Here is a 144,179-nt window from a genome sequence, read left to right on the forward strand (position 1 = left end):
AAGAACTGGATGTTTATAGGCATATAGAAATAATAGAATAATATAACAAAATTGTTAAATTAGATACAAACCTTTGAGGTTATTTTTCTACTGGGCAGAAATCATTTGCATCTCTACCAGATAAAAATCTGAACAAACAAAAGTACATTCCTCTAGATAATTAAATAATCCTTGGCTAGGACTGGTAAACAATTTCCCAGTTTCATATTATATCCTCTCTTCATCTTAAGTTTGGAGTAATTTTTTAAAATAATTTTTTAAAATTTAACTTTTAAATTCAGGGGTACATGTGCAGGTTTGTTACATAGGTAAAGTTGTGTCATGTGGGTTTGTCGTACAGATTATTTTGTCACCCAGCTATTAAGCCATTAGTTATTTTTCCTGATCCTCTATCTCCTCCCACTTTCCACCCTGGAAGATTTTGAAAATATCTCTGACTATACCGCTAGAGATTAGGATTTAATTGGTCTGAGGTAGGGCCCTAGCATAATTATTTTTTAAAGCTGTCCTAAATTCATGAATTTCATAAAAACTACCACTATCATTTTGAAACTGGCTATGAGGAAACAAACTGGAGTTGAAAAGGAAATTACCAATTAATATTTTCTGATGCATATGGTAAAATATCATCTCTAGTTTCTATCTGTGGTAGGGAGCTGGGCTAACTGGGAGCCTGAATATGGAAAACAGGGCTGGGGCTGGGTTTAGTTGGGGGAAGTATAAATATTAAGGACTGTTGAAGAGCTTATTGAAAAAAGAGAAGTGGTGAAGAAACAGCTAGGAGGACTACAGAAACATAAAAGAAGAGAGGCTGGAATATGAACTGAGGTAAAGAGACAAGATGAGAATCTGACATTCTATTGTTCATGTGTTCTTATACTTTCTTGTGAGTTTAGAAAAATTCACGGACACAGAATTGATGGGACAAAAGTAAAGAGCATTTACAATATTCACAGATATTGCCAAATTGCTCTCCAGAAAGGTTGCAACAGTTTACATTCTCACTGACTGCATACACAAATGCCTGTTTCTTACATCCTTGCCAGAACTATAACAGCAACCACTTTGGTCTTTGCCAATATGAAAAATAAATAAAAAGGTATCATACAGATACTCTAATTTGCATGTATTTAAGAGTTAGAGTGTTAGATTGAACACATCTCAAGTGTTCATTGTATTTCTTTTTCTGGTAGCTCCTTTTTTATATTTCTACAGCTTATTTTTTTCCTTCGTAGTGATTTTTAGAAGCTCTTGATTTTTTAAGGAGATTAGCTTTATGCTACGTAGCCAAGGGCTGCTTAGGGAAACTTTAAGAAGCTTCTAGGTGCTTCTTTGTGAAGACAATTAGTCACTTTTAAACAAGAGAAAAGTCGAATGGCCCTTAAATTCTGAATAGGAGCCAAATTTTCTTGAAAGGGGGATTTTTAAAAAAGGAGACAGTAGGAGCCAAATTTTCTTGAAAAGGGGATTTTTAAAAAAGGAGCTAATCAGGCAAGCATCACTCCAAAGGAAGGATGTGACAGTGTTTCTGAGGTTTAACATGAGTGCCCCAAGTCAGACATTTCTGCACCAAAGATTATTGAGTCAGGCAAAGTTGAAGAGGCACCAGGATGGCTCCTGGGAAAATAATATTGTCTCCTACTCAATTTTTTCCCTTCTGGGTTTTGCTACTTTTTATACTTCACTTGTGGATGAAGATAATCGTGGAAGGAGCAGGAAACAGTCCTAAGAGCTCTACAGGGGAACTCACCGTGAAGACACCAGGAGTAGAACCTGGAATCAGTATCAAGTTTCAACTCCCATGGGTTGGGGGAAAGTGAGAGGTTGGTTTTAACACAGTGTGCAGTTGTAAACAAAAGTCCCTCCTGAGCCAGACAGAAGGGAGGCCATGGATTGGGAGCGAGCTGGTGGCAAACGGAGGAGCCATTCCTTGCTTGGGCTCCGAAAGTGACAGCTACCATAGCACTGTGTGGATTGGGGTCAACCTTCCTCTGCTGCTTCAGCCCTCCTTGAGTTGTGGACCTGTGAGGACATGATTGCAGCAGCAGACATAGATGTAACATTGCACAGGGCCGGTGTTCAACAGGGACATCATGTGACAGTGACAGAAGTGACTGAGGTGGGAAAGAAGCCTGCCGTGAACTGATTACATTCACCAGTTCTCTCTCTGCCTGGAGTTTGGAAGCAGACACCTCTGGGTTCTTGCACCATTTGGAAGTGGGAAAGAAAGAGGTGTTAGGCATCCTGGAAATTTGGCCAGGGGAATACTTTGAATAATTTGAACCTCAAACTAAAGAGGCAGGTCCCATCCATTGCAACATGTGAGTGGCAAATGTTAGTTTTGCATCCCATTTGGATTGTCAGATTTTTTTACTTGTTAGCACTATTATATGTCATACAGAGTTTCAAAATATTTACTGATCAATTAATTCCTCTGTGGCTCCTATGTTTTGTAACAAGAAAGGTCTTCTGCACTCCAAGGTATTATCTATATAAGATATATATATATATACATATTGCAACAGAAAAAATGCGAAGGACTTTGAAATGGGCAAAACACATTATTAGGTGACCTTTCAGTGGAATACCACATGGTCCTTCAAGGTTATCGATAAGGATACCTAAGATATGATGGATAACTATTAGTTACTGAGGTAAATTAACTACAACCTTTTGGTCTTATTATCAAACAGGTTTCTACTTTCTGAAACTTTCCTTAGTCTCTGCTATTAACTATAGGTCAAAATTTGGTTCTTGAGTCTCATGGAAAAAGACTGCGCTTAAAACTTAAAATTATCGAAGTCTATTCAAAGAATAGACTCTTGTGTACAAACCCTGAGCTGATGGTATTTAGACAATTTTCAGTCTGTACCTGTGTAATGAGTATGAATTTACAGGAGTCTTTTCAATGCAGAAGCACATAGCTTTCTAAATGCAGAAATGCTAATCCAAAATTCAGCAAAACAAAATTACAAAGGACAGAATGAGCTGATGAGGAAAATTTTTGCTGTGGTTGTATTGATGTTGTTTTAAGGCTATATTTGCTGGATATATAAGGAAGCCATTTCTCTTTCTTCTTAGGCTATCTTCAGTCTACAACAATTCAGTAGACTCTGATTTTGTAAAATGAAACTAAACTTTTTTTTTTTTTTTTTGGCTTCTCACTGAACTCTCCCCCACCCTGAGTTTAAACACTGTGACTGAGTTACCTTTTTCACAGCAATGTAGTTATTTGCACAGGTTCAACAAGAGTCTTTTGCTTTCCCGGTACATAACTGGACAAAATTGAATGTCACCATGGCCTTACTTGGAAGATTGTTATGTGAGGATGATGGTCATTTAACAGGTATGTCAAACAACTCCAAGGAACAAAGGTTAATTTTACTTCCGTAGCCAATGCCTACAAAATCCTGGCTTAGTACCAACCTCCCAGGGTTGTAACCTATAGCTTAGTACCTAAACTGGTCTATAGGATCCTGTTATGAAGGGTGGTGACAAAGAGCACTTCCTGGCAGGTCATGAACCTTAGTAAATTTAAGGGAACTCAAGTCGAGAGGAATTCATCCAAATCTACAGATGGTATAGGTGAATATGGTGGAGTGTCTCAGGCTTGCTTTCCTAGCCCTGAGCTAGCAAATGATGGAGACTTTTCCCCCCTCAACCCACTGCCCCCTTACCCCACAGAGACTTTTAAAAGTGCAGTTCTATGGTTCCAGTAGCTGTTCAATAGTACATAGCTGTAGATTTGCAAAGCAAACTCAAGGAAGCTTATGTGGTTAATTAACACTCTTGCCACACCCATGCAAATAATCAGGCCAAGCCTAATGAGACCATTCTTTTTATGACCAAGAATAATCTTTGAGATTTTTATAGTCACAAAGGGGAAGTTATTAGGGAAACTGGAAAGACTTTAAAAGAAGCAAAAAAGATTACTGGGTAGGTGTACTTTCAACGAAATATTATATGCTGCTTCTGGGTTATCTGATTCTATAAGAATTTTGCCTCGCACCCCCTTTTTTTGGTTTTTGAGCTACTTTATAACCCTCTAAATTGTGGAAAACTGAGAGATGGAAATGATTATTGTCCAGACATACAGAATAATTCTGTCTGATTAAGATGCAATTAATTTCCTTCTGTGGACAGGCCAGTCTTGCATCTACTAGCAAATTCATTTTAGCATTCCTGATTGCTGATATATGTATTTGCTCTTTGAGTTCTCCTTTGGACCAATTTTTAAACAAATTACTTGTTTCTTAATTAATAAGCTAACTCAATCTTTTGACACATAGTTTATTTCACTCATTATTTCATGCTTATAAAAATAGATTTATCATGTGTTATTTAAAGTCTTTAACATATCTAAGTTCTCTTTAGACATAAGGGGTAATATAGAAATCTGGTTTTATTTTCTTCAAAAACTATGTATTTTTTCCTATCATTTATTAAGCAATCTTTATTTTTCCCCATTGATTTGAAAGACCACCTTTCTGGTATTATTTGGGTCATTTATGCATTCACTACTATGATCTATTTATTTATTTACACCCAGTTCAAGTCTGTTTTAAGTGCTATGGCTTTATAATACATTTGGATAATTTGGCAGGTTATTTTGATGTTGTACTGACTCTTCCAATGAGCAGATTTTTCTACCAACTTGGATTAGCCTAACATGTAAACTAATAAAAGATTTTTAAAAATTGATATTCAAAAATTGGCCTAGTTATTTGGGCCTCATCCACCCTTTCCAAACTAGGCAAAACACAATTACAAATCTAGAAAGTAAGAAAACAGGACATCTGATTTGCAAAGTTATCATTAAGCCCCGTGATGGTTAATATTAAGTGTCAACTTGATTGGACTGAAGGATGCTGGTAAAGTATTGTTTCTGGGCGTGTCTGCAAGGGTGTTGCCAGAGGAGACTGACATTTGAGTCAGTGGACTGGGAGAGGAAGACCCATCCTCAGTGTGGGTGGGCACCATCCAATAAGCTGCCAGCACAGCTAGAACAAAGCAGGTGGAAGAAGATGGGCTAAGCTGGCTTGCTTAGTCTTCTGGCTTTCATCTTTCTCCCATGCTGGGTGCCTCCTTCCATTCCTCCTGCCCTTGGACATCAGACTCCAGGTTCTTCAGCTTTTGGATTCTGGGACTTACACCAGTGGTTTGCCGGGAGCTCTCTGGCCTTTGGCCACAGACTGAGGGCTGCACTGTCAGCTTACCTGCTTTTGAGGCTTTTGGACTTGGACTTAGCTACTACCAGCTTCTTTCTTCCCCAGTTTACAGATGGCCTATTGTGAGACTTCGCCTTGTGATGGTGTGAGCCAACTCTCCCTAATAAACTCTCTTTCATATATACATATATCCTATTAGTTCTGTCCCTCTGGAGAGCCCTGACTAATACAAGCCCACAGTTTATTCCATGGGAAAGGGGGAGAATAGTTCTTCCCTGGCAATTCTGTGTAAAAAAGGACGGAATAGGACAGTATTAGCAAAGACTCGTGGAGGGAGAGTAGAAGGAAGAAGCCAGAACTATCAAAGGCACTGCAGGACTGGTCCTTTCGATTTGGAACAAAATCTGCTCAGATTCTCAATAGTCTTTTAACTTTTACCACTGCTTGAGTTTAAAAGTGATAATTACTCACACCCTTTGCCCTTGGGGTTTTGATCAATTAAGAAGTAGGCATAGGAGGCATGTAAGGATAAAAATATCAGCTTTATTCTGAATGAAGTTAGGTTGGAGAACATGACTTGGACTCCCGTGCCCCAGGTTTCTACTTTGAGTTTTGCATGTGTGCCACCAAGGCCCTGCAGAATGCGCTGCTGTCACCTGGGCAGGCCAGAGGAGTTCATCAAGGGGGTCTTCATCCCCAGCCACACCGTAAAAGACCCAGGCTATTCCTGTGCTAGCCCTGTCCACAAGAAGAACTTGGATAGCAGACTTTGGCCATCTTGCTGATCTGGTAAAGCCTTTCTAAGATGCTGGAGAGGAGCTGATGATGGATAAAGAAAAGACAAGAGGCTGCACTAGCTTTGACCCAATAGTTACTGAGAAAAGAAAGCGTTGATAGAATTTCCTATTTTATAGGTGGCAGCAACGTGGGTAGAGGAAGACTCAACTCCTTCCTACAACATAGGGCAGAAATTTATACTTATAAACATAAACTTGACTTAAAAAAGAAAATATTATGGTCAATATACTCTGATTATGAAGAATGGAGAAATGTAGTATATATTTCAGGCCAGATAGATTTCTATCAGAAGTATTTTAAAAAATATTTATGTTAGGGTTCTTAAATATATAACCTTCTATGATCTAGAACACTGACAAATGTGTACAACCCTTCTCCAGAAATCCTGAATAGTGTATATAGTACTCAACTGCCCCAGTTTAGTATTGCATTGCAAAAGAACAAGTACAAAATTTGTAAATATTTTTAGTTCACATTTTTTAATGTTTAAAAACTATGTTAACAGAGCAGTTATAGAAGAGAACTTCTTACATTTCTTTATTTACACCACACCCTGAAAAAAACCCAATTCTATTTGATTAACTATGAATAGCAAAGTTTTGTGACTTGTGACTCACTTAAATCACCCATCTGAAATTCATTTACAAGGTTTTTACATTAATAAAACAGTAGTGTGCTACACGTACCGGACTCAGATGAAGTCTAAAGTACACTGGACTCTAGAGAGTGGATTACATACCAATGACCAAGATTCAAGTGTTTGGGGAAGAAATTACCTAAGACAGTCTATGTTGGCGTCAACACTAAAAAAAAAGGCAAACATGCAGGACTTTCAAAGCGTGATTAGATAATGGTTCTTTGTTTTCTTTTCTTCAAATTTGTGCTCATAATTCATATTCAGGTTCCCTCTCCCCGCTTTCATAGATCCCAAAGTTTGAGAAATGCAGCAATTCAATTGTGAAAAAAACATTCTTCTCTCCAACTTCTGTTTTCACATATACTATGTAGTGGTATCAGTGTTAACAATGGAAGATCATTATGAAGAAACAATTTGTCATTTTGGGTATATCTGTTTCTATATGACAAGGATTTGTGTCTAAATATTCCTTATTTGTATCTCAGAGGACTATCTGTTAAATAATTGATCTTAATGCCAGCACAAGAAATCAATGGAACTATTTCTCAGACATTTCTTTCTCTAAACAATTAAGTAGGGTTTTAGGTTCCAAGTTTACATTGAGAGAATTATGTTACCTGGGAGAGAATGTAAATTTTTCTAATTCCCAAACAAAACCACTAATATCTAGGAAACATTTATTGTTTATATGCAGATCCTAGAGACTTCTATTTCAGTGTGGATCAACAACTGCAAAAATATACAGCCTCCTATTTATTTACAATAATATTTACATACAAATGAAGTATTTCCTGCAATAAGCCTCAGCTGCATAGATTCTTCCTTTAAAAATGTAAATTCGAGCCTGTATACAGATGGGCCCAGTTTCATAGCCCTTCCTTAGATAAAAACCTAAAGAAGGAAAATGTCTGCACCTTGTGAACTTTACATATTTTGCAAGAACTTTCTCTTTGAGATTTAGTGATAGTTGTTAGTTGTTAGACACCCTGCCTTCAGTTTGTACCTGAAAGCTTTATCTCGTTATAAATAATTCACTGTAATTTAGGGGAAGTATGTCCTGTTGCTAAAGAATTTTCAAACCTGCCATCCCCAAGGAAAATCATGTATTAGTATTGCTAAATGATGGTCTGTATCTTTGTTTTGAAGGTGGCTAGATGTTTGCTGTGAATTTGAATGGGAGAATCATATTCTTAAAGTTTACACCCCCTCTAAGCCTAAATTATATTCTTAAAGTTTACACCCCCTCTAAGCCTAAAGCCATTTAAATTGATAAACTGAGAGAGACAAACAGGTTTCACTCTAAGGTATAAAATCCAATATCTGATCATATTCCTGACCTCCCCCCGACTCCAACTAAATGTGCCCTAGTCCAACACCGTGCCCCACTGAATTGGAACTCACTATTTCATTCTTTTGAGAGCAGTTTGTAGCTCCTTAAGTAGAGCAGACCTTTCAGTAGAGAATTCGCTTTAAAAGGAGGACAGGATTATCATCACACGATTAACACAAACACTGGAGAACTTACTTCTGGCAAATTTAGTATTTCTTCTAAGTCTGCATTTACAAAGGGTCTTTTCTTTTAATTTCTTTCACAACTGCCCCGCCCCCACTAAAGCCTCACTTTCATTTCCTCTCAGCTTTAAAAAATAAAATGTTATCATGCCTCAGCCCGAGGTAACACCGAGTGCAAGCAGCTTGTGTTTAGGGATGTGCACCTGCACTGGTATTTTCAACGAGAAGGGGATGACCAGGTGGCATCCCTGGATTCACTCGCTTTCTTGCCATTGCAGAGACCCCTGCCGCCAGGCTCCTTTCCTCCCCTCCCTAAAGCCTTTCTCCTGTATCTTGCACCATGAGTCCTAGCAATCATCTTGTGAGGTAGGATGAATGGGAAGTAAAAGTGAGACTCATTGACGTAGGGTGATTCTCAAACTTGATGCACTTTAGAATCATCTGCTGAGTCCCTCCCTGAGAGCTTCTGACTTCACCGTGTCTGGGAGGGGGCTGAGAATCTGCATTCTAATGAGGTCCCTGATGATGCTGATGCTACTGGTCTAGGGGCCACACTTTGAGAACCACTGGCTTAGAGGCATGAATCAAGCTCCAAAAAGCAGTCAGTTTCAGGGTAACAGTCTTAGGTGCTCTCTGAAACACTGAGGAATCTTACCACAACCTGTGTCCACCATAAGCCCTATCACCATCACCCATCTGGGTGCTTCTTTTTCTCAACAGGGTCTGTACCTGTAAAAAAGGAAAGTGGGTGGAAAGCTTTTTTTTTTTCCTTTTTTCTTGTTTTCTAACCTCCCAGCTGATTCCTGGAGAGTTAAAACATGGTTACTAGCACTAAAAACATTAAAAGCGCTGTGCGCTGGCCTCAATGACTGGTACATGGGGGAAGCTGTGCAGCAGCATCCTTTTCTGTGGTGGGCAGGGCAGGATATGGGCCATAGGAGCCAAAAGTCAGACAAGCAGAAGAAGGCAGACTATGCCTGAACCATCCAGACAACAGCAGAGGTAGCAGCTGACGGATGTCCCTGGAGGTTTCTGACCCATGAGAGGCCCCTTCACCCTCCTTCACCCTCCTTCTACCATCAGGCTTTCTGGCAGTTATGGACTTATTCCTCCCCATTTTTGCTGGACACCATGTTTCAGGCCACTCTGGTCACCTGTAGTCTGGTGGCATCTCTACCCCCACTGTCCAGTAGGTGGGATGTGGCTGGGATGGACAGTCCAGATTCTACTAACAGGCAACTCTGAACAAACACCCTCCCTGGAAACAATATTATATTTGATGGTTAGATTCTTTAGCAAACCTATTACATTATTCGATTTCAGCTAAACTATGGGTTTGATCATCTTTTCCAGCTGCTCTAGGGGCCTAACCACCGTGGATAACGTGGTCTCTAAAGGAAAATACATTCCAGGTTGCAAACAATCAACTGATCAACTGACAACCTTTGGAATATGATCTCCTTATATATTGGGGCTCCCTGTGCCTAAACAGAGTAGGTTTCCCTCCTGTGCGTATTTCAACAGCCCCACTTCCAATAAGTAACATTAAGTAAATTAGGGATTGACAGTATTCTGTGTTACAATAACTAGAGAACAGTTCTAAATCCAAAGTGTGAAACTGGCACTGTTCACTAGTATAGAGATCCTACCTACCAAAGGAAAATGTGCTGCTTCCCATGGCTAAGGTATAGTATTCTTTAATCTACTAATTTAGCAGAAAAACTTCCAGAGCACTTGACTGTGCTGTTTAAATTCGACCTAACATCTGTGATACATGTATTTTTGGCTACCAATTCACTATTCTGAACAAGAATAAGAGCAGTACACTTTACAGCTAATCCCACACAAAGGATGTAACTAATCAGTGATATTTGACAAATCACAGTAGGTCTATTACATTCAGTCAACAACAAATTTAGATAAACATACAAAGGTTTTTAAAAATATGTGTGGTATCACACACAGCAACAACAGTGTGCCTCCTCTAAACAAATCTATTTTAAATAAATATTCCTTGTATTGACACGTGAAACCCAGAGGCCCAAAAATATCCTACACATCCCAGTTAATGATAATGTTCTAAATTGACTTTGTGAGTGTAAAATGAATTGCTATAAAGTAACAAGGAAAATACAAAGTAGCATAATAAAGCTTGTGAACGAAATTATGTATTTTTAAAGGTAAGGTCATCCCACTACCTGGCTATTTCATTACTGGTGCTCTAGACAAGCTCCCAAGAACCGACTGAATCTTGGCTTGTTCTGTTTCTGTCATTGCTTATATAATATGGAAAACATTGCTGAAAAGGACAGAGATGACCATAGATATGGCTAGGGTAGGTATTCATATCTAGATATCTGAACTCTGACCTAATGTGGATATGATTCTGTAGCATTATATTAAAAGCTATGATGATGCAATGCAGAAAATAACCTTTCATTCTCCCCTCAAGAGGATCACGACAGGTGCTTCAATGCCTGCCGTATCTATGGGACATTAGTGTGATTCTCAGTGAGAGTGAAGGCCTTTGGGGATTTGAGTCAGGAAGAGAACATGGCTAAGTGCCTGGAAACTCTGCAAACAGTCTGCAGTTAGATTCTACTTATCTCTGGATAAGAAATCTGTGCTCAGTGAAATTATGTGTTTGGAAAATTCAACCAGAATATAGAGGAAACATAAGTCCTGTTTCAAGAGGCCAGCTCACGGAGCATGCACATTTCTCACCATATGCAAGCTACAGACAATTCAATCACAGGGCATGGCCCCACTTAGGGGAATGCAGTTCTGGGTTTCCTTGCTATCCCTATTCCTTTTTCAGCTACAAACTCTCCTCTTTTTCAGCCTCTTCAGTTTCCTCGTGCTCCCTTTAGGAGAGGGACTAGGGTAAGAGTACCAGGCAACTCTGTCCTCCTGCATGGACAGTTGAGATGGGCAGTAATGGCACAGTCCTTGGTTGGGGAAGAGAAGAGGAGACAGCACAGTCACTGAGACCCCCTTGTCTTCCTCATCTGAGGGAAGGAAGGTACTCAGTGATTCTGTCAGACGCTCTTCACAAAGACTTTCTCTGAGGGTATTTTTTTTTTCCCACAAGACTAGATGGAGAATTAATGAAGAAGAAATGGAAATGAGGCTTATTTAAGGTACAAAAATCTTGTATTTGTAATAACCTAGATTTATAGATATAAAACAAGTCTTTTAAAGACTTCCCTAAAGTACTCAATATAAAACAGGGGTTACTTATCCTAGATCATCCTTACTTAGGTACACATGATTCTCTGTGCAACTAGCTGGTGGACATGAATAAAAGCTGCTGGGCCTGTAATGTACTAAAACATTTTTCTCCCTTCAGCGAGGCAGGGTTGAAGGCTAAACGCATCAGAGTAGTATTTTCTTAGGCATTTTGGACAATCATTTTGCAGTAGGTTCTATAGGTTTTCCCCAGTGAAAGTTGACTCAGACCAGAGTAACTCTGACACAAGTTGCCAAGAGGGAAACAATATTTCATTTGCTAGATTACCCAAATGTGTAGCTTCATTTAATTACCAAGGTAAGAATCATCCCCAATGACTTTTCAGCTGAGAACACTTGCCAGAGAATGTCTCTGGATGGGAATGGATGTGGTACCAGCTAGTCCACTGGACTACCCGAGCTCAGCTGCCAGGTGATCAGAGCCACCTCAAATATTGGGCATGCTCTGATTCAGCAGTGGCAGTGCCCTATAACTTTCAGATGATTATCTCTGTGTGCTATGTTAACCAAAATAGGCAAATTATTTACGAAACCATTTTTTTTCTGTAAAGCAAAATAAATATATACAATTCAAGATTCTTTTCTCTTCTAAAAAGGTACAGATAGTGTGAGCTGAACATCAGTAGGAAAATTATTTCAGAATCTGGATGTATAATAAATAAACATGATTGCATATCATGTTTCCAAAGTTCTAAGAGACTGGGAAGCCACAAAACATAGAGTTAGACGGGTAAAAAAATGACTGCGAAAAGTACTGGGAAATATGATTGTATGAAAACTGAAAAAAAAATTCACAATCCCTAAATTGATCCCAAATCTTGGAGGGACATGAAGCATTATAGAAACACGTCTCTGTTTTGCAACCAAAGTATTATTCCATTTTAAGTATTCTGTACATTTCTGTTTGCTTCTGTAAACTTGCAGAATAAGTGGTGAGAGATTGCTGATGTGTGGGGACTTGACTGAGTAGACAACAGGGCTGTTTCTTTTTCTTGGCGGGTCTCAGTGGCCTTCGTCGCCACTCGATGAGCAGGCCCAGTCATAGATGACCAAGGGAATGCTGACCAAGGAGAACAACACCCCCAGGCCTAAGAAAGCGGCAGCCTGGAGCAAGAGAAAGGCAAGGGTTATTTTCAGTGCAGCAAAAATTTTCCACATGTACCTGGGGAAAAAAAAATAGAATGGTTTTCCCTCTCCCTTTGTGTCCCCTGGTATTCAGAGTTTGTCACAACCATGGCTGAACTGTGAGAATCTTTCTAAAATTGTATGAATCCGATTCTGCAAGGATGGGAAAATAGAAAAAAAAAAAAAAAAACAAGCTAAGCAGAGTAGTCCTCTATGTCCCATTCTTTGACTTCATGGTCACTTCAAGTGTGTGTATCCATTCTACAAATGACTGGGTACCCTTATGGCTTCTCTCAAACTAATATTACAACCAAAGGGGAAAAAAAGGCCTTAGAAAATATCCAGGTCATTTTGTTATTCATTACCTACCAACCTAGCTGATCACTGGCAAGCAAACATTTCTGTATGAAAAAGTGGAAAAAAACATACAAAAGCAAAATAGATTTAAGTGAAATAGGAAACAGGTGTCAAAAACTAAGTTACCTGAAGGGCTGATGAAGGCCATAGGTGGACAGATGATGATATGGTTTGGTGTGTCCCTACCCAAATCTCATCTTGAATTTTAGCTCCCATAATTCCCACGTCATAGGAGTGACCCGGTGGGAGGTAATTGAGTCCTGGGGGCAGATCTTTCCCATGCTGTGCTCGTGATAGTGAATACATCTCATGAGATCTGTTGGTTTTATAAAGGAGAGTTCCCCTGAACATGCTCTCTGCCTGCCACCATGTAAAATGTGCCTTTGCTCCTTGTTTGCCCTCCACTATGATTGTGAGGCCTCCCCAGTCGTGTGGAATTGTGAGTCAATTAAACCTCTTTCCTTTATAAATTACCCTGTCTCAGGTATTTTTTTAAATTATGCTTCAACTTCTAGGGTACATGTGCACAACGTGCAGGTTTGTCACATAGGTATACATGTGCCATGTTGGTTTGCTGCACCCATCAACTTGTAATTTACATTAGGTATTTCTCCTAATGCCATCCCTCCCCAAGCCCCCCACCCTATGACAGGCCCCGGTGTGTGATGTTCCCTGTCCTGTGTCCATGTGTTCTTGTTGCTCAACTCCCACCTATGAGTGAAAACATGCAGTGTTTGGTTTTCTGTCCTTGTGATAGTTTGCTTAGAATGATGGTTTCCAGCTTCATCCATGTACCTTCAAAGGACATGAGCTCATCCTTTTTTTATGGCTGCGTAGTATTCCATGGTGTACATATGTCACATTTTCTTAATCCAGTCTATCATTGATGGACATCTGGGTTGGTTCCAAGTCTTTGCTATTGTGAATAGTGCCACAATAAACATACGTGTGCATGTGCCTTTATAGTAGCATGATTTATAATCCTTTGGGTATATACCCAGTAATGGGATGGCTGGGTCAAATGGTATTTCTAGTTCTGGATCCTTGAGGAATCACCATACTGTCTTCCATAATGGTTGAACTAATAATTTACACTCCCACCAACAGCATAAAAGCGTTCCTATTTCTCCACATCCTCTCCAGCCTCTGTTGTCTCCTGACTTTTTAATGATCGCCATTCTAACTGGTGTGAGATGGTATCTCATTGTGGTTTTGATTTGCATTTCTCTGACGACCAGTGATGATGAGCATTTTTTCATATCTCTGTTGGCTGCATAAATATCTTCTTTTGAGAAGTGTCTGTTCATATCCATTGCCCACTTTTTGATGGGGTTGTTTTTTTCTTGTAAATTTGTTTAAGTTCTTTGTAGATTCTGGATATTAGCCCTTTGTCAGGTGGGTAGACTGCAAAGATTTTCTCCCATTCTGTAGGTTGCCTGTTTACTCTGATGGTGGTTTCTTTTGCTGTGCAGAAGCTCTTTCGTTTAATTAGATCCCATTTGTCTATTTTGGCTTTTGTTGCCATTGCTTTTTGTGTTTTAGCAATGAAGTCTTTGCCCATGTCTGTGTCCTGAATGGTATTTCCTAGGTTTTCTTCTAGGGTTTTTATGGTTTTAGGTCTAACATTTAAGTCTTTAATCCATCTGGAATTAATCTTTTGTATAAGGTGTAAGGAAGGGATCCAGTTTCAGCTTTCTACAAATGGCTAGCCACTTTTCCCAGCACCATTTATTAAATAGGGAACACTTCCCCCATTGCTTGTTTTTGTTAGGTTTGTCAAAGTTCAGATGGTTGTAGATGTGTGGCGTTAATTCTGAGGCCTCTGTTCTGTTCCATTGGTCCATATATCTGTTTTGGTACCAGTACCATGCTGTTTTGGTTACTGTTGCCTTGCAGTATGGTTTGAAGTCAGGTAGCATGATGCCTCCAGCTTGTTCTTTTTGCATAGGATTGTCTTGACTATGTGAGCTCTTTTTTGGTTCCATATGAACTTTAAAGTAGTTTTTTCCAATTCTATGAAGAGTCAGTGGTAGCTTGATGAGGATAGCATTGAATCTATAAATTACCTTAGGAAGTATGGCCCTTTATATGATATCAATTCTTCCTATTCATGAGCATGGAATGTTCTTCCATTTGTTTGTGTCCTCTTTTATTTCATTGAGCAGTGGTTTGTAGTTCTCCCTGAAGAGGTCCTTCACATCCCTTGTAAGTTGGATTTCTAGGTATTTTATTCCCTTTAGAGTAAATGTGAATGGGATTTCACTCATGATTTGGCTGTTTGTCTATTATTGGTGTATAGGAATGCTTGTAATTTTTGCACTTTCATTTTGTATCCTGAGACTTTGCTGAAGTTCCTTATCAGTTTAAGGAGATTTTGGGCTGAGATGATGGGGTTTTCTAAATATACAATTAGGTCATCTGCAAACAGAGACAATTTGACTTCCTCTTTTCCTAACTGAATATCCTTTTTTTCTTTCTTGTGCCTGATTGCCCTAGCCAGAAGTTCCAACACTATGTTGAATAAGAGTGGTGAGAGAGGGCATCCTGTCTTGTGATGGTTTTCAAAGGGAATGCTTCTAGTTTGTGTCCATTCAGTATGATATTGGCTGTGGGTTTGTCATAAATAGCTCTTTATTATTTTGAGATATGTTCCATCAATACCTAGCTTATTGAGAGTTTTTAGCATGAAGGACTGCTGAATTTTGTCAAAGGTCTTTTCTACACCTATTGAGATAATCATGTGGTTTTTGTCATTGGTTCTCTTTATGTGATGGATTACATTTATTGATTTGCATATGTTGAACCAGTCTTGCATCCCAGGGATGAAGCTGACTTGATCGTGGTGGATAAGCATTTTGATGTGCTGCTGGATTTGGTTGGCCAGTATTTTATTGAAGATTTTTGCATCAATGTTCCTGAGGGATATTGGCCTAAAATTCTCTTTTTTTGTTGTGTCTCTACCAGGCTTTGATAACAGGATGATATTAGCCTCATAAAACGAGTTAGGGAGGATTCTTTCTTTTCTACTGATTGAAATAGTTTCAGGAGGAATGGTGCCAGCTCCTCTTTGTATGTCTGATAGAATTCGGCTGTGAATCCTTCTGGTCCTGGACTTTTTTTTGGTTGGTAGGCTATTATTTACTGCCTCCACTTCAGAACCCGTTATTGATCTATTCAGATATTCAACTTCTTCCTGGTTTAATCTTGGGAGGGTGTATGTGCCCAGGTATTTATACATTTCTTCTGGATTTTCTAGTTTATTTGCATAGAGGTGTTTATAGTATTCTCTGATGGTAGTTTGTGTTTCTGTGGGATCGGTGGTGATATCCCTTTATCATTTTTTAATTGTGTCTATTTGATTCTTCTCTCTTTTCTTCTTTATTAGTCTTGCTAGCAGTCTATCTATTTTGTTGATCTTTTCAAAAAACCAGCCCCTGGATAAACTGATGTTTTGAAGGGTTTTTTTGTGTATGTGTGTCTCTATCTCCTTCAATTCTGCTCCGATCTAAGTTATTTCTTACCTTCTGCTAGCTTTTGAATGTGTTTGCTCTTGCTTCTCTAGTTCTTTTAATTGTGATGTTAGGGTGTCGATTTTAGATCTTCCTTGCTTTCTCTTGTGGGCATTTAGTGCTATAAATTTGCCTGTACACACTGCTTTAAATATGTCCCAGAGATTCTGGTATGTTGTATCTTTGTTCTCTTTGGTTTCAAAGAACATCTTTATTAATGCCTTCATTTCGTTATTTACCCAGTAGTCATTCAGGAGCAGGTTGTTCAGTTTCCATGTAGTTGTGTGGTTTTCAGTGAGTTTCTTAATCCTGAGTTCTAATTTGATTGCACTGTGTCTGAGAGACAGTTTTTTTGTGATTTCTGTTCTTTTAAAATTTGCTGAGTATTTTACTACCAATTATGTGGCCAATTTTAGAATAAGTGCAATGTAGTGCTGAGAATAATATATATTCTGTTGATTTGGGGTGGAGTGTTCTGTGGATGTCTATTAGGTCTGCTTGGTGCAGAGCTGAGTTCAAGTCCTGGATATCCTCCATAACCTTCTGTCTCATTGATCTGTCTAATATTGACAGTGGGGTGTTAAAGTCTCCCATTATTATTGTGTGGGAATCTAAGTCTCTTTGTAGGTCTCTAAGGACTTGCTATATGAATCTGGGTGCTCCTGTGTTGAGTGCATATATATTTAGAATAGTTAGCTCTTCTTGGTGAATTGATCCCTTTACCACTATGTAGTGGCCCTCTTTATCTCTTTTGATCTTTATTGGTTTAAAGTCTGGTTTATCAGAGACTAGGATGGCAACTCCCGTTTTTTTCTTTTTCTTTTCTTTTTTTTTTTGCTTTCTATTTGCTTGGTCGATCTTCCTCCATCCATTTATTTTGAGCCTATGTGCGTCTTTGCATGTGTGATGGGTCTCCTCAATACAGCACACTGATGGTTCTTGACTCTTTATCAAATTTGCCAATCTGTGTCTTTTAATTGGGGTATTTAGCTCATTTACACTTAAGGTTAATATTGTTATGTTTGAATTTGATCCTGTCATTATGATGTTAGTTGTTTTTTTTGCTCGTTAGTTGATGTGGTTTTTTCATAGCATCACTAGTCTTTACCATTTGGCATGTTTTTGCAGTGGCTGGTACTGGTTGGTCCTTTCTATGTTTAGTGCTTCCTTCGGAGCTTTTGTAAGGCAGGCCTGGTGGTGACACAATCTCTCAGCATTTGCTTGTCTGTAAAGGATTTTATTTCTCCTTCACCTATGAAGCTTAGTTTGGCTGGATATGAGATTCTGGGTTGAAAATTCTTTTCTTTAAGAATGTTGAATATTGGCCCCCACTCTCTTCTGGCTTGTAGGGTTTCTGCCGAGAGATCTGCTGTTAGTCTGATGGGCTTCCCTTTGTGGGTAACCTGACCTTTCTCTCTGGCTGCCCTTAACATTTTTTCCTTCGTTTCAACCTTGGTGAATCTGACAATTATGTGTCTTGGGGTTGCTCTTCTCGAGGAGTATCATGGTGTTTTCTGTATTTCCTGAATTTGAATACTGGCCTGCCTTGCTAGGTTGGGGAAGTTCTCCTGGATAGTATCCTGAAGAGTGTTTTCTAACTTGGATCTATTCTCGCTGTCACTTTCAGGAACACCAATCGAACGTATATTTGGTCTTTTCATATAGTCCCATATTTCTTGGAGGGTTTGTTCATTTCTTTTCACTCTTTTTTCTCTAAACTTCTTTTCTAGCTTTATTTCATTAATTTGATCTTCAATCACTGATACCCTTTCTTCCATCTGATCAAATCGGCTATTGAAGCTTGTGCATGGGTCATGATGTTCTCGTGCTGTAGTTTTAAGCTTCATCAGGTCATCTGAGGTCTTCTCTACACTGTTTATTCTGGTTAGCCATTGATCTAATCTTTTTTCATGGTTTTTAGCTTCCTTGCAATGGGTTAGAACATCCTCCTTTAGCTTGGAGAAGTTTGTTATTACCGACTTTCTGAAGCCTACTTCTGTCAACTCGTCAAACTCATTCTTCATTCAGTATTGTTCCCTTATTGGTGAGGAACTGCGATCCTTTGGAGAAGAGGTGCTCTGCTTTTTGGAATTTTCAGCTTTTCTGCTCTGGTTTCTCTTCAACTTTGTGGTTTTATCTACCTTTGGTCTTTGATGTTGGTGACCTGTAGATGGGGCTTTGGTGTGGATGACCTTTTTGTTGATGTTGATGCTATTCCTTTCTCTTTGTTAGTTTTCCTTCTAATAGACCCCTCAGCTGCAGATTTGTTGGGGTTTGCTGGAGGTGCACTCCAGAACCTGTTTGCCTGGGTATCACCAGCAAAGGCTGCAAAACAGCAAATATTGCTGCCTGATCCTTCCTCTGGAAGCTTCGTCCCAGCAGGGCACCTGTGTGTGTGAAGTGTCAGTCAGCCCCTGCTGGGAGGTGTTTCCCAGTCAGGTACCTGCTTGCGGCAGCAGTCTGTCTGTTCTTGGAGCTCAAATGCCGTGCCGAGAGAACCACTGCTCTCTTCAGAGCTGTCAGACAGGGACATTTAAGTCTGCAGAAGCTGTCTGCTGCCTTTTTTTCTGCTCTGCTCTGTCCCCAGAGGTGGACTCTATAGAGGCAGTAGGCCTTGATGAGCAGCAGTGGGCTCCATCCAGCTCATGCTTCTCGGCCTCTTTGTTTACACTGTGAGCTACACAAGCCTCAGGAATGGTGGATTCCCCCCTGGATCAAGCTGCAGCCTCGCAGGTCGATCTCAGACTGTTGCGCTAGCAGTGAGTAAGGCTCCACTGGCATGGGACCCACTGAGCCAGACATGGGAGGGTATTTCCTGGTCTGCTGGTTGCTAAGACTGTGGGAAAAGTGCAATATTTGGTCAGGAGTGTACCGTTTCTCCAGGTATAGTCTGTCATGGCTTCCCTTGGCTAAGAAAGGGAAATCCGCTGACCCCTTGTGCTTCCTGGGTGAGGCGATGCCCCACCCTGCTTCAGTTTGCCCTCCGTGGGCTGTACCCACTGTCCAACCAGTCCCAATGAGATGAACCAGGTACCTCAGTTGGAAATGCAGAAATCACTCATCTTCTACAATCTTGCTGGGAGCTGCAGACTGGAGCTGTTCCTATTTGGCTATCTTGGAAGCAATCTCGGGTATTTCTTTATTAGCAGTGTGAGAACAGACTAATACAGATTACTAAATCCAGAATCCAGAGAACACAAGATTACATGTTCCTTGTGCTTGAGCATGTTCAGTGAGAGCGCTGCAGGGAGAAGGATGATGCATTCTGAGAGCCAACAGGGCTGGACTGGAAACTGGAGGAGGAGAAAGAGCTAGGGAAGGAGAGGAGCGAATTGGGGGTTGAGATGGCTGCACATGGCATATCATCCTGGGTTCAGTCTAACTCCCAGTGATCCCTACACAGATGGAGCCCTTGTCTAATGCCATTTGGCAGACCCTACTACTCGTTTTATTATGGGACCAGGGTTGGAGAAGCTCAGAATTCATGGACAGCAGGCCTCCACCATTTTCAGATTTAGTCTGAATATACTGCCATTGTGCCAGAGTGACTGCTTCATCCTCTCTGTCCTCATTAAGCCCCTACAGGTAAGTCTTGGAAAGATTTGGGAATTAAGGTTTCAGGGGTGATCATGTTGGAGAACTGGATGCTCTAATAGCATCAGTGCTGCTTTTCCTAAATGCACAGGGATGACCCTCCTGCCTACACTTCTCATCTGGATCTGTTGACTCAGGTAACAGGTACAATTGCAGTGCTTTCACCAGCTGGGAGGGCAAGTAGGAAGCCTTCTCTGAGGCCAAGCAAAATGGAGCTCCAGAAGAGACTCAGGTACCAGCCACTTCACCCCTGCTTCCCTCACTGTCTCCAAGTGCACCACCTTCAAGATGCCCTTGAACCTCATCAGACCTGGAAACAAGGATCCCAACATAGAAAGGCAGTTTTTGAATCCAGGTCTGTTGTTCCAAAGCATATCTGTCAAATAATAAAAAGACTATTTAAGCTAACTCAGACATTTTAATTAAGGCATTGCATGTTCCCTGGGCTGTAGGGAGGAGTTACATGAGTAGAAATCATATGGAAACAGTGGACTGCATAACCTCTGTGAGTCCCTCGTCAATTCCTCTCTTGCTAAAGACTAGACACTGTCCTATAGAGACACAGGAGGATGAATGTCCATTCTTCTGACTGGCCATACACTGGATCAGAACAAAAGCTGAGGCACAATAAGAGTAAAACCAGAGGGCCGGGCACGGTGGCTCATGCCTATAATCCCACCATGGGGGAGGCCAAGGCGGGCGGATCACGAGGTCAGGAGATGCAGACCATCCTGGCTAACATGGTGAAACCCCGTCTCTACAAAAAAATACAAAAAAAAAAAAAAATTAGCCAGGCATGGTGGTGGTTGCCAGCTACTCAGGATGCTGAGGCAGGAGAATGGCGTGAACCTGGGAGGTGGAACTTACAGTGAGCTGAGATCATGCCACTGCACTCCAGCCTCGGTGACAGAGCGAGACTCCGTCTCAAACAAAAAAAGAGTAAAATCAGAAAAGATATTTGGAGGGACGGGAGAAGATTCTGATATGATATTTTAAATCTCTCCCAAGTAGCAAAGCTACAGGGCTTCTGCCTCCTTTCAAGGCAACTGAAAGTAGTCTTGATAGAAAGGTGGACTATTTATTTTGTAAATTTAAATGGAAAACTAATCAGAAAAGTTAGAGTGGCTGGCAAGAGACATACCCAAATTCTTTGAGTTCCTTTATCTCCATCCTGGTCTGTGATTTTTAAATAAAGAGATGAAGGAAGAATGAAAATAAGCATGTTAGCAGATGTAACTCCTATAAAATAAGAAAAAAGAGAAAATTTAGCATTGCTATTGTGAAATTTTCCCTCCAAACAGCTACTGTAGAATGAGAAGCACAAAGTCATGAAGCCATACCTACGACTCCAAAAATATCCTTCATGGAGGGTATGAAGATCACCAACAAGTTGATAACAACCAAGAGTATGCAGGTAACCACGATATGACGACATAAATTAAACTTTGTTTTCTTAGCCAGTTCAAATAAAGATGAACGAACCTGCAAGAAGAGAAAACAAAGATTCTGTAAATGCCTACAGCATGCCAACACTGACATTTCTCCACAGAGTAACTGATTTATTGGTGCACATGAATTCATGAAATGTTTTGTAATGCCTAGTGAATTTATAGATAGTTTAACAGTTTTGGAAGTTCTGGGGCTTGACTTAAGAGGGAAAGTATTTTTATTTATAGAAGAGTAGTTTTCCTTTGTGGGGGGGTGTAATTTCTGTCTTTGATTTATCTAAGACTTGAGTGTTCATTTCTGATTTTTTACATTCCCTCTTCATGTCTGACTGAGATTTGAACATTCTATTGTCATTTCTTTGTAAGGAACAGGGTCAGATTAATTAGAATGAAGATTCACTGCATCAGAGGCTCCCTGATGCACTGAATGCCACTTGCTTTTCAAACAGCCTGAACTGAGTCTTGGGATCTTTCCCAGATGCAGATTCAATAACCGAGGACAGTTACCTGGGGCAGGCTTTCTCTGCAACGGGCTCCTGCAGGCAGAAGGAAAGCTGAGACCTCAGGTTTTCTCATATTGCACCGAGGCCCTTACTCACCGTGAAAAATAACACCGGCACTGTGAGGATCACAGCAACAATGACAGCCAGCCGCACTGTCAGGATAAGAATGTCATCTTTACTCTGATACTTGTGAAGGAGGTCTGACTGCACGTTGTCTGAAATGAGGGAAAAGCAAGAGGGTTTTAAAGGGAGATAAAGTATATCAGTTTTTCTGAACAACAAAGAATTTGTAAACTAAAGGGCAAGTAATGTTTTGAAATGTCTATTAAAACAATTAAGTTGGAAAGAAAAATCTCTATGTAAGACATGCTCCACTTTGCATATGCAACTTAGCAAAAGAATTTAAAATAATCACTAGAAGAAGCTACATGGGGTGGGAATGCTTAATTTAGACTAAATTAAACCTAGGAGTACACTGGGCTTGAAAATGAAACATACAGTTGAAGCACGAAGCTGCTCTTAATCTAGACTTTCCCTCTACTCTTCAAACCATGCCAAACGACCACAGGCTTGCTCAGGGAGGGTGGGGGTGGGGGTGGGGGGGTGCTACAAGCCACCTTGGCGCTTGTTTCAAACTCTTCTCTTGTTAAGTCAACTTCAAGTGGCCAAGCAGCAGAGGCACTAGCTGAAATTTCACCATCAGGAAATAATTCCACTCTTCCATGTATATTGTTCTTGTAAAAAAAAAAATTAGTTTATGTACTACTGTGTGTGTGTGTGTGTGTGTGTGTGTGTGTGTTGAGACAGGGTTTTGCTCTTTCACCCAGGCTGCAGTGTGGTTGCCGTAGTGCCATGTTGGCTCACTGCAACCTCTGCTTCATGGGCACAAGCAATTCTCCTGCCTCAGCCTCCTGAGTAGCTGGGACTACAGGCGTGTGCCACCATGTGTGGCTAATTTTTGTATATATATATATTTTTTTGGTAGAGATGGGGGTCTCATTAAGTTGCCCAGGCTGGTCTCGAACTCCTAGGCTCAAGCTATCCACCTACCTAGGCCTCCCAAGATGCTGGGATTACAGGTACAAGCCACCACACCTGGCCTTATGTACTACTTTGAACTTTTTCTCAACTCAGAACTTCAGAAAGTGTTATTTTAAAGACTAACAAAGCTAGAATGGCAGTCACATAGAGTATGAAACTGCTCAGTCTTTTGACAAGAGATAATTTCCCCTCCTGTCTCCTGCAAGGGCTTCTCACTGCACCAGTCTCAAGGTTCTCAGCATGGAATTCAAATGCTAATCTGTACCATAGAGCTTGGTCTCAGTTTCCAAAACAGAACCATAAGTTATAATACGAATCTCACTAGTTCTAATTTCCTTAATTCAAAATAACTAACCACTTAAAAATAGCTAAGCCTTTTTATTTAATCCAAGAGTAATAAAAGTGTTTGGTGTTCTATTCTATGTGAAAATAATGCATTTACAAAGAAAAATTATAGCTTGAACAAGACAACGGTAAGACTTCAAGTAACATTAAGTTCTCCGCCTCTCTCTCCCTATACCCACTGCAGCCCTGAAACTCTGTAGGCACCTTAGCAACACCATTTTTATGTAAAAATTAAATATGGTATTTATGAATTCATTAGACAATGCTATTCTCTATTGCTAGTGAAAATGATAATAATAACATCTGTATAATCAGAGCAGCCTTTTTCTCCAGGCTGAATTAATAATTTTTAAATGTGCTTAATTTTGAGACATTTGTGTTTATGATAAAAAGTTCCAAAGCATTATTATTTAGTAAAGAAGATTGTGAAATACATACAGATATACATATATATATAGGTACACACACACACATATATAAACACATATATATATATTTAAATTAGGTCCCCAATTATAAAGATAATGAAAGGTATTAACTAAAGTTTCAGGATAATTTGAATAGGAGAGGATGAAGAAGCAGTAAAAGCCGGTAAACTGTTCATTCAGGGTCAGTAAAGGTTACATATGAAACCTTGTTCCCTTTTTCAGATTTCATTTTTTAAAATTTTCTATATCATTCCTTCAGATCTTTGCAAGGCTCCGACTTCCAGTGAACAATTAGGAGTTTCATTTTTAATTAACTCAGAGTGTCATGAGTGTAGCACTCTGCTCTTTCTCACTTTCAGCATCTGTCTCTGTCTCTCCATTCTATTAATGGAATCTGACCCAATTTGCAGTGTCAATTAGGAAAGCCTTGTCTGATGTAGTTTTAAACCTTCCTCAGTAAAGTTAGCATGCTTCTAAAGTGCAATTTCTTTTAAGGACACTGTTAGGAGAAAAAAATTATAAATATTGTTTTAGTAAATATTTTATTCTGCAGTCTGCATGAACATGTAAAGATCACCATTGCTTTAAGTAGAAGAAAAAACTAGAAAAACCAATGGATAGCTTTGTTGCTTTCTTTGCCTTTCATGTTAAAAGTTATTTCGACATTGATTTTTACTAATTTGTTTACAAATACTTATATTTATGTACCAGTAGAAATTACTTACCATAGAATGTCAAGTAGCCAAAAATGGCAGTCAGGAAGTACATAACAAACATGGCGAAAAAGGAGATGTTTGAAACCATCTGCATTTTTTTCTGTGATCGGCTAAAAACAAATAAATGTTAAAAATTAAAAATCATATCACTGAATTTAAGCGCCAGTGTTAACATTGAAGAATACTAATTTAACTTTGCCTCTATCAGGTTAGGGAAGATCTGAACAGCTGAAATTACCCCTGGCAGTTATGCCAGTTGAAAATAACCTGTCTTACACCGAATTGGTATTGATCCACAGAGATTCATGGAACTACACTCCCATAAGGGTTCTTCCCCATTCTTTTAAAAGAATATCAAGTTCTCATCGGAAGGGCAGACAGCATTTTTTAAATATTTGGCCTTGATATTATCTCCACACTAGCTGGACAAAGGAAAACATGCAGAAAAAAATCAGTGCTGTTCTCCTAGCTCCAGAGATTAGCGGCAGAGCTGGAACTTGACCTAAGGTGTTCTGTCTCTAAAGCTGCTGTTTTAGGTTCTGATTTTCCCATTGGGTGGCCTCAGGGATGCACCTGGAAGTCTGCAGGTCTCCAGTGCACCAAGCGCCCAAGAGATCACAGCTGGAATGATGAAGGGCTCCATCTCTCAGGTCAAGTTCACTCTGGGGTTGGGATGACCCTCTAAGTTTCTTTAACTGCCCAAACAATTAATCTGCAAGACTGGTATTCAATAAACAACAGACCACAGATAGTCATAACATTTGATTATGTCATAACAAGGAATCTGGGATGCCATGGGAGTATGGAAAACAAGAAAAATTGAGAAGTAGGCTGGGCGCGGCGGCTCACGCCTGTAATCCCAGCACTTTGGGAGGACGAGGCGGGCGGATCATCTGAGCTCAGGAGCTCAAGACCAGCCTGGGCAACATGGTGAAACTCTGTGTCTACAGAAAATGCAAAAGTTAGCTGGGCGTGCGGGCATGTGCCTGTAGTTCCAGCTACCTGAGAGGCTGAGGTGGGAGGATTGCTTGACCCTGGGAAGTTAAGACTGCAGTGAGCTGAGATCATACTATAGCACTATAGTCTGGGTGACAGAGTGAGACTCTATCTCAAAAAAAAAAAAAAAAAAAAAGTAAAGAAAAATTGAGAAGTATACACTTGAGAAAATTAAAAACTATAACGAAAAGCTGAACTATTAAAAGATGCCAAAGACAAGGGCAACAAATCATGGATTTCTCTTTCCCGAGGAAAGGGTATCTACCTCACCATTGCTGAAGAGAGAGACAAAAGACTGGCAGCCAAACAGAGCAGTGGGTGAAATGGGTCCCTGGGTGACATGTCAGACCTTTGTACGTAATTAAAAATATTGTGGCAGGAAAAAAAAAAAAGATGCCAAAGATACATTTAAATTCTCCAAATAGAGGATCACAAACTAGGAGTGATGTATATACACATAGATGTAGATGGTTTAAAATTTAGCCATGTATCAATTAAATATGAAAAAAATGAGTGGATTCAATTCTAAATGACATCAACTTTGTTTCAAAATGGAAATAAATACCAATATTGTCTATCTTTTCTAAGTTTTTAAGATTATGCTATGGTGACTATTTTTGTTTATGTTTGATAACCGTAGGCTAAAAAGAGAACACATGAAGAAGTTTATAAGCAGGCCTTAATTTTCTCAAAACCAGCAATCAAAAATAAATCAATAAATCCATAGAATTTTCTTAATTGTTAAAAATGAACAGCAATATTCTCTTTTCCTAGTTTGTGGCCTTAACATTGATGTCTTATTGTCTGATTTACTAGCCTTTTCTCCCAAACCAACAGGCAATCAGAGACAATGTATTTAGCAGTTTACAGATGAATCTGAAGATTATCACCCACTTGCAAAATACGCATACATAATGGAAAGCAACACAAATACTTAAACTGTCCTCGGTGATGCAATATTCGAAAAACCAATTAATGAAAAAGCCCACATGGTTGGCTACTTTTTATGTTTATGACCCCCCCAAATACTGCAAGTTTCTGATTTTTCTTGCTTTCTTGATTCTTAAAATACAATGCTTGTTTAAGAATGGCAGGATGTGAGTAAATGTTGAAGCTAGGTGATGAATCCACCTACGTTCATTAGACAAGTCTGTTTATTTTAATTCCATACTTGCCTATTAATGAGGAGATGTAAAACGATTAAGATTAAAAAATTAAACAAATTTCTTACTCTTTAAGCTCACTGTAAATTGGCAGGACTGATGGGTGGCAGACAAATGCAAATGCAATGGTTGGTAAAGCATACACGGTCTATTTGAGAGAAAAGAACAGACATTAGGAAAAACACTTTTACCATAAAAATGACACAGCTCCAGTATTTCTGAGCTCTTTTCATCTGACAGCTCTTCAGAATCCCTGGATTATTCGGTTATTAGGAGGGTTTTGATCTCCAAAATAGAAGCAGCTTTTCTAAGAGAGCTTATCTAGCTAGAGCCATTAGCCACTTGTCACAGAGGGACTTTGGATTTGGCTCACCTACGGCGTATTTTATATACTCCAGGTATACAACACCCCTGTTTATACAGCATGAGCCAGTTACATGGCACTCTTCCTAGGATAGCTCACTGGGTCCCCACAGCAATCCCAAGCAGTAGGCAGACTATGGCTGTTCTCCTGGCTCCCTCCAACAGGTCAGGTGACTGGCCCAGCACTCCCACCTCTAGTTTACTGCTCTTTGCTCTACATCAGGTGCATGGAATCAGACTTAAAAGATATCCTCTGAAAAGAAAATCTGTTTCATATTGCACTGCTTTGGCTATATCCTTACAGTTAGAGAGAAAGAGAGAGAATCCAATCTATTTAGTTTTCTTAGATAAGGCTCTTTGAAACTCTCAAACTCAATCTAACTTCCTATGCAAAAAGAAGTGAAAACTAGCCCATCTTATGCCCTAACTCTGCTGATGCACTATGCCAGGCGTATTCTAACAAAACCTTGTAAGATACAGAATAGAATCCTTATTTTTACTCAAGAGGTTGGGTGACTTGCCTGAGGATTCAAATCCAAGCCTGACTGACTCTATAATCCTCTGTTTCCCATCGGTATCAACAATATTTTAATAGTATGAGTGTCTTTTAAGTGTCAGTTTGTGGTGGCATCTACATTTCAACTGTGCAAGCTGAGGAAGTCTGCAGTATTCCTTTCTGTCATCACCAGAACCAGGGGGCAAAGGATGTTCCTAATCTGTTTTTGAAGCATCACCTAGCACTCTACACAGGAAAAGCTGAGACAATTATCCAGAATGAGATTTTGACAGGGAATGCTTAATGGTAAGAGAGAGTGTAAAATACAATATTTGTATATTTCTCAAGGATCTCTACATAGATGTGTAATCTAGAAGCAATGGTACCATGTGTTCTTTTGAGAACTAATACATTCAAAACAGTGCAATTACAAGTATGAGAAATAGAATGCCCTTAATAAAAATGCTCGTTTCATCTGCAAAGGATCAGGAAACTTACCTTTGAATTGAAGGTAACATATTTTGGCGTACACATGTCAGCATTTGTTGAATTAGCACTTATTGTTGAATTTAGCTCTGGAACAATGCAGGGAATTTGAAATTTCTTGTAAATAACCTGGTATTAAGAAGTATAGTAGAAGCAGTATGGACTTTAGTAAAGCCAAATAATGAATAATTATTACATGCCATTGTACTGTCACAAAACCAAACCAGCCATTTCAATCAGCACTTACCACTATTAGGAAAAAAACCATACAGCTCAAGGAAAATCCACTAGTATAGCCAAGATACCCTTTAAAAAAAGTAAAAAATAAATTATTTCTTTTTTTCCATTTTTAAAAATTTTGGAGCTACCCATCATAAACTGTTATTATTTCAAAAGTCATCACCTCATTTATTTCAATGCATTATTTCAAGCATATTTTAGAGCTCTAATAATAAACATACATGCCCAAGCGAATACAAGATTTATTATTTGACAGTGCTACTTTATTTGGCAAAAAAATGGGGCTCTGAATAAAAACATTATATTATGTGTTTTGATTCCAACTCTCCCTGCACACTAGAGAACACAGACTCCCAGAATCCAGCGGAAAAGAGCCTTCCAATTTTTGTTGTAAGTCTGTATTGGTGGACTCTGATGGACTCCTATGGGCAAACCCATTTACTCCTTGATCCCCTCAATAGCTCTTTATTATGCACTTATTGTGTGCATACTGAATGTCAGTTATAATACTTTTCTCCCCAGATGAGAGAAAGTAGATGAAGCGAATTTCCAGTGGTAAATTGAGTATCTAGGGATCTTTAGCTAGCTCCCTGTAGAATGCCTAGGCGATCTCCAATTGCCACCATGACCTCTAGAAAGGTAGAGTTAAGTAGCCTCTCAGGACTGCATTATTTTCAACCCTGGGGAAGACCTTTTCTCTACTTAACTGAAAAGAGCTACCTCTATAGGTATGGAAAACACAGATGCAGAAACTGGAAAATTAAGTAGTTAAAAAAAATCTATTTATAAACCTCACAGAACAGCTACAGAGGTCTGATATTTTGATCCAAAACAAAACAAAAAACTGAGGCTCATAATTATTGTTCGAAGAACTTTTATCCAAACTTTTGTTTGAATTAGCCCAGAATTAAAGTAAATACATTTTACAGGTTTTTGACTGGATGGCAGTCTGGCCACATTATTCAATGTATGAAATTCCCCTAACATCAGGCATCCTTGTCTTCAGATACAAGCATAAAAACAAGTAGTAGATCAAAGCCAAATGGATATGACTTGGGGATTATCCACCATTTCTGACTTTTGATTTATCTCTCCCACTTCGAAGAGAAATAATTGAGGCTGGCTAGACTCTCTAAATTTATAATACTTGTGGGTATAAATCTAGGCAGCTTTCTGTCTCCATATTAGATTTGAAAATATATTTATCTAAATAATGATGATAGTTAAGACTTCGTATGAAGAGAATTCCATTTTTTGGACTTTTCTCAGAGTAGCATATAAGTTGTACTTTTGAAAATAGCCCTGTCTGTCCTGGCCCCAGAACCTCCCTTCTCCCCTCCACAGCTCAGTAGAGGGATTGTTTAGGAGGTCACATACTGACTATTGTTTTTATCCCATATTAAAGTTGGGACCGATTAATACTTGCAATTTATCATGCACTTAATCTTTGAGCGCATGCAGAGGGGAAGCAGAGGGCAATGCTGTCCATGTTTACTCAGTTTCTGATTCACTGGGGCACTGCAGAATATGATAAAAACAAAATCTGTCCTTACCTAAGTTCTTCAAGAGACACAGAGGGAGAATTATGCCAAAGGTAACTATCACCACCAGAACTCGGCCATCCACGTACCAGGCTCTGAAAGGCATTTCAGGGGTTAGGTTATATTTTTTTAGAAAGTGACTTTTTTCCCCCTCCAGTGTAAAATTTCATGATATATATTTTTATTAATTTTTACTATATCCATTAATTTTTAAAATCATTATTCAGATCTTATCCAAACACTTTAACCCCAACCACTACTTATTTACTACAGCTTCACTGCCATGTAATGGAAGAAGGAATATTGTTGTTGTTTTTTCTTTCCCATGGCTAAATGTGGCATTCTTTTGAATTATTTACATGGTTTCAAAACTGAATGCATACATTGTATTCTGTCAGATTACAACTTGTCCTACCAATTATTTAAAGAGAAAGCTCCTTTTTGTTTTGCTGGGCTAGTATCAGCGAGAAACAAGTCACCACAGGTAGGCATTTCTCTCTCCCTGATCCCTTGGATTTGACCTTGAATCCTGAGAACACTAGAAACTCTGGCTTCTATGATTCTCCCTTGAAAGAAAACAGAGAAACTAAGACTGACAAGAACTGTTAAACAAGAGGGAGTCAAAACACAATTGTGCCAAATGTAGCTGCAACATTTTCCAGGGTTATCTATATCTTTAGTGAGGTTGGCTCATGTAAATTTTGCTTCCAAAATACTATGTCCCTTCTTTAAGCAAGAGGCTAGGGTCTTAATTTTTTTTTTTCATGTTCCACTTTTGTGTTAAAAATATTCCATATCTGTTCTATTTCACCGAAACTAGATATAGATTTCAAGCTCTTGGGAAAATGCAGTATCTACCACTCACAGCATGACAGACAAATCTACTTTTCAAATGTTCATATTCAAAAGAATCTCCTACTTTTTTCATTTATGTAGCCCCAAAGAAATTTATTGTTGAAACAACAAACAAACAAAAACCAGCCTAGGAAAAACTTTCTGCAATATTCATAAAGCAAGAATTTTGATTTGTCCGTATTTAAATTAAAAACATTTTAGTTATATCATTTAAAAAATGGTCTATAACTTACGAAAATGTCTCTTCCTTTCCCATGAGAAACTTTATGGCAGAGGGTAGTTCATTTTTTACGATGAAGAGGTAGCTCAGCATTGCTGAAGGAAAATGAGAACATTTTTAGAAAGAAGATACGAAGGCTTACGTTGCAAGCTATATAAAAAGTTATCAACCCATTCTTAGACCAACCGTCAATAAGACACAAAGGCAACTTCAGCTACTCTAGCAGGATTTGTGGCTTTAAATAAGTGACTGCTGTCTGCTTTACTTTCCCTGTGCCATTTTAGCAATGAGGATGATAACTGCTTGAATTCTGTTAAAATTCATGCGGCCGCTTAGCCACCAGAATTAGTTTCAAGTTATGTATACAAAAGCATGTTCTTTTTACCTCCAGTGTTCTGTAGAGAGGTGGCTCCAAAGATTACGAACTTCCCAGTGGTGCCAAAGACTTGTTCCCCCAGCTTTTCATATACCATGCAGCCTATTTAAAAATCAAATTTGAGAACACAAGAAATGACAGGGTTCAGAAAGTTAAAATAGTCAAGATTTTGTCATTCTACTGACAGTTCCCCAAGTTACTGTGTGCCTTTCTCAAACTCACACAAATAGTCATTTTGGCTTTGCAGGGTTTAAGGTATCCTCATTACAAAACAAACTCTTGACATTTTAAAATGTGAGACGCAACCATCATTTCTCCTTTTTCAAGTTGGCTACCAGAGCATTACAATTAACCTATTAGGTCATAAGGCTTATTTTTAACTACCTCTACCTTACAAAGGGGAAATTCCTTCTGTGATCTTTGTCTTCAGGTCTGGTACATACCATTAAAACACATATTTGATTTAAAAAGATCCTAGTAGTTGAAACAAAAGATTCCTTTTGAATTAATGACTGATTAGGCTAATAAGGAATTATCTTAATAACATCCCATCAATGCCTCCGTGTTCTAAATGTAATAACAAGCTTAGACACATTTTAATAACCATTACATACAAAATCTAATCATTCATAAAATGCAGTTCAAATACGTGCAACTCATAAAAGAGAGTGGAAGACTAATCTGTCAAAAGCATAATTTGTCTGTAGCAAAATTTGAAAATGTTCAACTAGCTCATCTCAATAAATACTAAAATTCTAAAGTATTCGCTTTTTAAAAAGTGTTTTATTTCTTTATAACTGTTGAGTTCACATTTTCAAAAGGTTCATGGAGAGCAATATGGGGCAGGCTATAATTAAACCTTTGTTTAATTTCTCATAAGACTGGTGTTTAAACTAGACAATGGTTAGCTCCTCAATTTATTATAAAATGTTCCAGTTAAATGGAGTCATGTATATATAATAATAGCTGGCCAGTGTGGTTTTAGCTAATGTAAAAGTCAAAGAATTACAAACATAATTCAGTGTCCCAGAAATAGAAAATAAACACTTCAGGTATTACACTGCCCAGAGTACTTGAAGTCTCTTCATAGCTTGCTCACTCCCACATTGCCTCAGGAGTAAAATTTTCTGCTTGGAATATGCACAAGAGAATGAAAGGTCTGCTTACTTTTAAAACCTTGGAAGCTATAATATAAAAACATGGAATCTTTGTTCTGGATTTATAAAGACCTAAGGAAAAACTGAAGCTTTTAAAATGAAGTCATTTTAAACTAGAAAAACAGGTATATAATTGAGGGTTCACTTTTTAAGTGACAACATTATTTCCTCATTGTCCATGACAATTTAATTTATATTTTGCTGCAACTGTTTGTCTAGATAAATACTCCCATAGGTCTTCTAATCATTCTAGGTCAAAGTAGTCGTTCTTTTTAATAATCAAATTGCTGTACAGAGAGAGAAGATCATTTGCTCCATAATGTCACCATAAAAATAATTTACCCTGGTTTTAACAAAATCAAACATGTCCTCAGCTTACCTGTTTCTTTTGAACAGATCAGTAGGAGGTTTATTGAATATATAGACAGCAATGTCACTGAAGTCAAAAGAACCCTAAGGCAAAGAAAATAAATCTTGTTGTAATAACTAGAAAAGAATATATTCTGACATTACAGTTTAGAAGGGCAAATATTTATTTGTATGGTTAACACAATTTGTTAATAGTATCCAAATTTTGGAACCTATTAGTCATCCCTGTTTTAAAATCCTCAATAAAAATGTCCTACCAAATAAAGAAGTGCTCATTAGAATCTGAGTAACAGTTCAAATTATTCATGTAATTCAAAGCCCAAACAGCTCTCTGGGAGCATTTCAGTTGAGATGACTTTAAAACAACATTATGAAAGAAAGCTTGTGTAGTCTATGTTGCACTCTCTGTTACATCCGGGTGAGAAAGTGTGAGAATGGGGGGTGGGAGGAGCAAAGGGAAAGGCTGGCAGTGACCTTAGGAGAATGACCACCTGACTTTGGGCAACTTGCTTAACATTTCCCATCTCTGGATTCCTTGCCCATAATATAAAGATACAAGCCAAATGATGTCTAGGGTTCTGTTCATCTATTACTTCATGGCTATTTTAACATCTATATATTGGGCTAATAATGTAATTTACTTTTTTTGCACCTGGTTCCTCTTAGATGAATAAGCACCCCTTGCTAACTAGTGGGAAAATTTGACAATCAAGTATAATGAAAAGACTTTTTTGAATGATGAACTCATGTTTTTGTTTTAGTACATCTGGCTCATTATCAAACTCTTCTCAAGAAAAAGTGCTTGATGTGGGAGATTATATAGATGATTTCTGAAACATTTGGTTAAAACAGACATGATAATTGAAAATAAAGCCTATTTATTAAAAAAGAAGAAAAAAAATCCAGTCCCCAAATGAAACCACTCACTTCCTGATGCGGGAAAATATATCCCTAGAACAATACATTACTGCAATTGACTCTACGTTTGAGTCATTAAAAGCAATTATTTTTCCACCAAGTGCTGTTGAGAGGCACTTGGCACATCACGCCGTTCGCTCTGCGTGGGCTGCTTCCACCTGGCCCTTCCCCCTCCCAGCACACCTGTTGAAGGCTGCTCTAGGCCCCAGCTCATATGCCAACCCCTCAGTCGCCTTCCCTGGCCCCAGGCAGAATGACTGCTCCTCAGCTGTCTATGATCCTACTGTGTTTTGTTTCTCCCACATAGGAGGCAGCCATGAGGAGATAAACCGGGTGTACAGAATGGTCAGCAGCAGAACAGATGAACTGCCAGAAACTGGCCAGCAAGCAAATGAGGGGCAGAGCTCAGCAGAGGCAAAACAAACACTAGGAGAAAGAATAAAAGACCTAACACTTTGGGTAAAGGCCCAGCTGATCTGCCAATAAAGGGGAATTTAAGTTAATATATGATTGGTAAGGAAGTGCATTCAGATCTGGACTTACTTCCCTAAAATCCTTGAGTGAGGAGGCTGATTGATAGGTTTGGCTGTGTCCCCACCCAAATCTCATCTTGAATTGTAGCTCCCATATTTCCCGGTGGAAGATGATTGAATCATCGGGGCAGTTCCCCCATACTGTTCTTGTGGTAGTGAATAAGCTTCACAAGATCTGATGGTTTTTTTTAATAAGGGGAAACCCCTTTTGCTTGTCTCTCAATTCTCTCTCATCTGTGGGCAAGTAAGATGTGCCGTTAGCCTTCTGCCATAATTGTGAGGCCTGCCCAGCCACGTGGAACTGTGAGTCTGTTAAACTTCTTTTTCTTTATAAATTACCCAGTCTCAGGAAAGTCTTTATCAGGAGCATGAAAATTGACTAATACACTGATTAAGAGGGTAGGTCACTTATTATCTCTTCAGGTTGAGGGATGTGAGAAATGGAGAGCAAGCATTTATTAACCAACCCAGTAGTTCTGAGATACATAATGGAACAGGATTTGATATGCTCTGTCACAGAGTAAGATACAGGACCTAATTGTGGCATGATTTTTTTTTTCCATCAAGTAAGATAAGCAATATTTATGTCAAAGAAGCAAGCTTTGGGTTTCTTGCAGAGTTCATTTGTGTTTTCAGGGACACAACACTAAGTAGCCACTTCTACATGAACATGTGACAGGCCCTAGAGGATTTCCGTGTGGCACAGAAGAGCGCAGGCTTCCTAGCAGGGATAAAATGAGTGACATCTTAGGATGAGCCAGATGCTATTCGAGAGTGACCATGTGCCCTATTGGGTCTACTCTGCTGGGATCAAAGGTGACCAAAGGGATTTTCCCATGGGCCCAAGGCTAATGTATAAAGAGTATGACCTTGTAGGAACTATCTATGTGCCTAGCAGGAGGGGATAGTTATGAATATTTACCTAATGATTTACAAAAGGCCCTCACCCTGGAGAACTCCATATTTATTAGCAAAAGAAACATTCTAAGGAAACATTTGCTGTGTTCCCTCAGTCAGTAGCCCCGGCAACCACATGGTTCTTGCACATGGCTGTGTCTTAACACAATCTATGTGTTGAATCTCTTTGTAGATGATGCTTGTGGCATCTGGCCCTTTAAGCACCATAAACTGCTATACCCCCTTTTCAAGTGGGAGAAAAGTATTGATTAGGGAAGAGTTTAGTAGTGTTCACTTATCTTCCTCACCCCACTTAAACACAACAGAATGAGGTGCTCCCACAGTGATGCAAACAACCCCCTCCCATGTTTAAGAGACATAACATTGCACCTCAGAGTACTCAGAGTCTGACAGTTTTGCCTTTAACTGTCTGATCTGCAAAGACTCTCTTCTTAGTCCTTTCCCAAATGTAGATCTTCTCTTCAAAGACTGAAAACTACTATAAAGCAAAACCCCCTTTTCTATCAGATCACTAAGAGGCAAAGTGTTAAAGTAAAATTCTAAGAATACTTTAGCCTATACCAGAATCTGGCATTAATAGGATTAAAATTTAGAAAGTTTGCCTCCTTGTTCAGATTCTTAGAAAGAAGGACTATATTGTCTAGTTGACTCTAATAGATCCTAGAAAGGGTTAGAAAAATCAAATCATAGATGTCTTGAGACACAGAAACCATGACACCTAAGAGAAAGACGAAAGAGGAATAACTGGACAGAACGTATTGACTTGTTTGAACACTTCTGTTTAGAGCATGATTATGCCCCTAATTGTCCAGGTAGATATCTGTACATATAATTATGGTATCCTGGAAGAGAAACACATGCTGAGATTCCTGTGCTAACATAGAGGAACACAAGTGATTCCTTTTAAAAATTTCATCTGGATGTAATTTAAGCTTCAACATTGTTAACCACCGACCACAAGTATTAATATGGCTGGGACAAAAATCAGTTGCTGAAAAAGGTGTACTTACATGGGGACTACAGCTCAGTGATTGATAATAGGGCTGCCAAGGTGTTGATATTTCAGACTTATGTTCATCTTTGAGGGGAAGATCTAGAGCATGTAACTGTACATGGGTCATGGGGAAGGGGTGGCAAGACAGTTAGAATTGCGAAGAATGTGGTCAGGAACCTTCAAGAGTCTTTGTGTCAGCAACATTATGAAAGATGTGGTGCAGGACATTCTAGTAGATTTTTGAGTCTCCTGAGAAGAAACTTAGAATTTTAGACTCCTAAAGCAGGGAGAGACTTTCAGAGAGGACCTAGTCTGGCACAGCGTTTTCACCCAGGACAGGAAACCCTTATACTCCATGCCAACACACAGGCATCCAGGTCTACAAAGTGTCTTTTAAAAGGAGACGTATTATGCAACCCACTCTGTTTCTGAAAAGTTCTGTGCCTGGAACTGAGGCTCAGCTGAAATCACTGTTGCTGCTTCTATCCTTGGGTCCTCATTTTACCTTCTGGACCTATTTGAATCTACTTGAAATTTAACACCTCTCCTACCTAACAGTCCTGAGGGTGCTCATTTTAAGATTGTGCTCTTTAACTCAAACATCTTTAATTCTTTGAACTGTTCATCTTGTGATGATGTGTTTGGGCTGTTTACATCTCAGCGATGGTCCAGTTCCTCAACCATCCTTTTTAAAGGCTATGTGCTGAGATGGACACAATGCTATAACATCAGATTTGGTCCAAACAGTGCAAAGCATGATAGGATTTTTAAATTCTTCGAGTCGGACATCTTTCTTCTTTCAAGATGATCTATTTTGGAATTCATTTTTATGGCAACCACACACTTTTCATTCTTTTTGAGCTTCTGGTGTGAATGCTACTAGACTGTCTTCCTAATTCTATCTTGTGTACTTTTTTTGTTTGTTTTTGAAGCTAAGTGCAAGACCTATATTTGTTTCCGTTACATTTTATCTTTCAAGTCTCATGATCTCTTCTTAAATTGTTGATCCTTTTTACTTATATATTAATCACTGCATCTAACTTTATATCTTAAGTGTACCTTCATCCAAGTCACTGGCATCAACTTTGAATAGAACAAGACCATCTGGAAATGGCCCATTGTCCAGTCAACTGCTTGAAGCCTGGAAGTCGACCTTATCTCTCACCCATTCCCTCATCCTTTATATCTAGTCATTGGCAAGTGCCCTATCATTTCTACCTCCAAAATTTATCCCAAAGCCACAGGCATTTTGTTCGCACCTCCACTCTAGTGTGAGCCATCATCTTTAATTTCTGGATAACTGTGATCATCTTTACTTGTCTTCCTTTACTTGTCTCCTCACATCCATCTTCCACCCAGCAGCCAGAGTAATCTTTTTATTTTATTGTGTTATTATGTGTCTCCATCACTAGACTGTAAGACAGACCATGACAGTTTAATTCACCTATTTACCTATTTACATTCAACATCAAACACACACATAACAGAGTCTTCACTGAGAATCAGTGAATTTACAAACATTAGAACCTCATTGGCAAGTTATGTGAGACTATGCCAAATATCTTAACTAAAATCAAGTCTCCCTCTATTAAGATAGTTCTGTGATCTACTTAGCTCACCTTATCTCAAAAGATGATATTAGTTTAGTGACTATTTAGAAAAACTCTGTTGGTCTCTACAGAGCAATCTTTTCTTCAGTCGTTGCACATAAACAAGCCATTTAATAATTTTCTCTACACTATTTCTTGGCATCTACTTTTTGCCATTTTTGAAAGTTGGGATTAAATTAGCCTATTTCTAATCCTCTGGGGATACTCTTGCTTTCTATGATTTTTAAAAAGATTTCTGATAGTGTCTTAGACAAAGTGGCATGAGGAAAAAAAGAAAAAGATTTCTGACAGTGGTCCTAGATGTATTTACTCTTTTTGCTGCAAGAAAATTTTGACTCATCTTTTAAACAACGAACATCTAAACATCTATTGAAAAAATGTTATTTATCAATGTTTTGAATCATATTAACAGAATTGTAATTACTTGGTCTTCCATAATTTACCCAAAGATCGTATGAATAATGTTGTTAGTATTTTCATATTTAAAAGTACCACGTGCTAATAAAGTGGAAAGCTATGACAACAAATAAAACCAAAACATTTAATGTGATTGAAATGTTTTATACCGTGATTGTGGTGGTGATTTCACAACTGTATTTGGGTAAACTTAACAAATCTCACCCTTTAAATTGGGGAATTTTATTGTATATAAAGTATATCCCCAAACAAACAAACAAACAAAAAACCAACCAACAAACAAAAACCAACCTCAGGACACTTTAAGGGAGACAAGACTGTATTTTAAAAGCCTAGCTACACAGCAACAAATCATATGACATCCTCCCAACACAGCATCAGAGCCTTTGGTAGGGGTGGAGGTAAAGCAGCCGTCACTGCTTCAGATCCAGAAATAGCTCAGGATGGGGGTGTTTGGGGCTGCTGTGCAGCTGAGTGCTTTCAACTCCTCCAGGACCCATTCCTCCCTCAAAGAAGAGGGAACTGTTACCAGCAGCCCTTCCTAGCATGACTCTCCCTTGCAAAGTTGAAAGCAGCTATTCTCAAACTTTAACGTGTGTGCGAATTAGGATCTTGTTAAAATGGATCAAGTCATGGGTCAGGACCTGAGATTCAGCATTTCTAACAAGCTGCCAGAGGCTGCTGCTGCTACTGGTCCATGGACCTCCCTGGAAGCAGCAAGGCTGACAGCGCTGAGTTCTGGCCATGTGGCGTATACATCCCAGTTCTTTCTGTTTCTCAGTCCACTGTGCTGTGTGCATCATCTGCCACACTGTCTGTGGTGAGGTGCTGTGCCAACACTGCAGCTCAGTTACCTGTAAACACAGACCCCACGGCTACCCAGGTAAGGTGGCAGTGAAGAAATCACTTACAGCTGAATCATTCTCATTGCTGTGCAATGCTGACTAGCTTCCAGTATGAAAAGTAAGGTCTCGTCTACTTCGTTTGGCTGACTTCCTCAAGCATTACTTTTTTTTTTCCCCCCTTGAGACAGAGTCTCGCTCTGTCACCCAGGCTGGAGTGCAGTGGTGCAATATTGGCTCACTGCAACCTCTGCCTCCCAGGTTCAAGCAATTCTTCCTCAGTCTCCTGAGTAGCTGGGATTACAGGTACGTGCCACCACACCCGGCTAATTTTTGTATTTTTTTAGTAGAGATGGGTTTCACCATATTGGCCAGGATGATCTCGAACTCCTGACCTCAGGTGATCCGCCCACCTCAAGCATTATTTGCTTCAGCAGGAAATATATTTAAATATTATTTTCAACCTCCCCTCCCCCATGTTTCACTCCTTCCAAAAGGGATCTGAGGCTTACTAAAATATGTAATTCTTCCTCTTCTAAATTCAGCTAGAAGCATAAAACTTTTACTATCCTCAATTAAACAAGCAGGCTAGTACATATAAAAACTCCTTGAGCTGGGGTAAAAGTGGTCTTTATTACTAGTCCTCCTTTGATCTATCACTGTCTTCTATTAACCCACAGCCCTCAATCCAAAACTTTCAGACATGCTGCTGGTTGAGGCGGAGTATTTACAAGGAAAAATTTAGAATCCAGGACAAGGAACTTAGACAAACCATAGGAAATGCATCAGTTCTGGGCTAGTTTAACTATCTTTCTCCACTCCTCTCTGCTGTTGCTGGCCTCTCCCTCACCCTCTTCTACCTCTTACTTCCTGTCTACCTTTCTCAAGGGTCTCAACCCTCCTGCATCTTCACCCTGCACTTTCCTGTTCATCTTTCAACTCCACCAACTCTCCCTGCTTCTCCATCCCACCCCCAGTTATTCTAGGGGAAATACCTGTATAAAGATTTGAAAACACTGTTGAAGAGACTAGAACACTAGCTGAAAATGATGGAGGGGTTGGACAGTGGGGAGGACCCAACTGAGAATGGAGACCAAGAATTTGGTGTCGCCCTGTCTATGCGGTTGGAAAGCTCAGCTTCAGGGGTTTTCCAGGCCAGTGTGACAGCCAGCCAGTGGAAACAGGAAGTAGGGCATGAGTAGAAGGTTTAAGTGAGGGACCAGAGGCTCTCAGTGAGGCTCAAGGATAGGAATAGTGGTTTCTGGCCCAGGGAAGCAATGCCAATGGGAGACTTAAGGGGTGAGGAAAGAGACACAGAAGAAGAATCCTGGCTGGGCGTGGTGGCTCACACCTGTAATTCCAGAACTTTGGGAGGCCAAGGCAGGTGGATTGCCTGAGCTCAGGAGTTCGCAACCAGCTTGGATAACATGGTGAAACCCCGTATCTACGTATCTACTAAAATGCAAAAAATGAGCCGGGTTTGGCGGCCTGTGCCTGTAGTCCCAGCTACTTGGGAGGCTGAGGCAGGAGAATGGCGTGAACCTGGGAGGCGGAGGTTGCAGTGAGCTGAGATCATGTCACTGCACTGCAGCTTGGGTGACAGAGTGAGACACCATCTCAAAAAAAAAAAAAAAAATCTTTTGTTTAATGAGAGCTCAGAAGGAAAGAGGCAGGCCCAAAAGCGAAGAGAGAGGGACAAGGTGTTCTGAGTCCCTAAATTCATATGAAAATGTTAAATAGTTTGAAAAATTCAAAAGGATCTTTTATATGAAAATGGGTTTTGTCAAGCTCTTTAATTTACCTTAAGGTGTTCAATATAATTAATAAAACACTTTACTGATCATTAATAATATCAAATGTTGGGGTATTCACTATATGTCAGGCCCATTCTATGCACTTTTTAAAATGCTTCACTTATGAGTAGTACTATTACTATCCTTATTTTACAGATAAGGTAAATAAGGTAACCAGGGAGGTTACATATTTTGTCTAAGGTCACACAGCTAGTGTCAGAGCACTCAAACCCTGGTAGTATGACTCCAAAGTCCCCACCCATCATGTTGCATTGTCTGTTAAAGTCAAACATCCAGAGAGGAATAACACTGTAAAAAATAAGACCTAAGCACAAAACAAAAATCTTAGAATGAAATACGTTGAAATGTTAATAGAGCTTGTCTAAGGTGAGCCTGAACACCCTGAACAGAGAGACTTTGAGTGATTTCTTTATACTTTATTTCATTTATTTTATGCATTTTCAAAATGGTTTAATGATTATCTTAGTTTTACAATAAAAATATAAAGAACTTTTCAAGTGATCGTATTATTATTTTAACCCGTTTTTAGGGGAGAGTTGCATTTGGTTAAGTCCCAAGATCATTAATATAGTCCCTGTTTGATTAAGGAGATCACAAAACACTTGCAGAAAAGAGTAGAAACTATAATTATTCAGTCCCAAAGTGGACTTCTTAGTCACTAAATTCTGATCAAATTTCAAAATTCTGAGGGTCAGAAGACCAGCACACAGTGACCTTGTAGCATGTGATCGTGTATAATGCTTACAAATTAGATTAGGGAATTAAATGGGTGGTTTTAAAAGGCCAGGCAGGAAACAGGTGGAGACCAATTATTTGTACAGTTCATTCCATTTCTCTCCTTGTAGGTAAATCTAAGTTTTGTGGCGCAAAGCTTCTCTTAAACTAACCTCACTGTCAGTTAGGTATTTTGTTTTGTCTAGAAAAAGAAATATGCATTGCTGATGGCCAATTCAAATAGTATCTACTATAATCCTAAAAAGAAAGAGGAATCTAAAAGAAGTATGCTGGTAAAAATAGAATTTTAGTTTAGTTGGTTCTTTGTAAAAAAGTTAAAGAGAGCTCTGAGCTTAAATGAGGATGTTGTACCAGTAAGAAAGAGAGCCATGTACCACCACCACTTCCTGTTTTTAACCTACAGTGGGTAGAGAGTTGTGGGTTTTGTGGGTGCTCCATTTATAACTCTTGACACTTTTGATGTGTCCTCGTTCCTCTTTTCCCATTCCACAAGGACAAGTCGTTTCCCTTCTCCTCAAACCTAAATCCTTACTCTTTATCATACTCTAAAGACGTTAACTCTTGAGTGACAGAAAAACCCCATGTGACTTGAAATAAAGGAATATACTGTTCTCGATGGGACTTTTGTTCCAGTAGAAAGGTGGATTGGGGGCTTCGTTCATATTTTCCCTTTCTGCTTTTGTGGTAACAAAGCACATTTAAGGAGAAACAGGAGGCTTAAGAGGAGCACCCAATAGACTTGTTGCTCTTCTCCCCACAGATATCAGTCATCTTGGGCAAGTTACTCAGCCTCTCTGTTAATTTTAGTTTTGTAATCGCCCAATGGGTTCACCTTGGCCGCTGCCTAGACAGAACCAATTTATCGAGAGAGGGGAATTGCAATGGAGAAAGAGTAATTCACACAGAGCCGGCTGTGCGGGAGACTGGAGTTTTATTGTTACTCAAATCAGTCTCCCAGAGCATTCGCAGATCAGAGTTCTTAAAGATAATTTGGCGGCTAGGGGCTTGGGAAGTGGGGAGTGATGATTGGTTAGGTTGGATGTGAAATCATAGGGGGTTGAAGGGAAATTTTCTTGCTGTCTTCTGTTCCTAGGTGCGGTGGCAGAACTGGTTGGGCCGGATTACCAGTCTGGGTGGTGTCAGCTGATCCACTGAGCACAGCTCTGCAAAATCTCTCAAGCACTGAGCTTAGGTTTCACAATAGTGATGTTACCCCCAGAAGCAATTTGGGGCGGTTCAGACTCTTGGAGCCAGAGGCTGCATGACTCCTAAACTGTAATTTCTAACCATGTAGTTAATTTGTTAGTCCTGCAAAGGCAGACTGGACCCCAGGCAAGAGGGGGGTCTTTTTGGAAAAGGGCTGTTACCAATTTTGTTTCAGAGTCAAGCCATGAACTGAATTCCTTCCCAAAGTTAGTTCGGCCTATGCCCAGGAATGAACAGGGACAGCTTAAGGGTTAAAGCAAGATAGAGTCGGTTAGGTCTGATTTCTTTCACTGTCATAATTTCCTCAGTTATGATTTTGCAAAGGCGGTTTCAGTTTCTTTATCTATAAAATGGGGGTGATTAACAGGGTTGTTATAAAGATCTGATGGAACAATGTACACTTTATAACTATCTTTTCTTTTTTAAAGTCCTTTATAAAATTTAAAGTCATCAATCTTACCTAGCCAGCCACACAAAAGGAGGCTGCGGGTGACTTTGGTCTGCAGGCTGTCCCTTGCTGACCCCTGATATAGATGTAGATCTTTGATATCATGTGCCTGACATAAGGTAAAGTCTGTGGCCAGAGAACAAAGCAAAACTAACTGGCCCACAAAGGAGCAGTTTTCCAATTAAACCAACTACCACTCCGTGAGTAATAAAAGTTCAAGCTAACCTTGAAAATCCAACTCTGTGCACCATACTTAACCTGCTCTACTGTGCTAACACACACCTGGCCTACTGTAAACCAGACGAGTGAAGGCATTCTACAAATCATGAGGTGAATAATGCTGTCAAACCATAGCCAGTATAGTTAAGTTGTCTGTTGCAGGCTAAGAAAAATACACTGTACCAAAACAGAGGTCACACTGTTGTCCCTGGATAGGACCAAGGCACCTGATGCAACTCAGCATAAATAGGATTGAGTGAACTCAGGGTGTACGCTCTTGTGCGTGCACATGTGTGCGTGCACACACACACACACACCCCTACTTTTCTGGGGCCAAGAGAATTGAATTCTTGGAAGCCCTTTATCCGATGCATCACAGATGACTCATAAACTAGCAATAGCTGCTCAACTTCTAAAAACAATGGGTGGGACTCATCTCCTACGCATCTACGCATGCCAACTATTTCTGTTTACAAAATAGGCACTCATTGTTAGCGCAACACTAACCACTTTCCCATTTCCCTATTTCTGAAAAGCTTCTTAATCCAGTGGATTTCAATAGAGTTCAATGGCACTGCCACTGTCCCTTTTCCATTATTTCAAATGTTGGCAAGCCTGAATGTGCCATTTCTCCCTCTCCCGGGTTATTACTCCCAAACAACAGACTCTGAGGCCAATGATTTTTGTTGCCAGCCAAAGGACAATTTTCTCTTCAAATCATTTCTAAGGAACCGTGGCTATAACTCAAAGAATTCTAAAAACAAGAAACTGATTGGCAAGAGGAAAGATGAATGTGACTAGCCCCGTGGACCTCCTAGGATCATCCGGAAGAGCAGGGTTTCCTTATTGACTTCCTCTTAACTGCTCTGTCTTTAGATCACAAGGTCTGGTTTGGTATTTCCTAAGGAGGCAAAGAACTGCTCACTTAGGAATGCACAGAGGAGAGGACTTACCATTTGTAAGGAATAACTTGATAAATAGCACACAGACCATCTTCGTTGCCACTGAGAGCAAAATTATTATCTTGGTAGGTGTCGTTCAAACTGTTTGGCATATGTATAAAGTAATAAAGCAATGATAGCTTAAGAATAGGCCCAGTTTGTATAAAGGTATGCTGCAATCTCACTGCAACTTAGTAGAATTTGCTGAAAAATATTTAGAGACATCAGAAAGTGATGCTGGTGCAGTTGGTTAAGAATATGATTCTTCTGATAGAATGAGAAGACTGTTTTTTGCGATGGGATAATAAAGATCAAATTCCTATAATATATGAGCAAGGACTTAGGGCATTGTGCTGATGGATCTATAGTTCTAATTCTATTTCTATTTGCTCCTTATGTAGGCTCAATTGTAAAACACTAAATTTAAAGAGAGAAGGAACCTGGTAGTCTGATCTCAGTTTACACAGACCCTTATATTTTTAGACTTATCCTTACTGGAAGGGGTACTTACTAGTTTGTTTGTAAACATGGATCATTGACAATACAATGGTGCATTGTTTTGCTGGTAGGATAATTACAAACGGCCCACAAAGGCAAATATTGAGAGATAGACAGAGAGACAGGGAGGGAGAGAGGGCCAGAGAATTCACCTACAATTAAGTAAACAATCCACCAAAGTGAAGGTAATTGCTGTAACTGACAATGACAATTACTGTCCTTTTCCCAAATAGTAATTTAACAACAAATGCCCTTTTGCAATACCAACCTCAGTATTTCTTAGCAGTCTCAGAACTATTTTGAATTTTCAAATAAAGGAGGCATTCCTAGGAAAGTAGACAATGAGCAGCCAGTCCCATGCTGACTTTGTGATTATTATCAGCACATCTCCACAGCCTACTAAAATGTTGAGGGTGAACTAAATCTTTCAGTTGATGTTTTTCCTCTCTGATAAATTCGTAACAATAATGAGAGCCACTGTTTTGTCCTAAAGCCTTGTTTCTGGTTTTGCAAAATCTAATTCTTACATATCCATTCACTCATTTCAGTAAAACTTTGCTGAGAAGCAGCTACATGCAAACGCTGTTCTAGAACTTGTTAGGGGGAGGAGGATGATTTCAACAAGGAAGAATTTGGCATTAATCCTGCCCTTGTAGGGCTCAGCGTTCAATAGGGAAGGTAAAATGTATGCCTAAATAATGGAAGTGATACTTACTATTAGAAAAATACAAATTACACTGAAAAGGAAAGGAAGAGAGACCTCCCTTCCACCTGGGAGGATCAGACAACCAGTTTTGGAGGAGATAACATCCGATCTAGGTCTTCCAGGACCATGAGGATTCAGAAGACAGAAATGAGATAGGGTAGGGGTGGGATGGTGGAAAGACCGAAGTAAGGGTTTCAAGGCAGGCAGCCTGTACAGAAAAAGGAAGGTTAGTGTGGCAGAAGCCGAGGTCATCTGAAGGGAGAAGAGATTGAAAATACAGTCTGGAACAAGTGGCACAGCATTGACAGAGTCCTCATTGTAGCTTCATGGGCTAACTATCTACATCAAAAATATATTTTCTCTCTCAAGTTTTTAGTAGGTAAGAGGAAAAGGAAAAAATCTTATTGCACTGGTGTTAAGTTCTTCAAAAAACCAATTTTTTCAACTAGCTTTTTTTCCTCTAAAAGCATGTTAAAAATAAATTTAAAGACTCTAAACTTTCCATCTCCACTCCACCTCTAGACCCTTTCTCACTCTCCAGAAGTAACCACTGTCAACAGTTATCTTGTGTACCTTCCCCAAATATTCTGGGCAATATAATGTATACATATAAACACACCCTCCTTCTATGCTCACTTCCACCCAATATTCAGTTTGTAATCATGTAATAGTACTATGTTACACGCTATTAATAATACCATGCTACACAGTAACATAGTGTTACACACTATGTTCCCAGTTACAACCTAGGAGATTTTTCCTCACCTGCCCATGTAAGTCTATTTTACTCTTTTAAGTAGTAGTCTAATACTCTATTTTATGAAAGTACCATGATTATTTAACAAGTTTCCTAGGGTTAGACTTGGTATTATTTGATTTTGCTATTACTTGGTGTTTAATTCTGAATTAGAAAATGTTTAGTTACCTCTTTCAGGAGTTCAAGGACTCCTGAAAGCAATGGGAAATCTTAAATTGCACATGCAGGAACCCACATGACAAATATGAAGCAGCTGAGAGATTTATTGGTTTCGCAATATACCTTAGGCATACATTTCACTTGTGAACAGGAACCTGACATTCTCAGTCTACAGTTTGGTACACTTGATATTGCCAAGCTGTTTTCATGACAATAAAGGGGGTGGTTATTGGTGGAACACTAGCAAGATAATTCAGGAACACTGGCTGATTTTATAAGTTGACTTTAAAAGTACATTATATTGGAAAATAAAAGGTAAGTACTAACTTGTAAGCATCCATTGATAAGAATAACGTTTTTCTCAAGTTGTAGAGTAATAATGCAACTTTGGTGTCTGAAGAAGGCATCACCAAAGGCGATATGGTGTTTTAGATCGTGCTGGCTTTGGAGTCAAGCAAGTCTGGATGGGATGCTGACTTCCCTGCTTTCTAATGTGTGATCACAGGTAAGCTTTTAAGACTCAGTTACTTTATCTGTAAAATGGGGCTAATACCTACCTCATAATGTTGTTGGTGGGGATTAAGATAGTGTAGCATATATAGATACTGTTCAATAAATGTTAGCCATTATTTAGTGACTACCTAATACTAACTATAATATTTTAACAAATACCTACAGTGTGTACTATGCACCACACTCTACTATCACTCTCTCCATCTCTCTTTCTCTCTCACATTCACACACACACACACACACACACACACACCCCACACACACATTTATTCCTCCTAGCAGCTTTATGCCTTGGTACTAATAAAAGTCTTCTTGCATACCACTTTTCAAAGTCTGTTTTTAGACAAATTATCTTTTTCATTCCCACAACCACAGCACAAATGAGTTGGAAAATGGAAAACAAGAATCCAAAAGGTCTGGTATTATAATCAACCAAATAAAATTTAAACTATTGTTTTACACACATTGTACTTTTGTTTCACAATTAACATTTCAAAGAGATTGTTCACAAACTCAGTGTTAATAATAAACTGATATCTCAGAAGTGTCGTGAATTCTACTTTCGTTTTTCATGGTTTTCAACTTAAGGTCTACATTATTAAAATAAAAAAATAATAATACATGCTAAGAAGTTATAGAAAAATAAAAAGCATTTATTGCTTTATCAGATTCTGTGTAGTGTAATAAACGTCACACTTACCAAGTACTATGAGATGTGTTCTAGAGATTAATTTCCTATAAAATGTATGCCTTTAATAGAAATCTCTAGAAAATGTAACAAAATGTAACAAAACAAAACCTACCATTCTTCCATGTCAATATTGATTTTTAATCCCTACTTCTGCTATGATGGAGTTATGGGTAAGACTCAGATAAAGAGGAAGTTACGGTGGCAGGAAATTCTTTTAGCATCTATTGCCTTTTATTTGGGTCCTCACTCCTAGGAAAACAGCTCAATAGGTACTGTTTACCCTGAGGTACTTGTGCCTCAGTACATCCCTGACTGGCAGCCTCAGGGTCCAGCCCCACTTGGTTCCCCATAGAGGGTATATACCTGCAGAGCTATGATAAATTGAGAGTCCTCACCAGCATCCTCAGAATTCAGAAAAATGCAGAATCCAGCACCACTTTTACAACAGGACAGGACTCACTGAATCTAACTGAATTAGAGTGTGTTAAACAGGGATGACAGCCATTATGGATAGGTTTTAAAAAAAATGAGCCGCAGACTCATCCAAGAAAAAGAAATCGCACCAACAAGTTTCCAGATGACTGCAGAGAAGGCTCCACACCCAGCCTCAGGGAGACACCAAGGAGCCTTCCCAGCTGCTCGTCCAAAGAAGCCTGGACAGTCTTGGACTCCTTTCCTGTGTTGGCCAATGTGAGTCTGGAATGGATCCCTGTACCAGATGAAATATCTTGATCCTGCCAACTGCTTCTTGGCTTTGAGCAGCTGTAGGAGCAGCTGGTTTTACAACAGTCACAGAGTGAGTCCTTGTCCTGAGGTAGAAGAGTTCTAAGTTTAGTGAGAAACTTAAAGTTTGAGTCTCTGTACAACTACCTTCATGAGATTTAGCCTGAAGACTTGGTGTGTTGCGCTTGTTATCCATGCATCTTACAAATAACTAAATGATCTATAATAGTTTCATCCAGGAAACATCTTCCTTCAACTACAAAAGCAAATTTTTACAATTCCCCACTTTAATCAGACACTAAAGTGTCATGAGATAGGGGATCAATTATCCCTCAGCCAGTATAGTTAAAAATCAATTGAATTCTAGGAATAGTAGATTGAATACAAGAACTTACTCCCTCTCCCTTGATATCCAGTAAAAAGACTTTTTAAGGCATAAAGCTGCTAGGATAAAATATGACAGTAGACAATAATGAAATTTTGAAAGCTGGAAAGCAGAAAGACCTGAACCATAAATTGGCAGTGGAAAAAGCCAAGACCAACTCAGTTTACCTCTCAGAATCTCTAAAAGGCACTGCTGGCATGATTGAAAGTTGAGGATAATGAAAGGGGTGAGCTAAAATAGTGAGGATCTGTTGAACTTTTTTCAAGAAATAGCTAGATTCCCCAGACCAGGTTCTACTCCATAAAGCCGAGTGGTTGGTCCTCTCCCATCTTGACAACAATCTGAATATATGTTCTCTGGAAAGTATACAATATGTTTCTAGGTGAGAGACAAGGCACAATTTGTGGGGAAGAGGCATACTCTAATGAAAATTGGGAACTGAGTGAACACATGCCTGTTGGGATAATCATTCCAGCCCTTTCCCCCTACTTGGTTCCCAGAAAGATGGTGGTGAGGTCCAGGCCCCCAGAACAGGGGATTGGGAGCTGTTCTCTGGGTGATCTGAACAGCCAAAGAAGAGGGTCCTAGACAAACTGACCCTGGTGGTTCCCAACTAAAGGGCTCGAGAGCATCTTAAGTGAAGCTATTGCGAACAAGCCCCACTCATGTGTCCCAGGCTCAAATCAGCCTTGTTTTTCCCCCATTCTTGAAGATAGCAGATAAAGAGGAATTATCTGACATCTCAGCGAAGAGTCTAAGGTGAAAGACCCCAAAACAAACAAAAATCAGCTTGTACCTCAGGGACACAGCAAAATCCAGATTGTGGAAAACTTTACACAAATGGCCCAGTTTCTTAAATAAATGGCACAGAATAGAAGGAGAGAAATGGGAAAATATAAATTAAAAGTCTTAAAACACACATATCAACCAATTGCACTGTATGAACCTTATTTGAGTATTGATTTGAACAACTCAAATGTTTAAAAACATAACATAATCAAAGCAATTTAAATACTGATTGTGTATTCGATGATATTAGGGAACTGTTGTCGACTTGTTTCTAGGTATGACATATTGAGTTAAAAGAGTCCTTATATTTTAGCGATATATACTAAAATATTTAGTGATGAAATAATAAAATAGCTGAGATTTGCTTCAAGACAATCTTGGTGGGGGATTGACTAAAACAACCATCCATAGAAGGAAGCAAACATAAAAATCTTTTTCTACTATTCTCTCTACTTTACATTTTAAATTTTTCATAATGCAGAAAAAAACTATCATTAGAATCCTCAGAGAAGATATTGAAATCATGAAACAGAACCAAAATAATATTAAAAAGAAACATTCTTAGAGTTTTTAAGCTCCTATAAATAAAAAATAGTAACAGAAATAAAACATTCAATAAAGAGGGGAAAAATTGAGGACATATCCCAAAAATTACAGTGAAACATTATAGAAATGAAAATAAAGGAAAGATTAAAAAACTAGAGGGCTAGTCTAGAAGGTCCAAAATCCGGGGGGTAATAGGAATTCATCAACACAAAAATTCCCCAAACTGAAGGCCATGGATTCCTTCCTTCCTTCCTTCCTTCCTTCCTTCCTTCCTTCCTTCCTTCCTTCCTTCCTTCCTTCCTTCCTTCCTTCCTTCCCTCCTTCCCTCCCTCCCTCCCTCCCTCCTTCCTTTCTTTCTTTCCTTTCTTTCTTCGGAATCTTGCTCTGTCACCCAGGCTGGAGTGCAGTGGCACGATCTCGGCTCACTGCAACCTCTGCCTCCTGGGTTCAAGTGATTCTCCTGCCTCAGCCTCCTGAGTAGCTGGGATTACAGGTTCCCATCCCCACGCCCAGCTAATGTTTGTATTTTCAGTAGAGACGGGGTTTCACCATGTTGGCAAGGCTGGCTAGGCTGGTCTCAAACTCCCAGGTGATCCAACCGCCTCAGCCTCCCAAAGCCCTGGGATTACAGGCATGAGCCACTGAGCCCAGCCAAGGCCATGGATATCTAAAAGAAAAGACTGCGCCCAATGCCTGACACAATTGATGAAAACAGGCCCACCTCAAGGCACGTCATGTGAAACTGCAGGATACTGGGAACTAAGAGATTTGACAAGTTTCCCGAAAAAAAAAAAAAAAAAAAAAACTAACAGAACTTGGATATATATAAAAGATCAGGAATCAGAAGCATATAGGACTTCACAACAGAAAAAAGCTAGAAGGAAATAGAGCAATGCCTTCAAAATTCTGAAGGAAAATTATTGCTAGTATAAAGTTCAATATCCAACTAAACTACCAATCAAAGGTAAAAGTCGAATAAAAATATTTTTCAGAAATAAAGGTCTAAAAAACTTTATTTTCAGTCACCTTTTCTGAACAATAACAGCACGTAAATAAATCCAGAAAGAAGAATAAATGGAATATAGGAAACAATGGATCTAGCAAAGAAGAGAGGTAGAGGAAATCCCCAGAAGGGTGATCAAGAGAGATTCCAAAAGTAAAGTTACCCTTTATGCCTTGTCTGTGAAGCAGGAAATTAATGATGGCAGCCACTTCATAGAGTTATTGTAAGGATTCTGCATAAAACACTTGGAGTAGTGACTGGCACTACTAGGTACTACTTATATCTCTTGTAGAGATACAAGAATTACTGTTGTTACAATCATCAAAGAATTGACTTTTTACACTAGGTTAATTTATAACTTGATATGTTGCAATAACTTTAAAAAAAGAAATCAATGTAATACACATTCTGAACTGAACATATTCCCAGCTTTGGAATGACTGAAAATAGTCACAGAACCATAGCGTTTTGGAGGTTGGCCTGGTTCTGAAATTTTTCTTGCACAACTTCCTTGTTTTGAAGAGGAAGGAACTGAAGCTCAGAGTGGTTAAGAAACTTGCTTAAAACTACATAGCCATTTAGAAGAGGAGTTGGGAGTAGCACTCAGGTGTCTCATGTAAATGCACTGAAAACCAGAAGTGTAGCTCCTCAAGCTGTCTACTATACTCAGAGAGTCAGAATTTCACATATACCCCCCAAAATCACCATAGAAATATGTTGTCCAATTCTGCCATATTACCCTAAAACCTGGCACTCAGCTCAAGCAGAAAAACAACTTAGAAAGATGCATTCAGGATGATCAAGAGAGGAGGCTAGAGTTAGGTTCACTGAATTAGGTTGACGATATGGAAGACAATGTATCAAATTCACCATCTTACACAGTCTTTTAATTTTAGAAAGGATGCGTTAGTTTACACACACAAAAATATTAATGCCTAATACAGGGTAACATGGAAGGGCATTTCTGTTCCCGGAGTAACGGAATGGGCAGTAATATTCTTTTATCTCAGTTTTTGATGTGTTTTTAAAGGATATCCACACTTTGTAGGATTAGTAACCATTTCGGTCACTGCTTCTAAGGAAATGATGCTCCTGTCAAAAGGACATGGCAACAAGGACTATCTAGCCAGGCCAATGAAGAGCATGAGTTTCAAGTCAGGAAACAAAAGACAAGATCCTGGGAGAAGTGCTTTCTCTCTCACCTCACCACTGACACTCATGTGACATTTGAGAGGGAATCAGGCTGGGCGAGAATTTTCTTAGTACAAATTCTATCATCTCTCTTAATCTTGTTCCCACTAAAAATAAGCCCTCCATACATTTGCAGAAAGTCCCATTCAACAGTTTGAGATAAAGTTATTTAAAAGAAAATTGCCCATTTTGTTTTCATTGAATCTCAGCGGGAAAGTACATGCTAATTTCTCATCTTCAAAACACTGAAAATTTCTATGCTTCTTGAATATTTATTACAAACAAAGTTGTAATTGCCCTTTGATGTAGTACATGCTTCATAGCAATCCAAATGCCAAAGTGGTGACTGGCTGGGGTTAAACACCTCTTAATATTTTAATTGAGATTTAAAGTCACAGGTAGACTCCAAAAATACCAAAAAAAGTTTTTTTCAAATGTTTTAATCCTTTTCACAAATGCTTATTTCAGTATTTTTGATTAATAAAACGATTTTCTCCTTCCTCTTTGTTGTAAGCATTAGGTACATTTTGGAAAATCACTCAAGCAATAAATATCAAAGTATGTACTTGTAACTTAGCCAAGTTAATTAAAAAAACTATTTATAAATATTTCACATTTCTTCTATGTAATAACAGAAACATACAAAAAGTTCAGTTTTAAAATGGAAAGTACCGGCACGTCAGTACTCACAGAAAAAGTAGGATTCCAGTGTTTGCGAGGGCAAAGGCGAGTCCCAAAATCCCACTGCCCATAATGGCATTGCTTAGGTTAAAAACAGACATGCCTAAGGAGGTTGTACCTGGAATCTGAACAAAGAAACAAACATTGACACTAAGCAAAATAATCCCCAAGAAAGTTCATCAAGCCAAAGCCTTTAAGGCACTCTCAGGAACCAATATGGAAATAAAATTCAAGAAAATCCATTCTTAGTTGTCTAGTTATTTCCTTGAATGGACTTCAAGAGAAAATACATAAGGTATGAGGAATATCCTGGTGAATACAGGTAGTTTTGCTTTTGGTATTATGCTACTTGAATTAAAAAGATTTGTCCCAATTTATATGATTTTAAAAAAAATACTTCATTCTAAAGATACTTACATAGTCATCACATTTCTTTTTTTCCAAATGGCTGTTTGTGAGACTTCTTCTACTTTCACGATCAGAAATAAACTTGCTGTAAAGACAGGCGTAATATATTTAACCTTATGATAATGATTTTAAGTTTGACATCTTGACTAAATGATTTATTACTCACCAAAACATACATGAGCAGTTACCAATCAGCTCTCTAAGAGTTTACAGCCCTATTCAAACACCAACTCCTCCCAATTTTTTTTTTTTTTTGCCAGTATGGGTTGTCTATATTCTCATTTTACCACATAAACTATAAGTGCCCCAAGGGCAGGCACTTTGCCTCATTCATTTTTATATCCTGCACTCTACCTAGTACAAAACAATGCCAATAACAGGTGTTCATCTTGAGATGAAATGAAAGACAACCGTAAGTCAAAAACAGCTATACATTTTGAATCATTTTAATAATACATTTAAACACTATATACAACAAATTAATTTTTGTATAGTTTTTTTCTCTTAGTGGAAAATTAGATAATATCAAGACTACTATAAATCTGGTATTTAAAGGGATACTAAAGGCAGGATTTCTTTTGAGCTCAGGTTCTTGGACTACAAAATCATTACATAGAAATTCCCTCTCCCTTGCAGAAAAGAAAACAACTGTTTCACCATTAAACATTCCTTCAGCACCTGCTATATGCAAGTCACTGGAACAGGCACTGGGGAGACATGGGGGTATGTAATAAGTGATGCAAACAGGAGGCTATGGGAGTTCAGACTAGGAAATTATGGTGGGGAGGCAGGGCATATGGTCCATGGTGAGGGTCAGAGCCAGGGCTTTAAGAAAGCAAAGGACTTAGAACTTGAGTTCAAATCCTCACTATCTCTGAGGGCCTGAGCATGCTACCTTTGTTTCCTCATCTGGGAAACAGAAGTTAACACTATTACATTATCTTATCAAGTTATTGGGAGAATTAAATGAGAGAGCACATGTTAAACATCAGTCCAGCCCTTGGCACATAGTAACAGCAATAGATGTTAGACAGTTCTCTCTGTGGGGGAAATGGGACTTGAGATGGGAACAATTCAGCCAGGCTAAATGGAGTAAATGATGTACAAATATACAGAAGTAAGAATTTAAAATGCTTTGAGAATCATCAAATATATTCGGGGCGAATATCAAAACTTTATAGCCTAAATTTCTAATTTAAAAAAATTCTCGATTAGAAAACAAATGATTTTGTCAAAGAAAAGTCCAACAACAGATGTTGGTGAGGATGTGGAAATAAAAGGAACGCTTATACACCATTGGTGGGAACTTAAATTAATACAGTCTCTACGGGAAACAGTATGGATATTCCTCAAGGAACTAAATATAGAATACCATTCAATCTGGCAATCCCACTACTGAGTATCTACCCAAAGGAAAGGAAACTATTAAATCAAAAAATACCTGCATTCATATATTTATCACGGTACTATTCACCATAGCAAAGTCATGAAATCAACCTAAGTGTCCATCAACAGATGACTGGATAAAGAAAATATAGTGTAGATGTATACCACGGAATACTATGTCACCAAAGAATTAATAAAACATGTCTTTTGCAGCAACGTGGATAGAGCTGAAAGTCTATATGAAATGACTCAGAAACAGAAAGTCAAAACCTGAATGTTCTTACTTATAAGTGGGAGCTAAACAATGGGTCCACGTGGACAGAGAGAGTGAAATAATAGACACTGGAGACTCCAAAAAAGGGGAAGGTGGGAGGCGGCAAGGGATGAAACACTACCCACTGGGTACAATGTTTACTATTTTAAAAGCCCAAACTTCACCACTAAGTACTATATTTTTGTAACACAACTGGACTTGTACCTCCTAAATCCATAAAAATAAAAAATTAAATAAAATTAAAAGTCCATGCATAGGCAAACTGCTGCATATATTAGTAAGATATGTTAGGGATGCTTTTTGGCTCTTCTAGTTTGGAAATTCAATTACCTGATCATGGTTAGAACTAATGACAGTGAATTTTTCATTAATAAATATAAACCACTTGAACTGGACTGGTTTAATGAAGCATGACTCTTTAAACTGTACATTAGATTTTCATATACTTTTTTCTGAGACAGAGTCTCAATCAGCCACCCAAGGCTGCAGTGCAGATGTTCAATCTCCACTTCCCAGGCTCAAGTGATTCTAGTGCCTCAGCCTCCCAAGTAGCTGGGATTACAAGTGTGCACCACCACGCCCAGCTAATTTTTGTATTTTTAGTAGATACATAGTTTTGCTATGACAGCCAGGCTGGTCTTGAACTTTGGCCTCCCAAAGTGTTGGGATTACAGGCATGAGTCACTGCACCCGTTCTAATACACTTTTTTCAATGATGCTGTATATCACAATAAAATGTTTTTAAATGAAATATATGTATTATTGATGTTGATTTTATTCATTGATGTTTTTCATCTTTATCCAAGGGATCTCGTTCTTTTAGGCATTATTTCTCCAAGTTTGTGTTATTTCACCAGGATATACCAAAGTTAGGCAATACACTTATTACAAACTTATGCTGGGATCATTACTTGGTATAAGATATACAATCTGCGGACACTGCTTTTGGCTAGGACCTACTAGGGATCAAAAGGATGTGGAAGAAAAACTCTGGTCTCCTGAAACACAGGAGCTGACATTCCGGCCAAGGAGTGACCATACCAGCTAATACCAGTATAAGAACGTCAGGCTGTGCAGATTAAGGTGAGGTGAGGAGTCCAGAAAAGGAAAAAAACAGCATAGACTGGGATTAGCCAGAGGAAACTAAAAGACAAAAGCCTAAGAAATAATATAGAATGTTCTTAGCAAGAGATTGACATGATAAAAGCAATATCTTTGCAGGCAAACTCTGGTGGTTGTATATAGCATTGCTGCTAATGACTGGTTTGGTTTTTCTTTTGTCTTTAAAGTTCTGAGTCTTCCACAGAACTAAGATTTACAGATCTGGCTGCAGAATGTCAGGGGAAAGCAGCCTTTCCTTTCACACAGGCAGCCCTAAGAAACGTGGGCACTGGACTTTCCAAAATGAAATTGACTCAAAATATTTAAGTGTTGTTGTCAAAAGACCGTACAGTGTCCCTTGGTATTTTTAGGGCATTGGTTCTAGGATACCCCTCTCTCTTCTGAAGATACTAAAATCAAGTCCCTAACATAAAGTAGCTATAGAATTTGCATATAACCTACGCATATCCTCCTGTATACTTTAAGTCATCTCTAGACTACTTATAATACCTAATACGAATGCTAGGTAAATAGTTGTTATAGTATATTTTAAAATTTGCATTTTTAAATTGTCAATTTGTGTTTGTTTTTCCAAAGATTTTCAATCCTCAGTGGAATCTGTAGTTGCAGAACCCAAGGATATGGGCAGTCAACTGTATTTCGTCAGGCTAATTTTATTATTATTATTATTATTTTAGAGACAAGTTCTTGCTTTGTTGCCCAAGCTGGAGTGCAGTGACACAATCATAGCTCACTATAACCTGGAGCTCCTAGGCCCAAGCAATCCTCCTGCCTCAGCCTCTCAAGTAGCTGGGACTACAGGCACACACCACCACGCCCGGCTAATTTTTTTAAAAAATTGTGTATGGATGGAGTCTTGCTATGTTGACCAGGCTGGTCTCAGACTCCTGGGCTCAAGTGATTCTTCCAATCTTGCCTTCCCAAAGCACTGGGATTACAAGTGTGAACCACTGTGCTTGACCTAATCTGGGTAATTTTCATAACCAACTCAAGTCTACTAAGTCTATCCAGCAATTTCCCTCTGTCTTTCTTGTGGAGGAACTTGTTTTCCAGAGATAATTTCCATCATATTTAAATTAATAGAAAAGCTTAAACATTTTCAAACAAACCAAACAAAACACAAATAAACTGCCTGTTACGGAAGATCTAAATTCCAGGCCTGGTAACACTCCCCTGGGTTGATAGCAAAGCATAGGTGAGCAGAGAAGAAAGAGATCCAGGCACTGTGACATGAAGGCGCATTCAGCCAGGTCAAACATTGTGCAGCTGAAGCGGATAAAGAGTAAGCCCCTGTGTGACTGCCAGCTGTTTCCTGTAGAACTTCTGCAGAATAAGAATAATGATACTGACTGACAGAGCTGTTTTAATAAGTAACCATTAAATAGTACATTAAAACACATTATTTGTAGAGTGCCTCCTTGATTCTGTCTCTTTCAGTCCACTTTCTGCCACAAGACTTAATAGTTTTTCCCAAAAATCTCCACTGGTTCCCCCAGTGAATAAGCCTCAAGCACAAATTCCTCGCCCTGCAATTCCAGGTACTGCTTAATTTGATTTTGCCTCAATGTTCCAATCTTAGCTTCCCCTGCTCCTCCTAAGAGGGCTGAGGGCTGAGATAAGACCAGCACATTCTGAGAGCAGAGAATGAAAAGCAAGATGGCAGTAGGAATTCACTTTCCCTTGAGGAGGTCCTCTTTCTTCCTCTCAGCCAATCTTTCCCTATCAATTCAAAACCCTCATCATCCACAAGTCTTCCACACTCTGGTTTGGAATTTTTGGACTGTGACCTACTTACTACTTTATCTGTACCGCACTGTCAGCACTGCACTCATCTTGAATTGTGATTGTCCAGTGCCGTCTCTCAGCTCCTTCTAATATGTACCTACCCATACATTAACAACTCAGAGGAGCTCTCCATAAGCTGAATAGGCATCTTCTGTTTAGAAATTAGGGAGTAGCTTAGGCTGGAGGGAAATTTAGCTCAATAAGAATGAAGTACTTAAAGCCTCCCTATTCTCTATATGGTGTTTCAACTTTTTCTTCTCTTTAAGTCTTTACATCTTTGCTTTGCATTTCTATACATTTAAAAAATATATAAAACCAACTTTTTGTAATGGAAAATTCCATTCAAAATAACTAGGTCAAGCAGCTTCTCACAAGTTTCTGTTATCTCACCATTTAAAAGATGCGCTTGCTTGTTACAAAGCACGACCTCTGGCAATATAATTGATGTAATATTTCTCTTTATTGACTTAAAATATGCTATGGATGAAGGTGCCTTTGACATGTGATCTCAGATGATATAAAGTATTATTAAAAAAGAGTTCTCACTGTGTCTGTACCCATAAAACAGAATCTAATTAACCATTAGGTAGCCAATTGCTCTGTGAACAAACAAAACAAAACAAACTCTACAATGGGTGATTGGATGACCCTGAACAGACAAAGCCTTAAAAATGATGTAAGCTATTATACTCAGGTACATTGTGAAGAGAGGCAAGCAGCAGAAAGCTGTTATTTAAAACCAGAAACAAATCAACAGTAACAATCTAATTAAGGATGAGTTGTACAACAGAAAGATAATCTTCCTATTTTAATCTCCTACCCATCAGGTTCTTACTAGATTATACTGTTTTATCTGAGAAGTCATAACATAAAAGAGATGAGTGGTTGAACTTAAATGCCCTTTCCCACTCCTTTCCCTGAAATGCTAACATTGTATTAAAAAAGAGAAAAAAATGAAAGGGAAGAAGCAAGTAACAAAGAGATTGGAAAACATGAAAAGGGGGAATTGAAGAAACAGGAACCTAAAGAGAAGAGAAGACTGAGAGGTAAGCAAAGCCTTATTTGATGGACAAATTCCACTGAAAATAGAAAAAAAAGACTTTAATTGTAACAGGAGAAATGAAAACAAGAGAAGAATTTCCTGACATGAAAATTGAATACAAGGAGAAGTTATGGAATCTTCTTCCCTAAGGTATAGAAAACACAGAAGAAGAAGAGGGAGAACTTTTCAAGGGTCCTCTCAAGTGATAAAAATTTAGCCCACAAACTCCAAAAGATATATAAAGACAAGTGGATTCAGGGTGTAGTTATAAGAGTTGCCTCAAATTTTTTTATAAACAAATCTTAATGAAATAATATCAGATTTTGTTAAATAGTTCCTGGGTCATAATAGTAATAACTATACAGAAAGAGCAATAGCAGATAAATATTAAAATACGTGCATATTTGTCTGGGTATACTTAGAATAATCTACTAATGTTTCACCAAATTTAAGAAGCAAAACTAGCAATCATCCAAAACCTAGAGCAATGTTATTGCTTCTTGAGGTGGAGAAGAAAGAAGTGCTTGCCAAAGAAGGGGGACTGCATTTTTACTGACAGACTTTTCTCATACTAAGAGGCTTACTATTGCCAGATACTGTGCCAAGTACTTTACATGGATTTCCTCATTTATTTTCACAATAATTATATGTGGTTGGTACTATTTTTAGCCCCAGTTTGGGAAAATTAAGTAACTTGACCAAAGTTACATTACTATTAACCCATTTATACTGGAGGTTGCATTTTTTGTGTGTGAAAAATTAGGCCTTGACAATGACCTTGAGCAGTAGGATATAAATAAGTCCCACAAGCTTAGCGTTCCAATAATGGAACACTAGGAATAAATAGGCAAAGTAACCTGTTGTGGCAGGATTTGAACATAAGCAGGCTAAGTGGAGAGCCTATGTTCTTAACCTACAGATAATAGTGCATTAAACATTCCCCAACAATCCCATGAGGTAAGGTATTATTATTATCCCCATCTTAAAGGGATGGGATTGAAGCTCAGAGCATAAGATCAATAAGATCTATGATAGAGCCAGAATTCAACGCAAGTCTAAATCCAAAGCCATGTACTTTACTCTCTCTCTCTGTCTCTCTCTCAGTCAATACATAATTTGTAATGTCTACCCTGTAGACATTACCTAGACACTAGGATAGGCAGTCCACCCTGCCTAGACGCTAGGATAGGCAGAAAGGATATAAAGATGATTAAGACAGTCCCTTCTCACAAGAAGTTCACATTTAGAGGAAGAGTCTAGAGCTTTCTACTCAAAGTTTGGCTCATGGACCAGCAGTTATGGGCGTCACCTGGTAATTTGCTAGAAATCAGAATCACAAGCCCCACCCCAGGCTTACTGAATCAGAATATGCATTTAACAAGGTTTCCAAGTGTTTCATATACACATTAAAACACCAGTTGGCAGCACTGGTCTAATGGATATTTTAAAAGGTATTATCATTCCAGGTACAGGTTTCTATGACTACAGCCCCAAAATTTAGGCATGAAATAAAACAACTGAACTGGAATAAGGGCAGATGTCTGAATGTTCAAATGACACTACTCTTATTTTCAACCACACTTAAAAGAATAATTCTTATTGTATCCAATTGCGAAGTTTCCAGGCAGAGCTATCAGCTAGATGCCAAGTAACACAACATCAATGTTTGTTTTCAACATTTTCCCCAGCTTCCTAAAAGTTCACTGTTTGGGGAGAAGTGGTTTTCTTAGATTCATATAATTGGACCTACCCTCCTCTCACAAATTTGAGAAAGCCGTAGGAAGAATGAGGGGTATTTAGGTGCAGTTTTTGTAGGAAACATGGACTACTAAAATATGCCAATACAGTAAGCCAGATAACCCAATAGGGACCTTCAATAAAACTGGCAAGGGTCTTTTTCTTTATTAGCTTCGTGCTATAACATGTTGCTTTTAATTGTCTTGGAGCCAGAAATGAAACAAGAGTCATGAACTGAGTCAGAGAAGGAGGGGAAAAAAAAAAAACTCATCACACTGCATTTGCAGTACAGGAACCAAAAGCCAACAGACCTCCCTCTGTACCAACGTTTGCCCTGGTCGGAGACTATAGGGAAGTGAGCTCATCCGGGCAAGGTGCCTAAGTCGCGGGTGAGAATGGATGTTTCTCCCATCTACCACAAGTGGTAATCATCTAAAAACTTGACATTTTTAGTAAGTGACACTTTTAAAAATCAAGTTGAGATTCTAAACTGACTATTATAAATGACTCCCACCTTTAAGGCCCTTGGGGTTTGGATTGCTTTGATAATGGATTGCTTTGATAATTTTATAAAACCACAATGTCCTACTTGTGAGAATTCCTTCCACTGTTCAGTGGAGGTCAGTAGGGACTACTGAACCTTCCAGGAGTACAGCACATAAAACGGCCCTGGTAGCATTTAATAGAACTATTAAAGACTAGCTTTTTACCAATGCCCAAGCATTATAACCAGAGGGAGGAGGGTAGAGTAAAAATACACAAATTTTAGACAGACCTTTGTGTACCCTTGGATAAGTTATTTTCTTTCTCTGAACCTTAGTTTCCTTATTTGTAAACGGAAATTTTACATTTTTCTTATTTGCAGAAGAATACCTGCTTTGCATGGCAGTTATAAGGATCTGTGGTAGCATATGTAAAATACCTGGCACTTAAGAAATGGGTATTATGATTAATAATTACTCAAAAAAGGTGAAAGAAGTAAGTACACTTGAGTCCCATAGTAAGAAACATCACCTAGCACCGTTGACAGTACTTGGATAATAATGAGGAAGAGTGTTTGAGTTGAGAGAACTTAACCTCTAAGAACATTTAAAGGAGGAAAAAAGGAGAGACAAGGCTGGAACTTCTGAAAATCCTATGCTGGACTTTTAATCACACATTTTATCAGAATGTAGACTATCAGAAATGATTCCTACAAAGATGCCTGGTTAGTTGGCATAATATTCTTATCCTTTCCCATCCCAATTTCCTTGTGACCCTCCCAAAGTATAACATTATAGGTGTTCTAACAGTCCTGCATATGCCACTCTCTTTTCCTAATCTTTTAGGAGGCTGTGCCGCTAACTCCCAAGCTGGAGGGCTTCCTGCTAAGCCAGTTAGACAATCAGTGGGTCTAAGAATGCCCCAAATCATTTTTTTAAAAAGACATTTGGTTCTACTCTTGTAACGTAAGCAATAAAGACCCAAGGGTTGGAAGGACTTGCCTGAGGACACAGCTAGTGGCTGGGAGCTTCTGGGCCAGCACTCTTCCTACCCTGACCCTCTACTTCTTCCCCATTGCTTCTCCCCTCAGTCGTGGTCTCTTTCCTTCTCTTTCTCTTTTATGTACTATGTCTCTATTATAGTTCCTCATAGAGTCATTTGGGTTCAACCATTATTATTATTTAAAATCCATACTACAAATGATGCTTATAAGGATGATACACTTGTAGTTTAACACAGATTCATTAGCAAATGCAACTTTGACCATTTCTTGATTAAAATATGTACAGATGACTGTAGTACACTTTTGAATATGGGATGCAGTGAAATTCCAGTAGTCTGTTTAATTCATAACACAGAGCTTGGTTGGGGTTCAGTGTATTCATACATTTTTATTAGTCTCAATTGAAAGATTTTAAAAGATGAATAAATTACTTTCCTATTTGCTTCATCTGCTATTGCAGACTATGCCCAACAGATGTCACATAAGAAATTCAAATTGCATCTTCAAATGGAACATAACTTTAGTAATGAATAATTCAACAGAATAACTAAAAACCAGAATAATTTTTATAGCCGTTTCTTTTTCTTTACCTTTTTTTTTTTTTTTTTTTCCGAGACAGAGTTTCACTCTGTCACCCAGGCTGTAGTGCAGCAGCATGATCTCGGCTCACTGCAACCTCCACCTCCCAGGTTCAAGCGATTCTCCTGCCTCAGCCTCCTAAGTAGCTGGGAATACAGGCATGCACCACCAAGCCTGACTAATTTTTTGTGTTTTTAGTAGAGACAGGGTTTCACCATGTTGGTCAGGCTGGTCTCGAACCCCTGACCTCAAATGATCCACCCACCTCAGTCTCCCAAAGGGCTGGGATTACAGATGTGAGCCATGAGCCATTTCTTTCACTAGGTAGGAAGTGTTAGTGGAAAAATACTCACCTATTTATCTGACCATTTTCTACTTCAGTGAAATCATTGGAATCATTGCTAATGTTATCATCTTCAGGCACTGTCATGTTTTGCAACTCAGTTAATTCGAGTCCACTTTTGAAATGCATCATGGTTAGAAAGTATCTGTAGTTTGAAAATTAGTCCAAATTTCTCCTGTTCTGAGTGTATTTAGAAGTAGATACCAAAAATGGAAGCTTGACACCCCTAAAATATAGCAAAATAAAAAAATAACTAAACATATGAAAACACTACTGATTAAAAATAAATTACCACAAATAAACAAGTAGTTAATTTAATGATTATACAACTTTGACATGTTGCTACTAGATGCATTAAAGCAATCTTTGTCTATCAAGTTATGGAGGTGTATCTAAATTTTATGCCTTTTATAAATTTCCTTCCACTTTAAACTATACAGTGAATCATGTCCCATAATCTTACTGATCAGGTTTATAAGAATATCATGTTAGTTGTAGATAACAGAGACTCCCTTTTATGATATGAAGCAGTGTTGTTGTCATTGTTGTTTTTTGAGATGGAGTTTCGCTCTTGTTGCCAGGCTGGAGTGCAATGGCACAGTCTCAGCTCACTGTAACCTCTGCCTCCCTGGTTCAAGCAATTCTCCTGCCTCAGCTTCCCAAGTAGCTGTGATTACAGGCATGTGCCACTATGCCCAGCCAATTTCTGTATTTTTAGTAGAGACAGGGTTTCTCCATGTTGGTCAGGCTGTTCTCGAACTCCTGACCTCAGGTGATCCACCCTCCTCGGCCTCCCAAAGTGTTCAGATTACAGACATGAGCCACCGCGCCTGGCCTGAAGCAGTGTTTTTAAAATGAAAGTGATTCAGTTATTTTAATGTGTCGGATCACAGAGCACACATATAGCTGGGTACAGACTGCACAGACACAAAAGCACCTTCAGTTTAGCAATCCCAGCTTAAAAAAAAAATGCAAATCCTGGGATCAAGTACCCAACCTGGTAGTCAACCAGTAAACAACAAATTTATGTTTTGAAATTTTGCAAGTAGTGTATCCATCAACTGCAAGAGATTAAATCAATCTCTTCAATGAAATCACTTTATGTCAGGGAATTAGGGAATTAAAAACTCATACTCAAAGGATTTGGTTTAATCCATCTGCTACTATATTACTCATCAGAAATGAAAAACTTCCAGAGTTCACATTTTCTCCCATATGGATGGCTGTGGTTTAAGTTTCTGTGGGATCACCCATAGTAAGTAGGGAGGGAGAAAATGAATTTTGGGGGCACAGCAGCCTCACAAATTAAAAAGCAGATGGCTTGTCTATGGCCATGCCACCCTGAATGTGCCCAATCTTGTCTAAAAAGCAGATGGCCACAGAGGCAAATGCAACTTCAAAAGCAAGGCCTATAATGCATGGGGATCCTCACTGTGATACTCTCAGCAAAGTGCTGGGGACCATGGAATGAAGGAGAATGTCAATGAGGTGGGTTTTTTTTTGTTTTTTTTTTTAATGTCATTAGCAAATCCCCTTGGACAATGCTTTGAACTTTGTCTGATCCTAAATTCCATAAGATGGCTGTAGCCTAGTTAAGGGTGAAACCCCAATGTGCCCACCTAAGTAGTATTTCAAGAAGCATCTTATTAATTTCTATTATTTTGAAGATCCACAGAAAGTGCCCTAGAATGATAACTTTTCCAGGTATCCCCCTCTTTTCCTCTTTCCATAACCAGGACACACATTTTTCTTTTCATTCACACAGTCTCCTATCTAGAATAAAACTTCCCTGGTTTCAGGATCCTGTAATGTGCCATTATACACACATGTTTATAACATCTCAGGTTCCAGGAGCCTCGTCTTGTCTTCAGGGCAGGGCACCTCCCCAAGAAGGAAGAGAGCCAGGACAGGGAGATTTGAGCCCCATGACTCCTGGTCTGAGGCTGATTCATCTAACCAGAGTGGTGGTGCTAGAGACTGACCCATCTCTGATTGTTTCTGGTACCATCATGCAGTGGTGATGTTTTACCATCTGCCTTATTTTGCAAAAGCTGAAATGAATTTAAAATGGTTGAGCCCCATTCTTACCCCTTGCCCCTCTCTGATGAAAGCTGTCCAAATGGGCTAGACTGGGTAATTTCTAAAAGTCTTGCCACATTGACTCCCTCCTGTGTGACTACATCCCAGGCTACTGAAGTGATATTACAGGGCTGATAGAACGTTAATTCAGTGGATGGCATTTCCAATCTGGGTTAAGGAGACTTTTCTCTCCACAAAATGGAAGGAAATAGGGCACTAGATAAAAATTTTCTGCAGTGAGAAAGGATTGACTAATAATAGATCTTGAGTCTACTGTTTAAATTTTCATATTAAAAATACATATGTATGTATATATATGTGACTGCGTGTATGCATATCACACACACACATGCCTGTGTGTGTAAAACTAGTAAGAAATAGAGAAGAAGGCAAAAGAATGAAAACAACAGATGAAGTCCTGGCCACTAAAATTAGGTCAATATTATGCAAATGCTAGTACAAATTAATCACAAAGAATAATTTTTTATTATTATTAAATAACCTCTCTGAAACCTAACTTGTTCTTGAAAATCAAAATAGAAATTGAAGGGAAAAATTAACAAAATTAATGACACCTCTCACCAAGGCCACACTTGAAAAAATAGTATAAATTCAACTTATCATATATTTATTGAGTACTAAGTGATGAAGGGATTGAAAAAGCTTGAAAAATGTTAAATGCAGGGATCTCAGGCAGCTTCATAGAAAAGTCACATTTGGATTGGACCTTGATATTTTTTTTTTCCTACTTCTAAAAGGAATACAATGACTGGGCATGGTGGCTCACATTTGTAATCCCAACACTTTGGGATGCCAAGGCAGGTGGATCACTTAAGCCCAAGATTTTGAGACAACATGGCAAAACCCCATCTCTACAAAAAACAAACAACAAAAACAAAACAAAACAACAGCAAAAAAAAAAAAAAACAAAATATTAACTGGGTGTGTAGCACGTGCCTGTTGTCCCAGCTACTTGGGAGGCTATGGTGGGAGGATCACCTGAACCTAGGGAGGTCAAAGCTCCACCGAGATGTGATTATGCCACTGTGCTCCCGCCTGGGCAACAGAGTGAGACCCTGTCTCAAAAAATAAATAAAAGTAACACATACTCACTGTAAAATCTTCAGAACAGATACTGTAAAAGAAATTCTACCACCCCCAAATGGGCCACTGTTACGATTTTTCTTCCTTTTTTTCTTCCTTTTTTCTTTTCCTTTCCTTTCTCTAGCTCTAGCTCCTCTTCCTTCTCTTTTTTAAGTTTAGCATTGGTGATTTTAGATTGTTTTTAGCCTACTTTTTTCATTGAGTATTACATTATAAGCATTTTGAAGAACAGAGGTGATTCTTTTAAAAATACTATTTATTAATAAATACTAATTTATTTATTAAAAATAAATGAATAAATGAATGAATTAATTAATACAGGTTTGGTAGAAAAGTTAGAAAATACAATTTTTCAAATGGAATAAAATGAGCAAAAAGAAAAAAGTTCACCTGTTATCTCAGCAAGCAGAGACGATCACTCTCTATATATACTGTTGTATGGCCTTCCAGGGTTTTTCTATGCACATAGATATAGTGCCTGGCACACAGTAGACACTCAATAAATATCTGTCAAATGAAAGAATGAGTACAAATAAAAAATATATACACATTTACAAAAATGGAAATTATACCAAACATTGAGTTTTTAAAACATTTTTTTCTCTTAAGATATCATTTCCTATCCTGAGTTATGTCAGTAAGCACAGATCTATATCACTACTGTTGATACTTGGTTAACTCTGCCAGAAATTGATATCTAACCGGTTATTGCTGGACATTCAGACTGGTTGGTGGAGAGGAGATTGACAGATGGAGATGGGGCCTGAGCTGAGATTTCTCAGTGGAGGGAGAACATGGTCAACAGCCCAGAAGTGGGAAGTGCAGATTGAGTTCAAGAAACAAAGAACTATAGTTTCACTGAAAGATAGAAATAATCATCAAGCTATATGATTAATTAAAAGGCAGACTAGGGTCATCATATGAAGATCTTCGTGTTAACACAATCATAATTACTATCTGTCAACATTTATAATAGGTTACAAATTAAAATTTATTTAGCACAGAACATTTCTGATCCTTACCACAATCTTGTGAGGTACTTAAGGAAGGCATCAATTTCTTGGTATGCTTATTGGTACAATTTATTAATAGTACCAATGTAAAATACATAATCTTGCTATTTATACTACATGGTGTTATACATCAAAGGAAAGGATACACAAAGAAACTTATCTGGCCTTAAGTCACCTAGAGCCTATTTAACCAAGCGAGACTAACCTATCTAAAATGACACTGTACCTCAAAACATTTGCATGATATAGACTAAACTACATGGCAGAATGAAGAATAAGCCCAGTTCAGAGACACACACACCTACACAGTGCATACATGCATGAAGGAGGGAAGGAAACAAGGAAGGAAAGAAGAAAGGAAAGTGGAGAAATCAATGAGGCCAGGAGAGATCAGGTAAGGCTTAATTTAATAGAGATAGGACCTGAACTGTGTCTAACAATAGGTAATATTTGATTGGAGGAGAGGGAAGACTTTCCTTGTACTGGGAACAGTACTGACAGCCTAATTGCTAACACTTTTTGGTGGATTGGTCCACTCAATATTTGTTGCCACCTCTTTTTAGCCCAGTTCTATAAAGGATAGAAAGTTGAAAACTACATTTCCCACACTCCCTTGCAGCTAGGGTTCTAGATATAATTTAGATTCCACCAATGGGAGAGTGGTGGTGGCCAGAGCAAGGCATCCACTTTGCTGGTACCATTCTAGCAGGTGCAGCAGCAGCTGGTAGCCCTGGCGCCAACAGTTGTGGCTATGATTCCTGATCATCAGATCTGGCTTAAGTGATGTGTTCCTGGAGCATGCACTTGAGATAATGGCTTCCTGATTTCCAGACTTCCTGAAGGAAGCACAGATAGCATTTAACCTTAGCAAGCCAGTTGCATGTGTTGTTATGCTAATTACTCCTAGAGGCCCAGCCTAGAGAGTGCACTGCCAGTAATTTTAACAAATTTTTAGACACTGAATTCCCTGTATTAAATCTGTTTTCCTCAGCATAAACAGATCTCTGTTAAATGAAACTAAACCCTGACTGATATCCATCCTTAATTTTATTTTTCCCTTAAAAAATTGTTTTTATTACTGGAAATTTTAAACATGTGTAAAAGAAGACAATGGTATACTGAACTCCCATATACCAACTTCAATTATCAATTCAGGCCTGTCTTGTTGGATTTTTTATGCCCACCATCACCTGGAATTATTTTGCAGCAGGTCCTTGATATCATATCATCTGTAAATATCTCAGCATGAATTTCTAAAAGGCAAGAAGCCCCTTCTTAAACAATACCACTGCATCACTATCAAAGTTAAATAATGACAAAAATTGGGTAGCACTACATATCTTGCCACATACAATTAATTCTAAAACTTGTTATGAATCATCATTGGTTTCTTATTGTGAAGAACTAATATAATCAGACCTCTTCTAGCTCAACTCCTAAGAAGCAATTATAAAAGCTAGGTCAGTGATTTTTAGAAAGTATTAATAGACATTTCTCCAAAGAAGACATAAAAATGGCCAACAAGTATGTGAAAAGGTGCTTAACATTATCAACCATCAGGGAATGCAAATCCACACTGCAATGAGCTATCACCTCACAGCTCTTAGGACAGCCATTATCAAAAGTCAAAAGACAACAAGTGTTGGCAAAGGTATGGAGAAAAGGAAATCTTTGTACACTGTTGGAGGGAAGGTAATTTGGTGAGCCATTATAGAAAACAGTATGGAAGTTACTAACAAAATTAAAAGTAGAACTTTACTGGTTTATATGACACAGTAATCTCACTTCTGGATATATACCCAAAGAAAATGAAATTACCACCTCATAAAGACATGTGCACTGAGCCTGGAGAGGTCAACACTCCACTGAGCTGTGATCATGTCACTGTGCTCAGCCTGAGAGTGAAACCCTGTCTCAAAAAATAAATAAAGTAACACATACTCACTGTAGAATCTTCAGAACAGATATTGTAAAAGAAATTTGCCACCCCCAAATGGGCCACTGTTAAGATTTTTCTTCCTTTTTTTCTTCCTTTTTTCTATTTATTTCCTTTCTCTAGCTCTAGTTCCTCTTCCTTCTCTTCCTTAATTTAGCACTGGTGATTTTAGATTGTTTTTAGCCTACTTCTTTCATTGAGTATTATATTGTAAGCATTTTGAAGAACAGAAATGGTTCTTTTAAAAAATATTATTTCTTGATCTCTGTTGTGTTCCGTTCAAAGACGGCCAAATACGAACAGCTCCATTCTGTAGCTCCCAGCGTGAACAAAGTAGAAGACGGGTGATTTCTGCATTTCCAACTGAGGTAACTGGTTCATCTCATTGGGACTGGTTGAACAGTGGATGCAGCCCACGGAGGGTGAGCCGAAGCAGGGCGGGGTGTTGCCTCACACAGGAAGCGCAAGGGGTCTGGCAATTTCCCTTTCCAGGCCAAGGGAAGCCATGACTGACTGTACCAGGACACCCCCACTCAAATACAGTGCTTTTCCAAAGGTCTCAGCAAACAGCACACCAGAAGATTGTATCCTGCACCTGGATCAACAGGTCCCACGCCCACAGACCCTTGCTCACTGCTAGCACAGCAGTTTGAGATTGACCTGCCAGGCAGCAGCCTGGCAGCAGGAGGGGCATCCGCCATTTCTGAGGCTTGAGTAGGTAAACAAAGCAGCCGAGGAAGCTCAAACTGGGTGGAGCCCACCACAGTGGAGCAAGGCTTGCTATCTTTATAGACCCCACCTCTGGGGACAGGGCATAGCTGAAGAAAAGGCAGCAGAAACTTCTGCAGACTTAAACATCCCTGTCTGACAGCTCTGAAGACAGCAGTGGATCTCCAACAATGTTAGAGCTCTGATAACAGACAGACTGCCTCCTCAAGTGAGTCCCTGATCCCTGTGTAGCCTAACTGGGAGACACCTCCCAGTAGGGGCTGACTGACACCTCATACAAGCAGGTGACTCTCTGGAACGAAGCTTCCAGAGGAAAGATCAGGCAGTAATATTTCCTGTTCTGCAATATTTGCTGTTCTGCAGCCTCCGCTGTTGATATCTGGGCAAACAGGGTCTGGAGTGGACCTCCAGCAAACTCCAACAAACCTGCAGCTGAGGGACCTGACTGTTAGAAGGAAAACTAACAAACAAAGGGGAATAGCATCAACATCAACAAAAAGGACATCCACACCAAAATCCCATCTGTAGGTCACCAACATCAAAGAGCAAAGGTAGATAAAACCACAAAGATGGGGAGAAACAAGAGCAGAAAAGCTGAAAATTCTAAAAACCAGAGCTCCTCCTCTCCTCCAAAGGATTGCAGCTCCTCACCAGCAATGGAACAAAGCTGGATGGAGAATGAGGTTAACAAGATGGCAGAACTAGGCTTCAGAAGGTTGGTAATAACAAACTTCTCTGAGCTAAAGGAGGATGTTTGAAGCCATCACAAGGAAAATAAAAACCTTGAAAAAACATTAGACAAATGGCTAACTAGAATAAACAGTGTAGAAAAGACCTTAAATGACCTGATGGAGCTGAAAATCATGGCACAAGAACTACGTGACATATGCACAAGCTTCAATAGCCGATTCGATCAAGTGGAAGAAAGGGTATCAGTGACTGAAGATCAAATTAATGAAATAAAGTGAGAAGAGAAGTTTAGAGAAAAAAGAGTAAAAGGCAATGAACAAAGCCTCCAATAAATATGGAACTATGTGAAGAGATCAAATCCACATTTGACTGGTATATGTGAAAGTGATGGGGAAAATGAAACAAAGTCAGAAAACACTCTTTAGGATATTATCCAAGAGAACTTACCCAACCTTGCATGGCAGGCCAACATTCAGATTTAGGAAATACAGAGACCACCACAAAGATACTCCTTGAGAAGAGTAACCCCAAGACACATAATTATCAGATTCACCAAAGTTGAAATGAAGGAAAATATGTTAAGGGCAACCAGAGAGAAAGGTCAGGTTACCCACAAAGGGAAGCCCATCTGACTAACAGCAGATCTCTCAGCAGAAACTCTACAGTCCAGAAAAGAGTGGGGGCCAATATTCAACATTCTGAAAGAAAAGAATTTTCAACCCAAAATTTCATATCCAGCCAAACTAAGCTTCATAAGTGAAGGAGAAATAAAATCCTTTACAGACAAGCAAATGCTGAGAGATTTTGTCACCACCAGGCCTGCCTTACAAGAGCTCCCAAAGGAAGCACTAAACATGGAAAGGAACAACAAGTACCAGCTGCCACAAAAATATGCCAAATTGTAAAGACCATCAATGCTGTGAAGAAACTGCATCAATTAATGAGCAAAATAACCAACTAACATCATAATGACAGGATCAAATTCACACATAACAATATTAACCTTACATGTAAATGTGCTAAATGCCCCAATTAAAAGACAAAGACTGGCAAATTGGATAGAGTCAAGACCCATCAGTGTGCTGTATTCAGGAGACCCATCTCACATGCAAAGACACACATAAGCTCAAAATAAAGGGATGGAGGAAGATCTACCAAGCAACTGGAAAGCAAAAAACAAACAAACAAACAAACAAAAACAGGGGTTGTAATCCTAGTCTCTGATAAAACAGACTTTAAACCAACAAAGAACAAAAAAGACAAAGAAAGGCATTACATAATGGTAAAGGGATCAATTCACCAAGAAGAGCTAACTATCCTAAATATATATGCACCCAATACAGGAGCACGAAAATTCATGAAGCAAGTCCTTAGAGACCTACAAAGAGACTTAGACTCCCACACAATCATAATGGGAAGCTTTAACACCCACTGTCAACAATAGACAGATCAATGAGAACGAAGGTTATCAAGGATATCCAGGACTTGAACTCAGCTCTGCACCAAGTGGACCTAACAGCATCTACAGAACTCTCCACTCTAAATCAACAGAATATACATTCTTCTCAGCACCACATTGCACTTATTCCAAAATTGACCACATAGTTGGAAGTAAAGCACTCCTCAGCAAATGTAAAAGAACAGAAATCACAACAAACTGTCTCTCAGACCACAGTGCAATCAAATTAGAACTCAGAATTATGAAACTCATTCAAAACCACACAACTACATGGAAACTGAACAACCTGCTCCTGAATGACTACTAGGTAAATAACAAAATGAAGGCAGAAATAAATACGTTCTTTGAAGCCAATTAGAACAAAGACACAAGTACCAGAATCTCTGAGACACATTTAAAGCAGTGTCTTTAAATTTATAGCACTAAATGCCCACAAGAGAAAGCAGGAAAGATCTAAAATTGACACCCTAACATCACAATTAAAAGAACTAGAGAAGCAAGAGCAAACAAATTCAAAAGTTAGCAGAAGGCAAGAAATAACTAAGATCAGAGCAGAACTGAAGGAGACAGACACAGAAACCCTTCAAAAAAATCAATGAATCCAGGAGCTGTTTTTTTGAAAAGATCATCAAAATTGATAGACCACTAGCAAGACTAATAAAGAAGAAAAGAGAGAAGAATCAAATAGATGCAATAAAAAATGATAAAGGGGATATCCCCACCAATCCCACAGAAGTACAAACTACCATCAGAGAATACTATAAATACCTCTACACAAATAAACTAGAAAATCTAGAAAAAATGGATGAATTCCTGGACACATACACCCTCCCAACACTAAACCAGGAAGAAGTTGAATCTCTGAATGCACCAATAACAGGCTCTGAAATTGAAGCAATAATTAACAGCCTACCAAGTAAAAGAAGTCTAGGACCAGATGGATTCACAGCTGAATTCTACCAGAAGTACAAGGAGGAGCTGGTACCATTCCTTCTGAAATTATTCCAAATAATGGAAAAAGAGGGAAGCCACTCTAACTCATGATGATGAGGCCAGCATCATCACGATACCACAGCCTGGCAGAGACACAACAAAAAAAAGAGAATTTTAGGCCAATATCCCTGAGGAACATTGATGCAAATATCCTCAATAAAATACTGACAAACCGAATCCAGCAGCACATCAAAAAGTTTATCCACCACGATCAAGTTGACTTCGTCTCTGGGATGCAAGGCTGGTTCAACATACGCAAATCAATAAACCTAATCCATCACATAAACAGAACCAACGACAAAAACCACATGATTACCTCAACAGATGCAGAAAAGGATTCTGACAAAATTCAACAGTGCTTCAGGCTAAAAACTCTCAATAAACTGGGCATTGATGGAACGTTTATCAAAATAATAAGAGCTATTTATGACAAACCCCCAGCCAATATCATACTGAATGGGCAAAAACTGGAAGCATTCCCTTTAAAAACTGGCACAAGACAGGGATGCCCTCTCTCACCACTCCTATTCAACATAGTGTTGAAGTTCTGGCTAGGGCAATCAGGCAAGAGAAAGAAATAAAGGGTACTCAATTGGAAAAGAGGAAGTCAAATTGTCCCTGTTTGCAGATGAGATGATTGTGTATTTAGAAAACCCTATCATCTCAGCCCCAAATCTCCTTAAGCTGATAAGCAACTTCAGCAAAGTCTCCGGATACAAAATCAATGTGCAAAAATCACAACCATTCCCATACACCAGTAACAGCAAACAGAGCCAAATCATGAGTGAACTCCCATTCACAATTGCTACAAAGAGAATAAAATACCTAGGAATCCAACTTACAAGGGATGTGAAGGACCTCTTCAAGAAGAACTACAAACCACTGCTTACTGAAATAAAAGAGGACACAAACAAATGGAAGAACATTCTATGCTCATGAACAGGAAGAATCAATATTGTGAAAATGGCCATACTGCCCAAGGTAATGTATAAATTCAATGCATCCCCATCAAACTACCAATGACTTTCTTCACAGAATTGGGAAAAAAAAAAAAAACAAACTACTTTAAAGTTCATATGGAACCATAAAAGAGACCTTATTGCCAAGACAATCCTAAGAAAAAAAGAACAAAGCTGGAGGCATCATGCTACCTGACTTCAAACTATACTACAAGGCTACAGTAAACAAAACAGCATGAGACTGGTACCAAAACAGATATATGGATCAATGGAACAGAACAGAGGCCTCAGAATTAACATCACACATCTATAACCATCTGATCTTTGACAAACCTGACAAAAACAATCAATGGGAAAAGGATTCCTTATTTAATAAATGGTGCTAGGAAAACTGGCTAGCCATATGTAGAAAGCTGAATCTGGATCCTTTCCTTACACGTTATACAAAAATTAATTCAAGATGGATTAAAGACCTAAATGTTAGACCTGAAACCATAAAAACCCTAGAAGAAAACCTAGGTAATACCATTCAGGACATATGCACGGGCAAGGACTTCATGACTAAAACACCAAAAGCAATGGCAACAAAAGCCAAAATAGACAAATGGGATCTCATTAAACTAAAGAGCTTCTGTACAGCCAAAGAAACTACCATCAGAATGAACAGGCAACCTACAGAATGAGAGAAAATCTTTGCAATCTACCCATCTGACAAAGGGCTCATATCCAGAATCTACAAAGAACGTAAATAAATTTTCAAGAAAAAAACAAACAACCCTAACAAAAAGTGGGCAAAGGATATGAACAGACACTTCTCAAAAGAAGACATTTATGGAGCCAACAGACACATGAAAAAAATGCTCATTATCACTGGTCATCAGAGAAATGCAAATCAAAACCACAATGAGATACCATCTCATGCCAGTTAGAATGGCAATCATTAAAAAGTCAGGAAATCACAGATGCTGGAGAGGATGTGGAGAAATAAGAATGCTTTTACACTGTTGGTGGGAGTGTAAATTAGTTCAACCATTGTGGAAGACAGTGTGACGATTCCTCAAGGATCTAGAACTAGAAATACCATTTGACCCAGCAATCCCGTTACCTGGTATATACCCAAAGGATTATAAATCATGCTACTATAAAGACATATGCACACGTATGTTTATTGCAGCACTATTCACAACAGGAAAGACTTGGAACCAACCCAAATGCCCATCAATGATAGACTGGATTAAGAAACTGTGGCACATATACACCATGGAATAGTATGCAGCCATAAAAAAGGATAAGTTCATGTCCTTTGAAGGGAAATGGATGAAGCTGGAAACCATCATTCTGAGCAAACTATCACAAGGACAGAAAACCAAACACTGCATGTTCTCACTCATAGGTGGGAATTGAACAATGAGAACACTTGGACACAGGGAGGGGAACATCACACACCAGGGCCTGTCATGGGGTGGGGGCCTGGGGGAGGGATAGCATTAGGAGAAATACCCACTGTAAATGATGAGTTAATGGGTGCAGCAAACCAACATGGCACATGTATACTTATGTAACAAACCTGCATGTTGTGCACATGTACCCTAGAACTTAAAGTATAATACATATATTCATTCTTGCTAATTTATTTATTAAAAATGAATACATGAATGAATTAACTAATATAGATTTGGTAGAAAAGTTAGAAAATACAATTTTTCAAATGGAATAATACAAGCAGAAAGAAAACAGTTCACCTGTTATTTCAGCAGTAGAGACGATCACTATATGTATATTGTTGTATGGTCTTCCATGGTTTTTCTATGCACATAGAAATGTTATTTGCATGTGCATTGCAGCATTATTCACAATAGCCAAGATACGGAAACAATCTAAGTGCCCATGGATGTGAATGGATAAGAAACACAGGCACATATAAAATAGAATGTTATTCAACCTTAAAAAAGAAGGGGATCCTCTCATTTGCCACAACATGGATGAATCTGTAGGACATAATGGTATGTAAAATAAGCCAGAAACAGAAAGAAAAATACTGCAGGATCTCATGTATACATGGTATCTTTTTTTGAAAAAAAAAAAAAAAGTAATACATAGACATAGAGAATAAAACAGGTGTTACAAAGAGTTTGGGGAGGAAATGTGGAAATGTAGGTCAAAGGATATAAATTTGCAGATATGTAAGATGAGTAAGTCTAGGGAGCAAATGAACAACACGAGGACTGTAGTTAATACAGTTTGAGTATTCCTTATCAAAAATGTTTGAGACCAGAGGTGTTACAAGAAAGGGGTCCTGATCTGGACCCCATAAAAGGGTTCTTGGATCTCACGCAAGAAAGAATTCAGGGCAAGCCCACAGTGCAAAGCAAAAGCAAGTTTGTTTTTTTTTTTTTTTTTTTTTTTGAGACAGAGTCTCGCTTTGTCCCCCTGGCTGGAGTGCAGTGGCGCGATCTCGGCTCACTGCAAGCTCCGTCTGCCAGGATCATGCCATTCTCCTGCCTCAGCCTCCTGAGTAGCTGGGACTAGAGAGGCCCGCCACCGCGCCAGGCTAATTTTTTGTATTTTTAGTAGAGACGGGGTTTCACCGTGCTCTCAATCTCCTGACCTTGTGATCCACCGGCCTCGGCCTCCCAAAGTGCTGGGATTACAGGCGTGAGCCACCGCGCCCAGCCGGCAGCAAAAGCAAGATTATTAAGAAAGTAAAGAAATAAAAGAATGGCTACTCCATAGACAGAGCAGCTCCAAGGGCTGCTGGTTGCCCATTTTTATGGTTATTTCTTGATGATATGCTAAACAAAGAGTGGATTGTTCATGCCTCCCCTTTTTAGACCATACAGGGCAACTTCCAGATGTTGCCACGGCATTTGTAAACTGTCATGGCACTGGTGGGAGTGGAGCAGTGAGGACGACCAGAGGTCACTCTCATCACCATCTTGGTTTTGGTGGGTTTTAGCCAGCTTCTTTACTGCAACCTGTTTTATCATTAAGGTCTTTACGACCTGTACTTTGTGCTAACGTCCTATCTCATTCTGTGACTTAGAATGCTTTAACCATCTGGAAATGCAGCTCAGTGGCTCTCAGCCTCATTTTACTCAGCTCCTATTTAAGATGGAGTTGCTCTGGTTCACACGCCTCTGACATTTCCCCCCTTCCTTTTATAACAGAACCCTTAATCCTAAGGGTTGCAAAGGGATGAAGATCCATCTCTAGTAACTTCTTCGGGCTGAATAGGAGTGATGGTATTCCTGCCTAACTATGAAATATCTTGTGTTCAGGGTAGAGAGGAGCTCAGTCAGAAAGCATCAGTATGGTGAGGGACATTCATGACTCTTAAATTCTGACAAAAAGTGATATTTGGAAGATTAATAAGTGTTCGATTTAAGAAAACGTTGAGTAAGCTTATCCTTATTCCTATACAGAGTGCCATAGCAGTGTATTCCACAAGAGTAAAGCAAAATAAGTAAAATTATCTCAAGTAAACTAAATTATAAGGCTTTCCAAATTATAAGGGCAACTGATGGAACCAAGCTGATATGACATTGCTAGATGATTCCATTATGTCCAGAATTAGAATATTGATCTAGATTTTTACATTACTCATCCGTCTTGTTTGTCTGAGCAACAGCTAGAGATCACTGGTTGGTTCACAGGAATAAGCAGGGTTAGCCTAAATTGCAGGAACTAACTTAAAAGCAACTGATGAGACTAGAATTTAATAACAAGTGTAGCATAGCTCTTGAAACACAGTTTCTCTCTCCAGTTTCCCATTTTTTACTAAAGACAAGTCATAGTAACACTGATTTGCTTTATTATACTTGGCCTGATTTTTTGTATGAAGTGCAGCAAGAATAATTATTTTTCACATAAGCCTTTTGTAATTTGACTTTGATGGAACTCTGCTCCATAGAAGGAATCTCAGATAAGACTTTTTTAGAACCAAGCCTTGCAATGAGTTTGAACCCTGAAACATCTATGAGTTGGGTAAATTTCTCTCCTTTTGAGATCCCAAGATAACTTGGGACTCCTGGACCTATTAGAAAGTGACATTTTTACAACAGGTTAGAAACCCTGTACAGGGACTGTGTAGGCAAATATGAGGCCAGTTCCCCAAAGGGATTTTATTGGTTTTACAAGTCAAGTTTGATTCCTCAAAGGAAAGCATGCTATTCCAGTCAAAGCCTTGGTAAAATAACCAGTTTCTCCAATCGCGTTCTGTTACAATAGAAAACGGATTCTTACTGCACTTATGCAAATAACTATATTGCTAAAAGTTAAGAATACTCACAGATAGTTTCCAGATTCTGGAGAAATCAGGTAGAGAGAAACAAACATGCTCCAAATTTTGTTCAGAGGAATATACTTTACATAATTGCTACAAGCTGTAAATAGCTCAAAAGAAAAGTTTCCTTGACTCTGAAAAACAAAACAAAGGGTCAGCAACATTTTAAGCAAAGTCAAAAGATTACTTTAGTCTTCTATTGTTTCGGTTAATTTAGTTAATTCCTGTTCTGCTTCATATTCATGAACATTTCACCTCTCTATGAGAGTTCTGAAAATGTTTTCTTCTATTCTAATGTCACAATTTCCAAAGTTATCAGAAGCTTGCATTTTAGGACATCTGTCAAAGTCCTATTGTTGATTATAAAACCACCTTTTAAAGAGGATTAAAACAAGAAAACGATTGTCTGTGGATGAAAAAATCTTTTAGAACAGCCACTATTAAAGCCACGATTGACTAGGAAATTTGGGTTACCTCTGTGCACGCAATAATTTTATGTAACAATTATAATTATTAATAACATACACTAAGTTGTATCAGAATTGTAGGAGTTTCCCATTATTTTGGAACACATACCAGTAACATATTTATATGAATATAGCCCAAAGAAAACCAAACACCATTTTATATTTGATAATGCTTCCTACATAACTCTTAAACCAAAAAAGCCAAATGTCTCTGTTGCATTAGTGCATCATTGATGTCAAACCTAATTCTTAATGAAACCTTATAGATAAAGTATTTAATCTTGATCAGTTTGACCATAAGGTAAGATTTTCATAAACCTTTTATAAGCCTTTACAAATTTTTGTTAAAGAGCAGAGCATGAGAAGGTTTTTCCTCTAAGAAAAACCTGTTGTGCTTTTATTCCAATGTTTAACTTATGGAAAAACTGAATAATAATACCCCTTTAGTTTTAGCCAATGTCCACATACAGAATCTTTTTTTACAAGATTCGTTTTTTACACACTTTCCATAACTTGCTTAAACCTTCGGCTTTATTCTATCTAACTTAAAACAATTCTTTAATCCTTTAATTTGGGCAAGAAAAATCCACATTCCCATACGTTCTTATAATCTTTCACCAAAAACACATTTCACTTTTCTTACACACTTTGCATGTAGAACTGTTTTTTCAGTAGTCTTAATTATATGTTACAATGCTAACTCTTTTACTTTTGATGAAAACTTTGGTAAGTTTGGGATTTTAATTATGTACTAGGTGTGCAGCCTAGGATAACACACAGAAATGCAGATAAGGACCGACTTTTTCCAGCATAGCTACGGTGTGTGGCTAACTCCACATGTCCCTTGCCTTATCTAGAATCTAATGCTCCAAAGTAGCCAAAGTAGGTAAATTGAACAATTTTCAAAAGTCAAAGGGCCAGGTGTGGTGGCTCAAGTCTGTAATCCCAGCACTTTGGGAGGCCGAGGCGGGTGGATCACAAGGTCAGGAGATCGAGACCATCCTGGCTAACATGGTGAAACTCCATCTCTACTAAAATTACAAAAACTTAGCCATGTGTGGTGGCGGGCGCCTGTAGTCCCAGCTACTCGGGAGGCTGAGGCAGGAGAATGGCGTGAACCTGGGAGGCAGAGCTTGCAGTGAGCCGAGATTGCGCCACTGCACTCCAGTCTGGGCAACAGAGTGAGGCTCCATCTCAAAAAAAAAGTCAAAGCGGCAGTTTACAACTTTAAGGCATTTAGCAAACTTAATATCTGACCTGCATAATTTAGACCAAATGTCTTCATTTTACCAATAATCTTTAAAACTGTTTTTATTTCCCAAAGATTACTTAAGTCACATGAACTAAAAGGCATTACACTTTTTAGTTATGTGATAAAATATTTGATTTAAACTCATTATTATTAAACCAATTAATTAAAGTTCTTTTATATTACACACACATAATACATATAAATACATAGACAAATAGAAGACAAAGGATGATCCCTTAAGCTGGGAATTCAATCCCGAACCCGGGCTGCCATTGTAATGGCAGAGAACAAGAGAAAGTACTGCCACGGGGTTGCAAGGTCAAGCTCCCAAGGACTGACCAGAAGGAAACCTCATCCAGTTTGCACACACACACATACACAAAATACATACACACACACACACACAGAGAGAGACCAGAAGTCTGGCTGGTAAGAAATTCTTACCCTTTTGCCAGCATGCCAGGCTTCTGGGTTCCCTCTCCCTGAGACCTGGCTGGCTGCATCACTACCCTGGGGGCCAAGCTGCAACACAAAGGAAAATTATCTTTTTCCATCTGGCCAGAACAAAATATGTGTGACAAAACATAGACACTAGCCACTCTGCTTAACACCCAATATCAAACTGGCAAGGCTCAAACTTGCCCCCATCATTGTTAACCCAACCTCCAACCAAGAGTTTCAACATGTGGTCTGGGGTAAGATGGTCACCCTGAGTAATAGAAAAGATAAGAAAAGGAAAGGAGAGAGAGAAAAACGTTGCCCGTGGCAGGGTGGAGAAGGCGAAATGCTCAGGGAGGCCAGAGAAAGACCCACCCATTGCAGCACCACTGAAAAGTTCAGATGGTCACTTGTCAGTCAAGAAGTGATCTTTTCCAGCAGTCCCATCAGCTCTCAAGTTTCCCCTTTTAGGGAAGAAAAAGCATTCCATGTCCCAAGATTCTGTACATGCCTAGTCCTGTCACCCACAGCCACCAGCAGAGACTGCCAAGCAGATTAATCCAAAGAGAATAGCAGTTAACAGGCCATAGTACCAAGCCCATTCTTAGCCGAGAAGGACTTTACTGAGAGGAGAAGGACTTTACTGAGAAGGACTTTACTGAGAGGAGAAGGACTTTACTGAGAAGGACTTTACTGAGAGGGACTTCTAACACCCTAAATCTTGGAAGGATTTCTAACCCTCCAAATTTGGGCCTCTAACCCATTATGGTCAAGTGTCCTTGCTTTTTTATCAAGAGGACCCTTTAACCATCTCTGTCTTAGAAGAAACTCTAACTCTCCTAAGTTGGGCCTCTAACCCAATCCCATTCTTTACCCAGGTGCCCCATCACTTACCCAAAGTCGGCTGATCAGTCTATTGCCTTTGAGTTGGGAGGCTTCTTCAGTATTGTACCTTCAGGGTTTGGCAGAAAAATGTTACCAGACCCTACCACTTACTACTCAAAAAAGTTAGCTTTTGGGTTGCGTGGTTCCCTCACTAGTTGCTTCTGCGGTGGCCAGAAAGATGTTATAGGACCGCACCACTTACCCAAAGCTAGCCTTTGGATCAGGGGTTTCCTCACAATATTCGCTTCCACGGTCTCCAGAAAGATGTTACAAGACCCCAACACTTACTGGGGGTTTCTGCACTATAGCCCCTTCGTCGTTGCCAGAAAGATGTTACAGGAAAAGGGTACCAGTCCAGACCCCAAAAGAGGAGGTTCTTAGATCTCGCATAAGAAAGAATTCAGGATGAGTCCATAGAGTAAAGTGAAAGTAAGTTTATTAAGAAAGTAAAAGAATAAAAGAATGGCTACTCCATAGACAGAGCAGCTCCAAGGGCTGCTGGTTGCTGATTATGGTTATTTCTTGATGATTTGCTAAACAAGGGGTGAGTTATTCATGATTCCCATTTATAGACCATATAGGGTTCCTGACATTGCCATGGCATTTGTAAGCTGTCATGGTGCTGGTGGGAGTGTAGCAGTGAGGAGGACCAGAGGTCATTCTCATCATCGTCTTGATTTTGGTGGGTTTTAGCCATCTTCTTTACTGCAAACTGTTTTATCAGCAGGGTCTTTATGACCTGTATTTTGTGCTGACCTCCTATCTCATTCTGTGACTTAGAATGCCTTAACCATCTGGGAATGCAGCCCAGTACGTCTCAGCCTCATTTTACCCAGCTCCTATTTAAGATGGAGTTGCTCTGGTTCACATGCCTCTGACAGAAATAGTTCAGATTTTGGATTTTTTGGATTTTGGAATATTTGCATACATATTATAAGATACACTGGGATGAGACCCAAGTCCAAACTTGAAATGCATTTGTTTCGTATACACTTTACAAATATACCTTGAAGGCATTTTACATAATATTTTTAATAATTTTGTGCATAAGACAAAGTTTTCACTGTATTTTGACAGTGACCTATCACAGGAGGTTAGATGTAAAATGTTGTACTTGGGCATCATGTCAGTGCTCAAAGAGTTTTAGGTTTTGGAACGTTGTGGGTTTTGGACTTTTTAGAATGTGTTTACCTATTTATTTATGCATGTATTTATTGAGATGAAATCCTGCTGTGTCACCCAGGCTGGAGTGCAGTGATGAGATCTCCGCTCACTGCAACCTCTGCCTCCCAGGTTCAAGAGGCTGCTTCAGCCTCCCGAGTACCTGGAATTACAGGCACATGCCATCATGCCCAGCTAATTTTTGTATTTTCAGTGGAGATGGGGTTTCACCATATTGGCCATGCTGGTCTTGAACTTCTAACCTCAGATGATCCACCTAACTCAGCCTCCCAAAGTGCTGGGATTATAGGCGTGAGCCACCGTGCCCAGCCAGGGTTTTGGATTTTTGGATTAGGAATGTTATATCTGTATATATCTGTAATACTGTATTGTATATTTGAGATTTTTGCTAGAAGAGTGGATTTTAGGTGCACTTGCCACAAAAAAGAAGTGACCATGTGAGATGATGGATATATTAATTTTCTTGACTCTAGTAACCGTTTTACCATGCATATGTATACCAAAACATCATGTTGCACACCTTAAATACACATAATTTTTAAAGCGGAGAAAGAAAGGGTTAAGCCTAAGGTCAACAATGGTCCTATAATTCCGGGCCAGCTAGTCCCATAACTGACTGTGTTTGTTTACCCACTTGGGGTTCTTGGATTCTCAGGGTTCATAGATGATAGTGATAAGGATCTAAGAACTAATATGTACCTATATTTCAAAAGGCCTCAAACAGGCTAAACAAGTTAACTAAATGGTCAGGTATCCATACTGTTAGCAAGACTGCATTAACTTGATGTGATAATCCTAAATTTTGATTGGGAATTTTATATACCTTTGAGTAATAAAAATAGGAAATGAATTAATATATTAAAGTCAACACTCAAAACTCATTAAACAGTATACTTAATATCTGGACCCTGCATTGCATATAATTTGTACTTTAATTAAAATAAAAAATTAAAGCTGATCATCAAAATCTTTGAAAATCTGGGCCTCTTGAAAGGTGGGGAATAATAAAAATGGCCTTTGGTAGTGAAAAACCTGGGAAGCTAGTAAATGGTCTCAGAAAAATAAGTAGTTTTAGTCTCTTTTTGCCCAAGACTATCGGTTTAACCTGTGCTTAAGATCCCAGCTCCTCCACTAGGATCTTGTTTCTCTAATTCCTCTCTGCCTTCCCTGACTTCTTGACATCCATCATTCTCAGAGCTCTTTATCTGGAATATAACTCTGTCTAGAACCTTGAACTATCACTACACCCCTTTCTTTACTGCTAGCAGTCTCTAAACTACTTACTACTGCCACCACTCCTCTGAAATCATGCCTGATTAGTAAATTCTGGCTCCACCACTTAGGAGCTGTGTAACCCCAGGCAAGAAGGTTAACTTCTCTTTGCCTCAGTTTCCTCATCTGTAAAATGGACTTAAAGAAATACCCATCTGATACAGTCATAAAGATTCCATGACTTGGTACATGTGCGGCACTTAGAACAGTGTCTGGCCCGGGTCCTGTAAGTTACTGTAACCACTGTTCCTGTTTTCTGTCTTCTCCCAAATAACTCCACAATGCATCCTCCCAAGAGCTGCTTCTTGGTCTCCTCTGCCAGATCCCTCCTCCTCTCAACTTTCTGTGTAGAAGTAGCTCTTTGGGCCTCCACTCTTCTTGCTCCACGCATTCCAAATTCTTTCCTTTTTAGGGCTTCAGGGCTGTAGTGTCAAGTTTCATTCTACAAAAGCATCTTTCAGATCTTTCTTCCCAGTCTTTTTCACTTTATAAAACTAGAATTCCTTTGCATTATGAAATAGGATCTCCCTCATAAATACAACTTGATCATGATCATGCCACTTAACATGTCACATGTTTCTTCATCTGTAAAATGAGAGGGCAGGAGGGAGAGGTGATCTCTCAGGATTTTTCCTTCTCAGAAACATTTCCATAAATTCTTTTCAGACTCCCGCTGCCTTCTGGACTACTCCATTAGGATATCTGTCATTACCTCAGACTCCACATGCCTAAAGCAGGACGCATTACCTGACCTCACATGCCAGCATTCTATTTCTGTTAAAGATATAATGCGCATTCTCCTTGTCACTCAGACTTGAAACTTGGGTATGGCTTTCATACAGCCTCATATCTAATCAGTTGCCAAGTCCTGCCAACATTCCTTCATAAAGTCCCTTTCCTTTCCCTTATTCCTTACAGTTTCACAGCTTGCACTTTGCCACAGTCACTCTCCGCCATGCTACCTCCTGCTTCTTGCCCTCTCCCACCTAGAGAGGCAGATTCTTCCTGAAAACACGGTCTTGCACATTCCTCTTTCTGCCTTGCCAATCATAACTGTTCCCTCTACAGGATGAGGTCTAATCTCTAGAATCGCAGACAGCTTTCTCTTTAACTTATGCTCCCACTACATTCCTTCTGACTTTCCATTCGTGCAATGGGTCTACTCTTACGCAGTTTTCTGCTTTGTTCACACCATCCCCCTGGTCCTGGACACATTCTCTCTACCTTCCCGTGAAGCCTATGCTAACTTAAGTATGACTTTCTTTCAAAGCCCAGCTTACTTGCTTTTTTAAAAAACTCGAGCCGACTCTTCTGTGATGCCTTTCTCCAATGACCAACCCAGGCATTGCCAAATACCTCCTGGGGGCAGGGAGAGGGACATAATTGCCCCAGTTGAGAACCTGCTTGACTGTTTACCTGTGATGAATTCTTACAGCAGTTTTGTGTACTCACTGGCTTATAGCAAGGGCTCTCATATTTTAGTAATCTTTTTATTTCAATTCCTTGGGGACAAGGACCATACACCTCAAAGGTCTAGTACATGGTGACAGTAAACACGTGTTAACAATAAAAATGAGGACTAAATTTAAAAAGAAAGCTATGATCCCCTGCCTGCAGACAATATATTCAGTGAACATCACAAATGCCATCTCCCCATGGAAAACAGAACAAAAATGGGAACCTGAAGCAATGTGGATAACCCTAACTCATAGTTTTCATTAAGTTTACCATATAATTTCCTTTACATTTGATCTGGGCATGTGGGACTTATGTAAAAATACATTTAATATTGTAAGGTACCACATAAATGGAAGGTATTTATCATTACTGTCCCGGCCACTATGCCTGGAATGTTTAAGAATTCTTGGCATGATTTCTAAAAGTCCAGAGAATGAGTTGTATTAAAGAAATGGTTCCCAACTGGGGACAATTATGTTCCTCTCCCTGCCCCCAGGAGGTATTTGGCAATGCCTGGAGACATTTTGGGTTGCAATAAGTGAGGGGGTGCTGCAGACATCTAGTTGAGAAAGACCAGGGATGCTGCTAAACATCATACAGTGCACAAGACAGCCATACACAACAAAGAGTTGTCTGGCACCAAATGTCAGTAGTGTGAAGGACAAGAAGCCCTGTGTTAAAGGAAGCTCACAGGGGGTGAGTATGGACCCTCTCTTTGTGGGGCATGGAGATGAACTGCTAACTTCCTTGGACAAATTGCCCACTGCATCCTATCTTAACAGGATCCCAACACCTGCTCTTAATCGCTCCATAATTCCTCTTGTCTTCAAGTTCCCATATGACCTTTTAAATGCCCATTATCAACGTGACCAGCTTATGATGTTGGTAACTAACTTATCTATATTTCAGAAATTTTGAAACTATTCCAATTTATTTAAGACAGAAAATATCAATAAACTCTAAAGTTAATGAGGTCTACCTGTAACTGGATATAGGAGGACAGACTGTATATTCCATTTTAAAAAAACACCAAAAGAATTGAATCTTAATTAATTAGAACAGTGAGTAGATATGAGTAGTGTGAATACCAACAAAAATAAAAATATTTCTCATCAATTGAAAATTAATGGATTTAAATAATTACTAAAAACTCATGCAGCTGAAAACAGCCTGGAATATTTCAGCCCTTGAGAAAAATCCCTTTCTTTGCACATACATGTTTTTTGTTCTAAAGATATTTCTGATCAAGGATAGCTATTGTACTAAAAAAGATGGATACAGTTTTGTGTGTTTGTTTTTAAGCCCTAGCTAAGTTATGACTCCTAACAAAATACTCAAGGAAAAACAGAAATAATGAGAACTTTAAAGTTTCTCAAAGTGGTGCATATAAAGAGGATCATTTATAAAAAGAAACTTTAAAAATAGACTTTTATTTGAAAAGAGAAAATGTAATAAAAGACACTATATAATTCAATACCAGATGACTGTTATAGTTTCAGAAAAATTCCTTTCTCCTCTCTGGGTCTCTGTCTCCTCACCTTAAAATAAGAAGATTGGATTAATGGCTGCTCTCTCAAAGACCTCTCCCAGTTCTCTGAATTAATGATTCTATACACTATTTCTTAATGGATCACTTTCAAAGATAAGAAGGTGGACTTGTAGACAAATCTCTTGAATAGTTGCCTTGGTAGGCCAGTAGGCCTCAGGTCTAACAGGACACTGGAACAAACTGGGGAGCTTTAAAAAAAAAGTGATAAGGGGACACTACACACACAACAGTCTCTGACTTAGTTGGTATAGGACAGGATCCAAGCATGGTTATTTTAAATGCTGTACAGGGGAGAGCATTCTTATGTGCAGCCAGTGTTAAGATCCCCAGATTTAGAATAAAAGTTAAAACAAAAGCAGCTAGTGCTCAGGTAGGCAAGATAAATGGGCAAAGCAGACTGGACATAAGGAACTGGAGAACACGTGTCCCATCTATTTCCCTCCAACCAGTGGGAGGAATGAGCCTAGTCTTTTTTTTTTTTTTTTTTTTCAATAAATGCCAGAAATCAAAAATTTAAGTGAAATTCTGATATTTAAGAGTTGGCAACTAATTTCAACTAATTTTAAAAGAAAGTGTAAGTCACATAAAATATGCTCACAAGCTTAACTTGGCTCTCTAGCCACCAGTTTGCAACCTAAACAAAACTGGTTCAATAAATCAAGCACAATGTTTTCTCTGTGCTCTGCCCTGTCTGTCTCCTGCCCAGAGCCTCTTTCTTCTATACCTTTGTCCATAGCCTATCCCTTTCTTTTTCCTTTCCATTGTCTTTTTCTTTTCCAACTTCATCACTCCTAAGAGATGGAAACTGAGATCCACACATTAAATCTTCATGTGGCTCTGGCTGTATCACTGGACAGGCTTCTATGCCTGGGAAAATTCAGGTTATAAACTGTAACCTGAGGCTGTGGCTCCATGATGTCAACAAATGGTTGGTTTAGTAAAATCAGGGGGAAAATCAGTCAAGCTCATAATTTCACACTACTAAGACTAAGACTTTGTCAAGCAACATATGGAGGTCCTCATTTAATTTCTGATTTTGTTTTGTTTTCCCTGCTTTAAATCTAAACCAATGCATATCAAAATCACCCCTGATATTTTTTAAGCTCCCATATTTGGGCTCCATCCCAGGCCAATTAAATCTGAATCTCTGGAGATGAAGTCTTGGTATTGATAGCTTTTAAAACACCCTAGATGAGTCTAATGTGAAGTCTGCTCTGAGACTCACTAATCTAAAACCATCACCTGACCCTGAAGATCAGCAGTGTGCTTAATGCCAGACGACTATCATCTTGAATTGTTCAAGGACTTTCTCAGCTCTGTTCTCATTGTATCTTCACAACTCTGAGGTAGGCAGCTCTGATACTATTATTAGCATTGGACAGATGAGAAAATGAGGCATAAAATCGTGAAATGAGTTGCTCAAGGGTACCCAGCTAGTTATTGGCAAAGACACATTGTAACCTCACTTGAAACAGAGTTACTTACTAATACTAGAGGAATTCAGTGATTGGGAAGGTAACAAGGTTAGGGGAACTCCTCTGCTGTTAGTAAGGTTATCACTAGAAAACAAATGTGATCAATGTTCAGAAATAAGTACAACGATATTTTTAAATTTAAAATTTTACTTTAAATTTAGGGTCAGTGTCTTTTTGTAGGTTATTGAAGCTAATCTTTTAATTTTACTTAAAATGTTTTTATTTCAATAGCTTTTGGGGTATCAGTGATTTTTGGTGGTTATACAAATGAAAGTGATGAAATCTGAGACTTTAGTGCACTTGTCATCTGAGTAGTATACATTGTACCCAATAGGTAGCTTTTTATCTTGCATCCTCCCTCCCAACCTCTGGATTCTGAGTCTCCACAGTCCATTATATTACTCTGTGTGCATACAAGATGTCTTTTTCTAAGTCTATCACAGGTTTTCAAAGTACTTCTGCACACGTTCTTCTCCCATCTCCTCACCACCTTTCATAGATGTACATTCTCCCAGACACTAAAAAGATCCAGGTAGTTTCCACTAAGATATTATTTTCAGAAAAGTATTTTTAAAAGATTACATAGTCATAGAATTTCAGAGGTAAAGTGAACTTTACTGATCAACTTTCTCTCCCTCCTCTGATAGATGAGAGTCTGGTTTAATTCAATACATATGGAATGCTAATACTATACCAAATATTTCACATTCATTATCTTAATTAAATTCTTACCATAACTCAAATAAAGTACCACCAACACTACCACCACCATCATCATTCCTATTAAGCAAATGAAAAAACTGAGGCTTAGAGATGCCATACACCTTGCCCAAGGTTCCTGGGTGAGTAAATTGAGGCCTGATATTTACATTTGACTCAGAGCTTAAACCCCTATTCACCACCTTCTATCATCTGGAGTAACAATAGTGCAAAACGTGAAAGATAAACAAATCTTTATGAAAATGCCAATGAGGCGATCAGTGAACACTTCTCCCAAGAGGTGGAAAAGTGGCATCAGGGATAGGCCATCACAAGTACATAGGATTTCAGTAGGCATTCTGGACTGGAATCCAATCCACACAGATATTGAAGCAGAAAAGTAATAGGGAGGGAATAGGGTGAACTGTGAGAAAGAAAATGTCAAGAGAAAAAGTTGGAAAGAGATGAGGAGGCAGATTGCAAAGGGTCCTAAGTGCATGACTAAGGAATTTAGACTGTATTTGTGTGCAATGGAAACCCACGGAAGTTTTTAAAAGCAAGGTCCTTTAACAAAATGTGAACTGAATTTTAGAAATATAAATCTCATGAAAGAATGGCGATTTAATTAGGGGAGCATAATTTGGTATGGAGGAGACCAACAGGAAAGCTGTTGCACCTCAGTAACTGGCTGTTTCACTCTTAACCATGTGTTGTGCTTGCATTTTTCTCCACCGCCCACTCCCACTTCCCCGAGATTGTTCAAGGCACCTCTATATCTGTTTCATATGTCTCCAAGTCTAGGTCAGGTGACAGGGACCTGAACTTGGGCAGTGGAAATGGAGACAAGAGGACAAGTGTGAGGGATATTTTCAAGGGCCTGGTCACTGCTCAAAGTGGGGAGGGCAGTAAGAGAAGGAGAAGCAGAGAAGAGAAAGACTGTAATTTTCAAACTTAGGAGAAGGGGAACAGATGAGATATAGAAAGGAAGGGATGGTCAATAACATCACAAAGAGATGAACAAGATGGCTTGACCAAGGTCTCAATCCAACAAGTATTTATTAAGCAGGTACTATGTGCTGGACATTAGAGGAACAATGAGTAAAATCGGTTTTTGTCCACAAGCATCACCCAGAGTAAAGAAAAGAGTAGCAACCGTCCGATGTCAGGACTCCTAAACATGGTGCTCCTTTCATTAAACGGCCTTAATTCATGGAGCATCATTAAAAAATATACATAAACAACATACATATAGGTTTAAAGATCCAAAACACCTTTAAAATCTATTCATCTCTCTGTTCAATTATATTACAGTCAAAGAAGAGTGCAGTAAGTACTTGCTGTTCCTTCTTCCTGTTCCTTCTGCTGGCCTTCTTCCCTCAATTATAGAAATAGCTGGTCCCTTTTCATCATTCGGGTCTGAGGACAAATGTTATACCCTCACACTGGCCCTCCCGGTGAGTCACTCTATTTCAAGCATCCTCCCCCATCACATGATCCTGTTTTACTTCTTCATTGCACTAAGAATACCCGAAATGTATATGCCTACATTTGTATAGTCTGTTTCCCCCTGAGAACGGAAGCTTCATAGAAGGTGAAACAAATCTTGTTAGTTGCTACCAGTCGCACAGTAAACCCTCTGTAGAAAATGTTTATTGGCCACATTTTTTAAAAAAGCGAATAAATCTCAAGATTAAGACCTCAAACCAAACTAGGCCAGTTTCCAATTGCTTGCGGCGACATACTGAGAACTCGAGTGACTCTCAAGAGAAAAGCCATTTTGAGGCTGGGGTCGAACCAAAATCCAGGGGGTCCACACCAGGTCAGCACCCCGGAATTGGCTGTTTTGCAAGATTTCGGGAGGACCAAACTAGCATGAGGTATCTGACAACGAGGCCAGCCATGCACCGAGCTCAGGTTTTATTTCCGTTGTCCTTCTGACGTCAGAAAAAGCACGAGTTGCTGCACAGTTTCTTTTATCAAGGTGACAAATTACACCCTCGCTGGGCCCTGCATTCTGCAAACCATAAATGTATTTTCTTCCTCCCCCTTGTATTGAAAAATGTAAAAACCCACTGCAGAGAGGTCAAAACCCCTTCCAAACGCAAATGAATACCGTTTTCTAGCAGAGGCGTCTTTTTTCACTGTTACTACACACATCACCGTGGATTCGTCTGAGAAAGTAAACGAATCCTGGCGGCAGTTAGTTTCTAACAGAGAACGAGGGTTTGTATAAGCCTCGGGTCCGCGCCGCAGAGCAAGACAAAGGACTCTGAATTGTAGCACCACCTTCCCCAGTCCAAGGCAGCCTGTGAAAGGCACTGGGAGCGGCGTGACGCGGTTACCGCGAAATTCCTTTTGCTGCCATATGCACTTGTGCCTTCACTGACTACAGTTCAGCAAAAACCTTGGGCGGGCGATTTGGCAGGGAATCGGCGCCCAGGCAGCCGGGTAACCTACCGGATCCCAACGGTACTGAGGGGCCCCATGCTCCGGGAGGTGGGTAATTTAGGGGGCAAAGGGCTCGCACAAGGGCGAAGGTGCGCTCTCCTCCCGGCACCGACCCACGCATTTAAAGGCCTCTGTGGCAATGTTTAGGGACGCGAGCTTGCTGTCGGGGGTTGGGAAGGAGGTAGGACTGGAAGCGAGAGCAGTCAGCGCCCAAGACCGCGCAAGAGGTGGCCTTTTGTTCGCTGGCTCCAGCACATCCCGGCTCTCGAAAAAACACTATCCCTGTCCCCCGCCACCCTCTGCATTTTAGAAAAACCTCTTCAGGGCAGGAAAGGACAGTGAGTCACTTGCAAACATCCTTTAGTAATTTCTCGTCGCGCCCTCCTACTTCCCCGCGTTACAGAGGGGCAGAGCACCAGGAAGGACGGCAAACGTGCCCCGGTTTACTGGTGGTCCGCCGCGGCTACCCAGCCGGCCACACGCAGCACCCCAGGACATCACACGATCTCCCCTGGGCCTTGGGGACACAGGAAATTTTCCCCAAAGGTCGGGGATTCAAACACTCCTAGAACAGGGTCGCGCCCTCGGGTCAGATGCGCTCTCCCTCCAGACCTGCGTGGTTCCCGGTCCTCGTAAAAATGGAACCAGATCTGGTACCACACTCCGCCACAGCCACAGGAAAACACACCAAAGCCACAGGAAAACAAACCAAAAAGTAAGCCACAGCCCACGCAAAGGTGAACTCGGGGGCCCTGGCGCTTCCTCGCTCTGCCGCATGCGTTCGGGAAGCACAGGAGACCTGGACTTTTCCTCTCCTAAAAGCAACATCCGAAAGCATCCGGCACAGCCTAGCTCTCTCTGCTTTCACGCCAGCAGAGATGATTTCTACGTTACCGCCTCCTCCCACATCTAAACATCCCCTCGCCGCTTGCCCAGCCCTCCCAGGGAACGGATAATCACCTTACCTCCGCAGATAAAGGGAAAGGTGGCGAAAGGCGACGTGGATGTGTCCGCCCTTCCGGGGTTTTTACCCTCGGCAGTTTGATGTCCTTTGTGTCAAGGTCTGGCTGCGGAGGCCGGGAAAAGGTGGCTCCCGTCAGTCAGGGCTGGGCAGGGAGCTTGGCGTGGCCTGGCGGATTTCCGAGGAAGGTGAAGGGCGGAGGCTCCTGGCGACCTTCAGGCGGAGTGGCGTGGCTGCCCCAGTCCGCGCTCGCCTGTCTCTCCTCCTCCTTTCCGGGCCGATTGCATCAGAATCTCCCCTCACCACCAACCCCCACTCACACTCTGCTCGCCGGCCTCGCACTTACATCTATATGCACCCGCGCTGAGGGTCACGAATCGGAGTCATTCTCCTACTGGGAAGCGCGTGGCCCTTCCGCAACCATGGCTTGTGATGGTTTAAGGGGGACAGGCCATTCCTCCCTGTCCCGCGCGCCGTCTCCTCCCCTCCTGTGCGCCCGCTCTTTAACCAAAGCTGCGTGTCACTGAGCCGTGCCGGTCACATGGTGTCACTGCTGGCGGCCGCGCCTTGCTGCCTCCCTCTTGCAGCTCTCTGACGATGCAGCGACCGCGGCTGGCGGAGATTGAGCAACGGGGAAAGGGTGAGGGAGGGGTTGCGGGGCGCGCGTGTGCCCGCCGCACTGAAGGTGGCACCGGGACCGGAGGCTGCGCACCGCCCTGGCACCTGCCCCTCTCCCTCCCGGGGCCCGGCGGCATGTTCGGGACCCAGCTGCGGCGGCAGCTGGAGAATGAGAGCCCTTAGAGATGGGGGTGGGGTGGCTAAAGGGGCACCGGAGGAGGACAGGAGGGCTGTGCGTTCCGCTGGGGCCTGCATTTTGGGTACGCCAGAGCCCCGCCGGGGCCGAAGAAGCGAGGGAGTTGCATTGTGGGAAGGGCGCAGCATGAGGATGGCCGCGGGAGTGGCCGGTCCGAGCCCAGCCCGGAGAGCAGCAGGGAGCGCCTGGGACTACGAGCAGCGTTGGAGCGGAGGGTTGGCCCTGGGTACAGCCCGCAGATGGCCCGGGTTGGCGGGAAGGGGAACGAAGCGACAGGGGGAGCGGGGAGCTCGGGCACCTTTAGAAACCCTTTGTCCCTATCCTGAAGCGGGAGGCACCTCCCTTCTTCCGGATCCAGCATCCGCAGACCTGGCAAGCCCTTCCTGAGATCTGCCCTGTGGAGCTCTGCTTTGGGGACTGGGTGTGAGGCAACCAGAAGGATTTGCTGAGCGCCGAGAAAGCACCGGCCTAGGCGCAAGAGGCGGGGGCCAGCTCTTAGAGGGCCTGGAGACCCCATGTGGTTCCGACCGAAGGACCTGGTGCGTCCAGGTTAACTGAGCTGGGGCGCTCCAAGTCCTGGGGACAACGGAGCGCGATGGAGGGGAACAGGGGCAACTGGGCCTGGTTCCCTTTTTTCCCCGCTTACTCTTTGTTTCAGACACAGCCCCCTTTTACTGGCTGGGCACTTCCTTGCAGAAGAGTTGTGTCTTAAAATGGCGACAGGAAATCCCACCTGCGCCTCAGCCAATTACACTGTCATTATAGCGCGAATTTGCAGGGTGGAAATGCGAGCTTTTTATTGACAGGGATGGTTCAGTCTCCTGTTCATGGCCCATCAAAACAGGAAGGGCAAGGTGAATCATAATTCAAAAATTACCTGGAGCGTTTCAAGCAGACGGTAGTCATTGTATTTGAGTGATTTTTGCTTTTTCATCACCACTGGAAAAGCGAGATGATAACCAAATTTGTAACTCATCACCGACTAAACTTCTTATTCCCTTCGAATGGCTGTAAATGGCCTTTATTAATTCAATAGTGGCTTCCTGAGAATCCTATTTAGAAGGCATGCTCTTGAGAAATACTGAGAAATGGAAAGTTCAGAGCAAACAGAAAGGGCAAACACATGGGCAGGCTAGCTCAGACAGACCTGCATTCAATTTCTTCCTCTGACGCTTACTGCTTCCCTCATCTGCTTAACTTTTGTACTAATCCTGTTTTCTAAATTTGTAAAAAAGGGAAGAAGAGTACACACAACATAGCAATATTCTATAGGTCGTCAAAAAGTTGGTTCTTTTTACCTTACTAAAGGAAGCTAATTTAGTGTGAAATTAATGATTTTAAGTAGTATGCACCTTGTCTGGCACAAATAATTCTTATCAATAAGGTAAGAAATCTGAATAGGTAAAGTAGATGAACTATGAGTTATAGCTTAATAGGCCTGTTGGAATATTTACCTTATTAAAGGCAGAATGTGTATTCATCAGTGTTTGAAGATTATCTGAACCAAGCTTATCTTTTGGTTCCAATTTTAACTTACTGGCTAGTTTCTATATACCAAAATGACTGCAGTTATTTAGCACTTTTTGAATTGGATTCAATAGTTATGAATTGAGCTCTTATGATATGGCAGCTATTGTTCTAAGGACTTTACATGTAAATATCTCATTTAAAGCTTTCAATCCCTCAATTGGATATTATCCTCATTGTATAAACAGGAAAACAAATACAAAGTTGAATTAGCCATGTTCACCTAAGACAGTAATTAGTGAAGGGGAAGTGATTCCCATTCAGGTCCGAATTCAAAATCCGTGCTCAGTCTTCACAGTGGTACTACAACCATTTGCAATCAGACATTCTTGGGCCTAGAGTTTGAAGGATCTTCACCCCTCCTCTGGATTTTAGTTGACAACCTAGAACCAGAGTAAACATCAACATGGAGGCTGCTGAGGTCTCAAATTGAGGCCAGAGATGTCTGGATGATTCCTCTATTCACTGTGTGCTTACTGAGAGACAAACAGCAGGTTAAACACTTCACAGATGGTCTCTCATTTAATTCTCATGACATTCCTAATAGGGCAGCCTATCCTAATCCCTGACTCAAAGGTTAGGGAATTTATCCCAAGTCCACATAGCCCTAAGTGGCACATCCAAATCTTACATCCAGAGCTGACTGCTAAGCCAGTTTTCTATGGCTGGATCTAAAATGTTCCCTGATTCTGGAATAACCATCTTTGGAGGGCTAGTGGGTGGAAACGGTCTCGGGCCACTCTCCCTCTGAATAGGAACCACTGCCCTATTTTAGTAGAGTCCAGGGATTTTTTTTCAGTAACAGGAGTTTTCAGGGAGTTTTCTCAGTAATAGAGTTGTGAGGTTCAAGAGCCTTGTGGATAGTATCTAATGTTATTTGTGGACCTTTCCCATTTGAGCAGATTTCCAATGTTATTCAGGTGTTCAGGACACATTACCAGGTTTGATTGTAGGCTGCCCTATGGAACTGAGAAAATTCTGTATCTGCTCTGAAAGTGAGGTTAGGGAAGGAATTTGTACTATGAAAGGAGAATTGGGTAACTTTAGGTGGCCTGAGAGTTTTCTTGTAGCCCCCATAGCTCTTTTTGGTATGGCTCCAGGAAGGTGGGTCAGCTTTGTGAAGAAAAATCAATTATACCCCAAAGAGGATTCAGCCTGAACTTAAGCCACATCTGCTCTCATCCCAGCTTCACCCTGTACTCACCCGGGTTGCACTTGCTCCCTACCTGGGTTGCCCAGTAGGACAGCTGCAGAAGGGGCCACCACCAGCTGTGCACTTACAGAGAATATGTGCTTTCCTGCACTGGTTTTCAAAGCTTTCCAAATACATCTGGTTTGATACCAGCAGTCTTCTTGTATAAGAAGTTTTGGGTAATAAGATCAAAACTATTTTCTGAATATAGTGTTTTTAAAAATCTGTGAAGGACTACCAGTGGAAAATCTGATTTTTAATGATGATGAAAAAGTAGGAAAGTCAGCTGGTAAGATTATCTCAGAACAAGTGTCCTGCATGTCTTCTACTTGTAACAGAAACACTGCAGCCATTAGATGAACAAATCCAATCTCATTGGAAAATAAATTGTTTATTCTGCAGTCTTTTATTCCTATTTATAGGGTCTACCCTAAACAACAAATGGTCTTTAAGATGATTGGTTTTCCTTGACTTTCACTTTCTTTTGCCTGATTAATTCTTTTTATCATACTTGATGTTCTTTGAATCTCATTCATAGATGACAATATTTTGACACTAGAAGTTAGTAAAGCAGCGATAGGAAAAAGCAAATTTGCAATTAAAAGAGCTCCCAAATTGTGTTGGCCAGCCTTCTGCAGATACATGGCACTGTGTGCCCTAACATTCCTTGGTGGGTAGCACTGCGTCAGGGGCTATTGTTACCTCTTCCATCATTGAAATGAACATTCTACCTCACCAGATGGATAACCGATTCTGGCAAGAGGTCAAATACCCCCACTTACTCTAAACTGAAGTTAAATTAAAATCCCAGAACCAAACTATCTTTTATTATCTTATTAGTTAATTAATTTTAGAGACAAGGTATCATTCTGTTGCCCAGGTTGGAGTGCAGTAGTTCAATCATAATAGCTCACCACAGCCTCAGATGGAACCAGGGGATCCTCCTGCCTCAGCTTCCTGAGTAGCTGGGACTATAGGTGTGTGCCACTATGCCTGGTTATTCTTTAGTATTATTATTATTGTAGAAACAGATTTTCACTTTGTTGTCCAGTCTGGTTTCAACTTTATGGCCTCAAGCCACCCTCCTGCGTCGGCCTCCCAAAAATGCTAGGATTACAGGCCTGAACCACCATACCTGACTCGAGACACTTTAAAAATGTCTACTGTCTCTGATTTTGGCCTGAGTCATATTTGTAAGGTCACTTATTTATTTTTTATCTGTTAGGGGAAGTGGAAGTGGAGTTTATTAGGAATTGCAACTGTGTGGCAATACTGTGACATTTATTCAAGTTAACTAAAGACCCAGGACCAAATAATCAGTCCTGGAAGTTTAATATCTAACTTGTCTGATATGCAACATTCTGCAGATCAACTGTGAGTGCAGTTCCCTAGCTTGTTGCAAAATGGGGAAAATGATATGGATATAGTTTGGATGTGTGTCCCTACCCGAATCTCATATCGAAATGTAATTTCTAATGTTGGAGGTAGGGCCTGTTGGGAGGTGATTGGATCGTGGGGGCAGATTTCTGACGCATGGTTTAGCACCATCCCCTTGTGTGCTTTTCTGATGATAGTGAGTGAGTTCTCCAGAGATCTGGTTGTTCTCACTCTCCGGCTCCTGCTTTCACCATGTGAAGTGCCTGCTCCTGCTTTGGCTTCTGCTAAGAGTAAAAGCTCCCTGAGGCCTCCCCAGAAGCAGATGCTCCCATGTTTCCTGTACAGTCTGCAGATCTGTGAGCCAATTAAACCTCTTTTCTTTATAAATCATCCAGTTTCAGGTGTTTCTTTATAGCAATGCAAGAATGGACTAATACAGATACCCATCTGGTGATCAAATGACTCAAAGTCTACAGAGTACCTAAGCACAGTGCTGGGTATATATTGGACACTTACATAATAAGTGTCCAATAAATGGTACCTGTTATTATTTTGCACACTTTGCAGAAATAAAAATGGGGCAATGAAGTTTCAAAGTCCAAGTTTATAGGCACAAAGTATTCTATTGTGTTCACTTCATGCTGAAACAGCTGTTAAGCCCACACCTCCACTCCCATTTCTCGTACAGTGGGAATGAGGAGAAAGAAGGTATTAAAGAAGAGTTAGGCCTCCAATTCAACTCTCAATCTTAACTTTAAGGTGAGAAAGATAAGTTTTGAACCTATAAGAATGTGTTAATTAAGAAGTAAAAGTGAGCCGGGCGCAGTAGCTCACCCCCGTAATCCCAGCACTTTGGAAGGCCTAGGTGGGCAGATCACCTGAGGTAGGGAGTTCAAGACCAGACTGACCAACATGGAGAAACAGCTTCTCCACTAAAAATACAAAATTAGCCGGGTGTGGTGGCACATGCCTGTAATCCCAGTTACTCGTGAGGCTGAGGCAGGAGAATCGCTTGAACTCAGGAGGCGGAAGTTGTGATGAGCTGAGATCATGCCGTTACACTCCAGCCTGGGCAACAAGAACAAAACTCCATCTCAAAAAAAAGAAAAGAAAAAAAAAAGAAAAGAAAAGGTGCCTTTGGGAAGAAGCATTTAAAAAAATTTTTTTTCTGCTGGCAGTATTTCGGAGGAAGAATTCTATTTATTACTTGAGTAGAGTAACATGCTTTACTAAAATAAGCTTCCATTCTAAATGATTGTGTTCTTTTTTTGTTTTTGTTTTGTTTTGTTTTTTGTTGTTGTTGTTTTTGACAGAGACTTGCTCTGTTGTCCAGGCTGGAGTGTAGTGGCGTGATCTCAGCTCACTGCAACCTCTGCCTCCTGTGTTTGAGTGATTCTCCTGCCTCAGCCTCCTGAGTAGCTGGGAATACAGGAGTACACCACCACACCCAGCTAATTTTTGTAATTTTAGTAGAGGCGGGGTTTCACCATATTGGTCAGGCTGGTGTCGAACTCCTGACCTCAGGTGATCCAACCGCTGTGGCCTCCCAAAGTGCTGGGATTACAGGCATAAGCCACCATGCCCAGCCCATGATTGTTCTTAAAATAAGAAACACCACATAATATTCACTGTGCTTGATTTTGAAGGGTTCTTTATTTGGTTATATTTTAGGCATATGAAGCTATTTCATAATCACAAAGGGGCTAATTTAATGAGATTTAGAATTGATAGTCTTCTGTTGACATATATTTATAGTTATTTATACACATATTTATGTGTTCCTAAAAGAAAATGTTCAAAGTTTTTGATTCAAAAGTAACATGTCCAGAATTGAAATCATTGTGTATGTGTGTGTGTGTTTCCAACTTGAACCCTCTTCTCTTCCCATAAACCTCATATTGGGAAATGGCACCACCATGGGCATAGTTGCTCAAGCTAGAAGGATGGGGGTATTTTGGCTCATCCCCTTCACTCTTCACATCTAATTAATTCACTCTTCTGAGTAACATTTACTAAATGCCAGGCCTTCTGCTAGTCTTTCCTGAAGCTTGGAGTTAGAGTGAGAGATCAATATTACTCAAATGATCTTGCCAGTGAATGTACAAGTTACAGGTGGAGATAAGTGCTCTGCAGAAAGGAGTATGGCTCTGTGAGAGGAACAGAGGACCATGTTCTGACCTAGGAATCAAGGAAGACTTCCCTGAGGACGTGACCCTTGTTTGGACTCTATTCTGTTTATGCTAAGGATTTTAATAAGGAGCAGGTGATGGACATGATCCGGTGTACATTTTTAGAGGAATATCATGAGTCCTATTACTTCACCTCCTAAATATTTCTGACATCTGTTCGCTTTCCTCCATCCTCACAACCGTCACTGGTATGGGCCTCCATCAGCTCACTGTGGGGGAAGTTTCCCTCATAGGGCACTGATAACACATCTCATTAAAACTATACCACATATACCTCCCCAACATAATATGTTCATGTATGTATTTGACAATAATATGTATGTATTACTATCCTATTTATTATGTACATTAAAAACATTCACAAAAAATTAAAAATTCAAATGGTAAGATTTTACATTTATTTATTTGATAACAATACTTTATTCTATTACTAAACATATATTCCTAATTGTCATTAAGATACTTTCATGTTAGAGAAATTTGCTTCACTATACAATATCATTTTTTAAATCTTAGTTGAATACTCTGTGATACAGCAGTTCACAAGTGTACTTTCAAATCTGGCTTTCAAATTTGATTCTTTCATGTAATGGCTGTCATAGCTGAAAAGGGACCTCACAGAGACCCAGTGGGGGCAGTGCCCTATTGGCTATACTTCCCAAATCAAGCCATTCATTTCTCAATCCCGTTCACTAATTTACAAAGATTTACTTATTTTTCATTGTTAGCCTGCAAATGGACACTAAAATGAGAGTCATTCTTAATAATTATGAATGTGAACCCATGAAACCTACTTCATAATTCTGAATTTGTTTTGACAGATTCTTTTCCACAGTCGGTTAGAGGGCCATTGCTATACCTGACATTGTGGCTGACAAAAGAGGTCTTAATAGGACTGGAAGTGTCAGCTCTACTTTTTCTTGCTTCTTTATTCTCATGTTATTATTATTTTTAAAATCTGAAGTTTAGAGGAATCTTCTAACTCTACTTGTCTATTTGGGAAGACAAGCTAAACTAGATAATGTAATTTATAAATTCCCTCAACTAAGTGCACAAAACTATAATACATTGAAATCTGCCAAAGAGAACAAGTCAGTGAGGGCATCACTGTATTCCTTTGTGTCTTCTTCGAGATACCTTGAGTACTGTAAGTGACAGGGAGCCATTTGATGTATGGGCTAACGGGGCCACTATCAATCTAGTAACCTGAACAGAAGTTCCAATATTTTCACCCTGCAGTCCACTTTGTAACCCTTTCTTAGCCTTCCACAAGAGTCTCCTAACTGGAATCCCTCCATCCACCCCTGGGCACCTAATGTCTCTACTACAGATTAGAAATTACTTTCACAGAAGGCCATTTCTGAAACCCCCAGTTTATGTGTTACCCTACATTGAAATTATTCAGAGGCTGCCTTCCCCACTAATCTGCAAGTTTCACAAAGGTAGATGCCATGTTCTTAATGGTTTCCCAGCACATAGCACATAACAGAAGCTCAATAAATATTTGTTGAATGGATAAATGAGTAAACAGAATATTTTTACAGTTAAATACCTTTAATTATTTTATATTTACTTTAAATTTCAAGTCCTTAAAGGAGGAAGAATTGAAAAAATATGAAATATCAAATATACATTTAGCTAAATTTTTAAAGTTTAGTAGGCTATATGCACAAATCGAATGAATAGCAATATTTGGAACTGTAACTATTTTTGGAATCTTGTGTGAATAAATTATAATTTTAAAACATCAACACTAAGTGCCTATTGAATGTCATTTTTAAAGGAAAAAAGAAACAGTCTGTATTTAAAAAGTGACATACTTCATTTAACAGTTTTCTAATTTATGCAAATTATCTGGAGAATTCAGAACCCCAATCACCTAAAAATTATCTTCCTTAAGAGTAAGTGTGGTTTTTGCTTCCAGAATCATCTGGATAAGTGCCAGCATTCTCCAAGTCACTTTCTTGGTATGAAATGAACATTTGTGGCCGGGCGCGGTGGCTCATGTCTTGAGTTCCAGCACTTCAGGAGGTCGAGGCGGGTGGGGTCAAGAGATCGAGACCATCCTGGCCAACATGGTGAAACCTCTCTCTACTAAAAACGCAAAAATTAGCCGGGCATGGTGACGTGTGTCTGTAATCTCAGCTACTTGGGAGGCTGAGGCAGGAGAATCGCTTGAGCCCGGGAGGCAGAGGTTGCAGTGAGCCGAGATTGAACCACTGCACTGCAGCCTGGTGACAGAACGAGATTCCATCTCAAAAAAAAAAAAAAGAAATGAACATTTGTAAATGAAGTCTAATTAAATTTTGTACTTTAAAAGAAGAATTACAGGTTAATTTGTTCTGTTGTTTCTTGTTGCTATTTTTATAACAATTAGTATTTTGGAAAAGCACTGTGGTTCAGATATGAACCATTTCACAAAATCAGCTTAATAATGGAGTCAACAATTATTTCTCTTTATTCAATCTTGTTACTTAGCTCAAAAAAGAACTGCACTGATCTTTCCTTTTCAGTGATGAAACGGAATAGAATGGTAGAAAACCATCTTACAGCTTGGCATTGTTTTCACTTGTTTATTTATTCATTTATTCAATGAATATATTCCAAGCTAATTCCTTTTGCAGCACTCTTTATCTGATTCTTGTCTCCTCTGGAAACTTCCTCCTTAATTTATTTTTTGCTTTTATATTTTCATCCTCGTTTGTATTGACTGTAAAGTAGTCAAGCCTCTCTCATTAAAAAAGAAAGAAAGAGATGGGGAGAAGAGAGGAAAGGGGAGACAGGAAAAGAAAGAGAGGAAATATCCTTTGAATTTACATTTTTCTCTTTCTATGGCTCTCATATTTCTTCTATTTAAGAGCCAAGATTTTTGAAAGAATGGTTAATAAGTTTCAAAACTTTTATTTCCCACTCACTCTTTAAATACTCACATCAACTCACAAAATTAATTTATTCTCCCTGTAGAAAACTTGGAAAATGCAGCAAAATGTAAAGAAGAAAATCAAAACCATCTATAAATTTATATACTGCAGTTACCATTATTGATTTTTAGTTCGTTTTGTTTGTATGCATGTATTTTTTACATTCAGAATCATGTCCAATTTCATATTTGTATATGACATTAAATTATGATCATTTTATTATATCATTAAAATTTTTCAAAAACCTAAATTTTAATAACTACAAAATATTCTACCATATAGTTTTATAATAGTTATTAATTTCAGATTTTCATTTTGTGTAAGTACGTATAATACTTTGTCCCAATCTCTGATTATGTCCATAAGATAAATTTCTGGAAGTAGAATTACAGGGTTAAAAGAGCAACATTTAAAAATACCTGATACGGGAGGAGTGGCTTCAAGATGGCTGATAGAAGTACCAGGTACTCACTTCCTCCCAAAGGAAGGACCTAAACAGCAAGTAATCACACCTCAAACAGAGTGTCTACGAAAGAACACTGGAATTCATCAGGAAAGTGACAGGGAACATCTGAGGCATAGAAGGAAAGAGAAGCAAGGCAGCTGGTCCAGCTGGCATCAGCTGGTCCAGCTGGCATCAACTGGGAGCCAGGAGATGCTCCTTGGTGCAGCAAAAGGGTAAGTGAGAGACTCCCAGTGGTCCACATTTCCACCATGGACTCCTACAGTGCTAGCCATAGGAAAGCCCCTCAGCCCTCACAGGCCCTGAGACTAGTGTAGGGAACTGCCTGAGGTCCATACCACAGCATTGTTCTAGACAGATAGTTTGTGCTGGGTCCCACACATCCCTCAAAACCCAAGCAGCTGGCCAGGCACAGTGGCTCGTGCCTGTAATTCCAGCACTTTGAGAGGCTGAGGTGGGTGGATTGTTGACCCCAGGAGTTTGAGAATAGCGTGGGCAACATGGAGAAACCCCATCTCTGCAAAAAATACAAAAATTAGCCATATGTAGTGGTGTGCACCTGTAATCCCAGCTATTTGGAAAGCTGAGGTGGGAGGATTGCTTGAGCCCGGGAGGTTGAGGCTGCAGTGAGCCATGATTGCACCACTGCACTCCAGCCTTAAAACAGAGCAAGACTTTGTCTCAAAAACAAAAACCAAAACACTCCAAGCAGCTGCAGCACCATGCCATTTTGAGATCCCAGCCCCCAACAGACTGCATCCTGCCCTGGAACCCAATAATCCCTGTATTTCCACATTCATGGAGCCCTACTGACCCCCTTCCAAGTCTGCCTGGAGGGCTGCAGTGGCACAATGCTGGCTGGACCCAGCAGTGTGGCCAGGTCCCTAGTACTTTAGCCCACAGTGTCCTACACCCAAGAAAATGGGCAGTATAGCACACCAGAGAAGATGCCACCAGGACAAAAAGAGGAAAAGTGTGCACTCCCCAGAGTTTGAGGCCATGGCCACTGACAGCAACTCTGCTCTCCCACACCTTCAGTAGTGGGGCTGCCATGCACCTGCACATGCCTACAGTGGGCCTGAGGACTGACCTGCCCAAATGCCATCCTGGGGCCTGAAGACAGGCTTACCCTGCTCACTGCCACCACCACTAGGTGCCTAGGGATTGCCTTGCTCTGCCCACCACAGCCTGGCCCATGTGCACCATCGGGGTACCTGAGAACAGGCTTACCCTGCCCTGTGCTACCCTCTACAGTGCCTGAGTGTTCAGGACCCTAGGGATCAACCTGTCCTGCCTGCCATATCTGACACATGTGTGTACCATCTGGGGGCCTAACACAGGCCCAGACTGCCTGCTGCCAGCATCCAAGCATGCAATGCCATACAGGAGCCTGAAGAATGCCCAAACCCAGCCACCACAGTTGCCCCTGTGTGCACCATTGAGGGACCTGAGGACAGGCCGATTTTATCTGACATAGCTCCCTGCACTCCCTGAGTGTGGCATCTGGGGGCCTGGGGATCAACCTACCCTACCTGCCACTTCTGATATGTGCCTACACCATCAAGGGGCCTCATAACAGGCCCAGACTGCCTGCTGCCAGCACCCAAGCATGCTATCCGAGGGGCCTAGAAATCACTCCACCCTGCCCATCACAGACCGTGCCTGAGCACATTATCAGGGGCCTTAGGACAAGCCGACCCCATGGGTACTACTCAAACCCCCACTGCCCAAGCATGTTGTCCAGAGGGATGGGGATTGTCACGTCCTGCCTACCACCACTACATACACACACACACAAACACATGCACACATCCCAGGAGTCTGAGGATGGCCCTGCACAGCATGTTGCCACCACCACCACCAACACCCACCTGCACCATCCCACAAAGGCTGAGAACTGGCCCACTCAACCCATTGCTGCCACCATTGAAGCTAATGTGTGCTGACTGGGAGCCTAAGGATTGGCTTGCCACCACTACTGAAATTGCTGATGCCATGCATACTGTCCAAGGGCCCAAGAACCTGCCCACACACCCAACTTACCACTGTCATTGCTGGTACACAGAAAAGCAACCTGGAGGCCCAATAAGTGTCCCCCCAGAACCAGCTAAAACTGTACCCAAGAGTTCAAGGAAAGGCATGTTGGCCTACTTCCACCACTACTGGGGCCTTAGGACAGGTCCATTTGGTATCCCCATCCCCAGCAAAGTCTCATGACAGCCTCCACTAACAACTGTAGCCTAAGCCACTGAGGAAATCACACGATGCTGCCTACAGCCAAAGAAATCATACAGAGATTACACTGCTGCATCCACCCAGCATCAAAGCTAAAGTGCCTTACCCAACCAACACCACAGATACATCTGCAGGAAAAAATCCTTACCTACGAAAGCCAGACCAAAAAATTAGAAGAGGTGACTGTTATAACAGATGAGTAGATATCAATGTAAGTACCAAAAAAAGAAAAAAGAAAAAGAAAAGCAACAAAACATGATAAATTCAGAGAAACACAATAATTCTCCAGTAGCAGGTTCCAACAAAAAATGTATGCAATGCCTGAAAAAGAATTTAAAATAATAAAGAAGCTCAGTGAGATACCAGAGAACACAGATAAATAATATGAAGAAAGTAGAAAAACAATTCATTATGTGAATAAGCAGTTCACCAAAGAGATAAATGTCATGGAAAAAAGAAAAACAAAAAACCTGGAACTAAAGAATTTAGAAATCCTGGAACTAAAGAATTCAATAAATAAAATAAAAAATATAATTGATAACCTCAACAATAGGCTAGATTAAGCTGAAGAAAGACTTTCTGAACTTAAAGACAAATCTTTTGAAATAACTCAGTCAGACAAAACAAAAGAAAGAAGAAAGGAAGAGAGAAAAAGAGTGGAAAATCATAGACACCCTTTGTGACATGTGGGACACCATAAAGTGACCAAATAATCAAATTGTAATGTTCCATAAGAAAAAGAGATGGACAAAGGCACAGAAAACCTATTTAACAAAATCATAGGTGAAAAATTCCAAAGTCTTGCAGAGATATAAACATCTAGACACAACAAAGTCAAAGAACCTCAAACAGACTGAACTCAAAAAGGTCTTCTCCAATGCACACTATAGTCAAACTGTTGAAAGTCGAAGACAAAGACAGAACTCTTAAAAACAGCAAGAGAAAAGTGTCAAATCACAGAAAAGGGAATACCCATCAGACTAACAGCAAATTCTCAGCAGAAACTTTACAGGCCAAGAGTGTATGGGATGATATATTAAAAGTGCCAAGGGAAGGCCATTCCAAGATGGTCAAATAGAAAGAGCTCCAGTCTGCAGCTCCCAGTGTGATCGATTCAGAAGACAGGTGATTTCTGCATTTCCAACCAAGGTACTTGATTCATCTCATTGGGACTGGTTGTATAGTAGGTGCAGCCCATAGAGAGGGAGCCAAAGCAGGGTGGGGCATCACCTCACCTAGGAAGCACGAGGGGTCAGGGGATTTCCCTTTCCCAGTCAAGGGAAACCATGGCAGACTGTACATGGAAAAATGGGACATTCCCATCAAATATTGAGTTTTGCCAATGGTCTTAGCAAACTGCACACCAGGAGATTATGTGCTGTGCCTGGCTCGGCGGGTCCCACACACATGGAGACTTGCTCACTGCTAACACAGCAGTCTGAGATCAACCTGCAAGGCAGCGGCCTGGCAGGGGGAAGGGCATCCACCACTGCTGAGGCTTGAGTAGGTAAACAAAGCAGCCGAGGAAGCTTGAACTGGGTGGAGCCCACCGCAACTCAGCAAGGCCTGCTGCCTCTGTTGATTCCACCTGTGAGGACAGGGCATAGCTGAACAAAAGGCAGCAGAAACTTCTGCAGACTAAAATGTCCCTGTCTGACAGCTCTGAAGAGAGCACGGATTCTCCCAGCATGGTGTTTGAGCTTTGAGAACAGACAGACTGCCTCCTCAAGTGGATCCCTGATGCCTGTGTAGCCTAATCGGGAGACACCTCCCAGTAGGGGCTGACTGACACCTCATACACGTGGGTGCCCCTCTGGGACAAAGCTTCCAGAGGAAGGATCAGGCAGCAATATTTGCTGTTCTGCAATATTTGCTGTTCTGCGGCCTCCGCTGTTGATATCCAGTCAAACAGGGTCTGGAGAGAACCTCCAGCAAACTCCAACAGGCCTGAAGCTGAGGGACCTGACTGTTAGAAAGAGAACTAACAAACAGAAAGTAATAGCATCAACATCAACAAAAAGGACATCCATACAAAAACCCCATCTATAGGTCACCAACATCAAAGACCAAAAGTAAACAAAACCACAAAGATGGGGAGAAACCAGAGCAGAAAAGCTAAAAATTCTAAAAACCAGCATACCTTTTCTCCTCCAAATGACCACAGCTCCTCGCCAGCAAGGGAACAAAGCTGGATGGAGAATGAGTTTGACAAGATGGCAGAAGTAGGCTTCAGAAGTTCAGTAATAACAAACTACTCCGAGCTGAAGGAGGATGTTCAAATCCATCACAAGGAAGCTAAAAGCCTTGAAAAAATTAGACGAATGGCTAACCAGAATAAACAGCATAGAGAAGACCTTAAATGACCTGATGGAGCTGAAAACCATGGCACGAGAACTACGTGACACATGCACAATCTTCAATAGCTAATTCGATCAAGTGGAAGAAAGGGTATCAGTGATTGAAGATCAAATTAATGAAATAAAATGAGAAGAGATATTTAGAGAAAAAAGAGTAAAAGGAAATGAACAAAGCCTCCAAGAAATATGGGACTATGTGAAAAGACCAAATCTACGTTTGATTGGTGTACCTGAAAGTGATGGGGAGAATGGAACCAAATTGGAAAACACTCATCAGGATATTATTCAGGAGAACTTCCCCAACATAGCAAGGCAGGCCAACATTCAAATTCAGGAAATACAGAGAACACCACAAAGATAGTCCTCGAGAAGAGCAACCCCAAGACACATAATTGTCAGATTCACTAAGGTTGCAATGAAGGAAAAAATGTTAAGGGTAACCAGAGAGAAAGGCATGGTTACCCACAAAAGGAAGCCCATCAGACTAACAGTAGATCTCTTGGCAGAAAATCTACAACCAGAAGAGAATGGAGGCCAATATTCAACATTCTTAAAAAAAGAATTTCAACCCAGAATTTTATATCCAGTCAAACTAAGTTTCATAAGTGAAGGAAAAATAAAATCCTTAACAGACAAGCAAATGCTGAGAGATTTTTTTTACCACCAGGCCTGCCTTACAAGAGCTCCTGAAAGAAGCACTAAATGTTGAAAGGAAAGCCAGTATCAGCCACTGCAAAAACATGCCAAATTTTAAGACCCTCAATGCTGTGAAGAAACTGCATCAACTAATGGTCAAAATAACCAGTTAACATCATAATGACAGGATCAAATTCACACATAACAATATTAACCTTACATGTAAATGGGCTAAATGCCCCAATTAAAAGACACAGACTGGCAAATTGGATAAAGAGTCAAGACCCATCAGTGTGCTGTATTCAGGAGACCCTTCTCACATGAAGAGACACACATAAGGTCAAAATAAAGGGATGGAGGAAGATCTACCAATCAAATGGAAAGCAAAAAAATGCAGAGGTTGCAATCCTAGTCTCTGATAAAACAGACTTTAAACCAACGAAGATCAAAAGAGACAAAGAAGACCATTACATAATGTTAAAGGGCTCAATTCATCAAGATGAACTAATTATCCTAAATTTATATGCACCCTAAATATATATATATATATCCTAAATATACAGGAGCACCCAAATTCATAAAGCAAGTCCTTAGAGACCTACAAAGAGACTTAGACTCCCATACAATAATAATGGGAGACTTTAACACCCCGCTGTCAATATTAGACAGATCAATGAGACATAAGCTTGACAGTGATATCTAGTACTTAAACTCAGCTCTGCACCAAGCAGACCTAATAGACATCTACAGAACTCTCCCCAGCAAATCAACAGAATATATATTATTCTCAGCACCACATTGTACTTATTCCAAAACTGACCACATAGTTGGAAGTAAAGCACTCCTCAGCAAATGTAAAAAAAACAGAAATCACAACAAACTGTCTCTCAGACCACAGTGCAATCAAATTGGAACTCAGGATTCAGAAACTCACTCAAAACTGCACAACTACATGGAAACTGAACAACGTGCTCCTGAATGACTACTGGGTAGGTAATGAAATGAAGGCAGAAATAAAGACATTCTTTGAAACCAATGAGAACAAAGACACAACGTACCAGAATCTCTGAGACACATTTAAAGCAGTGGATAGAGGGAAATTTATAGCACTAAATGCCCACAAGAGGAACAGGAAAGATCTAAAATCGACACCCTAACATCACAATGAAAAGAACTAGAGAAACAAGAGCAAACACATTCAAAAGCTGGCAGAAGGCAAGAAATAACTAAGATCAGAGCAGAACTGAGGGAGATAGAAACAAAAAACCCTACAAAAAATCAATGAATCCAGGAGCTGCTTTTTTTTTTTTAAGATCATCAAAATTGATAGACCACTAGCAAGACTAATAAAGAAAAGAGAGAAGAATCAAACAGATGCAGTAAAAAATGATAAAGAGGATATCACCACTGATCCCACAGAAATACAAATTACCATCAGAGAATACTATAAACACCTCTACATAAATATACTAGAAAATCTAGAAGAAATTAATAAATTCCTGGACACATACACCCTCCCAAGACTAAACCAGGAAGAAGTGAAATCTCTGAATAGACCAATAACAGGCTCTGAAATTGAGGCAATAATCAATAGCCTACCAACCAAAAAAAGTCCAAGACCAGATGGATTCACAGCTGAATTCTACCAGAGGTACAAAGAGGAGCTGGTACCATTCCTGCAGAAAATATTCCAATCAATAGAAAAAGAGGGAATCCTCCCTAATTCACTTTATGAGGCCAGCATCATCATGATACCAAAGCATGGTAGAGACACAACAAACAAAGAGAATTTTAGACCAATATCCCTGAAGAACATCGATGCAAAAATCCTCAATAAAATACTGGCAAACTGAATCCAGCAGCACATCACAAAGCTTATTCACCACAATCAAGTTGACTACGTCTCTGGGATGCAAGCCTGGTTCAACATATGCAAATCAGTAAATGTAATCCATCACATAAACAGAACCAATGACAAAAATCATATGGTTATCTCAATAGATGCAGAAAAGACCTTCAACAAATTCAACATCCCTTCATGTTAAAAACTCTGAATAAACTAGGTATTGATGGAACTTATCTCAAAACAGTAAGAGCTACTTATGACAAACCTACAGCCAATAGCATATTGAATGGACAAAAACTGAAATCATTCCATTTGAAAACTGGTACAAGACAGGGATGCCCTCTATCACCACTCCTATTCAACATAGTGTTGGAAATTCTGGCTAGGGCAATCAGGCAAGAGAAATGAATAAAGGGTATTCAATTAGGAAAATAGGAAGTCAGATTGTCCCTGTTTGCATATGACATGATTGTATATTTAGAAAACCCCTATCATCTCAGCCCAAAATCTCCTTAAGCTGATAAGCAACTTCAGCAAAGTTTCAGGATACAAAATCAATGTGCAAAAACCACAACCATTCATATACGCCAAAAACAGACAAACAGAAAGCCAAATCAGGAGTGAACTCCCACTCACGATTGCTACAAAGAGAATAAAATACTAGGAATCCAACTTACAAGGGATGTAAAGGACCTCTTCAAGGAGAATTACAAACCATTGCTCAATGAACTGAAAGAGGACACAAACAAATGGAAGAACATTCCATGCTCATGGATAGGAAGAATCAATATTGTGAAAATGGCCATACTGCCCAAGGTAATTTATAGATTCAATGCCATCCTCATTAAGCTACCAATGACTTTCTTCACAGAATTGGGAAAAACTGCTTTAAAGTTCATATGGAACCAAAAAAGACCCCGCATTGCCAAGATAATCCTAAGCCAAAAGAACAAAGCGGGAGGCATCACGCTACCTGACTTCAAACTATACTACAAGGCTACAGTAACCAAAACAGCATGGTACTGGTACCAAAACAGAGATATAGACCAATGGAATAGAACAGAGCCCTCAGAAATAACACCACACGTCTACAGCCATCTGATCTTTGACAAACCTGAGAGAAACAAGAAATGCAGAAAGGATTCCCTGTTTAATAAGTGGTGCTGGGAAAATTGGCTAGCCATCAGTAGAAAGCTGAAACTGGATCTTTCCTTACTCCTTATATGAAAATTAATTCAAGATGGATTAGAGATTTAAATGTTAGACCTAAAACCATAAAATCCCTAGAAGAAAACCTAGGTAATACCATTCAGGACATAGGCATGGGCAAGGACTTCATGTCTAAAACACCAAAAGCAATGGCAACAAAAGCCAAAATAGACAAATGGGATCTCATTAAACTAAAGAGCTTCTGCACAGCAAAAGAAACTACCATCAGAGTGAACAGGTAACCTACAGAATGGGAGAAAATTTTTGCAATCTACTCATCTGACAAAGGACTAATATCCAGAACCTACAAATAACTCAAACAAATTTACAAGAAAAAAGCAAACAACCCCATCAAAAAGTGGGCAAAGCATATGAACCAACACTTCTTAAAAGAAGACATTATGCAGCCAATAGACACATGAAAAAATGCTCATCATCACTGGCCATCAGAGAAATGCAAATCAAAACCACAATGAGATACCATCTCACACCAGTTAGAATGTTGATCATTAAAAAGTCAGGAAACAACAGGTGCTGGAGAGGATGTGGAGAAATAGGAACACTTTTACACGGTTGGTGGGAGTGTAAATTAGTTCAACCATTATGGAAAACAGTATGGCGATTCCTCAAGGATCTAGAACTAGAAATACCATTTGACCCAGTGATCCTATTACTGGGTATATACCCAAAGGATTATAAATCATGCTACTATAAAGACACATGCGCAGGTATGTTTATTGCAACACTATTCACAATAGCAAAGACTTGGAACTAACCCAAATGTCCATCAGTGATAGACTGGATTAAGAAAATATGGCACATATACACTGTGGAATACTATGCAGTCATAAAAAAGGATGAGTTCATGTCCTTTGAAGGGAAATGGATGAAGCTGGAAACCATCATTCTGAGCAAACTATCACAAGGACAGAAAACCAAACACTGCATGTTCTCACTCATAAGTGGGAATTGAACAATGAGAACACTTGGACACAGGATGGGGAACATCACACACTGCGACCTGATGTAGGGTGGGGGCACTTGGACACAGGATGGGGAACATCACACACTGCGACCTGATGTAGGGTGGGGGACTGGGGGAGCGACAGCATTAGGAGAAATACCTAATGTAAATGACGAGTTAATGGGTGCAGCAAACCAACATGGCACATGTATACCTATGTAACAAACCTGCACATTGTGCACATGTACCCTAGAACTTAAAGTATAATATAAATAAAGAAATAAATAAATAAAAGTCCCAAAAGGAAAAAAAAAAAGCCTGCCAGTGATGACAACAAAGCTATCCTTCCAAAATGAAGGAGAAATAAAATCTATACCAGATAAGCAAAAACTGAGGGAATTTATTCACCACTAGAATGATCATGCAAGAAATGGTTAAGGGAGTCCTACATCTGAAAGCAAAAGGACAATATCTACATTCATGAAAACATACAAAAATATAAAACTCACTAGCAGTGTAAAACTCACAGAGATACAAATGAGACAAAGAAAGAATTCAAATGTTACCACTACAGAAAATCACCAAACTTCAATGATAAACAACACAAGAGACATAAAGGGAAAAATGATATACAAAACAACGAGAAAACAATTAATGAAATGACAGAAATAAGCCCTCACCTATAACTAGTAACCAAATGAAAATGAATTGAATTCCCCACTTAAAAGAGATAAATTGTTTGAATGGATTAAAAAAAAAACTTGACTACATGCTGCTTACAAGAAACTTGCTTTAGGTGTAAGGACATACATAGACTGAATGTAAAGGGAATGGATAAAAATACTTCACACAAACGGAAACCAAAAGCAAGCAGTAGATATATTTACATCAGATAAAACAGGTTTTAAGTAAAAAACAATAAAAAGTGACAAAGAGTTTCATAATATGGTGTTAAATAGATCAACTAGCAAAAGGATACAAAAATTCTAAATATATATGCACCCAACACTAGAGCACCAAGATATATAAGGCAAATATTATTAGTTCAAAAGGGAGATAGGCTCCAATACAATAATAGTTGGGGACTTGAATATCCCACTGTTAGCATTTGACAGATCATTTAGACAGGAAATCAACAAAGCAACTTTGGATTTAAACTGCACTTTAAACCAAATGGACCCATGAATGGTGCTGGAAGTCATTATCCTCAGCCAACTAACACAGGAACAGAAAACCAGACACCACAGGTTCTCACTTATAAGTGAGAACTGAATGATGAGAGCACATGGACATACTGTGGGGAAACAACACACCCTGGGCCCTGTTGGATAGGTGGGTGGGGGAAGGGAGAGCATCAGGAATAATAGCTAATGGACACTGGGCTTAATAACTAGGTGATGGGATGATCTGTGCAGCAAACCACATTTACCCATGTAACAAACCTGCACATCCTGCACATGTACCTCTGAAGTTAAAAAAAAATGGACCTAACAAACATTTATAGAACACTTTATCCAACAGTTGCAGAATACATATCTTCTCATCAGTGCATAAAGCATTCTCCAGGATAGACCATATGTTAGAACATGAAACAAGTCTGAACACATTTTTAAAAATAAAATTATGTCAAGTGTCTCCTCAGACTACAATGAAATAGAGCTAAAAATCAAGAACAAGAGGAACTTTGAAAACTGTGCATATACATAGAAATTAAACAACATGTTCCTGAATAACCACTGAAAGCACAGCTAAGAGCTTATTGCTATAATTTTATGGCACCTACATCAAAAATATAGAAAGATTCAAATAAACAACCTAACAATCCACACCAAGGAACCAGAAAAGCAAGAATATCCAAGCTTAAAATTAGTAGAAGAAAATAAATAATAAATGGCAAAGCAGAACTTAATGAAATAGAGACTGAAAAACAATGATAAAAAGATTAAGAAAACTTGATGTTGGTTTTCTGAAAAGATAAACAAAATTGATAAACTGATAGCTAAACTAACCAAGAAAGGAGAGAACACCAATAAATAAAATCAGAAATGAAAGAAGAGACATTACAACTGATACCAGAGAAATACAAAATATCATCAGAGACTATTATGAACAACTATATGCTAACAAACTTGAAAACTCAGAGGAAATGGATGTACTACTGAATATATATAATTTAACAAGGGTGAATCAGGAAGAAATAGAAAATATGCACAGAACAATAATGAGTAATGAGATTGAATCAGTAATGATAAGTCTTCTAATAAATAAAAGCCCAATACTGAAGACTCCACTGATGAATTTTGCAGAACTTTTAAAGAAGAATTAATGCCAATTCTTCTCAAAGTGTTACAAAAAACTAAAGAGGCAGCTCTTCTTAACTCATTCTAAGGGCCAGCATTACTCTGATACCAAAACCATACAAGGATACAATAAAAAAAGAAAACTACAGGCTAACATTCCTAATGAGAATAGATGCAAACATCTTCGACCAAATACTAGCCAACCAACTCCAACAGCACATCAAAAAGATAATACACCGTGATCAAGTAGGATTCATCTCATGGATGCAAGGATGATTCAACATACACAAATCAATAAATGTGTGAACCCAGAATGGAGAACCCAGACGTAAATACACATGTTTTTGACAGCTCTATTAGTCTGTTTTCATGCTGCTGATAAAGACATACCCGAGACTGGGAAGAAAAAGAGGTTTAATGAACTTACAGTTTCACATGGCTTGGGAGGCCTCACAATCATGGGAGAAAACAAGGAGGAGAACATCACTCTTACATGGATGGCAGCAGGCAAAGAGAGAGCTTGTGCAGGGAAACTCCCCCTTATGAAACCATCAGATCTTGTGACTGAGACTTATTCACTATCACAAGAACAACAGGGGAAAGACCCAGCCCCATGATTCAATTATCTCCCACCAGGTCCCTCCAACAACACACAGGAATTGTGGGAGCTACAATTCAAGATGAGAGCTGGATAGGGACACAGCCAAACCATATGATTCCACCCCAGGCTCCTCCCAAATCTCATGTCCTCACATTTCAAAACCAATCATGCCTTCCCAACAGTCCCCCAAAATCTTAACTCATTTCAGCATTAACACAAAAGCCCACAATCCAAAGTCTCATCTGAGACAAGGCAAGTCCCTTCCGCCTATAATCCTATAAAATCAAAGTAAGGTGGTTATTTTCTAGAAACAATGGAGGTACAAGTATTGGGTAAATACAACCATTCCAAATGGGAGAAATTGGCTAAAACAAAGGGGCTATAGGCCCCATGCAAGTCTGAATTCCAGCAGGGCAGTCAAATCTTAAAGCGCCAGAATGATCTCCTTTGACTCCATGTCTCACATCCAGGTCACGCTGATGAAAGAGGTGGGCTCCCATAGTCTTGGGCAGCTCTGCCCCTGTGGCTTTGCACAGTACAGCTTCCCTCCAGGCTGCTTTCACAAGCTAGCACTGAGTGTCCACAGCTTTTCCAGGTGAACAGTGCAAACTGTCAGCGGATCTACCATTCTGGGTTCTGGAGGACAGTGGCCCTCTTCTCACAGCTCCACTAGGTGGTGCCCCAGTAGGGACTCTGTGTAGGGGCTCCAAAATTTCCCTTCTGCACTGCTCTAGGAGAGGTTCTCCATGAGGGCCCAGACCCTGCAGCAAACTTTTGCCTGGGCATCCAGACATTTCCACACATTCTCTGAAATCTAGACAGAGGTTCCCAAACCCCAATTCTTTACTTCTGTGCATTAGCAGGCTCAACACCACATGGAACCTGCCAAGGCCTGGGGCTTGCATCCTCTGAAGTCACAGCCTGAGGTGTACTTTGGCCCCTTTTAGTCATGGCTGGAGAAGCTGGAACATGGGGCACCAAGTCCCTAGACTGTACACAGCATGGGGACCCTTCCCAGCCCATGAAACCACTTTTTTCTCCTAGGCCTCCAGGCCTGTGATGGAAGGGGCTGCCATGAAGACCTCTGACATGCAATGGAGATATTTTCCCCATTGTCTTGAGGATTAACATTTGGCTTCTCATTACTTATGCACATTTCTGCAGTGGCTTGAATTTCTCCTCAGAAAATGGGATTTTCTTTCCTATCACGTTGTCAAGCTGCAAATTTTCTGAATTTTTATGCACTCCTTCCCTTATTAAACTGAATGCCTTTAACAGAACCCAAGTCACCTCTTGAGTGCTTTGCTGCTTAGAAATTTTTCTACCAGATATCCTAAATCATCTCTCTCAAAATCAAAGTTCCACAAATCTCTAGGGCAGGAGCAAAATGCCACCAGTCTTTTTGCTAAAACATAACAAGGGTCACCTTTGCTCCAGTTCCCAAAAGTTTCCTCATTTCCATCTGAGACCACCTCAGCCTGGACTTTAATTATCATATCACAACCAGCATTTAGGGCAAAGTCATTCAACAAGTCTCTAGAAAGTTCCAAATGTTCCCACATTTTCCTGTCTTCTGAGCCCTCCAAACTTTTCCCTCCAAATTGAATCACTAAGGGTGGGGAAAGATCTGCCCTCATGATTCAGTTACCTCCCACCGGGTCCCTCCCACAACACATGGGAATGAGGGAGCTACAATTCAAGATGAGAGTTGGGTGGGGACACAGCTAAACCATATCAACAGCCAACTTATTTATTTATTTATTTACTTATTTATTTATTTATTTTTGAGACCAGGTCTCACTCTCTTGTCCAGGCTGAAGTGCAGTGGCACAATCACGGCTCACTGTAGCCTTGACTTTCCAAACTCAGGTGGTACTTCTACCACAGACTCCCAAGTAGCTGGGATCACAGGCATGGACCACTATGCCCAACTAAATTTTTAAATTATTTGCATAGATGGAGTCTCCCTTTGTTGACCAGTTTCCAACTGATTTTTGACAAAGGCAAGAACGTACATTGCGGAAAGGACACCCTCTTCAATAAAAGGTGTTGGGAAAACTGGACAACGATATACCAAAAAAAGAAATGAATTTCCTGTCTCTCACCATATAAAAAATCAAAATGAATTACAGACTTGAGTGTATGACTCAAAACTATAACACTACTAGAAGAAAATATAAGGGAAATGCTTCAGGACATTGGCATAAGCAAAGACTTTGTGGCTAAGACCTCAAAAGCACAGACAATAAAAACAAAACAAGATAAATGGGACTATATTAAACTGAAAATCTTCTGCAAAGCAAAGGCAACAATCAACAGAGTGAAGAGACACCTGCAGAATGAGAGAAAATAGTTGCAAAGTATTTATCTGACAAGGAACTAATATCCAGAATATACAGGAATTCAATTTAACAGTGAAAAAATATAATATCAAAACATGAGCAAAGGATATAAATAGATATTTCTCAAAAAAAGACATACAAGTGGCTCACACCTGTAATCCCAGCACTTTGGGAGGCCGAGGCGGGTGGATCACAAAGTCAGGAGATTTAGACCATCCTGGCCAACATGGTGAAACTCCATCTCTACTAAAAATACAAAAATTAGCTGGGTATGGTGGTGTGCACCTGTAATCCCAGTTACTTGGGAGGCTGAGGCAGGAGAATCGCTTGAACCTGGGGGGTGGAGGTTGCAGTGAGCTGAGATTGTGCCACTGCACTCTAGCCTGGCAACAGACCGAGACTCCATCTCAAAAACAAAAACAAAAACAACATAACTAATCATCAAGGAAATACAAATTAAATTACAATGATGTATCACCCCACCCCAGTTAGAATGGCTATTATAAAAATTATTAACAAATTCTGGCAAAGATGTGGAAAAGAGAAGTTACTCACTGTTGGTGGGAATGTAAATTAGTACAGCCATTATAGAAAATAGTAAGGTGGATTCTCAGAAAACTGAAAATAGAGCTACCATATGATCCAGCAATCCCACTAATGGGTATTTATTCAAAAGAAAGGAAATCAGTATATCAAAAGAACACCTGCACACTATGTTGATTGTAGCACTATTCACAGTACTTAAGATATGGAATCAACCTAAGTGTCCATCAACAGATTAATAAATAAGGAAAATGTGGTATATAAACATAATGGAATACTATTCAGACATAAAAACAGAAATCCTGCCATTTGCTGCAACATAAATGGAGCTGGAAGTCACAGGCACAGAAAGACAAATAACAGATGTTCTCACTCATATGTGGGAGCTAAAACAGTTGATCTCATGGAGGTAAAGAGTAGAATGACAGTTACCACAGGTTGGGAAGGGTCAAGGTAGGGGGATGAAGAGAGGTTGATTAATGGGTAATCAACATTAGTTTGATAGAATGAGTAAGTTCTGGTGTTCAATAGTACAGTAGGGTTCCTATAATTCACAATTTATTGTATATTTCAAAATAGCTAGAAGAGATTTTCTATGTTCCCTACACAAAGCAATGATAAATGTTGGAGATGATGTATATCCTGAATACTCTGATTTGTTCATTATACATTGTATGGATGTATCCAAATATCACATGTACCCCATAATAAGTACAATTATTATGTATCAATTAAAATTTTTTTAAATAAAAAAAGCAGATTCGAATCAGGCAGTCTGGGTTCAAACCCAGGCTCTGCCCCGTGCTGGCTGTATGACCTTGGGCAAGTTACTTTACCATGTTGTCGATCAATTTCCTTGCCTGTAAAGTGCGGATTATAACAGCTCCTGCTCATAATGTTCTTGTGAAAATTAAGTGAATTAATGTACGTAAAGCCTCTAGAACAGCACCACATAGAAAGAGCCAAGTGAATCCTAGCCATCATCATTATCATTACTACTTGGGTCGTTAAAGATATGTGCTCCTCTGATCAGTTGAAGTTGCAAAACACACAAGCTGTCAGGCACACATGCACACATTAGTATGTATACACACACACACATACACACACACATACACATACACACGTTACACATAGTCCAACTGGCTGCAGTTCCTTCTCTAGGGAGACCATCAAAGCACTACTCTCCAACTAAAATACTCTCCACCTCAGCTTTGTATCTGAGAAAGGGAGATAACTCCTGTAATGGAATCTATGGGCAAGATAACAGAAGAGGAAAGGGCAACCTGTGGCACAGCCACCTCTGGACAGAGTATCCCAGTGCCCTCCTTACCTCCCTTATCAGCCTCTTTCCTTCCTTGTGCCACTCCCACCCTCCACTGCCACCCCAGGGCCTCCCCTATGTCCATTCCCTGGATCCAGTGAATTTCAGAAGAGTCCTTGCTAAAGTATGAACTTTGATTAAGGTATTTGCTGATAAATTCAACTAGGAAACCTCATAGGGGAACTTTTCCTTTTTTCGAGGAGGAAGGAGCAATGCTTGCTTCATTGCTTCCCTGCCTCCAGTCCTTCCACTTTTCTTCAATACCTGTCCCCATTGTGGTGACAGCCTGCCGCAAGTGGAGCAGGGAAACCATTCCGACTCTACCTGCAACTCCTCTGGTGGGGCTGGGGTTATATATGCTGAGTTTGGGAGATACAACCCACATCAACTGTGGGCTCTGTTACTAAATCATAAGTCAAAGCAGGGCTTCTTATATTTGCCTTAAAAATGTTATCACCAGACATCTAGTCGGTCTCTTTGACTTCTGTTCCACAAGAAACTTTCACCTTTTTAGGTGGAGAAAAGGAGAAGTGGGGCAGAGGACACACTAAAAAGAGGAAGGAGGGCGGGATGCGGTGGCTCAGACCTGTAATCCCAGCATTTTGAGGCTGAGGCAGGCGGATCACTTGAAGTCACGAGTTCCAGACGAGCCTGGTCAACATGGCGAAACCCTGTCTCTAACAAAAACATGAAAATTAGCTAGGCACAGTGGCAGGCACCTGTAATCCCAGCTACTCAGAAGACTGAGACATGAGAATCGCTTGAACCCAGGAGGCAGAGGTTGCGGTGAGCTGAGATCACAACACTGCATTCCAGCCTGGGCGACAGAGCGAGACACTGTCAAAAAAAAAAAAAAAAAAAAAAAAAAAAAAGAAGAAGAAGAAGAAGGAGAAAGAGATTTACTTGTGGGGTTGAACCTCTCAGGAAGCTTGCAAAGTCCCTGAAAAGACTAGACTTACCAGTGGCAATGCAGGTGTCAGCTGAATAAGCGGCCAGATCTTGAAACCATCATAGAAAGACAGCAATCCAAGCTGGGATGCTGGAATTTTCTTCATAATATATTTCTCCATATGATAATTTTCTATAATCACTTCCTGATAAATGGTCTTCCAGCCCCTTGGGCTGGAAATAAACAGTTATTTCATGAGATGACAGATACTCCAGATATTTGCGGTAGCTTCTCATGTATTCTCTCTGCCATGCCCTTCCCCTCTCCTTCCCTGCCAATCTGTCTTTTTTCCCTCTTCCTCAGCATAAGTACTTCTAGTGTCCTCAACTATTTTCTATATGTGTTTTGACTATATGTCCCATGCTTTAAATTTTCAAATATATGATCTGTGCTCACTTTGGCTATTCTACTGTGAATAGCCAAATCTATTGGTCCCAGATTTTGTTTGAAGATGTTTCTCTAGAACATCACCCTGCTTCCAAGAATCTCTAATTCTAACTCCTGATCTTGTTCTTTTCCTCCCTCTTCAACCCATTGCAACTTCCTAAATACTTTGCACATTTACCTGTAAAAGGTGCTGACTTCTAGAGGCGTTTAAACATTATTCTAAAGTGCTAGTGGACATGGAATGCAGGAGTGACCAGAAAGTGCTAAGAGAGGGTGCAGATGATAAATCCTATGTGACAGAGAGGTGCACGAGAGGCGTGCAGAATTTGGATCTAAAGTTAATATAAAAGATGAAAAGTACATCTAGCCAAATTTATTCCTGAAATCCCTTAAAACTTTGGGTCTTTCTATTCCTTGGCAAATATTTGTCATTTGTAGGTTACTTTTGCTTTTTATCTCTTTATTAGTTAGTATTGTTCTATGGTTCTCAATTAGTTTTTCCATTTTTTCCTTGAGAATGTCTCCTCAACCTTTGCTACTCAAGAATCAACAGTATCAACATCACCTGAGACTTTATCAGATATGCAGAACATCAGGCTCCACTCTAGGCCTGCAGAATCAGAATCTGTATTTTGAGCAGTTCTCTAAGCGATTTTAAGCACTCCCTAAGTGATTTTAACCAGTTCCCTAAGTGATTGCAGTGCACACTGAAGTCTCAGAAGCTCTAAACCATCACTGCCAGCTTGACCACCTCAGCCATCTAAATTATGCTTCTCTGTCAGTGGCTGGAAAAATCTTAAAATCACAATGTCTTGTTCCAAAATTCCACCAACATATACCAATAATTTAATCTTTGACTGCATGCATTCATTTTTAAAAAGATGTCCATAGTTAAATTAGGGGCGTTCAATGTGAGTGAAGTACTCCCAGAAGTACAAGAATAGAGTATTTCACTGCCTTTCTAGAAGAAGGTGAAGATTTAAATCTTTTCTTATGATAAAAAATGGTAACAAGGAAAGGAAGGAGCATGAGCGAAATAAAAAGGAACCTCAGGACTGGAGCTGAGAAGGCAGAGAGAGAGACTTGGAATGGCTACGTTGTGTTGCACTGAGAATGAGTTAACAGACACTAACTCAATATCTGTGATTGGAAAGCTGAAGTAAGGTGGGTGAGAGGGGTGTGTACAGTTAATAGAATATCTTAGCGACATTTGAGCAAATAAATCATGTGACTAAAATGGATGTTGCAGTTTTTTAATGAAATTGTAAAAGATGGACTGTAATTTTTTTCAAGTCTGTTTTCCCATCTGTAAAATGGAGCATAATATCTAGTGGGCAGAATGTTGTAAGGAATAAAAATAAAACATGTATTGAGCTCAGACCAAAGTTGGCACATAAGAGGCACTTAGCTGGCAACAGAGGTCACTATAGTTATTCTTGTGTGTGAGTTGAGAGCCTGAAAGCAGAGAAAACGTTGAGGGAGCTCCTCCTGTAGTAAGAACAATAGCAATATTGGTCAAGTGCTCACTGTGTGCTGGGCACTATTTTAATAGTGCATTACAGAAAGTAACACACGTACTCCTCACAACAGTCCTATGAGGTAGGTACGTACCATCATCCCTATTTGTAAAATTGGAGGCTGAGGGACAGAGAGGATAAATTATTTGCATAAGTTGCCACAGACAGAATTCGAAAGCTCAGCATGACTTCAAACCCCACATTCTCTATCACCACGCTATTCCACTACAAGTGTTCCAATGAAGACAAGGAGGAGATGAGTGGTGGGAGAAGTAGAAAAAAAATGGAAGAACAAAAACTCTTCAGTAAGAAGGAGATGGCAATGTGTGAGCAAACAGCTCTGGATGAACAGAAAGAGTCAAAAATAACTGAGCTGATAAGTAGAGCCGGGAGGAGAGTGGCACCATCACCAGAGGTGGAGGTTTGTTCTGTATTTGGCTTAATGTCCTTGAAATGTTTAAGATTTGATCAAAATCTCTTGGGTTCAGTTTGGAGCTATAAAGCTTATTTTGAAAAATAGGATTGCTTTTGCTTTGTGAACAAAGAACACTTAGAACCCATCATTCACCTGAAGCTTGTGGGTCCAGTGATTAGTTCTGTACATAGGTAAGCATTTCTTTCAAGTAGCACATATTTAAAGAGCATAAGTGCCTTTTTTTCACACCCCATTTAGTTTACACTGGTTTTGCCTTCCTGCACAGATGGCCTGCTTTTCCTTTTCCTGTGCTTAATTCTCATTGAAGCCAGAGAGTGTTAAATGCCCATGAGGATACAGTGGAGTTAAGGAATACAGGAAAAGGAGTCAGATGGTGCTAATATTACAACAAAACTGTAGGGGAATGGTTTCTAAGGTTATGATATTATTCATAAAACATTAAAAATGTAATTTTGCAGCTTAGTTAATAAAATGGGAAGACCCAAGTAATGTTAACTGAAAATAAATTAGGAAACTGGTATATGCAGTATGATTCTCAAATGGCAGAATTTGAAAGCGCATGCAAATGTATGGTTTTGAAAAATATATATAATCACATAGTTTTTAAAGGTCAGGATTCTTAAATATATATATATATATATATATATTATTAGAGGCTATTTCTGGGTGAAAGCACTTAGGGTGATTTTATGTTCTTTAAACTCATTTTCATTTTTGCATTTTTCTACGTGAGGCATTAATTTTATAATCAGAAAAAAATCCTACTTTTAAGAAAGAAGAGCGGCATTTAGAGTTTGTTTTCCCTGTTAGGTGTTTTAAGTCTGAATTAAAGCTGCTGTTTTGGCCAGGCGTGGTGGCTCACTCCTGTAATCCCAGCACTTTGGGAGGCCAAGGCGGGCGGATCACCAGGTCAGGACATCAAGACCATACTAACATGGTGAAACCCCATCTCTACTAAAAATACAAAAAATTAGCTGGGCATAGTGGCATGCACCTGTAGTCCCAGCTACTCAGGAGGCTGAGGCAGGAGAATCGAACCCGGGAGGCGGAGGTTGCTGTGAGCCAAGATCGCACCATTGCACTCCAGCCTGGGCAACAAGAGCGAAACTCTGTCTTTAAAAAAAAAAAAAGCTGCAGTTTCTGCTGAGATTTTGCCCAGTGGGGGCAATATTAGCCCCCCAAATTTCTGCAGTTGCATTTATGTTTGTGGGAGTCTTAAGTGTGGGAAAGAAGTCAGGTGCCTCCTCTATCACCAGAGGTTAGTTTTTTAACAACAGTAAGCAGAAGTGTTCTTCCTATTAAGTGGGAAAGGGAAGCCAGCCTGCAGGGACAGGCAGAGGGGGTGGTGATAAAGGAGGAATCTTCAAAACGGCCTTCCTCTTCAGCATTTTTCAGTGATGATTATTTGAGAAATTCGGCCAGCTGCATCCTGCAGCTGTGTTTCCAGCTGTGCTAAGTGGGGATGGGCAAAGCGCCCTAGTGGCTTTTTTCTGGGACATGTAGACTAGCCAGTAATATGGTAGAGCTGGGACTACATTGAACCTTTAGGGAACTAACTTTCTGGACAACTTTCAGAAAGTTGAAGTTCTACCTTTCAGGCATTGGAAAGATCAAATGAGCCCATGTACATAAAATAAAACCCTACACAGCACTATAATGATGAGTTTCTGTGAGACTATCAATATTTCTCCCCTTAAGCTCTAAAGCTTCAATGCTTAATCACCATTACTTTCATATATGTTGTGGAAAATTTTTTAATTGCTTAGCATATTTTTAAAATGTGAAAATATTACAATGACCATGATGAATGTTTTAGAGCAAGGAAAGAATGATCCATCATTTGAGAACCCAATTATTTTCATTTTGGAGCCTTAAAATATTTAAGCTTATAAGAACAGTTAAACTATATTACTAAAAAATTTTGAAAAAAATAGCATCCTATTACCCTAAAACAACTGTCATCAATCCTGTGTATTTATTTTCAAGATTTTTTTCTTTTTTCTTTTTTTTTTTTTTTTTGAGACGGAGTCTCGCTCTGTCGCCCAGGCTGGAGTGCAGTGGCCGGATCTCAGCTCACTGCAAGCTCCGCCTCCCGGGTTTCCGCCATTCTCCTGCCTCAGCCTCCCGAGTAGCTGGGACTACAGGCGCCTGCCACCTCGCCCGGCTAATTTTTTGTATTTTTTAGTAGAGACGGGGTTTCACCATGTTAGCCAGGATGGTCTCGATCTCCTGATCTCGTGATCCGCCCGTCTCGGCCTCCCAAAGTGCTGGGATTACAGGCTTGAGCCACCGCGCCCGGCCTAAGATTTTTTCTAAAGGCAACATATGTCAAGTTTTAATTGTAGTGGATATAATAATTTTGTAATCTAATTCCTTTTTGCTTTTGTGTTTAATATCATACTAGATAGGAGACAGTTTAGAATAGTGGTTAAACTCCCAGGCTCTGGAGTCAGCTGTAAGCTTCTATAAGGAGTTCTCTTTTTATCAGGTGGAAAAGGTAAGTCAGACTAGCTAGATAGGAAGAGGGAAGCGGCCACGAAGGAAGAACCTTTAAGGGAGACTTAAACAGGTCGGGTGCGGTGGCTCATGCCTGTAATCCCAGCACCTTGGAAGGCTGAGGAGGGAGGATCACATGGTCAGGAGTTCAAGACCATCCTGGCCAACATGGTGAGACCCCCGTCTCTACTAAGAAAATACAGTTGCAGTGAGCCGAGATCATGCCACTGCACTCCAGCCAGGGCGACAGAGCAAGACTCCATCTCAAAAAAAAATAAACAAGAGAGAGAGCTTTAAACCCTGCTTCCTAAGGTTATTGTGAGACAGAAAAGAAGTAAAATCCATACATATCTAATATACACCTTGGGACATAGTAAGCATTTAATAAATGGTAGCTATTGTACCATGTATATAGTGTTACATAGACTTTATATTAATTATTTTAATATCAACATAGAATTCCATTGGATAAAGGTCGTATAATATCTTTAATCTATTATTGGCCTTTAATTTTCTTAAAGTTTTTAATATTATAAATAATGCAGGACATACCTGTCCCCACATTTTAGATGATCTTTTGAGACCATATATAGGTTAACAGAATTACTATGTCAGCAAACATTTTTTTAGAATTTTTGACATATTATGGGGTATTGCTTTCCAAATACCTGCCAATATCATCATCAATATTTGAAAGCAATAGGTTTACTGTAGCATTGCCAGGACTGAATATGAAAGTTAATTTGTGTGTGTGTGTGTGCATGTGTGCATGTGTGCATGCATGTACACACGTGCCTGTGTTTGTGTATGCTCACTAATTTGGTGGGACGCTAAAGATGATGTAAGAATATTTTTTGCTAAGCCAGAGCAAAGTATCTGATAGGCTGGCCTGTGGAACTAGGAAGCACTGCCCCCTAGAGGTCATCTGCCTGATCTGGGCTGACCGATTTCCTACCTGCGTTAGAAAGTTCCAGAAATTTAACTCCCTTAGAATGTTGTTGCTAGATGTTCAGTTTTATCTCTCAACTTACAGTGATCCAGAAACTCAGGGTAAATGAACTAGATAGAATTCAGCTCACAACTGGGGCTTACAATGTGTAGAAAGTTTTAATGGTAAAAGAGAGAACCGCCCCCCAAAACAAAAATCACTAAACTTCAGGAAGAGGCAATTGAGCCTTTAAGGAAAATTCTCTTAGTATAAAGATATATATTGGACAGAGTGGTTCAGGCTTAACTGCAGGGTCTGGGTTGCTGGAAAGAGTTGGTGTTCTGCGGGTTTAGAAAGACAAGATGGTAATTAAGGAGTAGAGGAAGGAGAAGAACGGTATCATGTGCAGCATATCTCTGCTGTGGCTACCTTTCTCTGAAATGGCTGGTCTCTAACTAGGAAAAGCAGGTGTCTCTCACCAGCTGGAAAGTGAGAAAATGTCTAGAGTGAATAGGACAAGCAGGGGTGTGTGGGTAGCAGAGCAGTAGCCATCGGTGGAGCGGGGATGGCTCAAACAGCAGACACTGAGGCAGGGAGAGCATTGCTTTAGGCACCACTGAGTATAAGTGAGGCAGTGGGCCTGCTCATTGAAGCTTACTTTCCTCCTTCTGAATTGCCACTTCTGATCTACTATAGGCTTGGATACCAGATACTTAACCTTGTCAGAATTGTGTGTAAAATCACAATAAAAGGTCCCTGAAAGGAGGATTCTGGGAAAATGGCAGAATAGGAAGCACCAGGAGTCTGTCTCCCCACCTACACAACAATCACAATGGCAGAATCTGGCTGATGTAACTATTTTGGAACTCTGGAGTATCTCCAAGGCTTGCAACTTCCAGGGAAAGGCTCAGAAAGTAAATTACAGTTACTTTTGGTCCATTTCAGTTCTTGGCACAGTAACAGCTACCTCAACCCTCTGGCAGGCAGCTGTACACATGTTCCTGGAGCAGATTGCACACAGCTTGAGGGAAGTAGGATGGGCAAAAAGGGCCCTGTCCTCCTAGTGTTTGGGACCTGTTTGCTGATTGCTGCTTCTGATTACGGAGGTATAAACAAAGGGGCAGGAAGCCACTATTGTTGCACCTCTCTCTATTATTGGAAGTCCCTCTTTCTCTGGCTGAAGTGATTTCCAGAGCATTTAAATGGCTGGTGCATTTTTTTCCCCTTCATTTTGTCTTTTTCCTCTTTGGGGACAATACATTAAAAACTAGAACATCCAAAAGCAACTACATATACAGAGAAATTAGAAAGTGATAGTACTTGCCCAGGGAAAGGCAGAGGCTCAGAAAAGGCCTGAGAGGACTTTAGGTTTATGCCTCTGGCTGACCCTCAGCACAGAGATAGATGTGCAATAATCAATAGACAAACAGAAACAAAAACAAAAAATCCCTGGAGAAGGGGTAGAATATGATTTCCAGAGTTACCACATTATTAGATTCGTCCAGTTTTCAACAAAAAAATCACCAGGCATAAAAAGAAACAAGAAAGAAAGACTCATTCAAAAGAAAAAATAAGGCCGGGCGCGGTGGCTCACGCCTGTAATCCCAGCACTTTGGGAGGCCGAGGCAGGCGGATCACAAGGTCAGGAGATCGAGACCATCCTGGCTAACACGGTGAAACCCCGTCTCTACTAAAAATACAAAAAATGAGCCGGGCGCGGTGGTGGGTGCCTGTAGTCCCAGCTACTCGGGAGGCTGGGGCAGGAGAATGGCATGAACCCAGGAGGCGGAGCTTGCAGTGAGCCAGGATCGCGCCACTGCACTCCAGCTTGGGCGACAGAGCAAGACTCCGTCTCAAAAAAAAAAAAAAAAAAAAAAGATAACAAAAGAAAAAATAAACAATAAACCAAGAGAAACTGTTCCTGAAAAACACCTAATTCTGAATGGATCAAAAAATTTAAACAACCATCTTAAAGATGCTCAAAGGTTTAAAGGAAGACACAAGGAAAGTCAAGAAAACAATGTATGCAAAAATGGAAATATCAGTAAAGAGACAGAAAACCTAAAGAGAAACCACAAAAAAATTCTGGAGCTGAAAAGTATAATAATTGTAATAAAATTTCACTAGAGGGATTCAAAGACAGATCTGAGCAGACAGATGAAAGAAATAGTGACCTTGAAGATAGGACAAAAGAAATTTTCTACTCTGAGGAAGAGAAAGAAAACAAATTGAAGAAAAGTGAACAGAATGTAAGGGACCTGTGGAACACCATCAAATGGACAGATCCATGCACTGCGGGAGTCCAAGAAGAAAAAAAGATAAAAAACAGAAAGAATATTTGAAGAAATAGTGGCCAAAACATTCTAAATTTAATGAGAGACATTATTATAAACACAAAAATGACAGTCACAAAATGACAAAACAGTATGATTTCGCTTATATGAGGTACTTAGAGTAATCAAAGTTCAATAAGCACAATGAACTTTGAATAAGATAAACTCAAAGACACTGATACAGTTTGAATCTGTGTCCCCACCCAAATCTCATGTTCAATTGTAATCCCAAATGTTGGATGTGCGGCCCGGTAGGAGGTGATTGGAGCATGGGATCAGATTTCTCATGAATTGTTTAGCATCACCCCCTTGGTGCTGTTCTCCTGACAGTGAGTGAGTTCTCGTGAGATCCGGTTGTTTAAAAGCATGTCACACCTCCCCCCTCACTCTCTCTCACTGCTCTGTGCTTGCATCCCCTTCACCTTCCACGATGATTGTAAGTTTCCTGAGGCCTTCCCAGAAGCCAAGCAGATGCCAGCATAATGATTCCTGTACAGCCTGCTGAAGTCTAAACTTCTTCTGTTTATAAATTACTCAGTCTCAGGTATTTCTTTATGCAATGCAAGAATGGACTAATACAGACACCCACACCAGCACATACTGTAATTAAACAGTTGAAATACAAATATAAAAAGGGAACATTGAAAGCAGTGAGAGAGAAGCAACTAATCACATACAAGAAATCCTCCATAAGAATATCAGCAGATTTCTTATCAGAAACGTTGGAAGCCAGAAGGGAGTGAACTGATATATTCAAAGTGCTAAACAGAAAAACACCTGTCAATGAAAAATCCTACACCTGTCAAAATTAGCCTTCAGAAGTGAGGGAAAAGTTAAGACATTCACAGATAAACAAAGCTGAGGGACTTTGCTCCCACTAGACCTGCTCTACAAGAAATACTAAAGAAAATCTTGTAGGTTGAAATGAAAGGATACATAATTTAAGAGACTAGTGCATTTAAAAAAATATTAGTTTATGTTTTGGGACACAGAATGTATAAAGATGTGTCACCTAAACAACTGAAGGGCATGGATGGAGATATAAAGTATAATTTTTATATGTCATTGAAGTTATAAATTCAAATTAGAGTGTTATAACTTTAGTGTTATAATCCCCATGGTAACCATATAGAAAATAGCTATAGAATATACACAAAAAGAAATGAAGAAGAAATTTAAATATTTTACTACAAAAAAATTGATTAAACATGAAAGAAGATATAATGCAGAAAATGAGAGACAAAAAAGCTGTACGGCACATAGGAAACAAACAGCAAAGTGACAGAAGTAAGTCTCTCTTTATCAATAATTACTTTAAATATAAATGGATGAAATTCTCCAATCAAAACACAGAGATTGGCAAAATGGATTAAAAAAAGAAACATCATCCAACTATATGCTGTCTAAAGAAACTAACTTTATATCCAGACAAACAGAATGAAAGTGAAAAGATGGAAAAAGCTCTTTCATGCAAATAGTAACCAGAAAAGAGCTGGGATGGCTATAACTAATATCAGAGAAAATAGACATATCAAAAAGATTACAAGAGACAAAAATGACATTATATATACATTAAAAGGCCACTACAGCAAAAAGATATAACAATTATTAATGTCTGAGCACCTAATAACAGACTATCAAAATTTATGAATCAAGAATGTACAGAATTGAAAGGAGAAATTGAGACTTCAATATCCCACTCTCAATAACAGAGCAACTAGCAAAAGATAAGCAAGGAAATAGAAGACTTAAACCACACAATAAACCAACTAGATCTAATAGATGAATGTAGAGCAGTCTACCCAACAACAAAATACACATTCTCCTCAAGTGGACATGGGACATTTTCTGGGATGGACTGTATGTTAGGCCACAAATTAAGTCTTAATAGATTTTAAAAGCTAAATATTATACAAAGCATATACTACAAACACAACACAGGACCATACATTAGGCCACAAATAAAGCCTTAATAGATTTTAAAAGCTAAATATTATACAAAGCATATACTACAAACACAACATAATGAAGTTAGAAATCAATAAGAAAAGGAAAACCATTCACAAATTGGTGGAAATTAAACAATACTTTTTTTTTTTCGAGATGGAGTCTCACTCTGCTGCCCAGGCTGGAGTGCAGTGGTGCGATCTTGGCTCACTGCAACCGCCACCTCCTGGGTTCAAGCAATTCCCTGCCTCAGCATCCTGAGTAGCTAGGATTACAGGCACCTGCCACCATGCCCAGCTAATTTTTTTTTTTTTTTTTTTTTTTGAGACTGAGTCTGGCTCTGTCGCCCAGGCTGGAATGCAGTGGCCGGATCTCAGCTCACTGCAAGCTCCGCCTCCCGGGTTTACGCCATTCTCCTGCCTCAGCCTCCGGAGTAGCTGGGACCACAGGCGCCCGCCACCTCGCCCGGCTAGTTTTTTGTATTTTTTAGTAGAGACGGGGTTTCACCGTGTTAGCCAGGATGGTCTCGATCTCCTGACCTTGTGATCCGCCCGTCTCAGCCTCCCAAAGTGCTGGGATTACAGGCTTGAGCCACCGCGCCGGGCTAATTTTTTATTATTTTTCTATTTTTAGTAGAGACAGGGTTTCACCATCTTGGCCAGCTGGTCTTGAACTCCTGATCTCATGACCCACCCACCCGCCTCAGCCTCCCAAAGTGCTGGGATTAGAGGCATGAGCCACAGCGCCCAGCCTAAACAATACATTCTTAAACAACCAATGCATTGAAGAAGAAGTGACAAGGGAAATTAGAAAAAACTTAGAGATGAATGAAAATGAAAGGACAACATACTAAAACACAGGAGATTCAGTGAAAGCAGTGCTAAAGGGGAAATTATAGCTATCAATTTTTTTCATTAAAAAAAAAAGACCTCGGGTCAACAACCTAACTTTAAAACTTAAAGAACTAGAAAAAGAAGAACAAACTAAACAAAAAGCTAACAGAAGAAAGGGAATAGTAAAAATTAAAGCAGAGATAAAAAAACAGGGAGGAAAAAATCAGAAAATCAAGAAAATCAAAGCTAGTTTTTTGAAAAGATCAACAACATTAACAAACCTTTAGCCAGATAAACTAAGAAAAGGAGAGAGAAGATTTAAATTACCAGACTCAGAAATGAAAGTGAGGACATTACTATCAATTCTACATAAATATAGAGGATTATAAGAGAGTAAATGAATTACTGTAGGGCAACAAATTGGTTACCCTGGATGAAATGGACAAATTCCTAAAAACACAAAACTTTCTAAGACTAAATCACTAAAAAATAGAAAATTTGAATAGACGTACAACTATAGTTTGAGTATCCCTTACCTGAAATGATTGGAACCAGAAGTGTTTCAGATTTTGAATTTTGGAATATTTGCATATACATAATGAGATATCTTAGGGATGGGACTCAGGTCTAAACATGACATTTATTTATGTTTCATATACATCTTATACACATAAAGTGAAGATAATTTATCCACTATTTTAAATAATTTTGTGTATGAAATAAGGTTTTGACTGAGTTTTGACTGCAACCCTCACATGACAGTCAGGTATGAAATTTTCTATTTGTGATGTCATATGAGAACGCAAAAAGTTAGATTTTGGAAGATTTTGAATTTTGGATTTTCAGATTAGGGATGCTTAACCTACAGTAAAAAGATTGAATCACTAATTAGAAATTTTCCACTGAAGAAAATCCCTGGACCTCATGGCTTTACTGTTGAAATTTACCAAGACTTTTAAAAAGAACAAACACCAATACTTGTCAAACTTTTCAAAAATTTTAAGAGGAAGAAGTACCGCCTAACTTTTTTTTTTTTTTTTTGAGACAGTTCCTCACTCTGTCACCCAGGCTGCTGTGCAGTAGTATGCTCATAGCTCACTGAAGCCTCAAACTACTGAGCTCAAGCAATTCTCTTGACTTAGCCTCATAAGTAGTTAAGACTACAGGTACATGCCCCCTCACCCGGCTACTTTTTAAGTTTTTTGTAGATACAGGGTCTCACTTTGTTGCCCAGGCTGTTCTGAAACTCCTGGGTTCAAGAGATCCTCTTGGCTTGGCCTCTCAAAGTGCTAGAATTATAGGTGTGAGCCATTGTGCCCAGCCCTAACTCATTTATTGAGGCTAGCATTATCCTGATGCTAAAACAAAAGACATTACAAGAAATGAAAACTACGGATTCATATTTCTTATGAACATGCAAAAATTTTCAGCAAATTACTGGTAGATTGAATTCAGTAGCATATCGAAAGGATTATACACCATAACCAGGTGAGATTTATTCCTGAAATGCAAGCATGACACAGCATATAAAAATCAATCAATATAATACAGATCTGGTGTAATACACCATTAACAGAATGAAGGAAGGAAACCACATAATCATCTTAATTGATACAGAAAAAAATCATTTGATAAAACTCAACATCTTTTCATGATAAAAACCCTTAAGAAACTAGCAATAGAAGGAAACTACTTCAATATAATAAAATCCATGTATAAAAAGTCTACAGCAACCATCGTACTCCATGGTGTAAGACTGAAAGTTTTCCTCTAAAATTAGGAACATGGCAACGATGCTTGTTTTTGCCACTTTTATTCAACATAGTGTTGGAAGTTCTAGCCAGAGCAATTCGGCAAGGAAAAGGAACAAAAGGCATCAAAATTGAAAAGAAAGAAGTAAATTATCTGTTTGTAGATTATATAATCTTATAGGTAGAAAATTCAAAAACTCTACCAATAAATATTAGAACTAATAAACAAATTAAGAAAATTAGCAGAATATCAAGTCAACATGCATACACACATACATACATACACACACAAATCAGTTGTATGTCTATATGCTAAAAATAAACAATCCAAAAAAGTTAAGAAAACAATTCTGTTTATAATAGCATCAAAAGAATAAACTAGTTAGGGATTAACTGAACCAAGGGGGTGAAAGACTTTTACAATGAAAACTATAAAACATTGCGGAAAGAAACTAAAGAAGGCAAAATAAATGGAAAGGTATTCCATGTTCATGGATTGGAAGACTTACTATTGTTAAGATGTCAATACTACCCAAAATGACCTACAGAGTTAATGTAATTCCTATCAAAATCCAAATGATTTTTTTGCAGAAATGGAAAAACCCATCTAAAATTTACATGAAATCTCGAGAGACCTTGAATAGCCAAAGCAAAAAGAACAAAGAACAAAAAACAAAGCTGGAGGACTCACACTTCCTGATTTCAAAACTTACTACTCAGCAGCAGTAATCAAAATACTATGGTATTAGAATAAAGACAGACATATCAACCAATGGAATAGACTAGAGAGCCCAGAAACAAACCCTTGCAAATACGGTCAAGTTATTTTCAGTTAGGGTGCCAAGATAATCCAATGGAGAAAAAGATAGTCTTTTCAACAAATGGTGCTGGGAAACTGGATCTCTACATGGAAAAGAATGACATTAGACCTTTACTTAACACTATATGCAAAAAATAACTCAAAATTGGCTCATGATGTAACATGTAATGCCTAAAGCTATAATTAGAAAACATAGGGCAAAAACTTTATGACACTGGATTTGGCAGTGATTTTGCCAAAATCATTGAAACACAAGCAACAAATAAAAATTAGACAATCGGATTTCATGAAAAAATTTAAAAATTTGTGTATCAAAAGTCATTATTGGTGGTGATGCACAACATTATAAGTGCATTTAATGTCATTGAACTGTATACCTAAACATTGTTAAAATGGTAAATCTTGTGTGTATTTTGCTACAAAAAAATGGAAAAAATCACAATATTATCAGAGTAACAAAACAACCCATAGAATGGGAGAAAATATTCATAAGTCACATATCTAATAAAGGATTAATATCCAGAATACATAGAGTACTTATAAAACTAACAACTTGATTCAGATATAGGCAAAGAACTCGAATAGACACTTCTCAAGAGACAACATTACAAATGACCAATAACCCCACAAACGACTCAACATTATTGATCACTAGGAAAAGGTAAATCAAAGTTAAAATGAGTAACAACTCACACCCATTAGGATGGCTACTATAAAATAAACAAAGTTTTGGTGAGGATGTGGGAAAATTGAAACCCTTGTGCACTATTGGTGGTAATGTAAAATTGTTCAGCCACTGTGGAAAACAATATGGCTACTTTTCAAAAAATTAAGAATAGAATTACCATATAATCCAACAGTTGCACTTCTGGTTATATACCTAAAATAATTGCAAGAAGGGTGTTGAAGAGATGTTTGTACACACATATTCACAGCAGTATCATTCACCATAGCTGAAATGTGGATGCAACTCCTTGTGTTCGTGGATGGATGAATGGATAAGCAAAATATGCTATATACATACAGTGTTATAGTATTCAGCTTTAAAAAGGAGGGCATTGACATATGCTGCAACATGGAAGAACCTAGAGGATATTATGCCAAGTGAAATAAGCCAGTCACAAAATGACAAAACTGTATGATTTCACTTATATGAGGTACTTAGAGTAGTCAAGGTCATAGAGACAGAAAGTAAAATGATAGTTGCCAGAGGCCAGGGGAAGAATATATTGGGGAGCTATTGATGATAGAGTTTCAGTTTCGCAAGGTGAAAAGAGTTTCCGAGATGGATGGCAGTGATGGTTGCAGAGCAGTATAAATATACTACTGAACTGTACACTTAAAAATGGTTAAAATGATAAATTTTATGTCATGTGTCTTTTACTGTAATTTTTAAAAAATATCTGAGAGGGAATCTGAGGAATTTTCCTATGAGCAATGAGTGTGAATTTTAGTGCATGAAGTTTATAAAATCTGCTTTGACTATTTATACATCCTTTTTGTTTCTTTCCTGATTCCCGGCTATATTTTATTCAAAGAAGCTTGCCAAATAGTTTAGTCCTAAACAGATGAAATTCTTTGACAATTTGTTTTCCAGGTTTCTTTGCCCTTATCTAGATCATAACATATAAAGTTACTATAATGGAAGGGGTAAAAACTTGAGCTCTGGGGTTAGATCTGAAAAGTCGGAAAGACCTGGGTTTGAATCTGAGCTCCACAGGTGACTTTGGGAAGTTAGGCAACCTCTCTAAGCCTCCGTTTGTTCATTTGTGAAATGAGGATAATGTTTCCTGTGTGGTCTCTTGAAGACAAAATGGATATGTAATGATACAGTGCACAGTGTCTGAAATCAGTAAAAAGATAATGCACGTTGTTATACTGAGAAGGCGCAGCAGGAGGTGAGAGTATTGACTCCGTCTCTTCCTGTCTGCTGATGAGTTGACTTTGTCAGTATAATATAGCCAGCTCACTTTGCAGTGTGAAGTGGAAATTATGCCCAGAGCATTGTTCTATTGATTATAGACAAAAGCAACAGAACAAGAATTTTGTAATAGGCTTTATAAAAGCAAAAACAATTTAGCAATTAAATTTAGAAAATAGGCAAGTGGAAAGTATCTTTATTTCACTTGAGTTTATCCTATAAAACTGGGCCTGAGTGGGCATATGGTTTCTTAAAATACGGGTAAAATAAAACCTTTCAAGACCTAGTTGTACAAAGTTGGTTTTCTCAAAAAGCCCTAGAAATTAGATATTCAAAAGAGATACTTTAAAAACAACATTAATGTATAGATTTGAAAGTCTTCTTTACCAATTACTTTTTATTTGTTTTTTGGATAAAGCTTGTACATACACATACACATATACATATACACACTCATGTAAAATATATATATATATATTCACATGGGTGTGTGTGTATTTTTAGTTTGCTTGCTTACATTTTTTTCACAGAAAAAAAAGAAATGTGCCATTATAAAACAACTGTGGTGAACTCACCCTTGGTTCTACATCAGAAAAAGTGTGTTTGGGGTTTCAGACCCCTCTTCCTTTCACCTGCCTCCCCTCCCCAGTACCTTCTCTCTTCTTTATTCAGGGTCAAAGAGAGCATATGAGAGCGTAAATGATTATAAAAGTATCTTTCTCATTTCCAAAGGCACGCAGAAGAAAAAAAGCACGCCAACAAGCTATGCACATGTGCATTTAAAACACTGGGATTGAAAACATATGTCCGAAGACTTGCACAAGAATTTTCAGAGCACCATTTTTCATAAAGACACAAAAGTGGAAACAACCCAAATGTCCATCTCCTGTACATTATAAATAAATAAAATGTGGTATATCCACATAATTAAATATATTTATATATAGATATGTGCATATTTATATTGAGTATATTCAACTCTGAATATACTAAAATCCACAGAATTGTATACTTTATAAGTATGAATTTTATGGTATATGAATTATATCTAAATGAAGCTGTTAAAAAGAAAAAGAAAAACACAACTGGGTTCTGATAGAACAATTCTAATTTTTTAATCATATAGATATTTAATTTCACCATAGAAGAGTTATAGCATTTTAATAAATGATCCTGAAGTCATTTATTAAAATTTATTTATGAAAATAACCCTGGGGTTATTTATTAAAATTGCATGAGGCTGAGGCAGGAGAATGGCGCAAACCTAGGAGGCGGAGTTTATAGTGAGCCGAGATCACATCACTGCACTCCAGCCTGGGCGACAGATCGAGGAAAAAAAAAAAAAAAAAATTGCATGAAGCCAGCAAATTTTTTTCTGAAAACATCTTTACCTTAGAAATCAGAGTTTTCTAGGAATAGCAGGGAACATTAACAATAAATTTGCTTAAACCTTCTTGAAGCATTATGGTTTGCACTTTCTATTCACATTCACCAGTTGAAGCTTCTAAGGCATTGTTTGTTTTCTGAATATTTAAAGCTTCCTAGAGAGGTTGAAGAATTCTTATTCTTATTAAGAGTGATGCCAAAACAGCATTACACAATTGACATGAAGAATTGAAGAGAATGACTAATGAAGTTCTAGCAAAGCTGTTTCTAAATTCTACCTCTGCTCTCTACCAGGATGAATAAGCCTTGTTTTCCTATGCCCAATTTATTTAAGCAACACATTATTTCAGAAATTGAGAAACTGGCATACAGTGATAAAAGTCCACTCTAAAAACAAGTTTGAGTTTTTAATGTTTTTTCATTTGCTCCTCTTTAAGAATTAGAATGAACAATGTTATTAATATGCTAAAGTAAGGGAATTGGCTGAAGTAATATTACAGGCTTCAAGTTATGCAATGTTCTAATCTCATATGTATGGAAACTGATATTTTGGGGCTAGGGATCATTTCTTAATTATCTATAGTAAAGTTTCTACACATACAAAAAAATACATAATGTGTTCAGATTCAAAGCTTATTTGGGTCACACATTTAATTATACTTATTAAGAAAAACTTGTAAAACAGATTAGCAATTACTGCACAAATCTCCTTAGCCTGCTAACCATTATTATTATTAGTTATTATCAGAAATTATCTCTAATACTCAATGTGCTAATCCGTTGCTAGTTCCTTTAAAAAACAAACTTCCAGCATAAAACAAACATTAATTAAAAGAGAGATCGAGACAGAGTCAATCCTTGACAACTTCTTTAAAGTCAAATGAGATTATTCCTTCCTGGGTCCAAACGGCCCTCTTTTCTGCTGATATCACCCAAGAATTCCATGCATAGCAATGCCTGAGGGCTACCATGGAAAGAAGGACAAAGAAGCACTACTTGCCAGGGATGGCTGCGTGTCATTCCTAACTAGAGACATCTGAATCCAGGGCTGCCTACAAGTCTTCATATGACACACTTAAAAACTTTTGCCTCAGTCTGAAGTCACTTCTGTTGGCCCCACTTTTGATATAACCCATCCAATGACTAAGCACCTATGACATCTGGTCAGTAACTAAAGAATAGCTGTACCCACTTCTGTTACCCTGGGACTCACTCACGTAGACTTCATTTTCACCGGGTCTGCTCCCATACCATTATGATATTTGTAGTTCACCAGTGATGTACTATTCTTCTATACAGCATGTGCTTCTATTCTCACTACCTCTATTTTGCTTATCAAGGCATATTTTTTCTGTCCATGGACTTCATCTCTCCATTACCCACTTTGCATGGCAGTTTTGAAGAATATTTTCAGAGCTCTCTAGTATCCACTCACCACTCTCAGACTGATGGAACATGTTAACATGGACATTGCATGGTAGATCTTTCACTCGCATCCATGTGAAGAGACCACCAAACAGGCTTTGTGTGAACAACAAGGCTGTTTTCTTCACCTGGGTGCAGGCGGGCTGAGTCTGAAAAGAGAGTCAGTGAAGGGAGACAGGGGTGGGGACGTTTTATAGGATTTGGGTAGGTAGTGAAAAATTGCAGTCAAAGGGGATTGTTCTCTGGTGGGCAGGGGCAGGGGTCACAATGTGCTCAGTGAGCTTTTGAGCCAAGATGAGCCAGGAGAAGAAATTTCACAAGGTAATGTCATCAGTTAAGGCAGGGACCAGCCATTTTCACTTTTTTTGTGGTGGAATGTCATCAGTTAAGGCAGAAAGTAGCCATTTTCAATTCTTTTGTGATTCTTCACTTGCTTCAGGCCATCTGGACCTATACATGCAGGTCACAGGGGATATCATGGCTTAGCTTGGGCTCAGAGGCCTGACATTCCTGCCTTCTTATATTAATAAGAAAAATAACATAAAATAGTATTGAAGTGTTGGGGTAGCATGGAGAAATAATGGACAATGTTTCTCAGGGCTGCTTCAAGCAGAATTAGGGATGGCATGGGAACCTAGAGTGGGAGAGGTCAAGTTGATGGAGGATTTTGTGGTAAGGGGTGATATTGTGGGGTTGTTAGAAGGAGCATTTGTCATATAGAATGACTGTCGATGGCCTGCATATGGTTTTGGATGAATTGGGCAACTAAACGGAAGATACAAGGTCCAAATAAAAGAAGGAGGAAAAATAGATATTAAAGGACTAAGAATTGGGAGGGCCCGGGACATCCAATTAGAGAGTGCCCAAGGGGGTTCAGCATGATTACTTTCTTGGAGGTTTTGGGCTCTATCCTTGAGTTTTTTTATGTTGTCATACACCAGGTCAGATTGATTTAGGTTAAAACAACGCTCTTCATTTAAAAATATACAGAGTCCTCCTTTTTCAGCAGTGAATAAGTCAAGGCTTCGGTAGTTTTGGAGGAAAACTGCAGCTAAAGAGTCAACTTGGGCCTGGAGGACTGATAAAGTTTGTGATATGTCTGTGATGCTAGCAGAGAAGTCATTAGAGAGGCTACAGAAGGTTGTAACAGAGGTTGAAATGCCTGCTATTCCAGTACCCAGAGCAATAGTGGAGGCAGAAAGTCCCAAACTGACAAGCAAGGAAATTAGTGGAGTAACTCTTTTTTGTCGTGTCAGTGTTATTAGGGGAACAGAGAGCTCTTCGGTCCCATTTGCAAATTGAATTTTGGGAGTAAGGAAAACTAGTATGCATGTGCCTGTCCAATAGCAGGTAGACACATGTAGGTAGGTAGAGAGGAAGAATAGACCTTGTGCAAGGCAAAACTGGAGATGCAAAGTAAAAAGATGAGAAGGAGTGCTGAAAGGGGTGTCTTGTACTCGGACTCCTAGGTATCCAGCTAGGGAGGCAACCATCAGAGGTTGTAATGGGGACTGATGGGGTAACTGCGTAGAGGGGGAGGTTCGATTTTCATGGTGTAGGAGAAAACGTTGAGTGTCTATGAGCAACTCTTCACTGTTATTTATGGGGCTGGGTATAAGTAAACAAGAAGAGGGCCTGTGGGGATAGTCTGATGAGCAAGGGGAAGGTAGCCAAGGATGGAGTGAAATACAGGGTAAGTGTCTTCCTAAGCAATAGTTACTGCTAATGTTTTTAAGTTTGCCAGTATTGATAGAGGGCTTATCTGTAATACAGAGCTGGAAATCTCCAATTGTTTCAGTGATGTGTGAGTTTGGCTTTGGAGATGAAGAGTGAAGGAACATTGAGAAGTTGAAAAGTTACCCAGGGGAATTCCAGTAGGTCTTTGCCGAGAGACACATAAAGGAGCAGCCACAGGAATAGTAGTTTGATTGTGAGGGGTCCAAATATGGGGAGAGTAGAGTTGATACAAAGAGAAAGGTTTTTTAAGTAAGTGCAGAGGAGGGCGGCAGCTTGCTGATGTGAAATGTCTGGGGAGGTCTTGCTGGACCTGTCTAGAAAGTATAGAAAGTAAAGAAGTTCTTCAGGAGGGTAAAGGTGAGGGCTGTTAAAAGAAGTTCAGAGGTGTAAGGAGACAGGAGATGTTGCCCAGTCTGTATGTGAGGTGGGGACAGCTGTGTAGGCACTGGAAGAAAGGGAAATGCAAAGCCAGTGATTGTTCACTAAGGAGGGATTAGAAATGGCTAGGAGAGAGAGAGTGAGCAAGATTGACAGTGTGTTGGAGATAGCTGGGGAGAGGTAGAGTGTGGCATAGGAGTGGGAATGAGAATAAGAGTGAGTATAAAAGTAAAGAATACAACTTCATCAGGGTGGAAGTATTGGAGGGTGCCCTGCCAGAAGAGATCATCTATCCACTCTAAGAGGGAGTTAAGAGTGATGGTTTGGGGATAACACAAAGCGATATCAGCTGTGATGGCTTGGAGAAACAGTGTAAACCAGCAGTGTAAACAAGAGGAGGGCATTTATGAGTAGTTGAGAATGATGAATAGGAGTATGACTAGACAGAAGATAGTAGGGATGACTAGTTTTTAGGGCTCAGTCCAAGTAGTGGGGGTGACTGCGTAAAGCCCTGTTGCAAAAAGTAGGGTAAGGACGAACAGACCTAATAGAATGAAGGGATGTATTAGGCTCATAAGTGTTATTGCTATTCTTCAGAAATGTGAGTGAGTTTAAGGGAAGTGACTCCCAGGAGGAAGAGGAGAGATTAGGCTGGCTGTCTGATGGACACAGCTTTATTCTGGAATGGTGAACCCAGTGGGGAGAATCCTGCAGGCAATGGCAGTTGAGGTACTATAGATGACTAAGTAGGGTCCGGTCCATCGAGGTTGTAGAGTTTGAGGGGTCGGATTCTTAACAAGAACTGATTGTCCAGCTAGGGTGTCTTCAAATGACTGGGAATCTGGAGTAGGCAAGAGAAGATTAGCAGCCTGAAGAATTTCCCGTCTAGCCTGCTGGAAGACTGGAAGATAGTCACTTAGAGGGCTGGTGTCTGGGATGAGGTTGGGATCAAGCAAGAAAGTGCGTCCATATAAAAATTCGAATGGACTGTGCCCTGTGGCATTTCGAAGACAGTCTCTAATTCTGAGAAGGGTAAGAGGTAAAAGTACTGTCCAGTCCTTTTTAAGTTGGAGGCTGAGCTTGGTGAGGTGTGTTTTTAAAAGACCATTAGTCCATTCTACCTTTCCTGAAGACTGAGAATGGTAATGGATATGAAGGTTGCACTGAATACCAAGAGCCTGAGAAACTGCTTGGGTGATTTGATTAGTAAAGGCCAGTCTGTTATCAGACTGTATAGAGGTGGGAAGGCCAAACCAAGGAATTATGTCTGACAGAAGGGAAAAAATGACTGTGGTGGCCTTCTCAGACCCTGTAGGAAAGGCCTCTACCCATCCAGTGAAAGTGTCTACCCAGACCAAGAGGTATTTTAGTTTTCTGACTTGGGGTATACGAATAAAGTCAATTTGCCAGTCCTGGGCAGGGGCAAATCCCTGACCCTGAAGTGTAGGAAAGGGAGGGGGCCTGAACAATCCCTGAGGGGTAGTAGAATATCAGATGGAACACTGAGAAGTGATTTCCTTGAGGATAGATTTCCATGATGGAAAGGAAATGAGAGGTTTTAAGAGACGGGCCAGTGACTTGTAACCTACATGGAAGAGGTTATGAAATGATGACAGAATAGAATGGGCCTGTGAGGCTGGAAGGAGATATTTTCCTTGGTCTAAGAACCATTTGCCTTGTGTAGGAAGAGATTAATAGGAGGAAGTTTCATTGGAGGAGTAGGTGGGAGTGACCAATGAGGAGAAAAACTGGCCATGAGGGACAGAAGTTGGAACACTAGCTGCTTCTTTAGCCACCTTATCAGCATAAGCATTGCCTAGAGCAATGGGATCTGACTCCTTTTAATGACCCTTGCAGTGAATGACTCCAGCTTCCTTTGGAAGTAAAGCGGCCTTGAGAAGAGTTTTTGTTAAAGAGGCATTAATGATAGAGGACCCTTGTGTAGGGAGGAAACCTCTTTCTGCCCATATAACAGCATGGTGGTGCAGGATATGGAAGGCATATTTAGAGTGAGTATAAATACTGACACGTAGTCCCTTTGCAAGAGTGAGGGCCTGAGATAAGGCAATGAGTTTGGCTTGCTGAGAGGTAGTGGAGGTAGGGCAGAGTGGTGGCCTCAATGATAGATGTGGAAGACACTATAGCACAGCCTGCCTTTGCTGGTGAGTGGTGATTAGGCCTGGTGGAACTGCCATCAATAAACCAAATGTGATCAGGGTGAGGAACAGGAAAGAAGGAAATATGGGGAAATGGAGTGAATGCCAGGTGGATCAGAGAGATACAGTCATGGGGGTCAAGTGTGGTATCTGGAATAATGTGGGAGGCCACATTGAACTCTGGGCCAGGAACAATGGTAATTGTGGGAGATTCGACAAAGAGTGAGTGTAGCTGGAGGAGCCAGGGAGCACAAAGTATACGCATCAGGTGTGAGCAAGAAAATAGATTTTGGAAGTTATGAGAGCTGTAGAGAGTGAATTGAGCATAGTTTGTGATTTTGAGGGCCTCTAAAAGTATTAGGGCAGCAGCAGCTGCTGTATGGAGACATGATGGCCAGTCTAAAACAGTAAGGTCAAATTGTTTGGACAAAAAGGCTACAGGGCGTGGTCCCAGTCCTTATGTAAGAATTCTGACTGCGCAGCCCTGCACTTCGGCTGTGTGTAATGAAAAGGGTTGGGATGAGTCAAGGAGAGCTAGGGTGGGGGCAGTCTCTAAAGCTGTCTTCAAGGAATGGAAAGAGGAGTGGGGAAAGGATTTAGGATCTATGGGGTCAGCTAGGTTTCCTTTTATGAGTTTATATGATAGTTGTGTTAGAATGGCAAAACCAGGTATCCAAAGGCAAAAGTATCCAACCGTGCCTAGGAAGGAAAGGAGTTGTTGTTTGTAGAAGGTGTTGGGGTTTGAGAGATCAGTCGGACACAATCAGCAGGGAGAACACATGTGTTTTTATGAATAATTATGCCAAGGTAGGTAACGGACAGAGAAGAAATTTGAGCTTTGGGGGGGATACCTGATATCCTTTGGAGAATAAATGTTGAAGGAGCAGCAGGGTGTCTTGTTGAGAATTCCTCAAAAAGTTAAAAATAGAGTGCCATATGACCCAGCAATTCCACTTTTAGGTGTATGTCCCATATGGCACATGGAAAATTATACATGGATATTCCCCGTAGCATTATTTGTAATAGACAAAAAGTGGAAACAACCCAAATATTTACCAGCTGATGAATGGATGAACAAAATACAGCATATCAATACAAGGAATATTATTCAGCCTTAAAAAGGAGTGAAGTATTGAGATATGCTACAACATAGATGGACCTTAAAAATGTTAGGCTAAGTGAAAGAAGCCAGTAACAAAAGGCCACATATTATATAATTTCACTGATACAAAATGTTCAGAATAGGCAAATTTATAGAGACAGGAACTAGATTAGTGGTTGCCTAGGGCTGGGGAAAGAAAGGAACGGGAAGTGACAGCTAATGGGTATGAGTTTTATTTTTAAGGTGATAGACAGAATTGGGGAGAAGAGTAGAATTTAGGTGAATTTCAACACAGGAGAGTTTTTGTAGGCTCAAAGCAAAACAGGGCTGTGTAAAGTGGTCAACATCACGTCCAACCTGCAAACTAGACCCAGGGTTTTGTTGCTTTGGAAGAAAAGAAAGTTAAGATAGATGTG

At 39.6% G+C, this 144,179-nt stretch overlaps 1 protein-coding gene across 5 annotated transcripts; it reads right to left on the minus strand.

Moving 5' to 3' along the window:
• Positions 1-6,426: 6,426 nt before the first annotated feature.
• SLC38A1 (solute carrier family 38 member 1) lies at positions 6,427-93,335 on the minus strand. 5 transcript variants are annotated; one of them, XM_017945822.3, is made up of 18 exons: positions 92,426-92,900; positions 78,342-78,469; positions 66,665-66,781; positions 63,102-63,317; positions 53,347-53,422; positions 52,939-53,054; positions 32,703-32,776; positions 31,176-31,268; positions 30,804-30,885; positions 29,728-29,810; positions 28,182-28,240; positions 27,947-28,063; positions 26,658-26,737; positions 24,440-24,540; positions 21,997-22,115; positions 21,290-21,431; positions 21,091-21,188; positions 11,201-12,468 (listed from the first exon to the last, which is right to left on the minus strand). In XM_017945822.3, exons 4-18 carry the CDS (start codon positions 63,221-63,223, stop codon positions 12,367-12,369), a joined length of 1,464 nt encoding a protein of 487 aa, XP_017801311.2. In that variant the 5' UTR covers positions 63,224-63,317; positions 66,665-66,781; positions 78,342-78,469; positions 92,426-92,900; the 3' UTR covers positions 11,201-12,366. The 5 variants fall into 5 exon arrangements, with proteins under 5 accessions (XP_021777933.2, XP_017801311.2, XP_017801312.2 ...); XM_017945823.3 differs by lacking the exon at positions 78,342-78,469 and having other exon boundaries at positions 92,768-92,926; XM_009180569.4 differs by lacking the exon at positions 78,342-78,469 and having other exon boundaries at positions 92,426-92,915.
• Between the last annotated feature and the right edge of the window lie 50,844 nt (positions 93,336-144,179).

The sequence above is a fragment of the Papio anubis genome, chromosome 9, assembly GCF_008728515.1.
Source record: "Papio anubis isolate 15944 chromosome 9, Panubis1.0, whole genome shotgun sequence".
In the NCBI taxonomy this organism is placed as follows: domain Eukaryota; kingdom Metazoa; phylum Chordata; class Mammalia; order Primates; family Cercopithecidae; genus Papio; species Papio anubis.

Excerpts from the sequence above, each read along its gene's own strand:
- SLC38A1 (XM_017945823.3), bottom strand. The coding sequence starts at position 63,223 with ATGATGCATTTCAAAAGTGGACTCGAATTAACTGAGTTGCAAAACATG. Across the intron at positions 53,055-53,346 it reads AAAAGAAATGTGATGACTAT|ATTCCAGGTACAACCTCCTT; the intron begins GTAAGTATCTTT and ends TTCTTTGTTCAG. Across the intron at positions 24,541-26,657 it reads ATTTACAGTGAGCTTAAAGA|CCGATCACAGAAAAAAATGC; the intron begins GTAAGAAATTTG and ends ATTTGTTTTTAG.